This window comes from Epinephelus lanceolatus, chromosome 19, assembly GCF_041903045.1.
Source record: "Epinephelus lanceolatus isolate andai-2023 chromosome 19, ASM4190304v1, whole genome shotgun sequence".
NCBI lineage: Eukaryota > Metazoa > Chordata > Actinopteri > Perciformes > Serranidae > Epinephelus > Epinephelus lanceolatus.
This window is the reverse complement of record NC_135752.1, coordinates 12443575-12587753: the sequence shown is the minus strand read 5'-3', so window position 1 is coordinate 12587753 and position 144179 is coordinate 12443575. Positions and strand designations below refer to the sequence as shown.

The 144179-nt window shown below is 40.1% G+C and overlaps 5 protein-coding genes across 5 annotated transcripts in view; 1 reads left to right on the top strand and 4 right to left on the bottom strand.

Annotated features, from left to right (window-relative positions):
• Nucleotides 1–9059, bottom strand: part of map1b (microtubule-associated protein 1B) — a 20847-nt gene extending 11788 nt beyond the window's left edge. Inside the window, exons 1-2 of the mRNA XM_033646819.2 lie at nt 8635–9059; nt 6469–6570 (exon numbers count right to left, since the gene is read on the bottom strand). Of these exons, the coding sequence (XP_033502710.2) occupies nt 6469–6570; nt 8635–8818 (286 nt within the window). The 5' untranslated portion in view covers nt 8819–9059. The remainder of the gene's footprint in view (nt 1–6468; nt 6571–8634) is intronic.
• Nucleotides 9060–70688: 61629 nt separating this feature from the next.
• On the top strand, nt 70689–76425 carry ptger4b (prostaglandin E receptor 4 (subtype EP4) b). The gene is made up of 2 exons (XM_033646132.2): nt 70689–71824; nt 74807–76425. The coding sequence occupies exons 1-2, from the start codon at nt 71045–71047 to the stop codon at nt 75377–75379; spliced, it is 1353 nt and encodes a 450-aa protein (XP_033502023.1). The 5' UTR covers nt 70689–71044; the 3' UTR covers nt 75380–76425.
• A 6069-nt stretch (nt 76426–82494) lies between these two features.
• ttc33 (tetratricopeptide repeat domain 33) lies at nt 82495–102654 on the bottom strand. Its single transcript, XM_033646056.2, has 5 exons — nt 102531–102654; nt 101823–102053; nt 93985–94066; nt 87415–87546; nt 82495–83831 (listed from the first exon to the last, which is right to left on the bottom strand). The coding sequence occupies exons 2-5, from the start codon at nt 102050–102052 to the stop codon at nt 83457–83459; spliced, it is 819 nt and encodes a 272-aa protein (XP_033501947.1). The 5' UTR covers nt 102053; nt 102531–102654; the 3' UTR covers nt 82495–83456.
• Nucleotides 102655–103912: 1258 nt separating this feature from the next.
• prkaa1 (protein kinase, AMP-activated, alpha 1 catalytic subunit) lies at nt 103913–116730 on the bottom strand. The gene is made up of 9 exons (XM_033647071.2): nt 116524–116730; nt 112551–112692; nt 110321–110414; nt 109851–109995; nt 109504–109591; nt 108908–109132; nt 108224–108743; nt 107945–108071; nt 103913–106025 (listed from the first exon to the last, which is right to left on the bottom strand). The coding sequence occupies exons 1-9, from the start codon at nt 116618–116620 to the stop codon at nt 105742–105744; spliced, it is 1722 nt and encodes a 573-aa protein (XP_033502962.1). The 5' UTR covers nt 116621–116730; the 3' UTR covers nt 103913–105741.
• A 6823-nt stretch (nt 116731–123553) lies between these two features.
• Nucleotides 123554–143479, bottom strand: aif1l (allograft inflammatory factor 1-like). Its single transcript, XM_033647193.2, has 6 exons — nt 143323–143479; nt 143080–143141; nt 139226–139292; nt 132808–132849; nt 129282–129447; nt 123554–126553 (listed from the first exon to the last, which is right to left on the bottom strand). Exons 1-6 carry the CDS (start codon nt 143339–143341, stop codon nt 126466–126468), a joined length of 444 nt encoding a protein of 147 aa, XP_033503084.1. The 5' UTR covers nt 143342–143479; the 3' UTR covers nt 123554–126465.
• Between the last annotated feature and the right edge of the window lie 700 nt (nt 143480–144179).

The window sequence follows — 144179 nt, the reverse complement described above, 5'->3', positions numbered from 1 at the left end:
TGCTAGCAAGCACCTGAGGGGAATCAGGTGGCGGCTGATTTTTTGCTACTTTACTGGAAAGCCAAATAATTGCTTCCAGGATAAGACAGCATAAGACTGAAATATCTATGTTTGAAGCATCTTAGCATGTGAGTCTGTCTACATGTTTTCAATTTCATTTTCCTTTAAAACTATATAGTTAAGTCGAATTACCGTAATGACAGTATACTTTCACCATTGGCAACTGTAGGTCTGTTGAATGGATTGCTATGAAATTTGACATTTGTTCTTTTGAGTGAAATGGCTAGAGAACTTCTAGATGAATTACTGTGAAATTTGGCATGGACATTTTTTGATCCCCAGACATACCACAGGCACCATTAGCAGGTCCACGTCTGTGCTAAACTGGTCTAATTAGTAAGTGTTTGTCATGCTAACATGCTAAACCATGCCTATAAATACAGCCTCAGAGAGCAGCTAGCATGGCTGTAGACTCCCTTGTTGTTCTAGGTTGAAGTGACGTGTAATTCTATTTGAGCATTTTACTTAGCTTTACATAGCTCACTTATGCTCAATGTTAGGCATAGATGGAGCCTTCTGTCAGTATTTTGTGTTCATTTCATCCATATTTGCGCATGTTTTCTGAAAGCTTACCAACAAAATGGAGCAGTACCACCAAACACTGTGGCGGCAGTGTAGTTCAAGCAAGATACCAACATTTTAAGGTGAACAGGTCTTTGCAGTGATGAGCCTGTGACTGTAATGATTTAATATCTGATATTTGCCGATTTAATTTTTGCACATTTGTCCAAAACATGTGAAGATGTTTGTGATTGACTTCAAGATTCAGCTTAACCGACATACAATATGAGACCACAAAATAAAAGTCAGTGTTTAACCTAATGATATCCATGAGACCAAAATGTCATGTCTTGATTTTTGATCCTTTGCATGTGCATTACATTAGCAGGTTGAAGCAGAGATTTGTGTCAGTCTAATACCACCATCATCAAAATCCCAGTTGACTGTGGGAGAAACCAGCTTCACTCAGCTTTGTTCTGAAGAGGCAGCAGTCTTAAACTGATGACCGAAGCGCCTCCATAAGAACAAGAGACTGAGGAAACAGTTTCCAGTGGTGTGTGAAATGAGAGAACAATCAATCATGGAAGTCTATCGTTCATCCTGTCATGCTATTGTACACAAGCCATTGTTAATGTAAAGTGGAGCATTTTTCTTTGTCTCTCTGTGGGTTACGCCCTGCTCACTGGCATTTTATGTGATGAGGCAGAAATTACAGTAGCCCGTACATGTTAAGGACTAGTGAAGCACAAGGCAGCCACCATCACCACCACCATCACACTGGCAAATTGCTGTGTGTCTAAGCCAGCTCATCAAAAAATGACAGATTGTGCACTGGGGCTTGCTTGACCCTGACAATTACCTTGATCGATATAAAAATCCTCGATGCCCAGTGCGTCTCTGTCTCAGCGGGAGGCGAGGTAATGTGACATGCACCACTGAGCATTCTCCTTCTGGCTTAATAGAAAGTGCAAGACTGGTATAGCCTGGCTGCCACAGATTGAACCAGACGGGGGAACATCAATGTGGATGGCACCGTACCAGAAATAGATCAGTGGAACAACTAAATTCAGCACCTCCTTCCATTTAGCATCAGAAAAAGACCTCACACGAAAGAATTATAAATGTATGTCCTCAGGTGGATGCCCTGTCTGTGTCGCACCTTTTCCCCTCCTGTTGTTTCGTTTTTCACCGCAACACAATAATTGACCATGATGACTTTGAGCTGCAAAGATGGGGGCACACCCCTGGGCGCAGTTTTCAATGTCACTTGTCCCCGTGTCCCCACACAACAGGATTAAAAAGGGAACTGGTGTACGTAATATGTCTGGGCATGGAGCTAATGACACTGCCACTGCTGTTAAGCAGGCTGACTCACAGAAGAGTCAATCACCTGTGTCGTAGTATTGATGCCTCCAAATAACATTCAGTTTCAGCTTCTCTACAGCTTTTATCTTAAGAAATAAGCTTGTCAAATTACACGACAACCTGGTAGGAGAAGGACAATAATTATGTCTGCCCACCACCTGTTTCTTTCTCAATTCCTCCAGCTATGAATGTAAAGGGTAATGCAGCTTAGTAGATGCATGACTGATCAATCAGTCTGTTGATTTACAGCTATTGAATCGACCACCCGGGATCATCGGTTTAACAGATGTCGAGAGAACCCAGGATCGTATTCACCAAAAACGTCAAGAGGATCTTTATCTCAGACAAATTCATTTGGGAAAGTCAACACAATTCTTAATTACTATTGATCGTGAGCTGCAATGTTGTCTTCAACAATCTCACAAGGAGGGTTTTGAGTGGATTTGTGGTTTAGAGAGAGCCTTTTTAGACTTCAGCGCTGTCTGCAGTGAAGGCAGAGTGCTGGGAAATCTATATGTAACCAGGAGTATTATATATCCATCAGGGAGACACCAGGGGGTCTCCTGTCTTGCCCTTGTTTTCCTCTTTTCCCTTCCTCCTTCCTGTTGGGTCCAGGCTTCCTATGTATGAACACGGTGTGATGGATGATGTATCATCTGTCAGGCAGACAGATAATCACATTCATCTTCCTCTGCCTGATACCATCTGCTGGTTTGTGTTTTCCTGTAAGCACTGCGCACTAAACAATAAATGCACCACAAGCTAAAGGGTAAACATTAAAAATGTATTCACAACGATTATAAAGTTATATCTAAATTATAGATATGGTCAGCAGATCAGCATCCTCATCAACCTTTATCCTGAAACATGCACTTATTGTTTGATTGATGTTTTGCACAAGTTCACAGAGTTAAAGCAGGGGTAGGCAGTTTTATTTTGGCGTCATTGGGCAGAAATCCAATAAAAACCTTTGAGCATATTGAAATTCAAGTGATCTGAGAGAGATGTAGGGTTCTGCACCTCCTCTTGGCTCTGTTGTCAGGCTTTAGATAATCTAGCCCATGACAGGAGACTTTGGTCAATCAAAGTCCATTGCAGAGAGAGGGCGTTCCTATTGGCTGCTCAATAAATGCAGACGCGTGAGCACATCCCTTCAGATGGTGAAAGCCTGATTCAATGTTGGATAATCCTGCAGAGAAAGTTGCTTTTTCAGCATTGGCAACAACTGCCACCACTGCAAAGCGACCCCAAAAAAGGAAGACAGAAGAAAAAAAATACAGTCTAACAATAAACATTATAAAACATGTCAGTAGCAGCAAGGCATTTTATAGATGGAGGGAAAATGTTTCCAATAGTTTAGCCTTCTGCTAACCACAGCCAAAGTCTAACGTCTACAGCTAATTCTAGCTCATGTTTATGTACCTAGCTAGAGCCTCAAATCACAGTTTGTCCTCCGACTCACTCCCTACCGCTGCAGTCCACCTTACTGGGAGGAGAGTGGGCAGCAGCCGCAGAGACTGACCCTTAACCAGTGGGTGCAGCAACTCAAATTCAGCCAGCACCGGGGGACTGGATAGTCCTGAATCTGTTGCTGCCGTCACACAGTTTAGACCTGGCGCTGGCGCTGGCCACCAACCAACTGCAACCACTGAATTTGAGCCGCTACAGCTGCTGACTGAAGGTCTGTCCTCAGCAGAGCAGTCCACACATCGATGTATGGGAAACACTGTGTGCATACGCCCATGCTTGTCTGGTGGGAGGGGCTTAGGACAGAGAGGGGGGAACTGCAAGAGGAGGGCGTAGTATCAAATTCTGACGTTTCTTTGCTCTCTGCACATACCAGCTTTAAAGAAATAGCTCTATGTTTTGAGAACTATGCTTATTTGCTTTCTTGGTAAGAGTTAGATAATAAGGTTGATACTATACTCTTATCTTTCCATTAAATATAAAGCTACAGCCAGCAGCCAGTTAGCTTAGCTTAGCATAAACATTCGGACCACGAGGAAACAGCAGGTCTGACCCTGTCCAAAGGTAACAAAATCTATTCACTCAGAGTGGTAACTTCTTCTTTAAAACTTTGGGAAGTTACTGCTCCTGGCCAAGAAATACTGTGGCACATAACCCTCATAAAACCCCAGAACTATTTTTATACTTCACTGTTTTGTGTTGTTGTTCTTGTATAGATTAATAAAACGAGATTTAACATGTTGATTAGTGAGCTTCGGAGACGCTGGCAGGCGGATTTTGTTACCTTCGGACAAAGCCAGGCCAGATGTTTTATCTTTTCGCTAAGCTAAGCTAAGCTAAGCAGCGGCTGGCTGCAGATTTATATTAGCAAATTTATATTAGAGTACAATATTAAGCTTCTCATCTAACTCTCAGAGAAAAAAGTATATATGTCTTAGTATAATGAATTGTCAAAGTATTGATTTAAAGCTGTTTTTGTGTGTCACACAGTGATGCAAGGGTAATACCCAAGTTAAGAATTTAACTACACTTCTATGAATGAAAAAAAGAGAATTAATGCCGGGAAACTGCCCTTAACAAACAATAAAGCTCTGTAAACATTTCTAGGAAGCCTTTCATAATGCAGTACGTGTATTAAAAGTTCAAAAGACAATGAAAATCCTTCCCTTGAGAAATAACACCAGGCAAATAGCCTGAGGCCCAGAATATAAGAGAAAAATAGTATTCCAGTTTTACTACTTATGCAGCATTATCTCTCATAGTCTTGGCCTCATTAATTCACTGATCAGAACTGCATTTCTGTTTCTGTGTCGCATCCATCTTCACCTCATTCTTTCCTCCTAACCTATTCCCTTTTTTGTCTTTTTTCCTCACCCCACCTCCCCTCCCTCCCTTACTCCCTTGTTTACTCTTCTCTCATCCTCTTTCTCTTCACAGCCATTCCCCTCACCCTCTCTGTTCCCCTCCCTGCTTTATTTTCATGGACAGACACTTGCCACTGGGGATTCTACACTGCTAATTACTCCCAAATCAACTGCGCATCTCGTACTGGGTTGCAAGGCAACAGCACACATGGAGGAAGAAGGGGAGAAGAAAGGAGGATGGTAAAATGGTAAAAACAAGGTTGGATGAAAGGGAGTGGGGGGGTTTGGAGTCTGTTTGAATGCTATCATAGATAAATCTCCATGTTTTACCTCCCTCTCAACCTATTGTGTTTCACCTCTGTAAGCCTAATTCTGAGATTTGATATCACTGCATCAAAATAAATCACCTGATTTAGTCTGCAGCAGCAGTTGTTGGCTGGATCAATCTATGATGAGGTATGAAGCCCTGCTGGTCATATCCAATATGGAGCGGTGCCAAGCAGAGGCTTTAACTGCTGCTGCCTGTCAAGGCCATACTGCCCACTGACAGACCACATGTCCTGCCTCACTGGATCTCTTCCATCTTTACAGCCTCCACCTCACCTTGCAAATAATATAGCTATAAAAGCACCATGCAACAAAATGCTGAGAGGGTGTATCCAGGGAAAGGCAATAAAACCCCTCTGCTTAGTGTACTGCAAGGAAGTTATAGCTGACAGTGTACGCTGCTGAAAAGTGCAGCGTTGGAATGTCAGGTATAGTTTACAATACACAAGTATTTTCATTTGCTTAATATTGTTTTCTATTTTTTGACAACTGTACATATTTTGTAGGTTATTTTTCATACAAAACAAATGTAGCTTTTAAAATGACATCCATTTTTGGAGAAAAAAAACATCTTTCTCTTATTAAGGACTTTAAGTTTAATATTCTTGTAAAAAGTGGAAAAAATTTAGTGGGATTTTTTTTAACTAATTTCAACATTTTCTAACATCATTTTTTTTTTCTAAATTCTAGTGCTGCAACTATTTTGTCTCATTTCAAGAAACAGACATACATTTCTAGAATATTTTAAAACTAAACATTTAAATTAAAAAAAAAAGAATCACCTAAACCAACTACAACAATGCTGCTCATGTATCATACATCAGTGATAATAATCTTGCAATATATTAGCGTTGTCATGATACTAGAGTCTCTAATTTTCATACAGTACCTCGAAAAATATCAATATCTAATGCTATTTTTGATACCATGTGGAAAAAATGAGGTCATAAAATGTAAAATTTCAAAGCTATAACATGAAAACACTGACTTCAATTTCCTTAGCTAGTATCCGAGAACAGCAGAACGACTTTAGTAAACATGCAAGAAAACACAGCTGGTGCTGGAGTAGTGCATCAGTACTGCGGAAAATAACTTTTGGAAGCATTTCAAATGTTCAGGATTGATATGTATTGACAAATAAACATTTTTACCAACAATACAGTATATACAAAACATATTCTACATAAGTTTACTTTGAATTCTTTTAAGTTTACTTGGAGTATTTTTACATCATTGTAGTATTACTTTACTAAAGAAAATGATCTGCATAGGAAAAGAGTGTGTCTCAGATGTGTTAAGGATGCAACTGAATTTGTTAGAAACATATTAAAGCATAATTAGACTGTGAAATGATCAGTGAATATGTCTTTTAATCCAAGTTTACCTCTGACATCTGCAGAGAAACGAGCCGAGTGCCTGGAGACAAACAGCTTGAGTTCCTGATCCAGATTGCAGTCAGTGAGGTTGGTGTCCCATGAGCGGATGCCTGCAAGATAAACACACACAAAAGAAATCAACAAGGAAATAAAAAAAGGAGGAAGAAAGAAAGAGGCCAATGAAGAAAACCATATGTTAACGGTGCTGTCTGAAAATGAATCAATGCGCACGGCAGACAACACACAGGGAACTTGGCAACAGGTCTATAACAAATGTGCAAAGTCTCACCCTCACCCACACACGAATCTCACTGATCCTTTGCGTCCAGTTGACTGGAAAATCTCACAGGGAATATGTATAGACTTGTTACTGGTTTGGCGTGGGAAAAGAAATCTATAATAGGAAATATCTATAGCCCTGTTTCTATTTTGCCATGGGCCTCAACAGCCTCATCTGAGCTGAGTCATGATGGTATCATCCTCTCTCCATGATCATGCAGAGTAAAGGCCTAACATAGGCCTCCGTGAAGTTACAGATGACATGAAGTGGGAATGGAGATAAAAGGGGTTTAAAGTGGTTTTATGTGGGGTAAAGTGCACACAAAAGGTGGACATGAAAGTTTATTTTACTCACAATAATATTATGTTCATAGGATATTACAACAGAGGGCTTAAACTGAAAGCAAAGGGTGTGGCTTTATTATGAAAGCATTAAAGACTGACATGCGCAACAGCGGTGAAGATGACAATTACATGTCACAATTTATTACAAAGTACATTTTAAGAATGTATGAATAAAATAGATAGTCACAAATAAAAGAAAAGTCAACCACAAGAAGTTGTGATGCAATCAAAACCTCCTGAACTGCTAGAAATGTCCACTTGTATTGATTTTTTCCAAGGTCAGTCGTAAACTTTTGGTCTCAAGATGTGACACAGCAAGGGCCAACATAATACTCTATCAAATTAACATAATAATTAAAAAATAAACTGTGACTCTGACAGGTTAAACTCCCAGGTGATGCTAAAATCAGGTGATCTCCAGAGGTAAACACTTCTGATCTGCTTCCTTCCTCCTGCCTCACTTGGTTTCACACCCACATAGTAACTGCGCCATATTCTCCTCTTCCTCCTCCCCCTCCTCCTCCTCCTCCTCCTCCTCTCACACAAACAGTGCACTCAGGCCAGAGAGCCAAACCACTACAGCAGCTGTGGCATTTCTGAAACGCCCTGCATGCTCAGTCTGAAGAGCGTTCCTTGTGGCTTTCCGTAGGGACCGCAGTGCGGACCGAGCCACGCCCACCAGCCGGTGAGAGATGAGAGAGCTGGATGCGGGATGATGATGATGGTGACTGATGATGATGGAGAAATGTTCCCACAACATTAAAGGGGGATTTAATCTATTACTATTCCGTTATTGTTACCCAGCAGCCATTTCAGCCTTAACGCAGCGTCTTTATTCAGCTCTGTCAGAGACGCTTTCTAACATCGCAGCACAAGCTGAGGGAAAAGCTGCTGCTATAAACCCCCGTTGTCTCTTCCTGACTGCAAACTGATGCGTGGGACCCTCCGCTCTCATGAAACAAAAGCCTGACGCACCTGAATAAAAAAGCCCTGGCAAGATGCTGCGGGAGAGATAAATGCAGCGGCACCGGAGCCAAAGAAATGTGATACGCTGCATTATTGACGCATAGTCCAGATTTAATGCTGAATCATTGCTGGCAGCTTTATTAGAGGACCTGGCCCACGTGTGTGGATGACAACAATTGGGCCTAGTGACATTAATATGATAATTATACTGAACTAAACTGCCCCTAAATACAGTGGGTGGGCGGTAAGGGTGCGGGTTATCAAAGGATGTGAGGAGACTGGATTTGGCCTCATGTTATGAGGATGTTAAAGGGAGGGGCTGTTCAGTATCCCCAATTATAAACTGCATCACCTCTAGTTCAAATATTTACCCAATAACTAAGGGTCAAATATTGTTAATAAACCATTAGTATGCGTAATTTGCTCAAGCGTAATACCGTGCGTAAATTCCTGGTACAAATAGGTGCATCAGCAGCTTACATGACTTTTACAGCGATAAGAATTAACTTATTTACAAAACATCTCTGGTGAAGTTAAGTTCAGCTCTGGGTGGCCTACACCCACCTCACAAAGCTCCATCTTACCTTTCTCTATGTCCGCAATGGCACACTTGAGGTGATCCTCCGTTACGATCTCCCCGATAACCACCAACAAGTAAAATTTGCTGTCGTTGAAGTGCTGCGAGGGGCTTGAGGATGTCGGAGACGCCCCGGTGTTGCTTTGGCCGCCTAAAGTCTCCATTTCTGCAGATTCTACCAGGGTGGCCATCCTCTCTCCTCTGTCTCTCTTTCTCTCTCTCTCTATCTCCCGTATAGGCGCGCAGGATCCCAATAGCAGCCTCCTCCCTTTATTCGCTGCAGAGCACCGGAGTGGTCTCCAGACATGCAAGTGGAGCCTTGATAGGAGTGGCCCTAGCTTTTTATACCAGCAGACATTGTGTCATATTCGGTAACCGGGGAGAGAAGAGGGCGCCGGGGTTTTTTCGCACACTCACTCCACATCTGATGTCATCCGCAACGAATCAAACGCCTCCGGAAGTCACTGAGATTCGATGCTTTGTATTGTACATAATCATCAGTGCTGGACATCTCAGTACTACTTGTTACTCCATACAAATACAAGTTTGATGTGGTGTGGAGCACTTAAACCACTGTAACCAAGAGCTCTCTTTAAATAAACACTTGATTTAAAGATTCATTCTCTGGTTTAAAGAGGTCTGCAGAGTGTACTTTAGCATGCTCTGCTTGGGAAAAGCTTCATAGATGATTCTTGTGCTACTCTTCATATTCTCTTTTTTTATTTCAAAGACTGAATCAAAAACTACAACTGGGAGGCCCTGAAAATAGGCACTATACCCTACATAAAGAGGAGCAGGAGGATTGTGAGACTGCTGACACCTGAAACAAGACTTGTCTGCAGTGATTCTGCAAAAACTGCAAATGTTGACTCATTATTTTTGTATAGATATTATCTCCTGGATAAAGTAGTAGGTAACATATCATCTGTCTTCTACAAGTCGACTGACTAAATTGCTACTGTACTCCCATTAAGTGCTCATGGATGAATAACTGAAAGGGCCTACCCCCCTGACATCACCTGCAAAATGTCACTCATATTATCACATACCAACCAGAAAAAGATTCAAAAAGACCACAAAGGGATGTAAATGAACTGCAAAGAGACTAAAAATAACCACAGAAGGAGGCAAAACAACCATAAGAAACACAAAATGACAGCAAAGACACACAAAACAATAAAACAGACACACAATTACTTCAAAGAGACACAAAACAACTACAAAGAAGCACAGCAAGACCACGAAATGACCATAGAGAAATGCCAAACAACCACAGAGAGCTTCAAAATGACAAAAATATGCACAGTGACTACAAAGAGATGCAATAAACAACAACAACAACAACAACAACAACAACAACAACAACAAAGAAATCAGACTATAGGACTAGACCAGGGGTTGGCAACCTGCAGCTCCAGAGCCGCGTGCCAATCTTTAGCCGCTCTCCAGTGGGTCCCTGTGGCTCGGACAGAAAATTATATGGAAATGAAAAATCTTTTCTTTTTTTTACATTTTAATTTTCATTTATTGTTGTAAGCCTAAAGTGATTCTTACATTCTTCAACTGTAAAAATGCGTAGCCTATACACAGATTTAAAAAATGTTTTAACATTTTGTCGACTAAAATATGCATCATACATCTGGCCTAAAGCCTTTTTCCTCTAAAAACATCACTAGTGATGGCTACAGTAGTCTTGAGTGTCCCTAGCTAGGCTAACTGTGGATTCCAAATCCAAAAAGGGAAAAATCTCAAGGGAAAATAGAGAATTTAATAGTGCATGGACAAATTTGTTTGTTTTGATCGGCAACACTGCAAAGTTAAAGTACCAAATAATTATCAATTAACTCAGTGGTCCAGGTGTGATAATGAGTGTCTTCAGAGAGAGTGAGGGGGAACTGCGCTAGCGAGAGACCTGGGGACAGCACCTGGGTTTTCGCTCTGTGAACCTGACCGCCGACTACCTCCAGTTTTGTGTTTTGTTATTTGTTTTGACCAACACTTTTATAAAAATTTGAACAATATCTGTCTGCCACGACATCGCCTGGGCTGGCCGCTCGTGGGGAGCCTTGTCCGAGCTCGCCTCTGTTGCTGTTTAGAGGTAAGCCCCGCGCACAACCCCACCGCCAGCCGGCCATGTGTCTTCTCTGCACACTCTATGTTAGAGAATGAAGTTGCCTAGACACGACCTGAATCAAACTATCAGTCATTCTCGTAACACTATGCAATACTTTTATTGAATACTGCCCAGCACACAGCAACAACATCAGTCCTCAACATGTGCCTATGGCTAACCCCGCTGCTCCAGCACATGTCTCCCAGTCAGTCCAGTTTTAAACCAAAAACTCAGGCAGTGTCCATCTCCTTGCTCTAAGCCACAGTCCTTTGAGGGCCAGCACACTACTGCATGAAAAAGGGAGCGATATAATCAGAACAAACCAGCAGCAGCTGTGTCAATCAACTCACCTGGTGCTACTCTCATGAGCCATCCCTTCACACCTCTCCCCTGCAGCTGACTACTAACCACACCCACATTCACATGCTGATAGGCTGAATTTGACTTAAAAGGCTGTGTTACCTTTATTATGAGGCTCAAATTGTGACTCCAGACAGATTTTTTTCTTTTTTTCATTTTTGGCCAAAAATGGCTCTTTTGATAGTAAAGGTTTCCAACCCCTGGGCTAGGTGATGAAACAATAATAATAATCATCCATACAGTTAATGCTGATAAACCTCATCATAATTAAAACACTCGTATGCCTGTAGATGGTGGAGGTAATGCAGCTTTAACGCTAGTCGCCACCCCCAATTAACCAGAAGAAGAAGAGTAGTGGAAGTAGATGCAGTAGTTAGGAAGAAGAAGACAGATCAGCCACCAAGCTAATACTCATGGTAACACTTTAACGTTTCAACATTCAACCTGCTCAGGAAGTTATTTTTAGTATGATTATTTTTAACACAGATAACACACAGCACTAACCAACAATTAAATTCACCACATAATGTTAGCTACAGTGGCTGAATGGATAGCCGACTTATCTAATGCTAATGGTAAGTTAGCAAATGATGTGACTAACTTCTAACAGCATCTATTTCATTAAAATGATACAATATTACGTTACTAAATGTAACTAAACTTTAAGAAATAAACTCCTCCGTGATCATGATTTCAATCTGAATCAGCAGTGAGTGACTCCATGCTACTTCACAAGGTATTCCAAGTCTGGCTTTTATTGTTTTGATTGAGAAATGGCAGTATGGATTACATACTGGGCGGCAGTAGCTCAGTACATAGGGACTTGGGTTGGGAACCGGAGGGTTGCCTGTTCAAGTCCCCGTCCGGACGCCCCTGAGCAAGGCACCGAACCCCCCAACCGCTCGGAGCGCCTGTCATGGGCAGCCCACTCTGACATCTCTCCACTTAGTGCATGTATAGGTCCAGTTTGCGCATGTGTGTGTTCGGACCTGTGTGTAATTGACAACAGAGTGAAAAAAAAATTGAATTTCCCCTCGGGGATTAATAAAGTATATAAAGTATATAAAAAATACTGTGTGTTTTTAAAACTCGTACAGAGAATACAGAGCGCAGTTGAGATTTTTTTTTGTCTATTTATTCTGTTTATATTGCCAGCTAAACTATCCATGCATTTTGATTATAATGGCTCTGAATCTTTCTCAGATTTGTGGTTTGTACTGCTGTTTGGCAAATGTTGTTATATTGTTATTATGAATAATACTTTAAACCACAATTAGCCATCTGTTTTATTCAACTTTTGCATCAGGAGCAAAAAATCAGCCTTAAAAGAAATTATGATTCAACATTAATCATTATAATTACTGATATTGGCTGATATGACAATTTTAACTGTGATAACATAAGTCATATTGCCCAGTCCTATATGGCACCACCACAAAGTCCGTGTGTCTTGCTCCTTTATAGTAGAGGTGGTGGAGCCTTCTTCATGTGTGCCCAGGGGCCCATTGTCTCATAATCCACCCATGTAAGTGCTCTATTTACTCCACTGGTGTTTGTTGTTGAAATGATTTAAGCTTAGATTTCTGAGGACATATTTTACAAAGGTGATGCTCCTGTAAATATGATGGAGGAGCTCTAGTTTCTGCGTGCAACTGAATGCTCTGGAGTGATGATTGCTTTGTTTCAATGAGGTAGACACAAAGGTTCTTAGGAGTTGTTTTAGTCTTATTCTGGGTGATACTGTACTGGTTTCTTTTTTTAGCCACTTAAATGCCACAGCTTGCTATGTAGAGTGCCATTGTGCAATTAAAATAATCAATGCATTCAAAAGTTGCTGTGGTCGCATTTTAAAAAACAGGAAATAAATTAAAGTTTAATGTCTTTATTAGAGAGTTCACAGTGGAGATGACAGGAAATGAACTCAATGGCATATAAAATAACTTCATCTAATGTAATTTTAGTAATGCAGACCAACATCACCACTATTACCCATCTATTTATTCACTTAACCCCCTTATGTATAAGGTGCTTGGCTTCTAACCCTACCAGTACCCCTCATATGTAGAGATAATGGACACAAATGTCTGATCACAATATCCAGCTTTGATCTCACTCAGGTTGGTCCCTCACAGTCTAAAAGGGAGTTTCAATACATAGATAGATACATTTTTAAACGAAGCCTCTTTGATCTTGGAAAACTTCCATCTGACAAAAAAAAAGTTTTTGCATGAAAGAAATATCAAATCAAAAGGGGGGTTAAAGAGAAACAACTACAAATGAACAGCAACTGAAAAGAAAGGAGATCACAGGATTCCAGTCCATCATATCTTATCAGAGAGAGGAAACGGTGTGCATATCTACACATACCATACTTACACATGCACACCGTTTCTTATCAGAGAGAGGAAACGGTGTGCATGTGTAAGTATGGTATGTGTAGATGTTAAATACAGTTGGCAGTGAATAATAAAGCCATTTTGTCTATGATGTCAACATAAAAGATGCTTCCCAAGAGGATAATCTAAAGCAAAAGCTGAAATTTTGCCCTCCGTGAAAGCAGACTTCAGAACTGCAGCCGACTGCTGCAACAACAAACGGCACAAATTTGATGGCACAGGATGCTTAGACACAAAAGGATGCACAGATACAAAAGGATGCATAGACAGGACACACACACACACACACACACACACACATTCAGACCCTGACTTTCATCGTGGATTTCCCTCTGGCAAGCCTCATTGATGTGATTCGGTCTCCTGGACGGGGTCACTGCAGGTGCGTTATTGACTTTAACAAGGCTATCAGGAACAGGAGTCCACTCTGCAGCTCCTGGATGTGAATATTTCAGGGCCTTTGTGGCCTGGTGGGCTGGGCTTGGTCATATTCTCCTAAGGCCATGGGAGGGCAAATCAAACATTCATCATACACAGCTGGGAAAGAAGGAAAGCATTAAAAATACAACAGGCTGCCACCAAAAGTCTCCCAGACAGGCTGGAGGATGGTGTGGATGTGCGAAGGAGGATGATGATAAGATTACTATAGGATAGCGCTGGCGCACATGCATTTGTGCCTGTGTTCATGTCCAAAAAATGAAAATGGAAGGATTTTAATAATTTAAAAACCTTAAACCCCTGTGGGTCTTACAAAACATCATATTCGCAATGCCCCAGGTCACTTGTAAAAACAACAAAGAAGTGAGATACACTGTATAATGCACTGGGTGTGTCTAGAAACCAGAGATTTTATTCAGTAAAGACACAAAAAAGAAAGAAATGTAAATACACACATACTGACAACAGTATTTGTCAGGACATAATGATGTAACACATAATGAAATTATTTTATCAGTATCAAAATAGGTTGAATCAAAATCAACAACCATTTCCAACCACCTGTACACTGTATATGCCTTCCACATTGTTGATTATTTCAGTTTGGATGCGTCATTATTTTCAATACTATTGTCCTTTTTATATGATATATAATAGTGCACCTGCTCTGTCTGAGCTCTCTTAGCTCTCTCAAGTTGCTTTGAAAATTTGCGTGCCCCCACACCTCTTTGTGCTGGAAATGCTGCTAAATTTAACCTAATGTGACAATCCTTGGTAGCAGTGTTTTTAAGTTACTTAAGTGTTTCAAAAGTAGAAGTGTAACATGGTGACTACTTCAGAGCTAGTCTTTTTTTTTCCTTTGTCCACTGCTCAGTGCGGCTTTCATTCCTTTCCTAGCACTGAAACCCCTAAGTGACTGCTTTCTGTCAACTCTGGTTAGATTTAATACTGTCGCCTACTCCATTTTGATGACAGGACCTTTTCCACACCAGTCTCCCTAACCTGTGGTGTGCCCCAAGGATCAGTTCAAGTTCCTCCTTTATTTTCAACAAGTCCACAGAATTAGCCAGGCTGTTCTCACAAATATTTCATACGTTTTCCTACAAAAAGCAATGCACCCAAAATTCGTACATATCCCACATATTTTGAAAGGCTGCGATCACGTGACCAACTGCAGTGACTGACGGTAGTAAACAAGAAAGAAGACTCCAGCGCTTGTAAGGTGGCAGGTTGGGGTGGTGGATGGGTCACAAACAAAACCAGACTTTCGCCAGGTCACGTTTGGATCTGTGTGAACTTTGAGTCCCTACCATGCTTCTTTTCCTAAACCTAACCTCAGTGACTTTACTTTCCTAAACCTAACCTCAGTAACTTTATATTAATTACGTACGTTAAGGACGTAACGCTATTTTTGGGGAGCAAATTCCTAGGATATCATATGACCTGTTTTACATGCATGTTTTATAGGATATCTTACAAACCGTTTTATGAAAATATGTTTAATTAGCAGTGTTTCGTATATTTACTAACAAATCTTAATCAGTAGAGTCTGCTCAGGGGGTTATAATTGACTCCAACCTCAAGTTTGCTGACCAAGTATTATGGGTATGAAGCAGCGGTGTGGACTCAAGTCACAGGACTTTGACTCAAGTCAGACTCAAGTCACAAATTTTAGGACTTTATATTTAACTTAGTAAAATTCACCAATGACTTGTGACATCACATTGACTTGAGCCGTTTGACCTGAAAATACTTGAAACCTTCCCCCAAGCCAAAAGATGTAAAAGTATGTTGTTAAAAAAGTAATTTCCCTTCATACTAAAATAAAGTAATTTCCCTTCATTTCTTGAATCAACTATTAATTAACGCTATTCATTCCCAACAAGTTGGCTCTTAATTCCTTAATTTGACCAGTTTGAACCAATCCGACAGCATCCAGTTAAGCTGCAGGAGAGAACCACAAAGAACTAACATTAAGTTACTGAGCGCCAGTTGGAAAAAATGATTACAAAGATAATTTTGTTCACCTACAAAAACAGCATGGTGGTCAACAAAAAAAGAACTGCAATATGCAAAGCGTGTAGGTTGAATAGTAGACGAACTGTGACTGTGTTTAGAATTTAAAGTTGCACAAATAAAAGAACAGGACGTCGAGGCAAATAATAACAAAATTAGCAAGATAAAGCCAAGATAAAATTATCTTAACAGCTAAGTAACTTTTTATTTTTTTTTATAAAAAAAAGTCCAGATTTTAAAAAGCATTTATAAATCTAACATTGGCATTACATTTGTTGAAGAGCACATTATGACTTGTTTAGGATTCAAAACTCAAAGTTTAGGACTTGGGACTTGCCTGTCTTGACTGAGGACTTGAGTGCAAAGATTTAAGACTTGCGATTTGCACTCAACCCTGGTATTATGTTAGGCTAGCCATTTCTTAAATGTACTATTTTTAACTTTTCTGGATTTAATATTTTGCATGGTTTTCATTGTTTAACTGTCATACTTTTTTTATATTGTAACAACGCCCACATTTCCAAGCATGCTCAACTAGTAGTTTGTAGTTGCTGTTAAGTCTTCTGTTTTCTGTTCCATAATGCAAATGTCATCTTTTGTTATTGTCTGTGGTTTGCCTGTTCAGAGCATGATTGTTTATGCTAGTTATTGTCACTTGTGTGTTAATTTGTAGTTGCACCATTATTGAGTTTGCTGTCCCTTTTCATGAACCCAGCTATTTTCCCCACTGTGTTTTGCGTCTGTTGTTCATCAACTGATGTCAATAAGGTACGACAGTGATTGGAGCTACACTGTGTTTGCAATGAAGTGAAAATTGAAACAAACATGTTTACCTTTAAAATACACGGATTACTTAAGCATATTTTCTTGCTGACTTTTTGCTTTACTAGTGAGGCACAAAATATTCCTTAAATTATATGCATTAATGACAATCATCCACTATGACAGAGGTTATATTCATGATTTGTTGGCATGGAGACAGCCATCTGCCCTGACTTGGCATGAGGCCACAATTAAGACCTTATTGCCACGATGAGAGAATGGGTTAGTGGGTAAAACATCTTTTCACTGGCTGCATCTGAATGGCTCCTCCTGTGCAGAACTGGCACATAATGTTCATAATGGCACATGCGTGCATAACAGTTATCACAATCTACATTAATTACAACATTAAATACATTTATTTCAGCTATGCACTGTAATTGCTATAAATCACTACAGACCTTTACCATAACAACAGGCATGCAACTAAAAACGTGTCATTTAGGTGTCCTTTTAAGTCATATGAATGCCAAGATCCAGGATATGGAGGCCAAGCAATGACACAGCCAACAAGCACCATGTGTTTGAGAAGTAAACTGCTCACCTTGAGCAAGGTTGAGTGTTGGAATTATGCTGGTTAAACCTCATAAACATTAATTATTTGTCATTCAGTGAAGGAAATTAAGCTAGTACCTCAATCAGCTGACCTTTGGTGGAGAGTAGCTAAGAACTTGAGTACAATTTTGTATTATTTTGTAATTATATTCCCCTGCACTGCAGAGAGAGGTATTAATTCAGAATCCACTAATCTAACAGCAATAGTTGTTACATTGCAGATTAAAAACTATAAATATTAATCATATGATAATCTTTAATTAAATACAGAACATGATACATTGATATAGATTCAACTACCTAAAGCTCCACCTCGATCAGCTACATGTTAATGCATCAATAATAATGATGATAATAATAATAATGATAATAGGCCATTCTGTTGCACAGTGAGTACTTTTATCTTTGATACTTGAAGTACATTTTGCTGAAAATACTTCTGTACTTAAGTAAGTAAGTACATAAGTAAGGAGGACCCTTGCTTGTAATGGAGTATGTCTACAGTATGGTATTGCCTTAACTAAAGGATCTTATACCACTTAATACCGACACTGATTCCTTCATTACATCCATGTTTCTCTGTTTATCAGTTATATCATTTGTTTAAATTTTTAACTACTTACAAAACAAAACAGAGCAGTGAATTAGTATGTGTTTGTGCAAGAAAGAGTAAAAAAGGATAGTGCATCTTGAGAGATAACAAGAGGTCTTAGGTGATGTGGAGGATTGCAATTTATAGTTAGAAAACACACTGGTGTGAAAAACCAAGTAACTGAAAGAAACACTGTTTCTCTAAAAGAGCATTTATTAAATGAATAAGTATAGGTCTTGAAGCAAACACAAGGACTAATAAATATTATCCTGGAGAGGAAAGCACAGATGCACAGACTGCACTCCATCACTGAGCAGTCCCTCTCTCTGGCCTGCCTGGTATCTCTGTGGTATTTCTCTGGGCCAGCCTACACCCTGCTGAGCTGACAACACCAATGTGTCACCCCTTTATGTGTGTGTGTGAGTGTGTCTGTGTGCAAGTGCGTGGGTGTCTGAACATACAGTTGACTGAGAGAGACAGAAACGGAGAGGCAGGGAGTTCAATCAATCAGTTTACATGAGCACACTGAACATTTAACACGCTCAGCCGTGACACTCTGTACAGCATACATACAGCACTCAGTATAGCAGAACTGGGATTTACCTTTCTATTGTTGTCAGACCCTTATCCTGTCCTGGCTTCAAATTTGTTAAAAACGCCAGGCAAAATATACAACGGTTTGACCTTTTTAAGGACATGGCTCACAAAGACAAGCTAACTCTGTGCACAGCAGTGGTGTGAGTGTCTGTGCGTGTGTATGTCTGTCTGAACCAGCTGAACCCTGTTGTGTCTGTTTGGGGCAACTGCTGTGCAAGGAACATCAACTCACTCGCTAGAATAAATGTTGGCATTGTTCATTTCTGCAAACCACGGTACGTTACATTTGTATGTTATGTAGCAGATACGTTGAAATTTTATATTTCAACCACACTGTGGTTAACGTGTGGTTATGTTTAGGAATAACAACCAATTGGTTATGGTTAGGTTAATAAGATTATTATTAGATGTGTTGCTAAAAAACACCTAGGTTTGGTGGGACCATTGCCACTATGGACACCGTGATGTGTTGCTGAAAAACACCCAGATTCAGTGGCACAAACGCCACTCAAGACACCACTGGAGACGCCACCAAAGATGCTGCTGAAAATGCAGCAGTGACGCTAAAAAACACCCAGGTTCAATGGCACAAATGCTGCTGGAAACACTGTGCTGCATCGCTAAAAAACACCCAGGTTCAATGGCACAAATGCCACTGGAAACGTGGCTCTGCACTGCTAAAAAAAACACCCAGGTTTAGTAGGACAAATGCTGCTGGAAACACTGTGCTGCATCGCTAAAAAACACCCAGGTTTGGTGGCAAAAATGCTGCTGGAAACATGGCTCTGCGTTGCTAAAAAACCACCCAGGTTTGGTGGCACAAATGCCACTGGAAACACGGCTCTGTGTTGCTAAAAAACACCCAGGTTCAGTGGCACAAATGCTGCTGGAAACACTGTGCTGCATCGCTAAAAAACACCCATGTTCAATGGCACAAATGCCGCTGGAAACGTGGCTCTGCATTGCTAAAAAAAACACACCCAGGTTTAGTAGCACAAATGCTGCTGGAAACACTGTGCTGCATCGCTAAAAAAACACCCAGGTTTGGTGGCACAAATGTTGCTGGAAATGTGGCTCTGCATTGCTAAAAAACACCCAGGTTTGGTGGCACAAATGCCACTGGAAACACTGCGCTGCATTGCTAAAAAAATACCCAGGTTCAGTGGCACAAATGCTGCTGGAAACACTGTGCTGCATCGCTAAAAAACCACCCAGGTTTGGTGGCACAAATGCCGCTGGAAACACTGCGCTGCATTGCTAAAAAACCACCCAGGTTTAGTAGCACAAATGCTGCTGGAAACGTGGCTCTGCGTTGCTAAAAAACACCCAGGTTTGGTGGCACAAATGCCACTGGAAACACGGCTCTGTGTTGCTAAAAAGCACCCAGGTTCAGTGGCACAAATGCCGCTGGAAACACTGTGCTGCATCGCTAAAAAACACCCAGGTTCAAAGGCACAAATGCTGCTGGAAACACTGTGCTGCATCGCTAAAAAACACCCAGGTTCAATGGCACAAATGCCGCTGGAAACGTGGCTCTGCACTGCTAAAAAAAACACCCAGGTTTAGTAGGACAAATGCTGCTGGAAACACTGTGCTGCATCGCTAAAAAACACCCAGGTTTGGTGGCAAAAATGCTGCTGGAAACGTGGCTCTGCGTTGCTAAAAACACCCAGGTTTGGTGGCAAAAATGCCACTGGAAACACGGCTCTGTGTTGCTAAAAAACACCCAGGTTTGGTGGCACAAATGCTGCTGGAAACGTGGCTCTGCGTTGCTAAAAAACACCCAGGTTTGGTGGCACAAATGCTGCTGGAAACACTGCGCTGCATTGCTAAAAAACACCCAGGTTCAGTGGCACAAATGCTGCTGGAAACACTGTGCTGCCTCACTAAAAAACACCCAGGTTTGGTGGCACAAATGCCGCTGGAAACACTGCGCTGCATTGCTAAAAAACCACCCAGGTTTAGTAGCACAAATGCTGCTGGAAACGTGGCTCTGCGTTGCTAAAAACCACCCAGGTTTGGTGGCACAAATGCCACTGGAAACATGGCTCTGTGTTGCTAAAAAACACCCAGGTTCAGTGGCACAAATGCCGCTGGAAACACTGTGCTGCATCGCTAAAAAACACCCAGGTTCAATGGCACAAATGCTGCTGGAAACACTGTGCTGCATCGCTAAAAAACACCCAGGTTTGGTGGCAAAAATGCTGCTGGAAACGTGGCTCTGCGTTGCTAAAAAACCACCCAGGTTTAGTAGCACAAATGCCACTGGAAACATGGCTCTGTGTTGCTAAAAAACACCCAGGTTCAGTGGCACAAATGCTGCTGGAAACACTGTGCTGCATCGCTAAAAAACACCCAGGTTCAATGGCACAAATGCTGCTGGAAACACTGTGCTGCATCGCTAAAAAACACCCAGGTTTGGTGGCAAAAATGCTGCTGGAAACGTGGCTCTGCGTTGCTAAAAAAACACCCAGGTTTAGTAGCACAAATGCTGCTGGAAACACTGTGCTGCATCGCTAAAAAAACACCCAGGTTTGGTGGCACAAATGTTGCTGGAAATGTGGCTCTGCGTTGCTAAAAAACACCCAGGTTCAGTGGCACAAATGCTGCTGGAAACACTGTGCTGCATCGCTAAAAAACACCCAGGTTTGGTGGCACAAATGCTGCTGGAAACGTGGCTCTGCATTGCTAAAAAACCACCCAGGCTTAGTAGCACAAATGCTGCTGGAAACGTGGCTCTGCGTTGCTAAAAAACACCCAGGTTTAGTAGCACAAATGCTGCTGGAAACACGGCTCTGTGTTGCTAAAAAACACCCAGGTTCAGTGGCACAAATGCTGCTGGAAACACTGTGCTGCATCGCTAAAAAACACCCATGTTCAATGGCACAAATGCCGCTGGAAACGTGGCTCTGCATTGCTAAAAAAACACACCCAGGTTTAGTAGCACAAATGCTGCTGGAAACACTGTGCTGCATCGCTAAAAAAACACCCAGGTTTGGTGGCACAAATGTTGCTGGAAATGTGGCTCTGCGTTGCTAAAAAACACCCAGGTTTGGTGGCACAAATGCCACTGGAAACGCAGCTCTGTGTTGCTAAAAAACCACCCAGGTTCAGTGGCACAAATGCTGCTGGAAACGTGGCTCTGCGTTGCTAAAAAACACCCAGGTTTGGTGGCACAAATGCCACTGGAAACACTGCGCTGCATTGCTAAAAAAAACACCCAGGTTCAGTGGCACAAATGCTGCTGGAAACACTGTGCTGCATCGCTAAAAAACACCCAGGTTTGGTGGCACAAATGCTGCTGGAAACGTGGCTCTGCATTGCTAAAAAACCACCCAGGTTTAGTAGCACAAATGCTGCTGGAAACGTGGCTCTGCGTTGCTAAAAAACACCCAGGTTTGGTGGCACAAATGCCACTGGAAACACTGTGCTGCATTGCTAAAAAAAACACCCAGGTTCAGTGGCACAAATGCTGCTGGAAACACTGTGCTGCATCGCTAAAAAACACCCAGGTTTGGTGGCACAAATGCTGCTGGAAACATGGCTCTGCATTGCTAAAAAACCACCCAGGTTTAGTAGCACAAATGCTGCTGGAAACGTGACTCTGCGTTGCTAAAAAACACCCAGGTTTGGTGGCACAAATGCCGCTGGAAACACGGCTCTGTGTTGCTAAAAAAATACCCAGGTTGGTGGCACAAATGCTGCTGGAAACGCTGTGCTGTGTCTGCAAAATACACCAAGGTTTAGTGGTAATGCTGGAAATGCTGCAATGTCTCACTAATAATCAACCAATGTTGTTGTGTGTTGATTTCAAACCATGGTCTGCAGCTTGGCACCTGTCACCCCTTGGAAACATGCCATCCACCATCCCCTCCACCTCCTGATGACAGTGTTAGCCATGAACTATCAGATGGAGTGCCATTAAGTTTTGTACAGACATTCATTTTTCCCAGAGGATGTATCCTAATTACTTTTTCTTGGATTGATTGCTATGAAGTTTGATACAGACATTCATGCCCCCCTCAGGATGCAATGACATTGGTGATTCCTTAACTTTTCATCATAGTGCCATCATTTAGCCAGAATCTTAATTTACCAAACACTTGCAAAACCAACGACATTCCCATCAGCCTCAGTTGTACTTCATGTTTAGAGTTAAATAGCAAATAAGAGCATGCTGCACACTAAACTAAAATGGTAAACATGGTAAATGTTATACCTGCTAAACATCAGCACTGTCACTGTGAGCATGCTGATGTTAGCATCTAGCCTAATGGACTGCTGAGCCTAAATACAGCCACACAGAGCAGCCAGCGTGGCTGTAGTCTTGTATTAATTATATCACTCGCACAAAATGTACAGATTAGGGCAGCTGACTTGAAGCTTTTAAATCAATACATACAGTATGAAAAGAACAGATTGTTCTCACCATTCAGACACGTCTTTGTTAACCCTGCTAACCCTATTTTGATCCTAGAAGCTTTTCTGTTTTCTTTGTTAGTTTGAGGGAAGGTTTGTCATATATTTAGGCTGGCATTCACAAGGGAGGAGAGACAGGGTCACCGCAAAGTCAATAGCCTCCCTCCATGACCCTCTAATCTGCACTTCACTAAGTGATCTCCTGTCGAGACTGAGAAAGGAAAGGTATTATTGGCTGGAACGAGGTGAAAAGGCTTTTTGGTACCCATCCCAGGAGGCATTAGCACTGATTTAAGGAGCAGAGCAATATCCAGATGCCACAAGGCTTTTACAGCTTCACAGAAAACATGCATCGCAGTGATGAAAAGTGGTATAAAATTACTGTGAAATGCAAAGATGACACAGCAGAGAAACAGGAATTACAGTTTATAATGTCATCTTCCAACATATAGGAGGTTGTTTTTATTTGAAAGCATATAGGCAGTTTAGTATCTTGCAGATGAGGGTGCAGGCGAGGCTTTGCCATAATTAGACAGACAGCTCCCTCTTGTGGTTATACAGTGACATGGATTAAAGAAAATGACATTCTGTCCTGTCATCCAAAGCCCCCTTTCATCACATATGTGAATATAGATTTTAAATACTGTTACTGTTACGGCTTTGAAAATATTATCATTGCGTTTTTATATACAGTATTATATTGCTGGTGCTTTGATCCCTGAGTAAATAACATTTCTCTTCAAAAGAAAGAGAGTAAACAATCTTATATCTTGAATTTTTGATATTTTCACTCCCACTTTTGTAGATTTAAAACTGTGGATGCTTATTGCAAGTAGTAGAGTAAGTATTCAGATCCTTTAGTTAAGTAAAAGAAGCAATACCACAAAATTCCAGTAGGATGTTCTTCATTGAAAATATTCTAAAACTATGTCAAATTTTGGCATCAAAAGTACTCTTTATGCACTCCCCCGAGTGTTAAAATATTTCATAATACTATTTCTGATGAACTGATGTGTAAGTTGCGCTTGCACTTGCAACTTACAACTTACTTGTGCAACAAGGTGGAGCCAATTTTAACTACTTTTTGTACTGTTCATCTATAACAATGTTCAAGATTCAAGATTCAAGAGGTTTATTGTCATATGCACAGTAGAAAACTCTGTGGTTTGCACCGTCTCTCGTCACAAAAGACAATAGTAAAAAAAAATAGAATTAAAGTTAGATTTAAGAAATATAAGAATAGCAAAAACAAAGAAATATGTTTAAAAACTTGAATAAAGATTTAAAGCTTCATGCAAATGTTGCAAAAAGTCATTTCAAGTTAAATGTGTCATATGTATAATTATTAATCTATAAAGTAACTTTAAAATACAGGAAGCTGTATTAAATGTACAGCATTTTGCTCTGAACTGTAGTGGAGTTGAAGTATAAAGTTGTATTAAATTGAATACTCAAGTCAATCACAAGTACCTCAAATTTGTACTTAGAACGTGTACTTGAGTGAATGTACTTGGTTGCATTTCACCACTGGGGGGTATTTTTCATGATATACTACAGTGTATATGCATCATTTATTCCACAGTGTTTCTATTCAGTGGTTTCTGGCTACTGAAATGTCAAACTAAACTCTTGAAACATGATCCCAATATAAACTACTTGAATTACACCCTGGAGATGCTATTACCACTACAACCTCTCCCAAACTGGCAGTTGGTCTTGATCTTTCGTAAGCACAGATTCTGATGACTGAACTTCAAATTTAGCGTTGTTAAATAAACATTCACCGCCCAGTGTCCTCTCCTACTCAGGTAAGGAAATTTCTGCCTGGCACAGAGGAGAATATTTCATTGCCACCCACGAGAGCTCAGCTCGCTACCTCTAGGCTTGGTATTTGTGAATCAACGTTACTCCCTGATAAAAAAAAAAAACTTGATCATTACAACATGCACTTCATCCATGATTCTCACTTAAACTGCTCAAACTTGTCATTACCTGAAATTCACTCACACTCACACTTACACACAGAAACACACACAGTACAGGTTTTGGCAATGACCTCTACATAAATTACAGAAAGCACAGAGGAGAAGCCTGCTATCTGTGAGGTCTTGTTTTTGCACCACGCTGGGCTTTTATTACCAGCCAAGTGTATCGCAACTCTTTCTACACAGAAGCAATTTCATGGAGGGTAAGTGCAACGTCAGCTTGCCTATTATCTGAATTTCTGTAGTGGGCAATTATTTGTAATTAAAATACAACCAGTGAGTGGAGCTGTGGTGCCGTAACATGAAGAAATAGCACCTGCTGAAGGAAAGGAAACTCCTATAGTCTGTCCTGTAAGGGTGAGTGTGTCTCTGTACACCCATCTTTGTAAGAGCACAGTTTAGGAAAGTTTTGGATTTGATTTTAGTGTTAAGAGGATGAGAGTTAAAAGAATAATTTGGGCACATTTTGGGAAAGGCACTTGTTCACTAGTCAGGCTGTTTCCCCCAGTTTCCAGCCTAAATGCTAAGATAAGCAAACTGTCTGCTGGCTGTAGCTTCTTATTTGGTCTACAGACAAAAGAGGTATCCATTCCCTCATCTAAGCAATTAAGCATATTTTCTAAAAGCCTTATTTTCTAAAAGGTCCAGTAAGTAAGATTTAGGATGATTTAGTGGCATCGAGCAGAAAGGATTGCAGATTGCAACCAGCTGAAACTTCTCATGATTAGAATTCTTTAAGTGTTCATTGTTCAGGAGGTTTTTAGTGGGAGCCGAATTAACGACAGAAGTGCAGTTCCATGTTACAAATCAGTGTTTCTCTGACACTGTTTGGCATGTCTGAGAGGGGCCGCAAACCTAGCACCTCACCTCTTATCAGTGATAACTTAAGATCCAGACATTCAAGGGTTTTTACCAAAAGCCGAATTAAAGCCATTTTTATACCTCTCCAAAACAAATAAACCTGGTGATTTCAACCAGTAAAAACACTTAATAAAGCAGTTTCACATTAAAATATCTGTTTTGCCGATGCTCTTGTCACAGAGGGGCTGCTAAGTAAAGTGGCTGATGGGAAAATGCGTTTGTTTAGTTTGTCATTTCTGGGCTACCGTAGAAACATTAGGGTATCAGTATCAGTAGGACATGGCGGTGCAACATGGTGGTCTCCATAGATGAAAACCTGCTACCTATGTAGATATTAACAGCTTATTCTAAAGTAACACAGTCACAATTACTCCTATTTTCAGGTGACTATACACTAAAGAAAAAACATACCTATTACATAATATTCCATCTCTGCCAATAACCCCTCCTAAATCTTACAACTGATCCTTTAATTAATTAAAATTGAGATTAGGATACATCAGTCATGTCAGATCATGTCATGCACTAGTGCTGCTGATAATGAGGTAGAGGATTAATATACTTATGAGCGTCAACATACACACATGCACTTAGTGTGCCAACTGTTTCCATTTCAACAAGGGCATTACAACAACGGTGGGTTACATTAAATCCACTGACACTATGTCAGTGGAAATGCTTGGCACCTGCAGCACAATATCAAACATGGCAGCGCCCTTCCCGACATCTTAGTGTGCTGGAGCAGTTACAGAGCCAAGTCTGCTTAGCGCTAAGTAAACTGTGGGCAGTGGTGGAAACTGTGCAAGTACATCTGCTGATGTTAATCGGGACACGTCTTCAGTGATGTTCCCAGAACTGGCAGGTCTTTGGGGTCATTCAGCATCATACACCGTCCTCCAGGCAATCCAGCTGCGACTGATCAGACCGCATGTGGAAATTAACATTTACTTAAGAACCATGTTTAAGTACAGTTTTCAGGTACTTGTACCTTATTTGATTATTTATTAAAGGGCCAGTGTGTAATATTTGGCATGGTTTATTGTCAATCTGAATCTGAATATTCTACCCATTAATATGTTTATACAAGTGTATGATCGCTATAAAATAAAATTTGTTTGGTTTTCGTAGCCTTATAATTATGCTTATATATATATATATATATATATATATATATATATATATATATATATATATATATATATATATATATATATATATATATAGCTAGGGCCTTGCTTTAGAGAGATCGCCATCTTGCGCCACCATGTATGTACGGCAGACCGAGCGGACAATCCAGCCAGCCAGAGAACGCGTTTCGCGTGTATAAATGAACCAACGAAGACAGCGGAAGGAAGGAAGAAGGAGGAGGAAACAGCAGAGTGTTAGTAGTTTGTCGATGGAGAGTAGTGAAAAGTTTTTTTAGTTATAAAGTTTGCGAATGGACCACACTTACCATGCAACAGGAGAGAATGAACCCGAACCATCATCTGCGAGGAAAAGAAGACGTAACTTCACTCCTTGTGATGCACTCTCTGCGGCGCTTTTCCTCCTGGTGATATATCTCCCAACGATGGTAGCAGTAGCACCGAATCCCATTCTGTGCATTCAGCCTCTCTTCTCACCCGCTCAGCATCAAACACATGGAGTTCCTCATCTGTATGCTCCGGCTCAAACAGGTATGGCTCTGGGTCTGTGTCCCCTACAAGAAACTCTTCAAAATCGCGTTCAAAGTCGTCCATTGCAGCTACTATAGTCCGGAGATATCGCTAGGCTAAATAAACAGCTGAGCACTGTTTACCGGCTACGCTGTCAGTCAGTGTGTGGGCTGGAGATTGGCGGAGGAGAAAGGGGAGGGGGGGTCCCCACTCAGTATGGTAAACAAGTATGTGTGTAAAGTTATGAAGTGTGTCTGTTACGCTAGAAGAGTCAGAGTTTGGGATGGAGTGGAGTGTTACCGGAGTTTCTGGAGTGCTCAAATAAATGGGCCTTTTTCCCGAACGCTCCTCTGGTCTCCTGCTCGTGAGGGATTCATTACAATATCGTAACATGGCTTAGATTTCTAAATAAACATTCACCTTGTGGCTAGATAGACCTACTCCTGAAAAACTCGTGTGCAAGGCTTTTTGTCCCTACGAGGCCACCGTCATTTACCCAACGGGAGGGGTGAGCGAGTGAGCCCTGCAATCTAGAATTTGACCACTGATGTCACTGTTTTCAACCCATTTTACACACTGGCCCTTTAATATTACCTCTACTTTATACTTTTACTCAGCTACATCTCAGAGGGAAATATTGTACCTTTACTCTGCTGCGTTTATCTGATTGTTCAAGTTACTTTACAGATTCCAATATTACAAAATACTATCACAAAATACATTATGATGATGCAATAGGACTTCATTGATGAATTCACAAGATACCCAACACTACAGAGTATTTAAAATGAGCTACACCTTTAACAGCTGCAGTTTTAGTGATTAAGACTTTTTTTTCAGCTTGTCAGCCCCAGGAAATGCTACACTTTTTTTCATAAATCACCATACATGGCAGCTTGTGATGGAATAACTGACAGTGTCCTACAAGATGCCTTACTTTTAATTGGTTCTGGTACAATCTCGGGGGCCATCCCATGTGTGATGTGACTGTAGAGAAGACCACTAAATTCTTGTGTGAAAATCAGGACTTCACCTCTGGACATATTCTTGAACTCTACACAAGCCTCTTTTCCATCCTGTGGTTTTATCACCATCCTCTGACAGAAGCAAACTTCACGACATGTATGAGTGACTGCGTTGTCTCCTTGAATCTGCTTTCAATTTAAGAGTATTTAGAGAATTTTGTCTTTAGTTGTGCCATTATGGGATGTATCAGGGCTTTGGCAAAGTGCTTTGCAAAAAAGGTGTTGATCTTGGTCCCTCTTCCTTTCATAAACAGTTTGTACTTTTGTTCAGATATTGGACTTGGGCCCTCAGCAGCTGTCTCCTCCAAACGCTTCACTTCTTAAGCAAATTACTGAGCAGCGTCTTGTGCAACAATTTCAGTTGCTGGAGAGCTTTCAGATTTCAGCAGCTTAAGGCCCTGATACACCAAGCTGATGTCAGCCATTGATCAAAGTTGGGCCCTCTGACAACATTTCTGTCAACAGAATGCCTTCATTTTTTAAATGCAAGGCTTTTTATTATGAAATATTTGTAGGACTGTGTTGTTGACAATGCAGTGGCTTGAATGGCTCCATAAATGAGCTTTTAGTTGTGGAAATAAAGTACTTACAGCAGTGGATAGCAGAGCTGCAGCAGCAACACTGTCTGCGTAAACACTGCACGCATGTGAGCCTTTGGAGTAGTTTTTGCATTGCATTGTATGTACAGAAATATTTTGTAAAACGAAGATGTGTCAACAGAATTATTTTTTGATACAAAGGGGGAAAATATCAGATTTTAAACATATGTCTATACATGTGTATAAGGCTGAAATAAACAAAATCTGCAAGTCTACAATACCAGGAAGGCAAACGCTGTACTTGTGGTATGGCGCCGCGTGAATTGAACAAAATGGGTCGAAGCCAGAACATGACACAGCTGCACTTTATGGAACTGTCCCTCCCAGCTCCCTTACAGTCAAAATGGAGGCCAAGATAACAAAAATGGAGAATAATTTATCTCATATAGTGCCTTTTATTTAAATTTTAGTGGATCATAACATATCGGGTATGGAAATGATCTGCAGGAGCTTCTGCATGGGAACAAGAGCCACAGGAAGATTTTCAGAGTGCTTCAGGAAGTCCTAAAAGCCAGAAATGAGTTAGCATTTTTGCACTTCCAGTTCGAAGTCATTGGGGTTGTTTTTTTTTAACAAGTTTTTGGTTAGATGACTGACATAAGGTCTCCGGTTAAGTCAGTAAATACCCCACTTTTGTATTTTAAAACATTTGTGATTTTTTTTTTTAAAAAGGCGCAATTGCTAACAAGTGGCTAAATGAGACTACAGAGGTTGTCAGGGACATTAAACGTGCTAATCCGCCTTTACAGCCTCATTGCGTCTGTACTCTGGCTCTTGCAAACTATTCTAACTCAAAATTTCCAACATGTAGATTTATAAATCTATAGTCTTTTCCAGTCTAAGTCAAGTCACAAACTTATTGATGGTGACACTGACATCATGGACCTGTGGTGTGGTTTGTTTATAGCCTGACCTTAGCTTTTTACTTCTGGCAGTTGCATTCATGCATCAAAAATTATAAAAGTGGTGTTCATTTGTGAGGATAATCTTGCTGAACAAAACGTGTATAGTTACATTTGTTTGCCACAGAGCTCCCACACTATAGTATTGCTACTTTTACTTAAGTAAAATATCTGAATACTTCTTCCACCACTGACTGTGAGAAACACAAGGACTATATGTCACACTGTTTTCTCAACCAGCAGTGGACAAAAGACCAGAGACAGAAAATATGCTGACAAGTGCTTTTAGCTGGGAACAACTATTAAACCTATTAAGGCAGTAAGACATGTTGTTTGGCATTACTCAGTGTAAATGGTAGAATTTATCATGAAAATATTCTAAAGTCATGAAAAAATAGAATCTAATGTAAATATTTTCTTATGGGCTAAATGATAGTAGCTATAAAAGGTAGTCATATATCAACTATGTATTTATTTTACATTGAGGGACAACGTGGGAATTCAGACTTCCCATTACTAGTGAAAAACCAAGGCTTCCCGTTTTATCAGACCAGTCCTTCCTGTGGTTAGCTCTGTAAATTCTCAGCCTCAGTATTATATGTTAAGACATGTTGTTCTGTGCTGATCAGCTCAGAGGAAACTGACATGTCCATACTGTACTGTTCTCTGTTCTGGTTCCTGTCAGTTTAAAAGGGCCTCTTCACCTCTTATTGCACTCCTCCAACTGTATGCCATCCACTGAAGGGTTGATTGATGTTTATCCAAAGCTCTGCACACACACACACACACACACACACACACACACACACACACACACACACCAGTGAACAGTTTAGATAGGTATCAATGCGACTAGTGCGTCATTTCATTTATGCAGCACTGCTGTCACAATGGTAACAGCTTCAGGTCAACAAATTAAGATAAACATTCTCTTGGGAGCTGGTGGAAAAGGTTCTTTTAATGACCTTTTTTTCTGTTGTCCAGAATATGTAACACAGCTGACAAGTGCTTAAGCTTTGCACTTGCATTTGACAGAGAAATACTGATGGATATCGATGAGATTTCATCGATACTACTGCTTCTGTTGATACTCGTTATTTGTTTGGTTCTTTATAAGTACTCTTACCCATTCTTTTTCAATACGAAATAATTGTTTTTTATTTTAAAAAAAATATTATTTAAAATGAAAATAATTTCAGAACAGGGTTAGAATTGAATATTTTAAATATAACTAAATGTTGTTTCTAGAACGGCATTTATTCCAGACACCTCGATACTGAGTGAAGTTGAAAAAGAACGAAGAACACAGACAGCAGTCATTCTTCCTGTCCTCTGTCTTCCTTTCGTTGCTGCTGAGGTGATTCACTTCCTGCAGGTGTTGCTGCTAAATTTTAAGATACGCAAACTAAACCACACACTTAGTCTACATACAGACAGCTGTTGTTTTAGCATCATATGTAACAAATTGCTATTAGCCAGGCTAGCGCACTGTGCTTGTGTAAAACATGGCGGCTGTGGATGAGAGACTGCAGAGAGACCAGAATATCACTTTTGCACATTTCCATGTTAATGCTTGTTGAACAGGTGTATCGTTAAAGTATTGGCCTTTTATTCATGAAGGTTTAATTGTACTTACAGTAATGATTGTAATATTGGTTGGAGGCGGAGCAGCCCTGACACAGAGAGCACAGATAGAGGCTGCAGCGTGATAATAAATTACACACAAAAGAAATGGTAATGTCAAAGATCAGTACTATGGTCTTCAATAATGCAGCCAAGGGTTATGAGATGTGTCTATACATATGAAGGTAACAAAATAACACAGAGGCTCTGTAGAAATATTCTTTAAATGTCCTTTACATCATCAGTAAAGCTTTGACAAAAGCTTATTTAGAGGAAAGACATTGAAATATTAATGAGGTTTCTCACTGTTCTGAATGTTTGTGAAGGAATTCAAGAGCCTTGAGTAAGTTTTAAAAACATCTGTGAGTGTACCTTTATGCAAAGAAAAAATGCTCATTTAATTAGATTACATCAGTTATTTTATATAGAGATCTAAAAAATTTAACACACATTCATTACCTCATCAAACTTCCCATGGGGTTTTCCTGATAGGTCAGGGTTACAGAAGCATAATATTTATGGAAAGTTGTATGCCAGCCTGGAAACGAGGAAGGACGTACAGTATTTACAAAAGCTTGTGACTGTAATTTGCATTTCACATGTACACATTAGCAAAAAACTATGTAGCTTATTTGCAGTGAAACTACATAAATTAGTCTTTTCCCAGGTATTTAAGCCACAGATTTACACTTTTCACAAAACCTACATTTTCAAATACAATCCAAATCTGTAACAGACTGAAGATACAGATTCATGAGTCTCTGTGGAATTGCTGATTTTCATGCTACGATAAAGATGCCATATTCTAATATTAATTGATGAATGTATACATTAGCAGTGCAGTGATGCAAGTAATGCAGTGATCTCACAGAGGCTCAGGTCTAACTTCTGGTCAGACACGCTCACATCGCAGCAATGACGAGATGCTTATAATGATGCTGTGGAGTTTCTGCGGAAATGGCCTTTACTGGAAATTTTGTCCTTGAAAGGTTCAACGAGAGATCTGGACAAACACATGACGGCACACCCACACATAAATCACAGAAACAGGACAGACAGACAAGTACTTACAGTTACACAATCATGGTTAAATGCACCATTTATACGTAGTCATGAATGAGTAATAAAACAGACCAAAACAATAACAACAAAAAAAGAAAAGCAAGACATTCGTTTCATGTATTCTCAGGAAAATAAATACTGAAATATAGTCTTGCCATGAAGACAAAGGACTTGGAAAATGGCTTGGCAAACTTCTGACATGTGCAGAATATTTACTGTATTGTAAGTATTGTATTTGGGGATGATAGTATAGTGCAGTTGCTCCCCAAGTCCAGTGACAAGCGAAACCTTTTACATTTACACACAGCCAGTTGCTCCATTGATTATAAAAGAAATTTGATTAGAGCAGTTTTAAGTTATAATGCTATATCTCAGGTCCCAATAAAATAGAGAGGGCATGACCTCTGTGTACTTACTTGTAGCTACTGTCCTCAAAAACCGTTTTCTCACATGAACTCAGGACATTGCTCAGAGAATCAGGTCCAGACATTGTTCAGAGTTCTAGAGTTCACACATTTAGTACACAGCAGGAGACTGTCTGTGTTCGGAGCAATCTCACCTACTGGAAACACTCCATTTGGTTTTGGCAGGGGGTAGTGGCATGAGGTAGTTATGATGGGCCCTAGTGCATGTTAGCTGTACATATCATCTCGTTACATGATCCAAGACCTGACATTGGATATCATCAGCATACATGCTACCCAGCAATCATCATTGCCTATCTGTATATAACAAAATACCAAAGAAAATAAGAATTTATTATTTTAATTTAACAGTTTTAATAGTTGATTTTCATTAATAGAATAATCATATAATTTGTTATAGATGCTAGTGACTATTTCCCAAAAAAGAAAAAATGAACGTGAAAGATGGATTTGTGTTTTTCAGTCTCCATGGGCTCCCCACCTTACGGGTACCAGTGCAACCGCACTGCCTGAACTGTCTGTATTTACGCCTTTACAGAGGGTTAGTGCCTGGGTCGAGCATGCAGGAGGCAGGACATGACGCAGATTACACCGCTGTTATGTAGCTGGTTCGTAATTTGGTTGTAAGTCACAGTCTCTTGCCTTTCTTTTAATTTATCTGGTGATTTTGGCTTTGGCCCTCACTGACAGAATTTCCTAAAGCTTGTTATCTGTCCACTTGGACACTTTCATTGCGGTGTTCGTGTAAATGACTGTTCTTCTTCATCTTCGGATGTTTGTTTTCTTATGGTTTCGAGGAAGCCTCGTGATGGAAACGTCATTAGCACGCCCACTTGCTGAGAATTCTCGGACAATTATCTGTTCCATTCACACATGGGCTAAATCGGACAGAACACAGACTTTGTACTAGGGAGCTGGTAAGATAAAATCCGTTTAATATCCAATCCTACTGATTTGCACATTTACGTTCTCACAGACAGCTCCTCTGGGTAATATCTAGGTCATTTCAGTTTTTCAGTGTCTATGTGAAAGCAGCTACGTGTACGATGCGTGTATAAATTTATTTGATATCATAGGTTGGTGCTGTGGGTGTTGTTAATAATACTTTAATGTTTTATCTAAATGTTTTAAATGTCAAAGGTCAATATCTGTATGTCTGTCTGTGTTCTCTCTAATCTTTGCTTTGGACTTTTAAAAACCTGAACCAGACCTCATGTGTCTGTTAAGTGTAATCTGCTGTGTGTGGCAGCAGTGGTCAGGTCTGGCCAGTGTTATTGTCTTCTGCCAACAGCAGTGCCAGCTTGTCACTGCACTGATCTCCTATCCAAGCCAACAGCGTTTTTTTTGGGCAGAGTGTTTACAAAACCATGTAAAGCCAGCTTTTAAAAAGGCCAAGGGAGAAGCATCCTTGGGAATGTTTTTGAAATGTTTTTGGAAATTGTCTGGGCAAATCAAACATGCGCATTACGTCATATGAGTGAGTGGCTGCTGTGCACATGTTTGGCAAATTGACCCCCATGAAAGAGCCAGGGAACTGCCTAATCTCACTTCTCATCTAGTCTCCCTGTGTCCCTGAGAGGATCCACAAAGAGAATTACTAGTAATTTCGAAGGTTATTAAAAAAAACAACACTTAATTCATTAGTAACTTGATGAAAATGTTGGCTATAGCCATTATTCCTTTGGTGAGAAATGACTTTTCAGAAACCAAAATGTCTTAGCTGTGGCATTTTTTATGTAAACAAAGGAACCAAAAGAGTCCCCATTTGTATTGTATTACATAAAAATTTTTTCAATTCATCCTGGTGCTCTTCACTATTTAAAGATCTACACACTGATGATGGTACATTAATGCCTTGCAGTTCTCTTCTTCACAAGAAGTTTTGAAACACCACAGCCTGAAATAAATCGCATGTGTTTGTGCGCTCACCAAAATAGTTTGCGGCTTAAAGAAAATAAACACTCACATGTGATATAATCAAGATAAACATAGGGAAAATACTCTTGGCCTTGGTTTAGTGTTTTTAACATACAGAGATAGCATGTGGACTGTGCACTGTATTAATGAGATGCTTTTTAAAAAGGTGCCGATGCGACAATCCAGCTGTCTCCTGATCCGTCATTCCAGGGGCATTACACACAGCCAAGAGCCTTTTAAGGCTCTTGACAACTGTAGAAATGGAACGAAATGATCACTCAACAGTCCTGAGAAGCAATACCACACAGATTCTCTCTCCTCAGAGATGAAGTAGGGCAGTGGTGCAAATGAAGCAGTGAAAATTTGGATACCGAGAAGTCACACATCACCACAAACATGCTCACCCCAGTGGAATTAGAGAAGCATTAAATGTCTCCACTTTCTCTGGGAAAGCATTTATCTTCAACAGATCACACACTAATTATTTGGCCCGGAGTCCTCGGTCAGGATGGGATACAGGATCATAGACGTAGTCCTGCCAGGGTCATTCAAAGTGCTGCGTAGCTCTGACTCCATTCCCACGGAAACAAGAAACAGTGGCTCAGGAGATTGCAGACACAATCTGCTGAGAGGTTTTGCAGTGCTGACCCTTTTTATTTGATGATTTCGGGGTCATGCTTATTTGCTGTCTTGCTGAGAGTTAGCCAGTTAGCTTAGCTTGGCATAAAGAGCAGAAACAGGGGAAAACAGCTAGCCTGGCTCTGTCCAGAAATAACAGTATCAGCTTGACAGCATCTCTTGAGCTTACTTTTTAACATGTTAAATGTAGTTTCTTTTATCCGCACAAAAACTTAAGTGTAAAAACAACAGTTTCTACAGGAAGTTATGTGCAAGGAGAACGTATTAAGCTCCTGCTTCCAGCCAAAAATACTGTCACACACAACCCCGACCCCCCATATGTGTTTGTATGTTTTCTGGCAAGAGTTAAATGAGAAGATTGACACCACTCTCGGACGGTAAATGAATTCATAAGACTGAGTGATAAAAATATGGTTAGCTTAGTTTAATGTATAGATTGGAAACACAGGAAAACAGCTAGCTGGCTCTTTTTTTAAACATCTAAGGCTCACTTATGAATTGACTCACCCATTCCCACACTGGTGACTGAGGCTGTTGAACAAGATGACACCTGCTAGCCATTTTTTAGCCTTCCACACAGCACAATTTAGGGTTCATTATCTTGCCCAAGCATATTTTGATATGCAGACTGGAAGAGCCAGGGATTAAACCATCAATCTTCCAATTTTTGGACAACTGGCTCTACTTCCTGAGCCACAGCTGCCCTTATTAACATGTTTCTTGTTTTTTTAATCTGTGCAAAAAACAAAACAAAATGTAGAATGGACAAGTTTTCATTTTACAGGAGTTATGTGCCGAACATTTTCTAAATTGATCGGCTGCTAGCTATAGCTTCCTTCCATGGCAACACACAATGAAAATAGCTTTTGAGGTACCTCACCACTCTCTTACATCCAACAGTTATGTGTATATGTATTCGCGTCTTTTTTGTGTCTGTACAGAAATAGCATCATTCTATTCTCCAAAAGTAAAAGATCCCACAACAAATACAAAAAAAAATACACACATGGAAGTGCTGCAACAAGCAGCTTTAAATTGCATGCTTCTTCTACCTTTGTATTTTTACACTGCTTCCACTACTTGCAGAGTTTGCATACTAACTACTTTGTATTAAAGCTTTAACAAACTAAGTCTGTGTTTTTTGTCTGAAATGGTTTATTTAAAAAGGGACCTCAGATTGTGTCAATGGTGTTTGATTTTTTTGCATTTACATCTATCAAAAGCCTACAGAGTCATTTCACCAAGAAGCAGTGAAGAAAATGTGGCATAACTAGCGGGATAAATAACATCCATAACAAGAGAGAGGAACAGGGCAGAAGTGGACAGCCGACCAGCAGGAAAAAGAAAAAATATATGAAAACAATTACCTTCTTAAAATCTACCATGACAAGAGAGTGTAACCAGAAATTATTAATTAATTAATTATAGAAATTATGATGAATACAGCAGAGTGAAATTTAACAGCCAAACAGTATCTTTTCATAATTCAGGTATCTGCGATGCCAATGCAAGAGGCTGGCAGAGAGAGAAGCATGGGAGCAAATGTGTCTTTACATTTTGCCTCATAGTGCAATTTTTTTTTAATGAATAGAGCAATAAAACAGATCAGACTTAGTGTGCATAGTTTCTGTGCATAACGATTTTTATCCCATGATGGATTAAAGACAAAAAAAAGTATACAAAAGAAACAGACTGCAAAGGCCTTTAGTCTGACAAAGGCAATTCATTTTCACTTACATTTTAAGCACAACAACCAAAAGTTCAGCTATAATGCAAACTTTCAAAATCATAATCCCAAAATGTGAAAAAAAAAAAAAAAAAAATTATGAACACACTTCAAACAACTCATGTGTCTCCCTCCACAAGGGGTCAAAGGTCACAGTCAGAGTACACAGGCCTGTTTGTGGATATTTGGTTTCAGCTCTACTGATGCATGCTGTCAAAGCACTTTCAAACTGGGTCTTTGTACTTTTTAAAGACACTATTCTTCCGAAAGAATAGGACATAGAGAGCTGAATAATTTGATTGTGTCTGATTTAAAGCACGAAAATATCCCCCTGAATATTTCCGTGAGAATATAATCGTGATTAAACGGCTTGATTTTCTGCATACATCTTGTAGCTTGGCAACTTCCTGTTTCCCCCACATTAGTGCAAATGGAATTTAGTGCAGTATGAACCAATGTGTCTTATCACTCTCAATCTCTATCTTAAATCAGCAGACACCTGATGAGCATGCAGTGACAGATGATATCGCTCAACGTCACACGGATGTGGTTCACATTAACATAAACTGCAGTCACAAGGAAAGAAGTGTGAGAGTAGTTTGAATGTTTACCTTTTTTAATGAGAGGTTGTTTTAGCTTATATCGCTGCAGTACATTTCATAACATACCTTTCTACATACACATCATTACCATGTCACATAAATCTAGGGCATACATTCCCTTTCATGTCTTGACTGGTTATCATGGCAAATAGCATTCAAGGAACTGTGGCAGGCCTTATTCTGTGAAGAGTAACCAGGACTGAACATAAAAGATACAACACTGACTTGTCGCCCCACTGAGAAACTGGCAGACATTCAAACAACTTGATCATCTCTCCACCAATCAGCAAACTTGCTTTAAGGTATAATGCCGACCACTTTTATGTGACTCAGGAAAGAAAATGAGAATGCTTCCAGATGAAGCTGATTGCTAATAGTCTGGGAATATGGGTGCTTTTCAATTAAAAGTGCTATTTCCTGTGAAATAGACTGGCTCAGACTGTCCAGTATGGTATCAATTTACCCCAAGCTAATGATCCTTGCATTTATTCCTTCTCTAGTGCTTGAACTCATCACGATATTATCTTAATCGCTCTACCTCTTCCCAAACTCAGACACTTTCTCCTTCCATGTAGTTTCATACTTGTTAATACAAGTTGCAGCTGTTGAAATGTTCTTTTTTTCTGTCAAATCATCACTCTGAGACATTTCAACACATAGCAATTCCAAGTAACTTCACTGAAGTATGAGAAGGCTCTTCGCGATAAGATCAATTCTCGTAATTCCTACTTGTGGTGGAGTGTATCTTAACTAATATTCAGCACATGTGTCCACCAATATATCAGGTTTGTGATCTACAGAATAACAAGATACTGTTGTTGTTGTTTTTTTTTTTACTGCATATCTCAAATAAAAAAATAATTTTCACAAATATTACATAGTTAGAAATGTTATACTTGACTTTCTCTCTTTTATTGCCATGATGCTGCGCTCACATGGAACCAGGCAGACAGCAGAAAGAAAACAGCTTCTAGACGGCACTGGAAAAATAAACAGTCTGATGGAATGACAGGCTGGTAAAACAAAACATGCATGATGATATTTTGCAATGGTGATGTCCTTTTATTTATTTTTATTTATCCAGAGTGCTTAGGTTTTCTTCTTATGTGAGGGAGCTACGTAGCATCTGGTTGTAAATTCTGTCATTTAGGACAGCAAAAAGTTTTTTAAAAACTTCGTTAACCTCTTTTTTTTTTGAGTTAAATTTAAGTTTGGACAGCAAGGTCTGTCTACCGTTTCCATTGCTGGTATCCTCTACTGGCCTCAAATAGTTTTACCATCTGATCTGGTTTGCCAGACACCTAAAATGTTAAGGCCTGCGTCTGTCACTGCCCGAGGCATAAATCTCACAGTCATTTGTAGACAAATAAAATGCAAATAAACTATCATCATTTAATGTTTGTAGCATTTATAACATCAGGCTTATCAATTAATCTGTTTAAAGCCCTGTTAGGGAGCAGTTCTTTCCATTGCACTCTTGCTAATAAACATGCACATTCCTTGAAATGATTTACTCTAAGGGACAGTAGTGGGTGGTCGTAAGCCTGCATGTGTATTAAGAGCATAGTTAACTATCAGCATCTCCAAATTTAACAAATAAACACATTATATCTTGTACTTTCATCCACACAACAAACATATGTAAAATCAAAAGTTTTTTTTTTTTTTGTTTTTTTTTAAATTTACATGGTGTTACGTGCTGGAACTATTTCTATGTTGGACACAGTGACTTCCTACAGTCTTTTTGTTGCACGTTTAAAAATAAATATGACCTCACATTGTGTCAACCATGTTTACACATGGCCTCCGAAACCTTTCTTTGTCATTAAAGTTTTCAGAACAGGTTTGATTTTCTGCATTTTTCGCATCCGTCGGAGCCTAGAGAGAGTTTTTAGAGCGAGAAGGAAGGTGGCACATCAAGTCTGTATTTCCTGTATTTCACGTATACTTTTTTTTAAAAAACGTAATCCGATAAAAATCTTTAGCACTGCAACCTTGCACACTGAGCCTGATGTGTTTCATTGTTCTATTTGCTGCAAAAGTTTGTAATCCAAGACATATTGCAAGGACACATTTGCTTGCTTCTCTGCACTTAGAGGTACCTCCCTGGCTGTCGCCACTCCCTGCACGCCTCTGGCATTCGGTGCCGTGGCTACCTGAAGGGGAGGAACTGCCGTCTGCCTGTCTCCACGCTATTGCTCTCTTTCTTTCTCTGTCTGTGTGCAGTCTTCATTCTCAATTTCACGTCATCATCCATCTGAATATTACTGTTCTATCTGGCCTGTTGATACTGTACGCTCCTTTCCTCTCTCTTGTTGTGGATGTGTCCCGCAGGTTATGCCAGGTTTTATTTACTGTGTCTTTGTCAAACATTTCCCTATGTTTCTGACAGACGCAAACCTGTTCAGAAAACTTTAATGACAGACAAAACCTTTGGAGAAAACATAAGGTCTCATGGGCTTATGGGTTGATGTTTCTGGGATTTAAAAAAAAAAAGTAGGGGGATAAAGGAGGTCAACAATCCCAAGTATTTGGGAAGGAATTTATGGTCACATATTGGCAAAAAGTAGAGATATCAGCTTTGCACAAACTTAGTGACGTGCATGAATTTTTGGATGGGGACCAATGGCATAGTTGCCTTTTATCCTGTGTATAAATAATGTCTTTAGAATGGACTATTAATCATTAAAGGAAATCTGGTTAAGAACTGTTTCCCAGGCCACACAAATATGCCTCAGTGCCCTGGAATGTGGCTCATCTCCAAACTGCTAGGAATTGAAAATTGTGGCAACGTTGATGTTTCTCTTGTAGGACTTTGGACATGGAAAAAAAGTTTGCAAGGTGGCAAAAATTGAGAAAAAAAAGAGTTGCAAATAATACAGTCAAGAGCGTCTTTGTCAGTAAGAGGAGCCTTTTACCTGACACTTAATGACTTGACATAGCTTTCCTGACCAGCTGCTTTATGATCATTCATAAGTTCAGGACTGTGACATATTTGTGACACAGGAAAAAAGCTGGAACCGTGGATTTCACCCAGTTAGTCATCAAATCCTATCCTTGCCATCTATGTTCAGTTTGGAGTCACAACAGTAAAGACGTTGAAGATAACTGACAGGCAAAACTAACAGGAGCAGAAACAGGGGTGAACAAAGAACAGGTTTTTCAGGCTTGTTGTCAGTGTCTCCAATCAACCGGATGATTAGATTCACCTATGCTGATTAAGAAGCCGTGGGCAGTGAAGCGACAAGATGTCAATAGGATTTTAAAAAGTAGGCTATACAACAAAAACAATGATGAACTAATGGACTAACAGGTTTTTCTACACTTAATATTCCCAATTCCTAATCAAATTAAACACATAGTCCTTATGCTGGTTATGCTATCATGCTTAGATCTCACTTCTGAATTCCACCCAAATAGGACCTTTTAATCATAAAAGTACAAAGTGCTTGTTGCCCTTATATTCACAGCATTTTGGTATCTGCTCAATCCATATAAGTGAAGGTGACACAGGTCTAAAGATTTTTGAACTTGGGTTGTTCCAGTTTTTGAGCAACAGGAGTGAACAAAGGACGGGCTTTAAAGGCTGCCTCTCATCAGCCGGCTGACTGGATTCACCTGTGCTAATTAAGGAGTTGTAGAAGGTGGAGTGGAGACATGAAGTGATTTCTAAAAAAGCAAAGATGTTTTTAGTGCTTCTGTATTGTGAAAGGAATGAGTCATTTGGCTTTCAGTGTTAAAAAAAAGGTCAAAAGCTCATGATCACACTGCAAACTGGGATATGAAGTCTTTGCTAAACATCTCACAACCGAATTGATAGAGATTTTTTAGATCTTTCCCATATCTGCCTGCTGCCTTGTGTGAACATGACAGACACTTAATTAGTTTTGACCTTTTCTTGACATTGTTATTTTCCAACTGACAGACCTTTCTCACGGTGAACATTGTGACTTGTTATAGCATGAGTAGCACAGGTGAAACCAATAATATTAACCAGGACCTATTAACCTCATTCTCAGGTTCATACTTGTATTTTGGGTTACCACTGGAACATGTTTACATGCTTTAAAGAGGACCTTTTATGCCTTTGGGGGGTTTCCCTTTTCTTTAGTGTTTGATATAGCATTTTTACACATCCATAAGCTCTGCAGAGTAAAAAGCCAAGGCTAAAGGGAGCTCTCTCCCTCCCCCCACAAACACAGAAGCTCCTCAGCTGCCTGAAACACCTCGTTTGAATTCCTGCCTTTACTTCGGTAACTTGGTTACATCACTATGTAACACATTATCTATGCACACAATGCCTGCCTGCGGGCTCCTAAGCCATGCTCCCAAACAAACCCAGTTAGAGCGGAGCTGGAGCAGAAGCTGTGGAGAGTTTGAGCTGTTATCGCCATGTCATGGAGACACTGCTATTTTCACTACGACTGCAAATTACCCTTGTTTGAACTGCCAAAGAAAGAAGAGATGAAGAATAAGTGGTTGGGATTTATTTTTACCACTTTTCCTCTATAATATAACCCCAACATTTCATTGTGTTCCCTTAATTTTCGTGAGGACTGCTTCACAAACTGACAACAGTTTACAGCTGGATTTTTACAGCAGTTACTCCTGAAAGATGGGGCAGTTCCCTTTGTTGGACAAATCTAGAGATTTGGGATCACAACTTGTATACTTTATGAGTTGTGAAGTTATTATGCAAGAACAAACAAGGATGATACTACTGAGTGTTGAAGTGTGGAGTAGATGGCTGTAGGAGCTAACGTAACTAACGTTAGACTGTACACCCAATGCTAAGCTGTAGGCCTCGGCTAACTGGCTAACCAAAGTCATTGTTTTGAAATGCTTTTGCTGCTCAGCTTATGGTAAGTTACATTGCCAGCTGGATCATCTCAGTAAACTGAACTGAATGATACATACATATTTATATGCAAATACACACCTACACACACACACTGTAGCCTATAGTTAAGCTACAGGTAGCTTCCCATGTAAGGCTTTAATGGACAAGGGAACAGAAGAGTTTTTTAAGTGATTAAGCCTACACTGGGGGACTCTAAAGCGTCACCCTGACCTACTGGGTTTGGCCTTGTTGACATTAGCCATGTTTCCATCAGCCTGTTTCGATGCGCATCTAGAAGTATCGCATGGGAAAATTATGATGGAAACGCCAAAATTCGAATTAAAATTTCCTGATTCACACAAACTAAAATACGCTCGCTTTAGCCGGGTTTTGCTTGATTTGAAAAAATGTTGATTCGCAAAACGGGGGATGGAAACAGTTATGTTCAAATTAAGTCTGACGTAGTGCACCTCTCTCCATGGTGATATCCACACTCCGGGTCGGGAAGGCGGTAATGCATTTACAAGCTGGTTGCCAACTGCGAGACTTGTTTTGTTCCCGGTTCTGCGGAAAACTCGCGCAAGTTCGTAGTTTTCACCAAAGTCCGTACATTTAATGGAAACACACAGGATCTGTATTTCTTTTAATACACATTTCCCAATGATTCGAATCACTTTTGAATGGAAACATAGCTATTGACTTGTTCAAAGACCTTATTGACACATTTAGGGTCAATGTGTAGCCTCTCATCATCACCAGTAGTAATACCATCAAGCACCATGCCATGTTCAGCAGAGAAATCACAATTGTCAAACCCCTTATGAAAAGCATTCAGTTCATTAGCTTTTGCCAGGTCATTTACCACATGCAGAGATGTCTTTGTGGGTTCATATTGGTGGCTGTTTTTAAGGAGTCCCATAATTTTTTAGAGTTCATAGCCTGAGAGTTTTCCTTTATTGTTTCCCTATAATGTTCCCTAGCTTCTTTACCAATTTAAATCACCTGGTCCATTTGTTTTGGAGAGGAAGAGACTTCTGCAGATTATTTGGCTCCTGGTACAAACCACAATGAATACGAAAGGAATTCTAGCCAGGAGAAGTTTTAGCTGGTTGCAATCTAAAATCCTCACTGCCAAATCCTCCTAAATCTTAAACACTGTTCCTTTAATGGACAGAATAGAAGGTAGCATATGCAATAACTCCTTCAGCCATCTCACTGCAGCTTATACTTTATGCATAAAAACAATCTATCAGGGTTTTTCAAAACCCTGCAGCATAATATTTTCATGATCTGGTCTTCATGATATGATTATTAACAATAAATGAATACTGTGTGTGCAACACACAAACCATCATAGCCTACACATCAAATATGAAAAGAACAGTTCATTTCCTAGCTAATTTCTGGCGCAGTAAATCGTTTCATTTTACATATCACAGCTCTGCCTGGTGGATAGATAGAGCATTGCAACTGGTTTCCACACATGGCACTGAGGGGCATTATCAAAAAGCAGAAAAGGACTCGCACACAGAAAACAAATGTAGACTGAGAGTCTTAATGAAAGATCATTTTACTGGGGATCTTTACAGTCAAACAAGCAGCAAACATTTCAGTCCTCAAGGGACTATCGTCAGTGCATATAATGAGAGGTCCTAGTGGCATGACAGTCACAAAGTCAGCTTTTTGGATACATGGGTAATCTTTAATGATAACAACAGTAAACCTACTGACAGAAATAGTTTGTTACACTACTCCAGCTATCACCCTTCTCCCCTCAAAAAAGGCCTACCCTACAGCCAGTTCCTAAAGGCGAGACGCATCTGTACCAGAGATGATGATTTTCAGGTAGAAGCTCACAAACTCTTTGATCAGTTCTTAAAAAGAGGATACCCACAAAATATCTTGGAGCAAGCACTGTGTAGAGCCTCTGAGAAAAGCAGAAATGAGTTAACAAATGATAAAGCTAAAAAACAAAAAACATTTCCTTGTGTATTCAATACCACCTGTTCACCACTTGGGCATGACATTTGTACCGTAGTGAAAAAACACTGGAATGTTCTGTCTGTTGATGATGTTGGAAAACAGATATTTAACTTTCTTCCCCTTTTCTCCTTTTCCAGAGCCAAGAACATCCGGGACACACTAGTGCATGCAGACACACATAGAAAATCCCCCCACCAGAGACATCTGGACAATGCCACAGGCTTTTTCCCATGCCGCAACTGTGCTGCTTGTTCTAATGTCAAAAAGGTTAACACATTTACCAGTTTTATTACCAAAAAGGAATACAAAATAAACAAATTGATAACTTGCAACTCTACAAATGTTGTCTACCTTCTTGTATGCACCAAATGTGGCATCCAATATATTGGTAAAACTAGGAGACAACTGAGACTAAGAATCACTGAGCCCAAAAGCTCCATTCGCCGCTCTGATCCTAAATCAGCTGTGGCCAGGCATTTTGCTGATGGAAATCATTCTCTCTCTGATCTTATATTCTGTGGCATTGACATGATAATTCCCAAACGTCGTGGTGGCAATGTGGACCAAACGCTTCTACAATGTGAATGCAAATACATTTACTATTTAAAAACCCTACAAGCCAATGGGCTAAATGAAGAATTAGAAATGTCTTGCTTTTTGTAGGTTTGTCTGTGTGCACTAGTCTGACCCTAATAGTTCCCAAGCTAGAGTACAGATGTATATCTGTTGATGTACTTACTTACCTTTGAGCTCCTTGTCCAAGGCTGTTTGTATATATGTATATTGTAATGGTGTGATGTGTGACACAGTGCTGATACCTCTAATTGATTACCTGCCCTCTGTGAGAGGCTCCAGGTGTGCCCAATCAAGTTTGATTGAGAAGACTACACTATAAGAATGCCACTAGGACCTCTCATTATATGCACTGACGATAGTCCCTTGAGGACTGAAACGTTTGCTGCTTGTTTGTCTGTGAAGATCCCCAGTAAAATGATCTTTCATTAAGACTCTCAGTCTACAATTGTTTTCTGTGTGCGAGTCCTTTTCTGCTTTTTGACTTTCATCTCTGACTACCGCACCAGAATTAAGAAGATTTTGGACTGATGTTAAGTGCGCAGCTCTTTTTGCTCATTACTACTGAGGAGCATTATGACATGACCCCAGCTATAACTACACCACTGTTGGGGTTCTTATTCCAGCCAGGGACTGGCCAAGGACCTGGCAAGGTCCCAGCGCGGATCTGCATATACGTTATGTGGTAATGTATATGCTGCAAAGTTGCACAAGAGAAAAGGATAGTATGATAGGTAAGTTAAGATTTGATAATTTTACAAAGGCCTGATATTGCTTTATTTCATACTGTATTGTACCCTCCCTTATGGGCAGTTGAGTAAAGATTAGAATGTGGCAGGTGTGGTAACTTTAAACAAACTTATCTAACAGTCTCAGTCTGTTAACTCCAACGGACTGTGAGAACAAGCAGGTGGGTTCTGTAGATGTTTATTCCAGGACAAGACGACTGGAGGTCGGCCAGGTGTCCAAGACATCAGGCGTTATGTTGCAATCACAACCAAGAAAGGGACAGACATGTTTTGAAAGTGCATCAGTGCTTCTTGATGGACCACGAAGGCGCGCCGCTCAGCTGCCAGCTCCCAGCTCCCAGACACACAAGGATGCCAGCTACACAGTGCACCTTCACTGATGCAAAACCAGGCTCTCCTTTTGTTTTTTCATGAACTCAGTGCTTGTTTTTGTTTCAACGGCCTCGCAGCTCCGTGATGAAGATGGATGGCGTTCTGCTCGGCCTTTCCCTCCGTCTTGTGTTCCTGTCAGTTTGCGAGCTTAACCTGACCGAGTTGGTCTGACATTCAGGAACCCGCTTGTGCGAGGCGCCCGCCTTGAACAGGAAGTACTTTGTTTTTTCTCTGCAAATATTTCATCATTCTGCCTGCAGGCCCCAACAACCGTCCTGACATTCTGAAAAGGACACGTGAAAATAAACACACATCTGACTTATATGATGTAGCAGTATATCTTTTGACTGTGAGTTTTCTGTAACCACTCCTTTTTATTCACCTTATTTTGCCTCACCAGTTTTGCTCTGAGACCATCATGTTGCTTTTATACAAAACTGCTTGTACTCTTACTCTACTTTTATGTATAAAGGTATGTTGTTAGGCACTGCAGTCTTACAGATTCAAATCCAGGTCAGCCAGTCATAGCTAAATGCGGTTAAACTCTTAAATACCGTGGGAAATAAATTTGCATTTCAACATGACTGCCCTGTATTGAGCAACAGCCTATCTACATTGCTGATATAAGGAAGTAAAAGATGTAATCATGACAAAATTTTTGTCATGATTGGAACCAGATTCCATTTTACATTAAGTCTCTCATACAATTACATATTAAGCCGTGAGCAATAAAAGATAGTAATCAGTGGTACAACCGCAGCTGAATTGTGGGTGGAGATGTCAGAGATAAATAGGAAGATGACAGCTGACACTTGAAGCAGCCAACATGATTGGTCATTCTTTGAATTAGCTGAAGATCAGCAGATGTGGTACTCATGGCCTCTCCATACCTTATTTGTGACTTGCAACTTTCCCTTCACTCCCCTTTTAAAATACAAATAGATACATTTTAAAATTAGTTACAGCTCAGGAAGTAAGAGCTGATTATATCAAGCATGTAAATCCCCCTTTAAGCATATCAGCAATGTCCTAATTTAAATTTAATTTAATTGGTTAATAGATATCATTTTAAAGTGTGAAAAGTTGTTCACGGCTAAGTTGCTGAGTATTGTGGCTTGACGTGTGGCATGGGCTTTTTGTTTTATTCATAAAATTAAAACTGGCTCAACTCAAAAAGGCGTTACACCTCAAATACTTTACCTCTCTTTAAAGCTGCAACAAACAATATTATTATATTAACAACTGGTCAAATTACAACTTGCGATATGAAAGGTGCCACTTATAGTGAGGAAATACACAGTGTCCCCTCCGAGCTAACACTGAGATGTTGAATGACTGACCGAATGTCAATTTAAGACGTCCTGTTTTGACAGAAAAATAGTCCCAAAGTGAAAGTTGTGCCAACTTAAACAAGTTTACCTGGCAGTCAGGTGGCTTTCCTTCCTATGTGTCCTATAGACGGTGAAATTCAACCAATTATCGGACATGGATAAGAACATCACTTTCTGGCCTCATAACCACGTTGAAGGTTGTGGTATCCGAATTAGACAATTTTAGCCAGGGACATGACGTCACTGTCTGACTAGTGTTTGCTGGGCTCTATTAGGTGAATGTTTGGTTTTACAGCCTGCAGCTGTTGTTTTGGTTCATTCTCATGGCTCTCATGATCCTTCTTTTCAGGCGTGGCTGTTGTCAGCAAAAAAACAAACAAAAAAAAATCTAAACCCACTGTATGCTACCTGCTCCACATCAAATAACAAACAGACAAAGTTAGCGATAGCAGGTAAACATACTGTACAGTAGCATTTAGCAGGTAAAGAGACAGATTGTCCTCTCTGGGGATGGAGCTAATGAAATGAGTGCTAACGTTGTGTCTGCTGGACATCTAATTTAGACTCACAAGTCAGTCTTTAGACGCTTTGCTTAACTAAAGACTGATGACTTTCTCCCTGATTTTGTGTTTAGATGGGCGGATACAATTTCAGAGTTTAAAAAAACTCCCTACATTGCAGAACCAATAGTAAATCTGCAGGGCGGTCCTTCGGTGGCTCGCTGAACTCTTGTGCTTGTAAACATAGTCCGACTAGAAACACGTGTAGCGGTACAAAATGGCTCAAGTCGCTGTAAGTCCTTCATTTCCACAATCTTGTGGACTGAGCACACGTTTGATAAAAAGGAGTTAAATCTCTCGGCATCCATTTTCAAGCTCTCTGTGTGTTTGCGCGCATTTCCGGGAGGGCATGTCCTTTTCAAAAATGCAAGAGGCGTTGCTTTGTTGCCGGCAGTTTTCTCCGGTGTGTTAAACACACTTTAGAAAGGAGTGTCCCCAGACTATCAGAAGGCGGAGGTCTCTGATTGTCTGGTGGTGAGACTACATCTAAATAGGTAATACAATCAACAAATCAACTTAAAGGAGCTATATGTAAGAAATCTAAAGCAAATAGTCATAAAATCATTCTAATATGTCACAGAGACTAAGGAATAATGTTCATATAACATAATGATCTCACCGACAACAATAGTACAGCCAGAATATTCGCATTTAAAAAAACATTTTATGGTCCGCAAATCATGTTTGTTTTGAAATTGTGTTTTGGCCTGTTGCGCCACCCACCGCCGTCTACCAGTCACGCAGTCAGTAGAGTCTCAGCATCAGTTACAGTCACGACTGAGCTACAATGGCTGACGGTGTGACTAAACCCAAAAGACCTCGTTATGATTCCCAAAAACACCAAGACAAAACTCGAGGCAAAGCGAGGGTCTATATAGGAGATGCTTTTGAGTGGTGGAGACGGTTGAAAGCGGAGAAGAATTTGAAATTGGATGTCGATGTGGCTACTCTTCTCCTCGACAGGTAAGCTTTAGCCAAAGTTGGCTAACTAGCATCATAGCTAGACGGGGATGGACATTTTGAATACTTTCAACTGTTATTCATTTTCAATCATACATTTTAGCCCATGTGCACGTGGGTCATCGACCCAACTGATTTTTTTGAGAAACAAACGTTAGCAGCATGGCAAGCAGCATTAGCAGTGTCCCGGTACATAGCATTAGCAGCCAGCTCCTCCTTAGCTGTATCCCAGCAGCAGCGTTAGCAGCAGAGAAGCCAGACTTGCTCAAACGGGGGGAGGACATGACTCGCGGCAGTATTTTGAATTTGAGTGCAGTAACTGTTTTGACCACATTCTTACATACGGCGCCTTTAACAAAAAATCCATTTTAGTCCAGGCCACTTTAATCAAACTAATTGCCATTTGCAGTATTATATTTGGCAGTATGGCTCTGTTCTGGGGCCTCTTTGCCTTTCCTAGGCCTACACAGAAAGCCTAGGGTTGGTGAGAGCACACCTCTCCACCCTTCCACACGCCTTTATGGAAAGCCTAAGGCAGAGAAAGCAAACCTCCCTGCCCTTCCATGCACCTACATGGAAAGCCTAAGGCAGGGAGAGCAGCAGCAAAGACTCTGTGAGGACAGAACAGAGCAGCGTCAGTGACAAACAGAAATGACATTAATAAGTCAGACACAACATGAGAAGGAGAAGCTGGGATGGAGGCAAGTTGCAAAGTGGCTTTCAGAGGAAGCAGCAACAGTAGGCAGGCCAGAGCAGTTTAAATAGGGCGCCCTGAATGAGATTCACCAATTGGTTGCATAGAAAGGGATCATGTGATCTATCAGCTGACTCCCTTCCATTAATCAGCTGCTCCATGAGTTTATTGGGCTGTTAGAGATCAGCTGATGTAGCTGGGATGTGAGCTGAGCTTGACGTCGTGTCCTGCCTGAACTAACGCTATGCTCAATTAATACAGCATTAAATTATACATTCATTTTTGTGTCTTCCAAATATGTGACAGATGGTTAATTGGTACAGTAGTAATCATGCAGCTTTAGCCATCATGACTGAGCAGTCAAAAGCAGATTAATACAGATGTTCAAACTTTTATTGAGGAATGGTGCTCTGTTGTCTCGTTTTATCTTTCAGTCCTTTAAAATACTGTGTTAGGCGAGTGCTTTTCTTGAGCACAAAAGTTCAAATAATGACCATGTAACCCTAAGAAAATCAAAAACCTAAAAAAAACAAGATTTTTTCACAGGTATCTTAAGATCAAACTGTGTGCATTCTCTCTACCAGTATGAAGCACCATAGCAGGAACAAGTACACTGGCCTTTTAAGGATAGGCTACTGGCTTCAGTTCATTGAGTGTGTGGAACATCAAAACACAGCGCTGCCTGAGTAATGTTTCTCTTTGCCACAAAATAAATTCTTTTTGCTGTCTTTTTTCCTGCAAAGCTCAGTTAAATTCAGACAAATGTAAGCAGAGAGCCATTTGTCTTTTGCCTTCCCGCATTTTCACTCCCAACTTCTCGATCCATCTCCTCCTCCCTGGCTCTTTTCCCTCTCTGCTTTCCACTCATAATGGAACACAGATTTGACGGACTGTGCAATAACGAAACATGGATCATTCCTCTTTAGCTGCATGAGCTTATCATATTTCATTTGTAAAAGGACCGCTAAAGCTGCAATATTTAAAGCAATATTTTCATGTGATGAACTTTTAAACAAGCAAATCAATGAATTAGTTAGTCAAAGGTTTAAAACAGGGTTTGTGGTGCTTGTTTTATTTCTATTTCACTCAATTGGTTCCTCTGGGATCTGCTGTAAGTGACGTTCAAGCTGGAATACAATACAGCTGAAAAATACTGTATTGAGCGATTGATAGGTTAGGTTCCTCACACAGCCCACATCACGTACCGATCTTACGTTTTACCTATATCCTTTTCCTTTAGTTTTATGAGGTGTGAAAGATGAATGTCTGCCCAGAGGACTATAGTTTTGTCCAGATGGACAGGAATCATACCTGTATGTCAGGATGTGAGGTCAGAGAGTCGTAGAAAGGGGCAGAACTTTCCTCCTTGTTCAGATAAACACAATGTTCTATGAGCAGGCAGGGCAAAACTCACTATACAGACACATCCTGTCCTTAAAACACATACACCAAATATTGGCATTAAATAGTAAAGTTTTGTCAAGGAAGACAAAACATGATGATGATGATGATTTATGATCAGAATCCATATTTTTTCTTGTTTTCATATCATTGTGATGTTAATGTCATATAATATATATTTAACATATGCAGATATCACAACTGAAATCAATGTTTAACTGTCTGAACAAAAAGAATTTATGTGCCAACCACAAGCCAAGCTCTGTCTTTGACTTTGGCTCCAGTTTTATTTTCAAGTGCCAATATTCTGATAATGATAACAAATAATTCTTTGCTTTGTTAAGATAATACTTTAACAGAAAATTGCTGATCAAAAGGTATAAACAGGAGTTTAAACATGTGTACATCTTGTGGTTTTGGACTCTTTTTAAGTAGAAATGGCTCATTATTCCTCCTTTGATTTGCCTCAGTACATCTACTTACTAGAGATGGTAACCACAGTCCACACTCATGTCACGGAAACCACAAAAATCTCTGAAACAAAACAGAGAGGAGCAGCTGGATAAAGTGGCCTAGATTGATGTTCTCGCTTTTATGCAGCTTGTTAGTCAATAAAAAAGACTCTTATGTTTTTTTCTAGCTGATGAATGTGTGAAAAGATGGATGTGTGCCTGAGGAAACCCACGAGAAGAATCTGAAATTAAAGTGATTATGTTATAGCTGAGAGCCAGTTTATTTAGACAAAGGTCCCTTTGTGCCCTTGTAGGTAAAAGTAGCTATTATAGTTTGTTTTGAAACCTGTAGGATGCCTGAGGGACAAGTGGTGGAAAGCACCAATAGGAAAACATTTCCACAGTAGTCAGTGAGTGCTTGACTGACTGAGTGAGAGAGAGAAATTGCCGGAGAATATGAAACAAACAAAAGTGTGCCGACATGCACACACTTACCCACATGCATGCACATTTCTAAACAGTCTGACTGGCATGTGGAGCAGAGATTTGTAGTTAAACCATCATCATCAGAGCCCATTTATTGTCAAGGAATGCAGAAGAGGACAGGTGTGGCACTGCAGTATCATAACAGATGCCAGCACCCACTACTGAAGACTAATGATTGTCTCATTAAAATCTGATATGAAACAAGTAAGTAAATCTTTCACTCTCTCTCAGAAGTAACATCTGTTGCTCAGGTTAGAGGGAGAATACACCCCAAAATATAATTGACGGTCTGCTCGTCTAATGATTTAATTTTTAATAAAGCCAATATCTGGTAACAAATATACGGTACGTAGATGAGGGGGTGAGAGAAAACTTTTTGAGATACTCCAGATTTTTTATTTGAATGTAGGACGTCCAGAATTGTCTTAATACTATAATAAAACCAAGTTATTGTCGTCATGGTGTGCTGCACAGCTCCGGGATGGTACAGGACGCTCCAGTTCTTTGGTATGGGTGGGGAACAAGCATAATCGAATGTGGCAATGACGTTATCCACACAATGACAGTGTGTATTCCATGGAAACAAGTGCAACCAGTGGCAATGTTGGGCAGTAATGCATCACAGTAATGTGATTACTTTGATACAAGTAGTGTAAGGGTTACAGTTTCAGTTATTATGGTGGAATTGTTGCACCTGGAGGATGCGTTAGGTTGGTGCAGAGGCTAAAGTGGTGGTTAGCTTTAACCAAAAATAAGATGCGTCCCAGTAAATCAAAAGTTATTTTAGTTATGTGTTGTGTGGGTGCAACCTGCTTCTGGTAGCTTTGTTTGGTTTTTCAGTTTAGGAGGGGACATCTCTGGAGAGCTTTAGGGAGAGGGCAAAGCTAACAAAGCTAGCTGTTGATTGTCAGTAAACACTTTCTAACTGTCGACCGGCTGCTTGTTACATCACAATATCTTATTTTCTATTTAAATACAGACGGGCACAAGAAAAACAAGTAATACAAGTAACCATAGGAGGAAATTACAAAGGGTATAAGGGGGTCCTAACCCCCCTATTACGGTAAAAAACCTGAGTTGTCCCACCAATATATCATTCTAAACATAATCTTATCATTTTAAGTAATATAACAATAAGCAGTCTGAGCACTTATCACAATTATAGATGCAAAGCAATACCTTTCGAAAGATTGACCCCGACATGCCTCATGCTGAAAACACAATGAAATGCATCACACACACACACACACACACACACACACGTCTTCCCCCCAGCCACAAAGAGGATCTATACAATTAGCACAGTTTGTAGGTGGGCACCCAAGATTGGCTTCACCAATTTAGCATCTGACCAAATGTCTCCCTTTCTGTTCCTGAGTTATGACACCGAGTAATGGTCAGCAAAGTGTCTTATGCAGAATATTATGATGTCACTGTGAAGCTGACCTCTGACCCTCTGGAAATAATATCATTTTATCATTTTATTCTATTCAACTTTTTTGTCATAATCAGCGTATGAGTTCTTGGAGTTATGGCCAAAAACGTTTTGTGAGGTCAAACTATCCTTGACCTTTGACCTTCAACCACTAAATTCTAATCATTTTATTCTTCAGTCCAAGTGGACGTCTGTGTCAAACAAGAAATCCCCTAAAGGTGTTCTTTAGATATCGCGTTCACAAGAATGAGATGGATGCAAGGTCACATTGACCTTGACCTTTGACCAATGACCATTAACATGTATTTAGTTCATTGTTGATTCCAAGAGGACATTTGTGCCAAATTTGAATAAATCCCCTCAAGGTGTTCTTGAGCTATTGTGTTCATGAGAATGGAACTGACGAACAACCTGAGAACATAATGCCTCTGGCTACGGCTGTCACCGGCGCAAAGGCATAGAAACAGAAAACCACTGTACAATAGACAACTCACCCATGGCATTTTGTCATCTTTTGATTGTTACCAATAAAACTGAGGAGCAAAAACATGGCATCCTACCCTGTGTGTGGTCCTCTGTTGTAGTTTTACTGAAGTTGAGCTGCCACAGGAGCAGGAGCAGAGAAGAAGAGATGCTATAAAGGAGATGGGATTTAAGTTTAGGATGTAAGTGACCTGTGACTAGATTACTTATATAATAATGACTGTAAAAATGCACTGCAGTGATGATACAGACATTTCTTACACAAGACGTATACAACACGGACCAGCTGATGAGCATTTAATATACACTTGACTCTGTTAGGCTCTATGATTCAGCCATTACTGTGTTTGTTACATTATTAATGCCAAAACATTCACATTTTAAGCTCGGTATACTCTATGCGATTTTGGGCTGTCCCAGGCCAAGGAGATGACCACCGTGAAAGAACAGTGGTGGTATCTTTGGTCATGGCTCTAAAAGGGTAGTCCTACGTTGCACAGTGAGAGAGGTTCAAGGATGGCTGTTGTGCTGGTCTTGATCGAAGACAGCCTGGGATAACATTCTAACGGTGTCAGAAATTTGGGATGACCATCTCACTGTGTGACTGCTGCTACCACCTACGTCTACTAACCAACCAATAGAAATGCAACATGAAATGAGGCACTGGCCCTAAACCCAAACAAACAGACAGTTGGCAGCTTGCCATGGAGGCAAAATGCATTAAAAGAAATGTGTAAGATGCCAGGTGAGCAACCTAGCAGATAGCAAACACACACACACACACACACACACACACACACACACCACGGTGTATAGTGCCCACAAAACTTCAGCTTACCCTCTATGTTGTGCTTCACATCCTTATGCAGCATCTTCGCACACTCAGTATGGGAAGCTATAGTACGTTGTAGCGTGCAATTCAGTAGGTGCTGTCATTGTACGGCCTGCATACATCAAACCTGATGTCCTACCCAAATTTATTGTATCCATGTCGCTTGCACTAAATTAATAAGATTGCTAAAATTGCACAGTCTGTAGGAGGCTTTAGAGCAATCACTGGTCTCTATTTTATAATGAAGAGCTTTAACCAAATTACACATCCTATTGTACACATTGCCGAAAAGTGCACCTGGCAGCACTAGTACCTAAATGTTTTTCTGTGTGATAGAACCTGCATCAGAAGAAATCCAATAACAGTACAGTAATGATGACAGTATATTTGGTGCCACCTTTGGTGTCCCCTTTAAGAACTGCTCTGAAGAGATTTTTAGGTTTATTACGGCCCCCTCCTCCCATAAAGCAGGATGAAGTAGCTGCCCTTGCAAGCAACAAGTGATGTTGGTAAGTACTTCTGCTGTTGAGTTATTAGTAAAGTAATTTACTTACTAATTACTTTCTCACTGTCACGTCATCCTCCATCAAAAATAAAGTTTAAAAATGGTCACATTTAACATCACTTTTAATATCACCTCCAAAATTTAGTTGCACCAGTGGATCCTCAGTTTGGCGCATTTGGGGAAAACATCCTTCCCACTCCGAAGACATCTGGCATGCCATGCAAAAATGATACCCATGCTTCAGCAGTGTAAACAGCCAGGTCAGACAAGGTCAACTGTTCACATAGTTGGTGTCTGCTGAGGCGTGTTTAATTCTAGGTCAATCAAGGTGAAGCCCAGGCGTATAACTCATGCGCATAGGATGAAAGGTGTATGAAAGGTTTTGGCATGCATTTTAAATTGTTAATTATACAATGCATCTCCCTGTCTCTGTCTCTCACTCACTCTCACACAGACGCAAGTACTGTGAAAGCTGTGGGACATGAAGTACTTGATGTTTGCTCTCCAAGCCACCGGAGGGAAATAGTTTGTAACTGTTGAGACTTGTTCCTCTAAAGCTTATGTTAAAACCGCACCTGAGTGTCGAGCTGATGAGCATAATTATAGCCATAAGTGTCTGAGGTTCTTTATGAATGTACTGATTGAGAGGAAAAAACTCTGGGGCAGATAAAAAAAAAGGTCTAACAGCAAGCAGAAGTTGAAGAGTACATACACCGAAAAAGATGCTAGCTTGTCACATATTTCTCTTCCCTCCAGGAAGTCAGGAAGTCCCTCACTGCTGAAAAACGGGTCAGATGTGTGACAGTTTGGCTTGCTTCCTGCAGGACTGCTGGGCCTTATCTGTTAACACACACACACACACACCACTTGTCCATACTGCAGCAGGCAAAGATAAAACCACCGTTTGATGCATGTGTTGCCAAGACAGATAGCACAGAACAGGCTGTATGTTCCATCAACAGAGTCAGTGCTGTCAGGCGATGACTCATGACTCAGAAACGTTACATCTGTTCACGGGGGGAGTAACTAATTACATTTATTCCTGTTTCTGTAATTCAGTCGCTTTATAGTGTTGAGAAAATGATGTTACTTTGTTTTTTAACATAAACTACAGATTTTGTCAGCTGCCTGTAAGAATTTTCACACCGTTCACACTTGATTTAAAATGTGTCTCAGTGTTCTAAAGACCAGTGGACAGCCGAGACACATTGCTGTTTACACCTGTCTCTCATGCATCTCCAGGGTGTGGTTTGTCTTGAAGCTTTTTCCATTTAGCATGACTGTCAAGAGCTGCTTTCCCCATGGTGCCAACATCAAATGTTTTGTTAGAGAGCGGCTATGGTCTGCCTCTCTCGAGCCATGTAGCCTTTTATATTTGTCGTTTGAAAGACATATGTTATTAAGCAAGCACTTCCCAGGCATCTGAAGATATGCAAACTGCTAGCAATTGCTAATTTCACTTGCAGACAGCAATTTGTATCAGGTGATACTGGTAACGTTTATTTTTCAACAGCAGCACAGTGTAGCACTAGATTTTAAATTAGTAATACAAGGAATGTATTTTGTGTGACATGAGACATGTTTTGGGAATTTAATGAACATATTTTAAACAATAGCCAAACAATGTATATTCAAAACGTTTCAAAAACATCCTGTTAATTCCAAACCATTTACAGGCCTGGAAAACAGTTTTTCTAATTTCTGGCTTTTCCAAGAATTACATGACTGTGGGAGCCCTGCATATAGGCTGAGTCCTTTGTAGCAGCCTGGGTGCAATTCCAACCCATTGCCTTTGTTGCATGTCATCCCCACTCTCTCCTCCACCTTTCCTGTCCATCTCCAGCTGTGAATAAAAATAAATAAATAAAAGGTGAGGCTAGCGAAGAATACTAGCAACCTTTGCACAGTGAGCCTGATTATTTCGTATGTTTTTAAAATCCGTTATCCAAAAACAAAAAGAAAAAAAGTAACACAGAGAAACCTTACACACTAAGTTTGATGTGTTTTATTGCTCTCTATATTGCAAAAATTCCCATTCTCTCCAGATAAGACTTGCAAGGTACCCTGGGTGCTTTGGTTGTTGATGTTCTGGAACGCCTTGTCAAATTCTGTCTTACATGCAAAATACACTTCTGTTTTCACAGAAAATGTACCGTTTATATACCGTCTCTTTCAAAATAAACGTATTACATCAGTACAGCACCGTGATTTGAAGCTTTTTTTCCTCCAACAACAAATGCACGTGGTCACGTTTTGCCAACACACACATGGTTAGGTTTAGGAAATAAAGAACAGGGTTTGGGTTTACAATCTGAGAGGAAGTGAACACCGCCCTCCTGGGTGAAAGTCGGTGGTTGTTGGACCCATCCACCACCCCTCTCACCTGCTGTTAATCTTTAACAGCTACTAGCTGCATATCATTCTCATGGGAAAGGACAGCTTTTTTTTTTTGTCTGCGACTGACACAGGAAGTCAGTACCCAAACGTCAGCTTTTCATGACTTCAGAGTGAAACTGGGTTGTGGCTGAGCTGTCCTGTCTCCACCCTGTCACCTTCTGTCTGTTTGCAGTCCACATCCTTCTCCTCCTCCTCCTCCTCCTCGTCAGCATCATCCGCCTGAATATTACTATCTGACCTGCTGAAAGTCGGCTATCTGAGTTATGAAATGATACTGTGTGACCCCTTCCTCTGTCTCGTAGCAGATATATGTGCTTTGCTGCCATCATTTCTTTGCTGCTTCTTGGTCAAAAAAACTCTCGAAAGTCTTTTGATGGCTGCAAAAAAAGCTGAATATCAAACCTGTTACAACTGCTTTCATGACGGAGTCAGTGTGCAAATGTCAGTGACACAATGTGAAGTTGTATCTATTTCTAGACACAATTATGGACAAAAAAATGCACTCATTGGGCAAAAGTCTTAATAGTAGATGGTATTGCTGTTCAGAGTTAAAATATTTTTACTTTTTGCTGTCCATTGCAACACAATATACAACTGGATGTTACATAGCTTCCTCACACAGTCCAAAATCACTGGCGTCACCGATAACTAATGCTAGAAAAAATACATACAGTAATGAACACAAAATTATTTTATTTGAAAACTTTTGATCCATTCTCTGTAAACAATATGTCATCACCATTGCAACATATGGTCATGTATGTTTAATTCTACCATCCTGCCATTCTGTGTATTGTGTTTTTACTGTACCATCCAGTATTGTCCATCTGCTGTCTACCGTCTGCCTGATTCCATATGAACGCAACACAAACATCTACAGAGAACACATGTGAACTCAAGTAAGTAAAGCCAAGTCATCTGGCTCTGCTTTGTGCTCGTTATTTTGCTGTTTTTCATTCTTGCCAATTCATAAGAAAAAGACAGTTCTCAAAAAGCAGCTGGTAACCTTTCTATAGAACATTTGCAATCACTGTTTTGTTTTTTTTTTAAATCAAGGTTGTTTTTCACACAAGTACAACTCCTTGGGTAAATTATTAGCAAAATAACAAGCTTTGCAGGGACATTCTTCTGTTTCAAAAAAGTTAAACATTAATATCAGTTTTTTCAGGTGTTTCTTGTAGGTAGACACATAATCAGTATTAGTTGCATCATGAAACCCTGGCTGTGGATTTTGATGTGTTATCAGACTGCTGTGTGTTAATCATTTACCCTGAACTGTAAAAAACCAATATTTGCTTGTGTAAAGGAAGGTCAGCAAATATGGGAAGCTGACATTATCTCACAACATCTCTGACCCTGTCAAAAAATACGCCTATGTCAGGTCTAAAAAGAAGTAAGCATGTCATCCACAGGCACAGAGTTTATGTTTTTCTGGATGGTGACCAAGACATATGAATCTATGAACAAAGCCTATATGCTATGCAAAGACTATCACATCAGCACAGAATATTGGGTAAATTTGTTTATTGCTCAAAACAATGAATAACCAAACTACTAATAATCAAGAAAGTTAAATATAAGGATGGATGAACTCACAGTTTAATTGTGTCCATATCCTTTAAATAACTTTACTGTACAACATTCACCCCACTGTAAGATTTCCTTGTGGGTGCTCAAAATTGGCAAATCCATAATGCTCTGTCATTGTTTCCCACTTTGATGTAGCTGAAGCCCGTAAATTAGTGTATGCAGATGACACAGTTGTCTATGTAGTTACTTGATGTATCAGGGAAACATTTGTGTTTACTCTAACTATGTGGTCACGTGTTCCTCTGACCACATCCGAATGTCACTGGAGCAATCTGTTCTTACTATGGTTGCATGCAGCCACATCTGCATGTTGACGTGTTGTGATCAGATTCAGTTCAGACACGTTTTAGTGCTGCACGTGAACAGGATGTGAAGAAATGTCTGTGGTTTGTAAACATTTTTTGTTGTATGAAATGGGGAGAACTGGATCCAAAAGTGAGACCCAGACAGCTGTTCAGTTTTAAGTGGCTTTATTTAAAAAAAACAAAAACAAGAATGTATGTCTCAAGAGGGGCTCTCAAGAGAAACAGGGCAGGCGAATGGGTGCCCAGTGAATGTGCATCTGAGGCAGGCAGAGCAAGGCTGGAAGCAGGTGGCCGCTGAAGTGGCAGGCACACGGGTAACTAGTGAGTGAAAAAAAAAATCCACAAGAGAAAGAAAAGCAATCAGCAACAAGTAGGCCGTGGTTAGTACTACAAGGCAGCCTGAATGATCTGGCGGAGACTGGACTGCAGAGCCGGGGTATTTGTACTGCTGGAGTTAATTGGCGGATGGTTTTCAGGTGAGCAGGCAGATTGGCAGTAGGACTGATGAGCCAGACACAGAGAGACGAACAAGGAACCGCAAGAAACAAACTGGAGGGGGAAAACAGCTGACACATGAGGAATGAAGGAAAGGCACAGACTATGACATTTTTAAAGGTTGATAAGATGACCTACAATAAAGGCTGTTGCCTTGTTTTAGAGACTAGCTGCATAATGAATCAAACATACTGAAACGTGTCTCAAAAATCAAAATCCTATATTCATTTGCTATGAATGTGAATTACTTGACTTAAGTGTCTCTGACCGAATTACTGTCCATGTACTAGTTATTTCTGTGATCAGGCAGCTCAGGCGCTTCTTCCAAGGAATTAAAATAATATTAGGTGACTGGCTAGTGCACAAAATTACATGTTAAAGTACTATAAATAATACAGACAACACTTTGTTTTAAAAAAACACAGGCAGGAATGAATTAGTATAAAAATAAGGGTGTTTAATGCTAACAAAGAGTGATAGTTAAGGAAGCAAATAAGAGACTTAAGTGTACTTAATAATGAAATTTAAACACTGCTGAATTGATAGCATTGAAATTTTTTACTTTGAACAACATGTATCTGAATTTATTTGTTCTAAATTCACCATTTTCAAATAAAATGATCCGCATTTAAAAATGCTCATTTCAGTGTTCACAAATTCAGATCCAAAAATTTAAGTTTAACATTTCCAAACAGACATCACATATAATCAGCTATACACAAACAACAAAAACAGTATCTTTGGGTTTCAGTTTTCAAGCTGCTTTCTTGGATCATATGACTGACGTATCACGCTCTGACAGGTCAGAACTCCAATGGATTGCTCTCAGGCCTGATTGCCCATCCTGTCCTTGGTAGCTTGGATGTTACTATTTAAATTTTTACAACTTAATTTTTTAGATCTAAATTTCACCAATTGAATTTGAGCAGCTTGAATAAGTTTTTTTTGAAATTCTAAAACTTAAATCTTTGGATCTGAATTTGCGAAAATTGAAGTATAAACTGATTCAGATTTTGAAAATTGCAAATCAAGAAAATTCATAGTTTTGAAAAGGTGATTGTAGAACAAATAAATGCCGATACATGTTTTTGAAGGTAAAATATTTCAATGCTATGAATTCAGTGGTGTATAAATTCCAATATTAGGTATTCAATGGCTGGTGAATTTCAAATGTTTATGTCTCTTATTTGCTCCCATAGATAGTTACCATGTGTACAGCCTAGAATTAATCTTTAAAAAAAGGATTTAGGCCCGTTATCAGCGCTCTCTTAGGCGAGCAGGCTGCAGCAGCAGGCCATCAGTTGTCTCTCAGTGTTTATAGATTTGCTTTTAATCTCTTTAACAGCCACTGATCCCACTGCTGATATAATTCCTGGAATGTTTATTGGGGTTCAATCCAGAGTGCATCCTCGTCCCATAAGTTCCACCTTTGATCGAAGCAGTTTTACAAAACTGGGGGGAGTAACCTGACTCCCCGGGGGGTTTGCTCCTTACTAACGACATGGGAAGTTTGTGTGGGATGTTTGAGACACTGGACGTTCTCTGGAGCAAACACACAAACATAGACACAACCATTTATGGCCTTCTCTGTCTGTATTGGCAGACTCAGATTTGTGCTGTCTATTTTTTTAGAATCATTAATATCACTGAATTTGATTGAAGGAATGCAAAAAATGACAGAAGAGTACAGACAAATCAAGACTTGCCGTTCAGTGATCTGTTCCCTTATTTAGAACAAAGAGGATCTTTAAGCTTTAATAAGGCTCTCAAACTGTTGGCACTCAACACCATGAGAGAGCAAAACATGCATAGTCATAAACCGCAACAGTAAAATAAACAACAAAATACAGATCTGCACTTGTAGGAGAGAAAATAAGAACGTGATACTCGCTGGCACATTCGCATTGTTATTAAATGTCAATAAATGTTACTCAGGAAGCGTGCTCTCACAGGGCTGAGGTGTATGAGCACATCAGGAGCCAATAGATTTCTTTATGGTGTTTTTATTGGCTCCCCGGGGAAAGACCGAACTACCAAACAAATCTGAGGTTTTGTCACATGACCTGACTCACACATGACCCTACTCCACAAAGTGGACCTGAGTTGAGATGGGGAGGGGGGGTCGAGGTGGGAGGGGGGTGGTGAGGAGTGGTAGGCTTGGTGCTAATACCTCTCTGGGGAACTCAAAAATGTCTCTGGTTTTCCCAGGCCGAGACAGTTTTCAGAGTTCCTCTTGTAGAGTCAACATTTCTCCTCTATGTATTCAAAGAAGTATAAGTTCTGCAATTAGAGCATGTGGGCTTCAAGTGTAAGATATAAGAATATAAAATAACGTTCTTCAGATCTCCATATTTATTTATAAACAGGTGTAAGTCTTACAAATTTGATGTTGCTCCAGCTAACACAGGTGAGTGTTAGGAGTCTTTTTTTTCCATTCTGGTGTGGATAGAGATATTTTGTAAAACCAAGGCTGAGTGGACAGGATTATAAAAAATATTTATTTTCAAAAATATCTGTGTATGTGTAGACAGGGCTTTAGAAAGAATAGTTGTTGTCCCAACAGATGGAGAGCTTTCAGTCTTTTTCTCACTTCTGGGAGCAGGGAAAAGCATATCATGAACTAGGAATGCATCAGCAGTGCATCACATACTGGGAATCACTCTACTTCATTGGGATGCCCATTTACTGGAAATGGATCAGAAAGATGAGTCATGTGGCCTTGACCTTCTTCCTTCCTGTTTTATGAGGCAATTTTGTTTGCAAAAGGTGGGAAAGGTAAACAGATTTTCACATGGTGACATACTATATGCACGTAGTAAACAATAAATAACATAGAACATGTTCTCCATGGAATATTTGTCCATCATTCAGACGTTATTGGCTCAATTAAACCTGCTGTCTGCATTCTGAATCTGCGTTCTGTAAACACATCTGCATTGTTTTGTGTTGTGTGAACCAGCGTGACGCATCAGAGCAAACTTCCTCCCTCGCAGGTTGTGTTACCTGATGACCTTAGTTGTCCCTGATCTTTACTTTTGTTTTGTGCCATCTCCATAGAGAGCTTATTGAATTGAATACTCACAAAACAGGTCGAGCCCAAGCCTCCTATGCAACTCTGAACTCTCTACGTCTGCGGCATTCAAAGATTTTAACCCACCTAAACTATGTGACTCATTTGTAAAAGAGCCACAGCAGACATGTCCCTGAGGTGACATCATTGTTCTTGTTTTGCATACAGTAAATGTTTTGCACCCTTGGGTGTTTATGAAATGTTCTCTGTGGTGCCAGCCATCGTGTCTCAACAGTTAAATGTTGTGTTAAGCCACATGATGTGTAAGACAGGCTGCACTACCTGGTTGGACATTTTGTTTGGGGAATAGGGTAGCTGCTGCACTGCAGGGAAATACAATTACAAACTCAGAAAATGCCATTATCAAGCAGAGGTAAAACTATTTTAAAAATAGTTCAATGCAAAGTGAAAAACAGTGAAAAAAACAACATTGTGTAAATAGTTGTAACTGTTTATAGGCATAATTCCAAGTAAGTCTTCCATGGGAACCTTATTTTGCACACAATTTAAAAGATACTTTCCTAACCCAGATCTAACTTTGGCATTTGCAGGGGTTCCTGTCAGGCAATTTAAAGTGTGATAAATGTACGATAAAAAAGTGACTTCAAGGGTAGATTCACATGTTTCCAATTCATTTGTCCCTTTCTAGCGTGATTCAAGTAAAATCTGCGTTTGATGTAAAAAATATGTTCTAAGGTTCAGCTGAAGTTAATATTAGGCTTTAACAGTCTGAAGCTATCACAAAAGTCTTTTTTCCTAACGTTCCCCCCACTGCAGCTCTACAAGCAAACATACGAGGAAACATGAAGAGGCAATTTGGTACTAAAACCAGTGTAACTTTGGAAGAATTCCAACTGTTATCAGAGTTAATCGACTCAATTAGCTAAGACCACAAATTAGCTTCAGTGGAACTTTAAAATCTATTCTTCTCAAACAAAGCGTGTGAGACCTTGTCCCCCATCACTGGAAACACGATAAGAAGGGTTTGCTTCCAGTATGGACAGCCCACAGTTCGTCATGACGTTCAGTCATAACAGAGTAAAGCATGGGTCTCAAGAGTATGTATGTATACTGTACACATCAACAGGTGTTAAAGACAGTTGCATGAAAATCTAAAATATTCATATAGTGAGAAGTTGACTAGGCAGATTTTAATTCATGTATTCTTATTTTGTGCTTCTGTGTTAGTGTTTGAACAGAACTTAATGGTTCAGCATTGTCTTTCTATATGCACAGTGATAAACTTGATAAAATCTAGATGCAAATCAACCTATATTTTTGCTTGAAAGAAGTAGCAAGGTTTGGTGGGAACATATAAGACTTCACTGATCCCAGACTGGGGAAATTCACATCACAGCAGCTCAAGAATTAGAAGCAAAAGCAAAATGCTTGGACTTAAAAAACCTGGTTTTGGTGGCACAATCATGGCCGGAGAAGCCGCCATTGTCCCAGTAAAAAACAACTGCTTTCCATGGAACAATCCCAGCTGGAAATGCAGCAATGTCTTAGTAAAAAACAACCGCTTCTCATGACATTATGCCCAATGGAAAAATACTGACGGGTTGCTAAAAACACTCATTTTTGGTGGCTAAAACAGTGCTGGAAAAAGCAGGAAAACACTGAAAACTGGCTCTGTTTGTTGGTCTGGAACAATGGTCTGCAGCTTGGCAGGCTTCCTGCCTACTGTAGGTATCATGCCATCCACTATCCCCTCCACCTTCCGATGACAAAGTCAACTCATAAACTACGGCACATAAGTAACGTTATGATACGTATGAACTGTACAAATGTAGCATATTTGGTGTTTGCAGAAATACTGCCAATATGTGCTTCTACATCTCTGACATTGTGTAATTTGAAAGCAGTACAAAGAAACTGCTGTTTACATCCACAAATGCATTTTTGTGTTCGTACTTGTTGAAGGATTTATATCAAAGTCAAGTATGAGGCAAAACACACAAAGTAGGGGTTTGTATAACTTTAAAGAGATCTATAAAAACCATCAATGAAATGGAAAATAGCACAAAAATACACAACTATAATTTAACTCAGAAATTGCTCAGTGCCACCTGATTTGAACCCAATTTGTTTCTGCACACACATTCAGTATCACGGTAAACTGATAAGAATCTGATCTTGTCTACATTGGACGAAAAAAAAGGGAAGAGAAAAATGTTAATGTTTCCGCATGGTGTACAAAACACTGTCGTTAAAGTCATCACATCTGCCTCATACTACAACATTCCAAAGGATACTATAGAATTTGATTTTGAAGCAATATGCTAAAATATATATATTAATGAGGGGAATATGAAAGTCACTGGTTCCTTCCACTTTGTTAGAGAGGAAACTTCACCCTGAGGTCAGAGGAAGTGGCGTCCTGGTGAAGGTTTCAGTTAGTGTTTGGTGGAGTACATGACACATTTTTAGTATGCACCACAGATCACGCCACCACTGTGTAATAGTGTACCAACGCTAACATCCTGCACTTGTTTACAGAGTACAAATAACAGAATTGGATTTGTTAGTTTCGTCTTGTTTGATTTAGTGAGCACACGGTCAACTTCCTGATTAGTGTCCTCGCAAACATTTAGATATTTATCTGATGCAGCTGTATTTGTTGCCTCCAAATAAAACAGAATGAAATAAAAGAATAAAATGCCTCTAAAAGTTGTTGTGATAGCAAATGGATCGTAAACTGAACTCACAATGGATAGGATGTTATCTCTGGTGATAGCTTTGTCTGGTATGATGATCTTGAACCTGAAGCTGTCAGACTGGATATGCCAGTGAACTCCCAAAGCCATTTTTATGGGAAGCACATCCAGATCCAGGGTGAGATTGTTAACCTCTGTTGCCCTTTCCTCTTCAAGGATAGCAGACAGCACAACCCTTGTGTTGCTTACCCACTCGGTGAGTCTGAGTCCATCCATTTCACATACAGCTCACAAGGTGTGGTACTACCATTCTGAATGGACTTATTTAAGGCAGTCGTCCACATACAAGTTGTGCAGCACTGTGTCTATTGCCTGGACATTGGATTGATCTTTGCTGTCTTCTGCACATTTACGCAGGGCAGCTTGGAGATTAGGCTCAACCTGCGTTGGCGTATCTCATGTACATAGCTTGAAAAGGAAAAACTTCCACAAGTATTTTTATTCCACAGTTATCCTCTTAGGGGAGTATTCAAAGTTCTTCTAATCAGTAAACTGTACTGCAGTAGGAAAACAGTGAAGCTTCGTAGTTACTTGAACTTCAACTGAACAAAAAAAACACATTTTTCATGAATTCACCCCAATGAGCACAAGACCCCTATTTCTCACACACCTCTCCCACACAGATATTTTTGAAAACAGATAAAAAATAATTCTGTCCACACGACCTTCGATTTACAAAATATCTCCATCCACAAAAGAACGCTGAAATGCTCTCCGGCATTACCTCTCTTCTCGTTGCAAAGGTCAACACATTCTCACTCTGACCTCGTCACATATTGACGTTTGGTCATGAACTTTCCACGACCACATTCGACATGCAAGGTACCCTGGGTGCGTTGCATGTTGACATTCTGGGACACCGTGTCAAGTTCTCTTCTTTTAAGATACACTTTCGTTTTCACAGGAAATTCAGTGGGAGTAAAGATGATGAACAAACACACGTGGTTGGGTTTAGGAAAAAGGAACAGGATTTGGCTTTAGAATCTTACGGGATGCGAACACCACTTTGTCAGGTGAAAGTCGGTGTTTGTTGGACCCATCCAACACCCCTCCCACTCACCCACTTTTGCTGCCTAACTTTCGTCCTTGTCCCCCCGCGTTTCCCCCTGACGCTGCTGGGCGCCGTTAAACTATAACGGCAACTACCCGCATAGCATGCTGACATTAAAGCAGCTGTGCGGAACTTTTCGTTTTCATTGATTATAGCGCCCCTTTGGTCGGAGCGGTATGACACCCAAAGCCTGGTGTCGTAAAATTCTGACTGCAGCCGGCAATTACAGCATGCATTTGTTTTGGAGAGCGAGAGGATTAACTAACGTCAGGTCAGTCCAAGTAATTAGTGGAAACAGCAAAATTACTCAGTAAATTCTCCTGTCGTGTTTCTGTTCTGATCTAATGTAATCTGTTGTGTGTTTTGAGCTACTAAAGCTACCGTAGTAGTGTGAGCCTCAATTTATTCTGGGTAATGTAGTAACCGTTGTTGTGCTACTGGAAACAATGAGAAGCAGCCGTGTACGTTCGGTGTAAGGAGGAATAAACAGTTAACAAGTCATCTGCTGAGTCCGCATTATTATGTGAAAAGAATACTCCGACGATTTGGGAGTTATGCCCTTTCTCTATCATTTTCATATTGAGACAGCGGTTAGCATGGCACTTGTAGGGGGTCAGTACATCTTGCGCGGAGGGATACACCGGTGAGCAACAGCTGCTCTGGGACAGGTACGCTAGGTCACTCGGTAAAAGCAAACAAAGAGACGACACGGACGATATTACTCACCCGACTGAAAGCTGTCCATCAGCTCCTGCAGGCCTGGGGCGTTTTTTCCAGTTCATCTTAGGAACATGAAAAAAAGTTTCAATCATGCCAGGATTAGTGATTGCTGCAAAGTTTTCATTCCTTGTGATGCACTCTCTGTGGCGCTTTTCCTCCTGATGATATATCTCCCCAATGATGGTAGCACTGAGGGAGCGGAGGATTCAGCCTCTCTTCTCACCTGCTCAGCATCCAACACATGGAGTTCCTCATCTGTGTACTCCGGCTCAAACAGGTATGGCTCTGGATCTGTGTCCACTACAAGAAACTCTTCAAAATCGCGTTCAAAGTCGTCCATTGCAGCTACTAAAATCCGGAGATATTGCTAGGCTAAATAAACAGCTGACTTTTGTTTACAAGCTACGTCTGTGCCTGCTCGCCGGTGTATCCCTCCGCGGGTCATAGCGCAGGACGTACTGACCCCCTATAAGCGCAATGCTAACCGCTGAGACCCAGCCACTGGATGTACGACACAAAAAAGATATCGATCATGTTGTCTCAGTATGAAAATGATAGAGAAAGGGCATAACTCCCAAATGGTCGGAGTATTCTTTTATGTGAAGATACACAGTGAAGACATAACATAATCCTTACACAGCAAAGCTGTTACCTGCAGCCTTCGCTTGCAAAGCTAACGCTACTAACGTTAGGTCAGTCCAAGTAATTAGTGGAAACATGCTAACATGCTAACGTTACACACAAATTAGTAATAAAGTAAGGCCTGATCATAAATGTTCTGGTGTAGCTCTGAATTTCTTATAAACTGAGGACAACTGCCTGCTGTATATTTGTGTTCATGGTCACAGTCACAGATAATTTTAGATGGTGCTCCTTTGTTATCCGCCATGACATCAAAAGTACAACCAAGTCCTCATAGATACATCTCTGGTAAAACTGTTAGGTGTTATGTGTTCAGCAATGCCCGTTGCGTACTGCTTACTCGAAGAACACTGTAAACACGGCTCCTTCTTCTGTGGTTTAATCGCTGCGGCTGCTGTGGGCGAGCAGAATCACTTCCGCCTCAGGTGCCGTATTCTGGTTTGCTGACTTCCGCTGTGTGTCCGACCCGAGTGAGGCTACGCTAAATAGCCATATAGAGAAAGGCTTTTTTGTCGCTGTTGGGTTCAAATAAATATGCGGATCTTCAAGGGGGGGTGATACGAACTAGGGGCAGTTTTATTAATGGTAAAAAGTTCCACACAGCTGCTTTAAAGGACTGCTTTTTATGTTGGTTTCTGACGTCGCAAGTCACTGCCCAAGTGCTGGATTTTGACGACCTTGGAGTGAGACCGGGCTCCAAAGGTAACAGAGAAACACCTATTGGAGATCTCATCATTGTTTATCCTTGTTCGATAGAAGGTTGAAGGAGCACACTCAAACATATGAGTGATGCTCTGGACATGCTAAAGTTTTAAAAGTTCTGTGCTGAAAATTCGCTGTACTTAAAAAATAAAGTGTGATTTTGACAAACTTGACACATTTGCGAGTCACTTGTGGTCCATTCAGAATGGACTTGCAACCCACTTTTGGACCGCGATCCACCAGTTGGAAACCACTGCCTTAGAAGGCGTTAAAAAAACATCAGTTTTGATGACTTAAAGCTCTATTTGTGTGTGGACAAGAGGCCATAACATAGAGGAAAATATCTGTTAACAAATATATCTGTACAGGTATAGACACTGACAGAGCCTTAAAGCAGTATCATACTAATGGAAAGCTCACATTGTATTGCCTCCTACAAAATATGCTTACATGACTTAAATAAAATTATTATGAGCAGACTTTTAACAACTTACTATTTTTCAACTTATTTCATTAATTCACTTATTTACTTCAATTTATATAAACTATAACAAAACACAGACTGCGCTCATTTACTGAACCACACATAAAGCCTAGAAATGTAACTTGGCTCCCACAGTTGTGTTTTTCGTTTCTTAAAAAGAAACACTCAACCTTCCTTTAGATACATTTTAAAAACTACCTAGAAGTCGTTGAGGCTATACGCTTGGGAAACTTTGCACTTTGAGTCTAGAGCTGACACTTGTGGGTGTTTACAAGATGCGAACGCGTGGTTGAAAGGTGCAGTTACCACAAGGTAAAAAGTACATTCAGATGACGCATTGTGTTCCAGTGTTGATGAACTTTGTGAAACCAAGCGTGAGAAACAAAATTAATTCATAGGCGTTTACATGCAGTGGGACTCTAAGTTCTGCAAAAGCATTTCTGTACAAGTGAGTTTTTCTACACAATAGTGTCAACCTAATTTTGATAACATAACACTTGACATAATCGAGAAAACAGGCTGGAATATTAGAGAAAATATGGGGCTAGTTGTGGGAAATATCTTAATCTGTAAAGTAACTATTGTTGTAAATAAATGTAGTGGATTAAAAAGTAGGAGTAGAAGTATCAGATGGAAATGCTCAAAAGTAGAAATACCTATGGTGTGTGATCATAATTAATCTCATACATCTCACATGCATGTTTATTCCTACGTGTCTCCACACGCAGACTTCTTAATAACTGCAATGTTTTAACTAACCGACAGTGTTGACTTTGCTGATGTTTACTGGCGGATGACGAGGGTAGCGGTAAAGTAATAAAGAAGAAGTGATACTTGAACCTTGACCTCGGTCACAAATGTCCTCCCGCTGCACGCGCTGCTTGGCTGCACTATTTCTCAAAGAGCTCACTGGTTAAATGAAACGCAGAGGAGGAGCTGCCTTCAGTGGCCCAAGAGGAAACTTCCCTGTCAGTCTGAGTGTGACAACAACGTGAAGCGCACCTCACAGTGTCGGAGCATCGCTTGCAAACCAAAACCACAGGCGTAAACATCTGTGTCCTGTGGAGTCCTCGTGTTTTCACCAAGAACTTTGCTGGAATATGGGGTAAAATTCTGTGCGTAAAGGGGACATTTGGACATGATGGGTTTGTTTCTTGTTGGAGAAACTGGAGAACGTGCATTACTGGAAAGTGTCACCTTCCGGACGTGAGAGGGGAACCTTGACTTAGTGCGAAACAGTTAAAGAAGTCCCAGCAGGTATGAATTCCACGGAGGAAGCAGGGAGATTTAAACCGCCCACCATCCCGGCGATTATGTTCATTTTCGGGGTGGTAGGGAATGTCATCGCGATCGTGGTTCTGCGGATATCACGAAAGGAACAAAAGGAGACCACTTTTTACACCCTTGTGTGTGGCCTGGCGGTGACAGACCTCCTTGGCACCCTGCTAGCCAGTCCCGTCACCATCGCCACCTACATTAAGGGCGCCTGGCCGGGAGGTGAGGCGCTGTGCCAGTACTCCGGCTTCATCCTCCTCTTCTTCTTCTTGGTCCAGCTCAGCATTGTGTTTGCAATGTCAGTGGAGAGATATTTGGCAATAAACCATGCGTATTTCTACAACGAGTACGTCAACCAAAAACTCGCTGCTCTGACTCTTTTGGCCACTTACATTTCAAACATCGTGTTTTGCGCGCTGCCCAGCTTGGGGCTCGGGCAGGTGAAGCTCCAGAAACCAGGGACCTGGTGTTTCATCGACTGGCAGAACAACAAGACAACAGTCGCGGCTTTTAACTTGATGTACGCGGGTGTGAATTCAGTCATCGTGCTGGCCACTGTCATATGCAACGTGATGGTGTGCGGGGCTCTGATCCTGATGCACAAGCGCTTCATCCGACGCACGTCTTTGGGCACGGACCAGCGGCGCATCGCGGAGCTCAGGCGCAGACGGAGTTTCGGACGATTAGCTGGAGCAGAGATCCAGATGGTGATCCTGCTAATAGCTACCTCCGCTGTTGTCCTCATCTGCTCCATACCTTTAGTGGTGAGTATTGAAACAGGCACATTTTGCACCGGTCAGGTGCGTAATAGAGTTTTACGCGTAAGAATGTCACAAAGTTTGAACAAATAAAGAAAACGCAATAGGATGCAACATCAGAAAGCAGGGAAACGAAATGGAAAAAAGATTGTGCGCCTTTACAACAGAGCTGACCCGTATTAAATGATAAAAACAAAGGAAATGGTTAATAATAATAAGCTACCTGAACTTTGCGTTCCCACTTTAGATCTTTGTGGTTAGATGACGCATTTCTCTGAGTCGCAATGGAGAACGTTCACACTCCCTCCGTCTGTTTTTTTTTTTTTTTTTTTTAAATTTACACAGTTTCAGTATTAACATAGGGAGGAAATATGTGTTGTAGAAATCATACGTGTCAGCTCACATGCTCTATTTCCAAACAGCCCCCGAGAGTTTACTCATTTTAGTCCTTATCAAATCAGAGGATTAGTGTGGACTGTGTGATTTCCGCAGGTGTTTGCTCGTGCAGAATGACATGTCGACATTCCTGCATCTGTGGGGCCAAAGTCAGTTATCGAATTGAAGGATGGGTTCACAGTTTTAAATTAATTTGTCTTATTAAAAAAGGCAGGGGCCCAAATATAAACTGTTTTTGCACGCTGTACTCATTCCTGATGGGGCAAATCCACAGTCCTCATTCTGTGTGAAAATCTAAAATTCTGAAGATAATACGAAGCTTAGGCAGATTTTTGCACAGAACAAAGATCCTGTTCCATTGGAAGTGATATTTTAAAGCAACATTATGCAACTTTTTTTTTACTTTAATACTTCAACATAATTTAGATGGCACACTGACTTGTAATAGGGAAAATCACACCTCTGTCGTATTACCAAAGTGTAAAGCTTTATAGCACACAATACCACCTTGCTATTAGATGCTAGCTCAGTTTTATTTCTTTTTTATTACAACCTTTAGTTCCCCTAGAATATCTGTAATTGTAGACTCGAGTGCTGCAGGAATGAGTCCTAAAACCTGGAAACGCATTTTAGCACCGGCCCCCTCGTCTTGAAGTCAATGGGTTTTTTGAATGGATTTTTGGTTAGATGCCTGGTCTGTGCTGCACACAAGGTTAAGAGACTTTCACGTTTAGTTCTACGACATATAGTAATACGTCAGTAAATACCCCACTCACACAATTTTGAGGCTTTTATGTGTCTTCCAAAAGGCAATCACTAAAAAATGGTAAATGGATCTGTACCTTTCTAGTCTTCCAACCACTCAAAGCGCTTTTTACACCATGAGTCATATTTATCCATTCACACACACACATTGATACACCTGTGGCCGAGGCTACCATACAAGGTGCCACCTGCTACTCAGTGTTAAAGACACACGCACATCGATGGAACAGCCATCAGGAGCAATTTGGGTTTCAGTATCTTGCTCAAGAGTGCTTTGACATGCAGTCAAGAAGAGCCGGGGATTGAGCTACTGATCCTCCAAGTAGTGGACTAAGATGTTGCTAAATGAGACTACAGAATGTTATCAGACCAAACATGGCTTTACAGCCGTGCTGTTTGGGTGACGTTGAAGTTATGCTACCATAGTGTAGCTCGTCTATAGCCTAACGTTAGCTTTTTTACTTCTGGCGATTGCATTTACACTTCAAAAATCCTAAAAGTGGTATCCATTTGTGGAGATTATCTGCTGAACAAACATGTAAATGTCTAACCTTTTGTTTGTCACAGAGCGTCTTTTCTACAATAACCCAAAATCCAATGGAAAAATCCTGTAGGCTTTTAGACGATGGAACCAGGGTGATGCTAACTTACACATCGGCCTCCAAAAAAAAAAAAATTTCTGCAGCACTCTAAAACTGTTGTAGAAGTCCAAAACTTATACATCATTAGCAATGCATTAATAACATAGCCTATACCTTGTAACTGAGGAAACTAATGCAAATGAAAAAATAATGACAATCAGACAGCAGAGTGTACATCCCTACCAATGTTACTTATGACAGTTAGCAATGTAGGCTGTGACCTTATCTGGTTCATCACTGTCTCTCAGAGTTTTGTAGTTTTTCGGGATGCCAAAAGTCACATTCAAACTCCTAGCAAACCATGTATAGGGGTGAAAATGCTAGCAGTATTCAGCAAAACTAAACATTTCTATCACGTTTTATTCTATTTGTTATTTATCCTATTTATTAAGTGTTCACCTCCGATGTCTTCTGATGTTATATTCATTAGTTCCAAATCCTTCAGCCTGTCAAAAAATGCACGTGTACGGCTCTTTGTGAGACTCCAGACAGTGATGACACTGATAAGGCCTATGTCACAATCTTTCATCAACAACATTAGCAGGCATGTGCACTCCGTTTTCGGATTGTTGTTTTTTTTCCACCGTTAGCCTAGAGACAGATTACTATAGTTTCAGGTGCGATTTGTATTTACGACAGTGATGTACCATTCGGCAACTATAGGGGCGCCAAATCACAATAAATACCAATTCTGGCATAATGTTGCTTTAAAGGCCCAGTATGGATAAGAGAAATGACTTCAGAGAGCAAGTCTGCCTTCATATAGGTATTGTTTTAGACTTGGAAAAAATGTGAACCTGTCCATAAGGATGAAATGTTGAACATTGAGGCTTTGGTGACTCTAGCTGTGTGATGACTATTGATGAGACCCTGGGGAAACCCAAAGGCCAAAGGCTGTCTCATAATGAATGATGATGAGAACTCTGTGTGTATTGGCCTCTCGCCATCCCCACACTGCTGTGGTTGCACAGAAGTTACAGTCAGCCAAGTGTCTATTTAGATTTGACCGTTCCATGGCAACCATGTAGGAATATGTAAAATAAACAATTACTTTACCCTTATAAACAAAGTGTAGACAAGTTGGGGCTTGTAAAAACACTTGCTAAAATTGATTCTGTGCTTGTTTTCCATGTTCTGCCATGTCAGTTCCTTAATTTGTCCTATGTCTTCTCTCCTGTGCCACCAGTGGAGGATCTTTGTGAATCAGCTGTACAGAAACCAGACAGAAAAGTCTTCTGGTCTGAATAAAGACCTGCTGGCCATCCGCATGGCTTCAGTCAACCCCATTTTGGACCCTTGGATCTACATCCTGCTCAGAAAGACAGTGGTTCTTAAGCTAATGGAGAAAATCAAGTGTCTGTTCTGCAAAATGGGCGGGCGGGGACGAAGGAACGGCGGGCAGTTCCGCTGTGCCGACGGCCACCTTTCCTCCTCCATTGTCTCACGAGACTCTCCCTCACTGGTGTCACGTGAGTTGCGGACAATGGTGTGCACCTCACAGACTTTTCTGTACCCGTCTGAGGAAAACACCAGGAGGTCATTTGAAGCGGGGGAGCAGGGTGGCTCCTTTCCACCAGCTGCACAGACGTTACAGGGCCCCCAGGAGCTGGAGGGGACTCAGAGGGGGTTTCTACAGAGTGATTTAGAGGAGAGAGCACCAGGCAGGTCACTGAAAGAGCTTCCAATGTGCCCTAAGGACCCAGCTCTACATGTGACCTTCACAGCTGTGACTGCAAACATACAGGAGAAATGCATATAGCATGATCTCCAAATCACTGTGATAGACATGTCATGGGAGAGGCGATAGGGACTAATAAGAGCACTGCAGAGACATGATGGTAATGTAAAAGCATGGAAAGACTGAATAGCTATCAATATCTGTAGATATCTTGCTGTTTGACAGATGTATTACTGAACTAAATACCCACTGTCAGTGTATTACTCCTCAGTCATAACTCACCACAAACACCATATCTGCAAATAAACTTAAGTAAATCACAAGTTATATCAGTTATAAACAATACAGAACAACATGGTGTTGTAGAGGAGATCTTTTGTTGCACTTTCTGAATCTGAAAACCACTGCTCGGCTGTTTTGAACAACCTGCACAATGACTGTAAAGAATCAATGTAAAATGTGAAAAGTGTTCCATGATGTTAATTTATTTTAAGTATGAAATTGTACGTTATTGTCTTCTCTGTGAGAAGGACCAGATAGTTTGGAGCCATTTTAAATCGGTACAAGATGAATGTGACGAGTTTTTTTGGTACGTAGGAACATTTGCAAATGATTTGGTCCGAACTGGTTGGCAGAGCAGCGCTGACTTCAAAGCTAGAATCATACCATCCCCTGCATTTCATAACAAAAGGCAGCTATACTGTGGCTTTCCCACAATACAGACACTGGAGGATGTTAGGAGGCCTTCTCAAGAAATGTGTTAATAACAAATAGTTAATTTACTCATTCCAGCCCATTACTTTGCAAGGATTCATCTTATTTTACCTTAATGTAATGTGCAATTCCTCTCATCTAATCAGACTTTAGGGGTCAATTGAGAAGGGGAATGAAAACTGAAGACTTTCTGTTCAATGATTTTAAAGGTTTTGCCTTTTCTTACAATGGATTTCCAGGTGGCATTAATGCTATTGTTGCTATAAAGATTGACAAATGCATATTTCATTATTACAATTTTTTTTTGAAGCAACAGCCAGTGTCAAATTTACCATAAAATGACTCTCTTGTGAAAAGACTAATGTTGTACCAAGCTCATGAATAAACTGAAAATAAAAGTTGGTTAACGTCCACATACAGTTGTGTCTGTTTTGATTTGGTATGACAGTGAAGTATGTTTGCAAAATCAGTGTTAATATATGATATTTAGCTAAATATGCTTGGTAAATATGTTTAGTGTGCTGTAAAGACGGGAATCAAAAGGTGTACATTTAGAGCTGAAACGATCAGTTGTTGAAAGCTTATGGTCAGAAATCTGAAAAGGGCAGAATTTGAAAAGTGCTGTCAGGTTCTCTGGAGCTGGGATTTATGCTGGCTAGGTTTGGGTTACTGCAGCAGCTGACTGGGGGTCAGTCTCCAGAGCTGGTGCCTGCCCTCATCCTGGCAAGATGGTCTGTAATGGTGGGGAGTGAAGCGGAGGACACAGTATGATTCGAGGCTCTCGCTAACGTTAGCTTCATAAACATGAATACAAAGCCACAGCTGTAATCATTTAGCACGAGTTAGCAGAAGGCTAAACTATTAACATTTTCTCTCCATCTCTGAAACACTTAAAGGTATTGAAAGCTGTTTTGTGTCATTAATCATTTATTTTTTTGAAAAGTCTGTCTTCCTTTTCTTGGGTTGTCTTTGCAGTGTCGGCAGTTGTTGCCAATGCTGGAACCACAAGTTCCTCTGCATGATTCTTTAATACTGAATCAGGCTTTCGCTGAAGAGGAAGTGCAGGCACATCTGCATTTGTAGAACAGCCATCAGGAACACCCTCTCTCTGAACTGACCTGTGATGGTCAAAGTCTCCAGTCAGGGACTGAATTTCCTAAAGCCTGAAAACAGAGCCAAGAGGAGGTGCAGGAGTCGAGTGTTCTCTCAGTCCATTTGACTAACAAAATGCTCAAAGGGTATTATTGGATTTTTGCCCAGTGATGTTAAAATTAAATTTGTCCACCTCAGCTTTAAGGGAAGTTAATGGATGGAAAACTAATCGTAAACTATTATAAATGATTAATAATTTATGTTGTTTTGGAAGCAGATATGCCCCCAACATCTCCGGTTTCAGCCTCTTAAATGTGAATGTTCACTACTTTTTATTATTGTAAATGGACTTTTTTTGGCAGGTTTAGATTGATCTTTTGATCTCTTGGAAATGGTGCTTGACATATTTCACTAAGACATTTAATAAACCATAGAATTATTTAATTCATCAAGAATATAATCTGCGTCTTAATCAAAGATGTAAATAAACATGAGTTGTAGCTCTATCCGTACTTTGGAAGTGGCGACCTCTCTGCATCTTTGCTGAAAATCAAATATTGATCAGCCCGTGACAGAAGGACTGATGATGGAAATAAAAGTCAATGCTGATCACTTGAGGTCAATGGATGGCAGGTCACATCTTTAACATGAACCTGCTGCAGAGCAATGTGTAAAGAATGCTGTGGAGCATTTCATGAAAACCGTAATTGATAATATTTTTTGAATTTAATGCCTATAAATGTTCTACAATAACATTTTCTTTTGCCAGCATGTCACTGTCAGTGACACTGAGCAGCTGAGAAAGTACAGGTCAGTTTTCATCTCATTCATTTACAACAGCGCTGATGTCTAAAACACATTTCTAACCGGTGGCCAGGTCTGATGGCATGACACCGCTCACCTGCTGACAGATGGTTTCCTCACTCCCAAAAGATTTCCAGGTCCGAATGTGGCCAGTGTCCACAGCCTTCCCAGAGCAGTTAAACACCCCTCTGGGAACAATATCCCGTTAAAGAGAGCTGTGACCTCAAGACTGAGAAATCTGTTAAAGCTGTAGAGTCTCTCGGGAGGCAGGATACAGTGATTGACGAAACAGTTATGACGGGATTTTAACAGAGGGCGAAATGAGGAAAAATGATTCTTCTTGGAAAGCTCATTCCCCACCTCATCAGCTAACAGCGGGAATACACTACAGTATATGTGACAGGCTGTTTTTGACATATAAAGCCCGGCCACAAGGAGTCTGTGAAAACAATTGGCTATTAGAGGATGGCACTTAAAAAGCAATGTGCTCATGATGTGGCCTTTTAGCACTGGGGATAGAGTTAGGAGCAAAAAGGGAATTCCAGGAAATGATAGATGTAGAAATGCTAGCAGTATTTGTACTATTATATCTGGACCAATGTCAATGTTAAGGTTAAGTGCATGAAGGGAAAAGGGCATATCTAGAATTACCGGAGACCAGGGAATGGAGCACTAGTCCAGATAATAGATATCATTTTAAATCTTCACATTATTACAAAAACTTAACATATAAGATGTATTTGCTGTAACATCATCTGGCTCACTAAACTTCATCTGTGTGTTTCTTTATCTCTCATACCTTCAACACATACCACCACAGTGTCCCTGCCTACCACTGGATGCTAGTGCAGTGCAACAACACTAAGTGCTCTATTTCATCAATGTATAGCGCATGGTCTAAAGTACAGTCAGGGCGTGTCCAACTCCACTTGGCCGATCCAGCAAATTGGAGAAGTGAGTGGTTTTCTGCCTCTGCTGTCTCCCAATCTTCTGTCCCATCAACAGGTCGAAAGATCAGAGGAAATGCACAGATGATCTGCTTAACTGTGGAGGGGGGAGTGCTGCTGCGTGTCCCTGTGTGCGTGACAAGCAGATGTATGCGTGTTGTGAACCCGCGTATGTGGGTGCATCTTACTTTCTGAATAATAAATATAAAAAACTACATGTCAACCTTATAGTGCAGCTACAGGAGTGAAGGAACCACCAGAGTCAGTAGCATTTAAATTTTGTGCCAATCCATCTAGTAGATGTTGACATATTCACAGGATACATGAAAACTTTGACTTGCTAGTGACGCTAGAGGAATAGTCTGGGTATTCCCCTTTCGTGCCAATCCATCCAATACTTGTCAAGATCTTTATCTAAAAGCTAAACAAAGGAAAAGTCAAAGGATCATCAAAATCTGTGGAATTCATCCTCTGGGGACCATGAATGTCTGTACCAAATTCCACAACAAAACATCCAGTACTTGACTGAAATATTTCAGTCTGGGCCAAAGTTGTGGAGCGGCTGACTGACAGACCATCATCCCAAGAGTCACTCTGCTGGCTTAGATTAAGACATGGAGTCAGATTTGAATACTTCACTCAGTGTAAACATGAAATAACTCCCACGAAGAGCTGAAACTAGCCAATACAGAATGCATAACTGATACTGCCAAACAGTGTAGAATAAGATGATTTAACAACTTTAAATCTTAAGGGGAAACAAAAGCATTAACTTGTGTGTTAAGGGCTAACACTGGGTAGGTAGGAGTAGGTTTGGGTGACCAAAAACATATAAACCATTAACAGCAATCAGCTGGGTCAATGGGTTTTCCTTTCCAATTTTTAATAAACTTATCATAGATTTCGTCATAATGTTTGTTTTCATAAGACTGTATTACCAAAGAAACTGACACACCGTCCACATACATGTGTATTCAAGCTAATATCACTCGGCACACCCTGATCAAACACAGGTGACCTCCGTTTAGCTTATTATGTAACTTCCAAAAACAACAGCTGCACCTGCGATGATTTGGGTGCGTCCCAGGTATGGGTGTAGCTACTTGAGCAATTATTCCTCTTTGTTTTGTATTTGTATTTAATTAAGATCAATTTGTAGACATGTGTTTTCTTTTTCTCTGCCTGAGAGACCGTTTTTCAAAACTAATGCTGGCACTTTGTTTTGTAATGTGTGCAGCAGCCCTGTCAGTTACTCTGAGAAAATTACGAGTTCACTTTGCACAGGACTTTTTGCAGTCATCTGCCACTCTGAGAAAAAGACTGTCATGACTATTACATTTAAATAAGGATGTGGTCTTTACCATCAGTTCAGAATCATGACTTAGCAGAAACCCTAAGCATTTTTATATGTTTACACGACCTGCCCATGGTGCTGACTAACCATAGAAATATATAAAGTGTACATTTAGATCCATTTCTTTTTCCTTGGACCATCTTGAGACTTCCACTCAATTAGGTCTATATTTACGCTGCCCTACAAACCTGAGGAGGACCTCAATTGCCTGAGAAGTGAGACTGAAAATGACTCAACATTTCTTTTGATCTTTAGTTTACCCTCATGTCAGTGACTTGGGATTCTGCATAGTGATACAGTGATGAAATAAATGCACTTAATGTATTTTTTCCCCACTAGCAATTTTAGTCACATTTATTTCCAAGAACAAAATCTCAATCTTTAACACTTACTTTTAAGGGCAGTAAGTTCAGTTTCATATTCAATCATAACTAACTTCTAATTGTGTGAATGTAAAAGGGGTTGTTTTTCCAGGTGTAGCCTACAACAGAACCACAGATGTGACTGATCTGAATTATACATTTTTAAAAGTTACTCGACTTACATTTTCTGGTAAGAGCGTTGCCTAATATACGCCAAAAAGCCTTATCAAGCTCTTACAGTAATGTTTTCACTTTCACTGTTGTGGCTTTTCTGCAGTATTACTGGAGAAATTCAGCGGAAACAATGACTTTCTGTAATTAAAGCTGAAACAGCACTCTGCAGCTTGTGGTTTACTTTATTTTATCTTTTGTGTACTTTGCCAATGCATTCTGATTCTTGTGGTTCAGCACTGTAGCATATTGTACAGAAGTGTGATTGTAAGTGTGAGTGAGTAAGTGTGAAGCTGATTATTTCCCCCTGAACTTACAGAGAATGGGCTACATGTCTCTCTAAAGGGTGGTGTGTAGTAGTTCCTGCTAAATGCAGAATGTTGTAAGTATAAGATTTTTCTATTTGTCCTCCCACGATGTTTTGCATTGTAAGGTTAATTCAATTAATAGTTTTAAAAAAGCCTCATAATGTATGTATGCATTTCATTTGTTTTGGCTTTTAACATTATATTTGATATTTGGATTTCATCTTATGCTCGCACTGGTGGGCAACAATGTCGCTCAGTCCGCCACTTTGGTCCAGACTATATATCTCAACAACTATTGGATGGACTGCCATGAAATTTTATACATATTTAAATTCATGGTTCCCTGAAGATGCACTCTAATGACGGTGGTGACTTTTTGTCTTCTGCCACCATGAGGTTAACATTTTTGATTTTAACTGCAATACCTTGATAACTATTAGATGGATTGTTGTAAAATCTGGTCAAGATATGCATGGTCCCCAGAGGATGAACTGTGACAACTCTGATTCCCTGACTTTCCATCTAGCACCATCATCAGGTCAAAATTTGAGTTGTGCAATACTTTGGTTTACAACCAAATACCTGCAGAATGAATGACATTCCTATCAGCCTCAGCTGTTCTTTGTGTTTCCGGCTAATGTTAGCATGTTAAACATGCAAAACTTAAATAGTGAACACTGAACCTGATAAACATTAACATGTTAGCATTGTCATTGTTAGCATATTAGCATGCTAAGATTTGTCTCTTAGGGGCTTTTAACATCAGGGAACAAGGCCCGCATCTGAGTACACTAGAGCCCAACGTCCAGTTCGTTTGAGTAGTGTGAACACTGTGCATCATACCCGGGCATGGTGCCCCCATCTGTGCTTTTTGAAAGGGTGGTTTTGATTACTGTTCATGGGTACTTCAGTACGGTATGCATCAGGTGTGAGCACCAAGTGTTCCAAAACTCGGAAGTGAACTGCTATTTAAGGCAACTACAAGGAGTTTTTAATTGGGTTATGAAAGTCTCAATTTAATGCAAATGCCTATACATCAGATGGACCCAGACCCAGATACGGCTATGCTGCTGCCTTCGTCCTGCAGTCTGAGTTCCAGCGGGAGGCAGATAGCTCTGTGCCCTTTCAGCAATGGCTCCATTTCCAACCAGGAGCAGAGCTTGGCCCTGCTGCACCACTCGTCTCCCAGGCAAAGGTCCCACGTGCAGCAGTGTCCTTCTGCAGCACCCTATGCTACACTGTAGCACATGTAGATAATGACATAAGTGTACAAAGATAGGAACCAACATCACGAATGTGAGAGCTGAGGAGGGGCGTACTCAGGCACAGTACGAATCATTTGAATATGAATACGCTTCGTCTTCTTACCTTCTCACTTCCTAATATAACTACTAGACTCAAACATTTGTCCCCAAGACAAGAAAGCTGCAGGAAACACATAATGTTTACCTATGATTCATGTTTATTCACTCATTGACAACAAACAGACACATTAAATCCTCACAGGTCAGTAATATTTACCTATCAGCGTTCATGTGCCTTACAGAAAATGATTCTGGATTTCCTAATCAAGACAGGAAACCATTTCATTGTGTTTAATCTCTACCACCTCTCTTTCTTGACTTTGATTTGTCTTTATATGCCTTTATCCTGGAGGATACTCAGTTCAACAATAAATCAATTTAATGTACTATAAAAGCTCTAACACAAATGTTTAATTTTGTTTTTTCATTAACGTGTTAGCAGCTTTTAACTGCTTCAGCTACAGGTTAATCAGTGTAACTAGAGCTTTTGTTATACTTCTTCTGTCAACATTATTTTTGGAAAATGCATCTTACTTTTATAAATAATCACAAATGAAAAGTCAGTGTTTTTGTGCTATCCAGAAGAAAGAGACAGTTAAGTTAAAGCTTCAAAACATATTAACACTCTACATGCACATTTAACACAATTAACATTTAAGGGATGGAAAACAACAAAACTTAAATGCCTTATATTCTGTTGCTTCTGAACAGGGTTGCAACGGTATGAGATTTTCATGATATTATAACAGTCTCAGAAAACATTAGTTTCACAGTATTACGGCATACGGTATTAAACAATTATTATTATTCTTATAAATAACAATTACCCTTAAAGGAATAAATACATAAGTTTATTTTGTTGTTGTTATAATTGAAACATGAAACTTTTTTTTTTTCAATACCGTATATAAGCAAATGTCACGTTATGATAACTGTCAATTTTCATACCACGATATGTGGTTTCACAGTATACCGCTACAACCCTGCTTCTGAATAGCTTTTTATGCTATAGCTTCACACACACACTCACTGTGGCGGCAGAAATAATACCACTCAGTCCTAAAACATGTAACCAGTACAATCAATTCATGCTGAAACCAATTCAAAGTCCTCTTGCTTTGACAAACTGTTCTTCTGATGGTATCCCTGCGTCCTCTGACCCTCCCTCCCCAATGAGTACATTTTTCACATTCCCGTCAGCGTCCATGACCACAGCAGTTCTCTTCAGCTCCTCATAGCGCGTCTGTCGATCAGCAACAGCCACGCAGGCGGCCAGCACCTCATCAGACTCAAAGTCATACTCCTGCTCGAGCTCGGGGGCATTTAGGATCTGTTTTTTGGCCTCCTCCTCTTGCCGAGCCTTCTCCTTGGTTGCTAAATGCTGCTTCTGTAGCCTGGATGCCCACTCCAGGTCTTCCTCCCACAGTGTGCGCTCTGATGGACACAGGTGGATTGCAACCTGGAAGGACCTCACAGCCTACAGGGACAGGTACAGCGTGAGCTTAGGATTCAACACAAGCTTTTAGGGCTGGTCATGAAAATGGGTAAAAGCGAGTTTGTGGTCTTCAACAAATCAAATGTTTAGCCGGAATTCTTTCAGGCGTTTTTTGCAGGTTGGCTGTAATTCTCACAGATGAATGGTATGACATTGGCATCTGTGCAGCTGGATGAGCAGAAGGGTGCATCATCAGCATGTCTACAAGCAAGACCCTGACATTCTTTGTGTTGTGTTGTGTTGCAGACAGATTTATAGTTTCATTAAGAAGACATCAATATCTCTCAGCTGACTGTGCAGTTGTAGATCGATGTTAAAATTATAGTCTCATTGAACAGACATACAGATGGCCTCCAAACATTTACGGGACCTGATGTCAAGCTTTAGTTGTGAGGATTTGTCTGGGAATCGGAGAAATAAATCCATCCCTACATTCTATCCCGATGAGCTCATAAATGGGATGTCTGCAATCTATCAGGCACATGCTATGGAAAAAATGCTATGTAATGGGAGGTCTGTGTTAATATGGTAATAAATCCAATCAGGTAAGTTAGATAAGATACCTTAAAAAGTTCTCAGCTGTTCAAATAACACTTGCTGGACACTGAACACAAATCTTGATTGTAATCAACTAAATCCTATGATTTTACTTTTACCTGTAGTGTTATTTTATAAATCTAGATTGTTTTGGTGTGTGTTGCTGAGTGTTGGAGATATCGGCCGTAGAGATGTCTGCCTTCTCTCCAATATAATGTAACTAGATGGCACTCAGCTTGTGGTGCTCAAAGCACCAAAAAAAATATTTGACAAACTAAACAGTCAAATGTCTCTTTCCAGAAATCATGACCCGGTTACTCAAGAAATCCACAGACCTTGTTGTGAGCAGTTTAATGTAGGAACTATTTTTTTTCTACCAAACTACACCAGCTAACCGTAACACCACACAGGCCGAAGCATATGTGCTCTTGACAGCACAAGTTGTAAGCTAAAGTTATTATTGTTTTGTATTTTTTATTAGTTTTTATTTTTAGATCCTTTTTAATTTTTGTTTTATTGGTTCAGCTAGGTTTCAGTTAGTTTCCAGAGTGGGCTGAGCTGTAACGTTAGCCAGCTCAATGGAGCTAGGTGAGTTAGCAGTAGATGCACACTTCCTTCTGAGCAGTAATATGGTTGTTGGGCGTACTTTGGCCGAGTGCCATCTGGTTCCATTCTACTTGAGAGAAACTCTACGGCTGATATCCCCAATACACCAACTGACATGGTCAAAACAATCTGGACTGATAAATAGCACTACAGGTACAAGGAAAAACATGTATTTCAGATTTTGGGGTGAACTGTTAATTTTGGCCTGCCATCAAGTTACACACGGAATTAATATTAATTACGGACAGCTCACATGACTTGCTGCAGTGATGTTTGTCATTTGTTTTGTGACTGTTCACTGCCTTTAGGTGATGAGAAAGAGAGGAGAGATAAAAAAAACCCATAATACATTTGTGTCGGAGCTTAGAGAATCACATACTGCTGGCACTGTAAAGCCAGACTGTAGTAAAAGGAAAGCAATGCTGCAACATTAGCAGACAGTTGACTACGGTAAAGAAAGGATCTGGATTTCATCAGGTCTATTCAAGTCAGTACCGATCCATTAAAATATCCCTGGATCTGCCCCAAAAGCTCAGGATCTGTCTTATGGAAGTGTAATACTAAACTGTTGGAGTCCCCTATCGGTTGCTATGTACAGGTGAGAGGACACCATCTCTGACGTGTTCTTGTCCTCATGTGGACTGCTCAGCTATTGAGTTGCACCTGTTCCCAGTGATACAGTGAGCCACACCTCTTACGAAAATACAATCAATCAGTCATCCAAGTCACCCCAATAAAACAAAAGCCTCGTGGCCAACCTGTGGAACAAGTCAGGCTGAGGAAGTGTCACTGATGCATCACACATTAAGCATTTAATGATCAAAACAAAAAGGAACTCTGTTTTTACTCACCAGCCTTTCCTGGCCTGAAACAACAGCTTTCGTAAAATGGGGATTTGTTGGAAGATGATTATCTTTGATAAGTAATTTAATCTATTTTCTGTTGCAAGGAATTTCTTAAACGTAAAAATAAATTGACATGAGCCTAGTACTTGATTGGTTTCTTAACAGGAGTCTTATATCAAGCCAACATGGCTTGCAGCTCGATGCTGAGCGTTGTCCACCTGTAACATAAATAACCTGCAGCGTCAACTTCAACTGAAAAAGTCTCTGACAGCTTAACTGTTAGCATTTTCTGATTAATGAAACTGTCTGTGCCTAAAACAACATATCAAGTTTAATCTTGAACAGACTAGACTCTCAATGAGTCTTTATTTCAAAAGTAATTCTTCATCAGACAAAATGCCACAGACGGAAGATTAACTGGCTCCTTACTGAAAATACCAAGAAGATAAATGGCGACGGAGCTGTTATGCTGCAATGTCCAGTGTTTTTAAAACATTCAGAGAAAAAACAAAATCAGAAGCTATTTGTTTGTTTTATTTGAGTATTTTCCAGTAGTGGAAATTAGAGAAGGGCAGGAAAATAATGGACTCATGAAAGAGAAAATGGGTAATCACTGCACTCACATTTGCACAAACAGGCACTACTCAAACATGTTGATGCACACGAAGCTCTAAAACTCGACTGAACAAGCCTTGCTAAAAATAGACGTGCCTTTTTTTCCCTTCCTTCCCAATAGCTCCATTATACAGGGAGGTGTGTCTATATTTGGTTTAGTTTGAGCTCAGTTAACTTTCAACACTTCCCATTGTTGTTTTTGGTGCCGTAGGACAGGTCTCTCGCTCTTTGAGTGACATGCAGTGCCATTAGCTGAAGGGTTTTGGAGTTCAGTCCTGTCTCCTTGGCTCCAAAATGGACGAACGGTGTAACTGAGAACAGCGGGTTTCATACACCCACAGGTCCCGGCGTGTTCTGGGGCAATTTCAGCAATCGTCCATGCCCCAGGTGACAGTGGGAGTGCTTTGAAAGGGGAACATCTCAAGCGAAAGTTTGCAGAAAGTAGTAAACAGAAATAACTGACGTATCTTAACAGACCTTCAAAAGCGAAGACAGATCTGATTAATAGCTGGCTGCAATAACAGGTGTAGTTCATTGCAAAAACAAACATCCCAAAATGAGATGGGGCCGTTCCAATGAAGATCATTAGTGTCTGACTGAGCAAGAGGCCATCAATTTTATGAAACCCTACTGAGTGAATGTTGGTATAGTCTATATATGCCGGCTTGATTTTTGGTGTGTTTGCACAAAACACAAAATGCAAAATGGTGCCTATTTGACCACAACCAAACAATGCATTTGTTTTTAATCACTGCAGTCTCTGCCACCCCTACTATAGCGTCATCTGCAATTAGTGAACAATGTTCTGTGACTTTTGTTTCCTCCCGCTATGACTCACAAATTCCTCCATCTGGTACTCTCATTTGTTTACAGCCCTGAATTTGATTGCAGTTTGACAGCTTTTGTGAACACGTTGTTCCCTAATGTGTTTTCATTTGGAGTGTATTGCCAGCCATACTCACCAGGTCCACCTCTCCAAGGTTGAGCTGGGCGCGGCCCAGAGTCTGCCAGCCCTCCCACCAAAGGGGGCTTAATTTCACTGCCATCTCTCCAGCCTTCACAGCAGGGAACACTTCCTGCAAAATGGTCAGTGCCTGTGGAGACATCAGACATGATTAAAGACTCTTTATTACCATATTCCCACCAAAATTAGCATGTATGCAGGTTTTTTAAACATGGGAAAACCCATTGACAACAGGTGACAGACTGCCTTCCCATTGCCAGTAGCCTTTTTTTCCCCTATTGTGTCACATTTGATGTCACAGGTAGGCCGCAGAACAGGTTCATTAACAGTGAAAAGCGGGTTGGAGGCCAGTGAAAACAGTGGTCACTTCTTTTTAAATCTCTTACTTATTCAGTTTCTCTCTCAAACTTTGTACCGACTAAATTTTGAATTTTGTTTAAATGCTGCTTGGACAGAAACAGATGGTATTTTGTGGCACACTGTGCAATGATGCACCTGAAAAGGAGCTAAAATTAGCACCTCCACCCAGGTGTTGCATTTTCATCACTGCTAACCAAAGCAGATTGGAGCTAATAAATACCCTAGACTACCACAGTGTCAATTGTCCTGGGAATAATTGCTGAATAACCTTTCCATTAAACACAAGAGCCAAATGTTAGCAGGTTTTTTTGTCCAGTAGGAAAGGCACTTAAGAGTTACCTTTACAAAGGACAACAAAAGCGTGATTCTTGACATTACCACAGTATGGGCAAAATAAAAAAATAATGGTTTAACTAATTTTTAAACTAAAAAAATGGCAATTATTGTCTGCTTCTATTTTTCAAATGTGAATATTTACTGTTCTTATTTGTCTTATATGATGCAACTTAGATATCTTATCTGATTTTAGACTGTTGGTCAGACAAAACAGGACATTTGACAATGTCACCGAGGAACGTGTGATGCGACTCATTCACTATTAGAACAAACTGTACAGCAAACAACAAAAGCACAGTCACGATCATGAAATGACTTTCTGTAATTCACTTATCAATGCTCACATTTAACAGTGCTGCAGCGAACTCATTAACCTCTTCAACCTTGCCACGCCGAGCAGAGTCTTACAGTATGAATCATATTCAGACACTATGCAGATGAATACATTTTTTAATTTTGCTTTGCTGTCATGTAGGAGACAAGCTGTCAAGGAGCTTAAACCACCGTGCAACCATTTGCATAACTATCTGTAAGAAAACTAATTTGAGAAAAAAAGTTACTCATAAGGGTTCACTAATCATTGGCTGTTGTAGAGTGCAGTTTTTGCCTGGGGCTGCAACTGTACCACAAGTGCCTTGTATTGTTGCTATGTCCATCAGGAGATACATATAGGTTTATATCTGAGCAGCTCTCTACTGGAATTAAAGTGTGTTAGTACACTGTTGTTAGTGTCAGTACATCTTCTCACTATGATACACATTATGTTATTCGAAATCTGTTTACTCACACATCCTTGACAAGGTTGCCCTTGTGACCAAAAAAACAACAAGCCCAGAATTAAAAAGTTGCTGTCACAATCCCTGTGCTGAAGGAATCCATGATAAGTTGCCTGAATAATTATAGACCTGTCACATTTACATCTACGTTAATGAAAAAATCTTGGAGCACCTAGTATGTAAACACCTATCCAACGCAGTCAGCTAAGAACCCTACCAGTTTGCATGCAGGGCATAAAGATCTGTAGTGGACGCTTCCGTCTCCATTTCATCCTGCAGCACTTAGAATCTCTGCTTTTAATACTATCTGACCTGCAAAACTTGTTTCATAAGTTGTGGCAAATAGGAGACGATCACTCTTACTGGGTTGGATTCCTGACTTTCAACAGCATAGAACATAGGTGGACAAATTAACAACAGGCTCTCTGAAACCTGATACATAAACACTACTGCACCTCAGGGTTGCAGACTATCACATCTCCTGTATTCATTGTTCGCACTGCTGCTACAACATGGAACTGAATATTTCCAAAATTTAAATGGTAAATGGACCTGCACTTGTATAGCGACTTTCTGGTCTTCCAACCACTCACAGCGCTTTTTACACTATAGCCAGATAGATAGGAATTGTGCAAATTTACAGGAAAGCCCAATCAGTCTTTTTTTAGCACTGGCAGTATAAAAACAAAATTGGGGAGTGCAGCAAAATGCTGCCTACCTACTTTTGTTTATACAGAATGTGCCTTTTTTTGGGACAATGGGGAGTGTGAGCAAGTAACAAAACCTTTAGCTCAGCGTTTGACGTAAACAATGACGTACTCCGAGGGAAGCCACGGCTGGTCAGTCCTCCGGCGATTCTCTCGTAAGTCGGCCCGTCCTTCACCGTCCCCGTCATTTGACAGTTAATGGCCTCTTCATTTGCGAGGACAAGGAGGGTGCGCAATTCCTTGTCTCCCCAGGTGCTCATCTTTACAGTGTCTGTCAGGTTTGTGTTTCCCTCTTGCTACTAGCTGCTCATTCCTGCTATCAGCTCTTTCCTGTTTATCCACCGCCAGTGGGTCGCACGTGTGGCGTCATCAACAGCTCCTCCCACAAGTCATCAACAGCCCCTCCCATGGCAGAAGGGCGCCTCGTTCTTTTTAAACCAAAAAGGTTCCGCCAATATGTCTACCCTACAAGACGGAAAATTGGGCACCTCGGATCAACTTGCCAATCCGGCTCTGTGTGTCTAAACGCTCGCAACTTGCCGGCAAAACAGCCCAACATTCGCCGAAAATCTGGCAGTGTAAAAGGGGATTATGAGTCACATTCACCCATTCATACACTGGTGAGGCTACCATACCATACAAGGTGCCACCTGCTCCTCAGTTTTCACACACTGATGGAACGGCCATCGGAAGAACTTAAGGCTGTCCACTCTTTCCACCTCCACCGGGAGCAATTTGGGGTTCAGTATCTTGCTCAAGGATGCTTTGACATGCGGAATGTCACAAGCACAAGCCTCTCGTCCATGAGTAGATGCATGTTTCCTTCTGTGCAGTGATAGGGCTGGCGGGTGTAGATTATGTATCAGAGAGGGCAGACATCTCAAAGGCTGATATCTCAAACACTTGGCATCTCACACCAAAACAGTCTGGATTTATAAATAGCCCTGCAGGTAAGAGGAAAAATATGTCTTTCTGATTGTGGAGTGAACTGCCCCTGTAATGACCTTGAGGTGGAAAGAGTGAACAGCCTTAAATTCTTCAGAACAACAATCTTATAATCTGTGAAATGGGATGACAACCCAATCTGCATCACTAAAAAATGCCTATCAAAGACTCTGTCCTACACCAGATCAAAAGTTTGGGGTGTCTAGTAGGGCTGCCCCCTGAAAGTCAGAGATTCGAATCACCTGTTGAAGAACCCTCAGTCAACTGAGACTCCTCAAGTCCAGCAGTCATTTTTTTTCTTTTTGCTCTTGTCGGTCCGTGTACTTCTGGGATGCTCTGTGGTAAGCCTAGTTAGCATGCATTAGCTCAGAGGGCTGATATGACTTGTTTACTATATTACATGAACATTACTTCCACCCTGAACATTCTGTCAAACCCTATGTGGAAACAAAGGAATGAGCCAACAAGTCAATATTTGTATTGAACAGTCAGATCTGATTCAACTGACATAAGTCTGAGCTGGGTACAGTTCTCGTGTCTGAAGAGGGAACGCTGCAGTTCTAAAGCACCTCACAGTTTATTCTTACTTTGCACTAGACCTTCCTCTTGTTAATATCTTAAATCCATGGATGTATGTAGCGTTTTATGGGCTGGAAGTTATGTATTATATTCTTTTTAAAGTGTGTGCTGACTGTCATGCTGTTATTGTTTGATTTGTCGTGAGCACACTGTGGCAAATTCCTAACAACTTAGTTGTATCACGATGACATACTGAATCGCAACTCTTGAGTGAGCCTCTACAAGAAATTAAGATGCAAGAATAGCAGCGATTTATGATGAAATAAAATACACAGTGGTATACTGAACCCAAACCACATCCAGCATCTTGGTATAAGTTTTATCATCCCCCTACTTCCTGTGCTTGATACATCTGCACACCCAGTGATAGGCTAATAATACTCAAATGTCTCTATATGAATACTGAAAACCAAAAGAGCATGAGAGCTGTAAAACTATTAAAATGCATGGAGCAGAGTGTCTTTCAATTCAATTAATTAATCAATTAATCTCACTACAACACTGTTTCTATGAATTCACTGATCACTAACACAAACCCTTCATATCTCCAGGACAATGTGGTGACAGTTTCATAAATGAAGTCACTTTCCTCCAGAGCGCATGACGGTCTGCTGTAACAGTCACACAGACTGACAGGAGGACATATAAGGCCCAATACTGATTGAGTTAAATCGGAAGAAAGTGATGAGGGGAAGTAGATGACCAGCATCAGTGTAAGCACCCTCGTCATCTGGGCCAGTAATGAGAATATGATGAGATCCAGCCTATTTTCAGCCTGATAATGGACACTAATAGGTTTGATGTGCTATACATGTGTAGTCAAACACACTGGAGCTGAATCTAAGCAGAAACATCTGTGCTTATGTCATGCCTCAAGTTAGTCATAGCATGCAGGGGAGGGAAAAATCCTCTTTGTGGTGGTTTTCCAGGCCTGGTCCTCTAATGATTTCCTTCTCAAATATCCTACAATGGATAATATTATATTAGGCATACAGTGGCTATGGCTATAAGGAGAGATTTTATTGTGTTAGTAGTAGTAAATGAATAAGAAATAATGGAGTCGGTCTGTCTACCTCCTGTGGCTTCCTCACTTTTTCCTAAATATATATGGTAACCATTTGCTCGAAGATGCCTACGTTAGAACAAAAGGGAAAAAAGCTGAGGAATGATGACAGAACTCTAGACAAAAGAAGGACACAAATCTATCAACCTAGGAGGAGGAAGTGAAAGAAACAACATTAAGGAACACGGAAATTGAACTGAAAAAGCTAAAACATGGAAGCAGTTGGAAACATGCCACAGCTCTGTCATCACTGTGCTGATATCACTTATGCTTAAAAGCATGCCAAAGTGGCAGCTGAAAGAGGGTCTATGTGGCCATGATGGCTTTGAAATAATCACACATACACAGCACGCAAGCGAGGATATGAGGAAGTGTGTAAACAGCGTGCTGGTGGTCAGTAGAGCTCCCAAACCAAAGGACGTGAACCAAATATGTGTTCAGTTATCTTGAAAGTTGCTGCAAGTGACTGATTTACTGTTTATTGGCTATGATTTCCTTGGCGTATCCTGCACACAAAAACCCTGTCAGATTTATATATTGTCCTGCCCAGATGTAAAACTCTACAGGCAGCTGTGAGACTGCATCACATTTCAGATATGGTTATGCTATGCCAGGAAACAGCAGGAACATATTTACGTTTATCAGTCACGTGGCTCTATTATTTTGTTTTTTTGAGGTTTTTAATATCATTCTATAACTACACAGTAGTGTTCCTTAAATATTAAAATCCAAAGTTACAAATTTTGGTCAAAGTATGTATGTTTTAGCGTCAAAATGCTTATTTCCCAAGCCCTTCTAAAAACTTTTCCCTGACCTGATGTAGGTTTCTGCTTTATGAGATGATAACATATAAACCCAGGTACTACTGTGGGTAACACGTTAGTCTGGTTCCAAAAGTCACACAATAACACAAACAAACTGTTATGTACAATGAGGTTAAATGACTGTTTCTGGCGATAGAGTCTGGTGGCTTTGAAGATGACGATATAACGGCTTCAGTTCCCTGTCAGAAAGGGCTGTCCAACGGGGAAGTAAACTAGTGAAAATAGTCTAAATATTTATTCATTCATTTTCCATAACTGCTTATCCTGTTGGGGTAAACCCTTGACAGGTCGCCAAAATATCCCTGGCCTAACACTTATAGACAACCATTCACACCTACGGGCAATTTAGTCACCAGTTAGCCTAAATTGCACGTCTTTGGACTGTGGGGGAAGCCGGAGTACCCAGAGAAGGCCACCGGGTCTGAACCAGGAAGCCTCTTGCTGTGAGGCGATAATGCTAACCACTACACCACTGTGCCGCCCATCACAGTTTCTGTCAATAGAGTCTGGGTGGCTTTGAAGATGACGATATAACAGCTACAGTTCCCCGTTGGAAAGGGCTGTCTGATAGAGACGTAAACCAGTGAAAAAAATCAAAATATTGCACACACTTAAACTGATATTGATTTTCTAGGTGGTCTTTTTTTAAGGAGGCTAAAATGTGTTTTGCCCCCATCCAAAGCCACCAGACTCCTTTGACAGAAGCTGTATTTATAGCATGGAACATGAGCCGCCGGGTTTTGATAAGGAGAAGGATTGTGTGGAATAAAATAGACCATATCTCTGGTTTGGCTGCATCTTGTTTTTTTTCTTTACCGTTCAACGTTACTGTTATGGGAGTGCAATGCTAAATCAGTGTAGTACTCTTTTAAGATATAATTGGGGAAAATGTGAACCTATCTTTAAAAAAACAGCAGGAGAAATGATTAACACAGAGACAAAATGAGTAAACAATAAAAATATATATTTATAATTTACCTGAGACTTCATTTCATACAATAGTGGATTGTCTGGAGTCAGCTGAATGGCCTCATCCAACTTCTTAATGGCCTCCCAGTGCCTAAAGAAAACACACACATCGTTTAACCAGACATTATAGAGCTGGGGGATTAATCACATAGGTGACTGTTTATGGCATCATAAACTGCAGAAGCTTTGCAGCATGATATACTACTCCATAGACACGCATCTAAATTATTTACAGTGCATAAATGTTTATTGACTATGATCTAAAGTTACCCAAAGCTATCAACGCCCTACACGGACATCTTGGACTACATGGAGATAATATGACTTTGTATCAGCTTTGGTTCATGTTCAATTCTTTGGTATAACATGGCGCTGAAGCATGACAGACTCAAATAGACAACCATATAAAGCGGTGAAATTAGACACAGTTTGGTTATCCCCGCCCTGACACTTGATATACGTTATGTAACCTAACATAAGGCCGCTGACATGTTTGCTCAGTAGATAACATGAAGACCTTTTCCCTGGAAATTTGTGTTGGTGCTTGTTATAGAGAAGTCAGAGCCCCTATCATGTCTTTCCGTTCTTATATAAGGCTTCTTACAAGCTGATATAAATAGACTTTTAAGGAACATTGCTAAGTCGTGTAGTGTAGCAGCCAATAATGTAACAACTTCCTGAAAATGTCCTAAAATTTGCAAATGACCTGTTTGAAAATGTAATAAACCACAATAATGTAATAACTTGACTGATAATGTTACAATGTAAAAAGTATACTTTTTTTCTCTGTGAAATGTAAAGTCAGCAAGTATACAGAATCTTGTATTTCCATGTTTTCCTACTGTAAACACTAACATTTGATGCTAATTTCATGTTTTGGAAACTCTAGGCTTTCTATAGAATTTGAAATTTACAACAGATAGCAAGTTATCAGGCAAAGATGCATTAAACTAAAATCCCTACCAAAAGGAAATGAACCCGCTCATATCCATGATGATTGATTGTTGTCCAAGATTGTCCATTAGACCAGAGTAGATACGAGATTAGACACTATCAGAAGATGACAAAAGCTGCAGAAAATGTTCCACAAATGAGCAGTAAAAGCGAAGTCAATTCAATCTCCATGAAATTTTACTTTTTCATCTGAGTCAACAGTGATTCCTATTGAATAAAGTTTTTCTTTTGCATCACCTGATCTTGCAAAATTTCTGCATGGGTAGAGGGAAGTGTACACACCCAAATACAAACCTAAATACCAGTGAATATGTTAAATAAATACATTTGAACAGTACAAGCAAACTCTCTTAGTAACTCAGAAACGGTAACCACAAATGGGAAGTGGAAAGACGGAAGTTGTACTGCTAAAATGTATTAATTCACTGCTGACTAGAGATCTAGTCATGGCTACCCAGCATTACACTAATACAGCTTAAATATGTATTTTGGCTTAGGGTAGGATGTGATTTCACTTTAGTTTACAGTACAGTTCTTTTGAAATGTTATAATAATATAAATCAGGATATTTCATTACATTATTGGTCACATTATTTTATTTTTGGGTTTTATTAACTTAAGTGCAAATTTTATAAATTTTTCAGGAAACTATTGGATTATTGAAAGCTACAAGTCACCCCTCCCATTCGTTTTATGTATTTGAGTTATTCTGTATTTTTCTCAAATAAAAAGTTCTAATGGGGTGTGTGTAAAGGCATCAGGCACTACAATTTAATACTTTTTAAGACCTTTTCAGGATCATTTTAACCAAATTTAAGAATGATTTAGGACAAATCATCTTTCTTTTTCAAGTATTGCGAGTAAGAATAAAGATACTTATATGTTGTCTTGTGCAGAGGTAGGTTTTATGTAGGAAAACAGTTATTAGAGTGAGTTAAGTTAATCTACATTTTGCCAACAGGTAAGTACAAGTATAAAGTCAAAGACAGTATTAGGTTCAGTGTACTTTTATGCAGATGAGCGTGGCTTATTTTGACAAAAAGAAATGAAAAGATGGATAAAATAATATAAAATGTTCGTGTCACTTAAGCCCTCACAAACTCAAATTTAAGACTACTGAATGACTTTTAAGCTAATATGTCAAGACTGCTGACACCCTATCTAACTAGAACTTATTGACCTTTGTCCTATAAATAGAGTGAAAAAGGAGAAATGGCTCCCAGTCCCAGTATGATATGCTGCACTGGCTTCTTAATGCTGTAAAGCTGCAAGCATACCCCACAACAGCTGTCCACCTGTCTACCTGTGTGACAGAATGGCAGCACAGAGTATAAAAGGGCTGCAGCAGGCTAAACAAACACACTCAGATCCACCGAGGTAAAATGATAGGTTGCAAATCAATCTCCTGAGCTAGGGAGAGACTGAGATTGGCTACTAGCTTCTTTCCAGACATATGAGAAGAACAATAAACAGGATTTGCATACATTTGGGCAGAAGTCACGCTGCAGCTGTCACCACTGTAGCCTACTCATCTGTTGTACACAGACAATTCTTTGGGCTTCTGACAAGCAGATATTTGCTTGTTTAACATGCTGAAAGGGCACACATATATATGTTCATGTTCACTCGAACAATGCTCTCCTCTTCCTCAAGTCAATATTGACTCAAGAATCATTGCAATAGCCTGATCAAGACAAAGGCTTAGAAAGATTATGCAGTGAAAACCTTGGTTTGACGATACGTGTCTGTCGTGTCCATAACTTTTATAGCTTAATGGAGAAGGATATCCTGAAAACTTAAAAGCAACTAAAACCACACAGTGAGACCATTAACACTGATCACTTATAAAACTCATACTACAGCCAGAACCAGGATCAAGCCTGAGACAACATATACCACTGTTATCTAACAGAGACATGAGTGAGGAAATGGAACTAGAGCGATGTGGAAATCGCACCAACAAATGAGGCAAAAGACACTGCAAAATCATGTGAGGAAATTAAGCAATAGGTAATACACCCCTTGAAGCCCGAGCGCTAAAAACAACTCCTCTACTGTTATCACATCTCTGTACATCAGTCAAAGTAACAACAATAAGAGAAGTGAGATAAACAGAAGCCTGCAATCATTGGAAAGATCTAAGTGCACTCACATATGTAGTTTCAAGAAAAAGTCAACAAACATGAAACAAAACAGGACATTGGCATCTTGTTATTGTGCTGAAAAGAATAGGAGGCTGGGACATTACGATCACATTACACACTGCTGTCTCAAAGAGGGAAACATCCCTAACACATGGTTATGATGACAACACTTAACTACTAAACTAATCTAAACCACACACAAACACACAAAACAGACCCCCAGAAGTTACTGAACATTTCAAATAGCTCCTCAGAGCCAAATCACAACTTGCAATCTCAGTTTTCACCTGAAAAACTGACTCAGCACGGCAGCTGGAAGCCAGACAAATCAGAAAACTATGAGAAGTATTTGGATGATTAGGTGACCTGCTGCCTGGCAACACTCCCACACCTCCCAAGCTACTGTTTTAACTAGATATTAAAGACATAAAGTGAGCCATAACTCCCAACTGCATGGCCTTCTTTTTTCACCTCTGTGTTTTTATTAAATTATTTGATGTTTCTGAAACAATTGGCATGTTTCTTTTAGTCTAAGTGAAGGAGGGAGCTGTAAGTCATCTTTTGTACGACATATCTGAAAGGCCTGAGCCTAAATCTTTCGGCAGCTGTTGCATATGTTTAGAAGACTCCCAGAATAAATCAATATTTACAAATGAATGCACAATCTGTTTTGCATAACAATCTTTTGGAGTGTTTGTTTGTTTAACCATTCACTAATCAGTCAGTCAGACAATGGGCATTCTTTATTTTCCTTTCATGTGTGCAGTTCATGAATAAAAGTGTCACACAGCGGATTCATGCATACACAACAATGACAGGGCAGTCTGTCATCCTTTTTAAGATTCTACTCTGCATGACAGTATTACCCAATGTTACAGAAAATGTGTGCTACTGTATGAAGACTACTGTGTGAAAATCTCACATATGGTAAAATTGCCAAATCTGTTAATATTGACTGTGGTTGGTTAAACCCTGGTAACTGCTGGACTGCGGGAAACTTAGCCCTGCTGTGGCTGGTTATTCTAGTTAATTTACATAAAGCAATAACCGTTGACCTTAAAATCTTTGAAAAAAGTTGCACTAAAACTTCTACCTCATTCACGAATATGTGCGTTCTTACCAATGTGCGTATGTTAGTGACTCTGAATATTTTTAACTGACAGGCGCATGCCCACTAGTTGCAGTCAGCCTACAATTTCTCTGCACTAGAAATAATTTTGCTGAGAGGTGGATCATGAAAAAAGCGATGAAGTTGTTTCTACATATTAGTGAATGTCTTGGCAGTCGTTAACAGCTTTGAAAACATTCGGCACCCTCTTTAAACACATTATGTCGGTCTCTGAAGATGCTCTCTCTCGTGAAGGCATGGGCTGCAATATCTTCTGGCAACACTAGATATCTTAAAAGGTACAGTGAGTAGGATTTAGGGGGATATATTGGCAGAAATGAAATATAATAAGGATGTTTTCTTTAGTGTATAATCACCTGAAAACAAGAATTGTCCTCATTTATGGAGATTACCATGTTGCACCACCATGTTTCTACAGTCGTCCAGAACAGACAAAGCAAACACTGGCTCTAGATAGGGCCATTTGCATTTTTGTGTCGGCCACCATAGTTAGTCACCCCTTTGTGAAGAACAGTGTCAGAAAAGCAGATTTTGATTTTTATTTTTTATTTTTTTTACATGAAACTGCTTTATTCGTGATGAAACTGAAACTGCTTGTTTCAGAGAGGAAGAGACTTCTGCGGGTAATTCAGCTTCCAGTAAAAACCTCCTGAACGTCTAGATCTTAAGTTATGTGAGAAAAAAGGTGTGCACACATTAGCAAGGGCTGGGCTAGCGGCCTGTCTCTGACAAGCATTGAAGAAACACTGATTTGTAATGTGAAACTGCTTTCTTCAATGTTTTAACCAGTTTAAATCATTTGGTCTGTCTGTCTGAGACCTCTGTGGATAATTCAGCTCCTGGTAAAAACTTCCTTAACAATGAACACTACATGAAATCCAACCAGGAGAAGTTTCAGCTGGTTGTAACCACAGACTGTACAAAAAAAGATGGAAAAAGTCAAAGTACACATCCAATTAATCTATCTCAAAGTTGGTTTCTGTCATTTTAGGTAGTTCTTATCATGCTGATATATGTTCAAGTGTTTGTTTTTCTGATAAGTTTGGTTTTAATGAGTTATCTGACACTATAAAAATGAGATCTGACGTTATGATTGCTAGCTGTGTCTACCAATTGTTGTGCTGTGCAATAAATAGCATTGCTCACAATTGCTTGGATGGTTGTTTGGGCGGGAACTCAACACCACGGAAATCTCTACTGTGCAGACTCTGGCTCCAAATGATGTCACCAGTGCAAGTCAGCAGCGGCCTATCTGGGATATTTTGGCTTTATTTTTGTACAATGGGGGTAAGTGGAGACGCGTTGTCCATCGTTATACAGTCTGTAGTTGCAATCTACAATCCTCACTGCTAAATCCCCCTAAATCTTACACACTGTTCCTTTAACACCTGCTTGGAGGTAAATCAGGATCTTTTATATACCCTTTTATACACATGATTTCATGGCACTGGAGATCAGTGGGAGTAGGCGAACATTATAAATCAAATAAATTAAAACAATATAAATCAAAATTGTTTCATTTCAAAATGAGTATTCTTATATTCTCCATTGTGAGCCAGAACTGTGACACTCAGATTTTACAATTGAATATTTAAATTATGATAATAATTGATGAGGATGAAAAGGCATCAGTTTCATTGTTATTTAATGCATTGGTCAATGAACAGTTTTAAATATTGTTGTCTACTGAAGCCTTTTTTTTATTAATTCGGTTTTAATGTGCTATGCGTTTAATTAAAAGCTATGCGTTTACATTATTTAAGACAGCCAGGTCTTCATCATCTGTGTGTCTGCGTGGTATGAGGCAATTCTAGTACAAACAAATTCAGGTAAGAAAATATTGATGAATCCCAGATGGGTGCGTAAAATGTTCGTACCCACGGTTCAAGCACAGATGTATGTGTACGCATTGTTTGTGAATGACGCCCAATGTGACTCAAAGAGGCTTATCAGAACACACACAGGTACTTGACCAGCTCTTCAATTACATCAGAAGCATCTTAACTTTGGTAATGACGGACTGACATCAGAGGTCAGTGTTGTTAGAGGAGATAAAAAAAAAATCCTGGCTGACATCGCAGACCAGACACCATCTCCAACTACAGAACAGCCATTATGGAGCAGCAGGACATCATTTCCCCCTGCAAAATCCACTTTCTCCTCGCAAATACAATTACAGGAAGTCACTAAGGGCAACAACATTACATCTCTTGGAGTGAGGGGGGTTGCACAAAGTGATTATTATTTGGCTAAAAAGGTCAATTATCATAGAAGAAATATCAGATAACAGTTTCTGAAAATGGCCTATTTTGTTTTCGAACATCTGTGTCTATCAAAACAAGCCAGCTTCATATAAAGGCAATGCAGTGATCACACAATATGATACTAAATACAGTGCTGGAAGCATTTTTAAAACCAACAAGCAGAGAATTATCACCTAAAATAATGTTTGTTACAACTCTTTGTAAGAGTGTACATCAAATGCTGCTACAATATATTGTATGAGCAGTTTAACCACATCTTTCTTTTAAACAGCACTTTCTGTCTTAAACGCATCCCTTAAATTGCTCCATTTTGTTTGTCTTTTTCACTTCTAATACTATTAAAATGGGTTGATAGGCCTGAAGACATGGTCAAAATAATAAACTGTAGTTATATCCCTTTACTGAATTAATCCTGAGAGCAATACATCTCCTTAGCTTTTGAAATCCAAATCTATACAAGTGATTGCAGACGCCAAAACACATCATGCTCTTTCATAAAAATACCATTCAACAAAATACAGGGAACATTTAGATGGCTTAACTGTGCCTTTGAAATGAAATATTTATTATATGTTTGACCTTAGTAGTAAGTCAGTGGGGAGCTGTTATAGTTGGGTCTGTGTGCTCTGTACAATGGTGCCCTCCCTTGGAGGATTTATAATATCACATGTCCCTTTTTATTGGCAACGTTGAGCCTCTTTAGACTACTCTGAAGATAAAGCAAGTCTGTCTGATGATCAACTGAGACACATAGTGAAGGACGGAAGTGTTGCTATCCTCATCGCAATCTCCTCTTCCTCCTCCCTCACAGTGAATTTCCTAATTGGTTGTCATTAGCAGATCCTGCTTTAGTTCAGAAGATGATGAACTTGTGGTTCACTGGCTGTAGTAATAACTTTCTTTGGACAGTGTGATTAAGTCCCTGCTATAAAACCCAGTTGTCAACGACAAAATGAATCCAGCAGCACACAGACAGGAAGCCCTCAGTATCATACAATAAGATATGATTTATAATCCTGCTTGCTGTACAGAACTGTATTTCAAAGGAAATAATAGCTCATTTGTTCAGCAATAATTGTTCTTAAAGCAACAGGTGAGCAAACATTAAGTGCCTAGATTTTACAGTCCACTTCATTTCTCTGAAAACTCTAACTAATCCCGCCACCCACAGAACAACCAGTAGTTTTATGTAGACTTGATATTTGCCTCTGTATACAGGCAATTTAACAAAGGGTTTACAAATTGTCCAGATAATTGATGTTTGCTTGTCTCCGTGTGCTATTCTTCAAGCTGTCACTGACATAATATGCACACGGAAAGCACAGAAACCTCCCGGCTTTTAATAGCACCCCTCACCTGCCATGTTCAGCCAGCATTGCACCTTCATCCTTCAGCCTCTTGCTCTTGGTTTCACAGTCCTCCAGCAGGATCTCCCGCCGTCGTTTGATCGCGTGCAGCCAGTCCACGTCCTCATCCTTACTCCGTCCAGCACCTTCAGCCTTCCCCTCTGCCTCAGCCTCAAACTGCTGCACCACCGACTTTGAAACCTTCTCACCAACTTTCCTCTTCCAGCCAAATGAAGCCATCCTGTAGGGAAAATGAAGTGGGGTAGGTGGTGGAGGCGTTTACTGACTATACGCCCAGATATCCTATCTCACCTGAAATCAGTATGTTATCAGTGCTGGAAAATCCACGAAGACTTTTATTTTGAAGTATCAGAAAACAGGCTAACGTTATATTTTAGCATAATGTTACTATCAGATACTAATGAAGCTTAACGTTACCTGCTACAATAAACCGTATATTCTATTTAAGACAATGCGAATAGCTAGTTGTCCAGTAACTAGTTACAAAAGTAAGACGAGGTAGTAAACAAAATCAACCCTGTCAAAACAACGCTAGCTATCGTTAGCTACAACAACATAGCTAACAGTTGTCCAAACTCTTGACACCTCAGTACGTTTGCTCACACCAGTTGCACTTCAAGTATTACTTCTTACATAACATATTACATTTGTATATGGTAATTTAAGACAGAACAATGTGCTCAGGAGGTATACGCACAGACTTCTACAGCTTTCCGTGGTTTAAACTCGACAAGCTAAAAGAAGCTAACGGCTAGCCATGGTGACCCGGAAGTTGTGTGAATGTTTACATCGTCTCTTAAAGAAACACGACCCGTTTTCTCGAAGTTGAGACGCTAACTAGCATGTTAACGGCCATATCTTTCCCTTGGTATTTACCAGGAAATGTCGTTGCTGAAATGCAATTTTGCCCACTGGATGGCACCACATAAATCTTTACATGGCACAGATTTAATCCAAAATGATCATTGCTTTCCCCTCACACTAATGCACAGACTGTTCTGAAATGACCCAAATAGCTAAATAAGTTAGTGTGATTTCAGAAAAATAATCATCAGGACTTAAACTTCCTTTTGGGTGCAAAAACCTTTCTCCTTTAAATTGGACATTCCTTGTTTTCAGTTTCCTTAGCTGCCTTTACTGCATGACTGTGGTCTTAAATTACTATAAAGTCAATGTGATGTGATTTTTCCATGACGCTGTCAAAAGACTAGAAACATGCAGAGAAACTGGAGCAGAATTGTGTGCAATTTAGCAGTTTATTAGGCAGTTGTGTATACAAATGATTTCAACACTGTCCATTCAGATTTACACTGGTCAATCTGGTAGGGTCCCTTTACACACCAAACAAAAATAGAACAATATTTCTTTGAAGCAGTCCAAACAGATAGACTGACAGCATTAATCTGCTAACAGTCCACTGGGATGCTACTCCATAAACTGTCAAAAAGGTCACGGTTTCACACATTCATCTTTCCTACAAAACCCATGAAAAGTTTTGTAATCAAAACTTGCAACTGCCCTATAAAACTAAAAATGTTTAGTTCCACAATATCATTCCAAGACCATGGTGTGTTTCATTACCATGATCACTATATTTCATAAACTCTAGTTTAAAACTGAGACATAAAAGGTCAAATATCAACTAAATATTTCAGTCCAAACCTGTCCCGCAGGACAGCAAGAGAAACAAAATAATCACAATTATTGTCACTCTTGGCAATTTTTTTGTGTGTTATATCTCTGAAATGTAAAATTGTTTATACAAATGAGATATTTCAGATTTTTAAAGCTGTGAAGAGCGAAACACTGGAAACAGAGACTTGAGCAATTGCTAACACCTCTTAACACAAATGAAACTTTTTTTTTTTTTTGTCGGACATTACAATGAGAACATGCAAAGTTCTTGAAAACCTGGATTAACTGACATAAGACAGAAATGACAATGATGAATAAGAAACCAGTTTACCATTCAAGTTTGCTTTTTTCCCTACTGACATAATTAAAAGGTGGTAGCAGTTACCGAGGTCCACAGTAGTTTGGCAACAGTCAGACATTTATTTTATGTTTTGTAGTTAAGAGTTTTCTTTTTTTTTTGGAATGCAAACACCTAAAATAATGTCTATCATTTTTTAACTAACAGTAATTGTGAATCAACAGCACTGGCAAAATAATTTGAGGACTTTAACTCCTAAAATTGCAAAAAGGTACCAATAATTCTGACCAGCGCCGAATTCCAATGTTTACTGACATAAAACCAATAAACTGTACTGATAATGATAAGGCAGCCAAACAACAGACACCACTTAAAATTTTAAGACTGTGGAGAGGAAATGGAGGGAGACGCATCATACTTGTGGTTAAAGACATATCTAAGACTTTGTGAGCTTGCAAGTATACAATATAGTCTGACTTTTTAAAAAAAAATCAAATACATCACCCACACATTTATGATCTTAATGCTTGTGCGATGTCTCTTCTACAGAATTGTGATCTACCCAGCAGGACATAACAATTCCATTCTCATAAGTTTGTTTCAGGTTTAAACTTTTTTCTAAGTCAACCTTAAAGGGAATGTCTGGGCAATAAAAACAAAGAAAATCTAAAAATGACAATATTCTGGATGTATTCACCTGCCAATAGTCATTGTCCATGCACTGCATGTAATTGCTACCACTATTCATTTTCAAATTTGGCCCTGAGGCCTATACACTTGTGATGGATTGGCATTTATAAATTGGATGTAGGCAAAGGCATTTCACTCAGTAATCATAATCAAATCCTAATCATTAGTCTAAATAAAAACAAATAGAGAAAAGTACAACAAAAACGTCAAAATCAACTTGTCATTTTAATATGTGACACTGAAAATGATATATTTCTAGATTTTGACCGTCATGGCAAAATACCTCTTAAATGGTAAAAGCAGGCTATATTTATCTGGAAAGACAATCAAGTATCAGAATAAGTGATTGAAGGAAACAAAGCTGTGATATTGATTTAAAAACCAGAAAGTAAAAAAAGAAAAATACATACCATCCAGCACTAGATCTTGATGCAATAAAGAAAAAACAATTTCCATTTCCAATAGAACCAACACTCCGTCCACTGATAAATATATTCACGTCTTTATATATAAAAATGTAGGGGACAGACAAAGTCAAACAAATTTTTACAACAAGGACAAAACCATGAAAATTTAGTCTCTGACAACTCAGATTCACAAAAAAAAAAAAAAAAAAAAGGAAACCAAACATAAATCTGATGAAGCATTTGTTTGTCCCTGACACAAGACAGAAATACAGGGGTCATTGCACTTCTTCAGAGTCCAATGAATGTGACGGGTATGACAACCCTTGTTATAGCCAGTGCAGTGCCCCGACACATCTGCACCACTTCTCTAATCCCCACGTAGAGAACAAGAGCAGCAGGAAATAAAAGAAACTTGTGCAAAAGTGCTTCCTGCATCCTTTATGACTGCCACCCAAACACCCAACCCTCAACATGTGGCGTCCTTCTCTGCAGGCAAAAACTTGATCTTGGTCTCTGTACTGGAAAGCAGTGCTCACTGGCTACAGTACAGAATATTCAGTGTAATCACTTGCGCATATATGTATCGGTGGGATGTGGACATTTGCTATTAAATTGATCGGGAAATAGTAAAACCCCCTCCTAAATGTTGTTCTGTCATAGCCATTAAGTAGCTCGTCTTTCATCTTTCCATATAACCTCTTACATTCCCTGCCAGCTCAGTATACATCCCTTCTGCTTTGGGAACACTAACCTGCATCAGTGCCATGGAACAATCACTTCATCCTCAGCCGGGATGAACTGAGCCATGAATCGGTTGCATGCTTATTGCTATAAAGACACTCGGAGAGGAAAAAAAAGGCTAGCGATTGTTTTGCAAGCTATCGTGCAAGTAGTTTAATAAGATTTGCGCACATCTCAAAGAACTCGATGGTGTGGCTTCCTGGTCGAGGGACAGTCATCGAATCCCCCCCTCCGGTGGAGTCGATGGATGAGGTCAACGATGAAGCTAAGGAGCCTTCTGCGGTCTTTGTGGGCTGCACAGTGCTAGATGAAGCCGCGGCATCTGCCCCATCCACATCGTTCTTAATAGTGGTGCGGTAGTTGCCCACAGACCCAGATCGGAGAGGTGTAGCAGTTCCAGATTTTGTCTCCACCATATCATCTGAAGAACAAAAGACACAAAATGTTTTCCACAAAATACACATACAAATATGTTATTTCTTTTCTTTTTCTTCTTTCGTTTATACATCTAAAAGCTTGGGCATTCAGCTTTTAATTTCTATATCAGATCCAATCAGAATTCCATTCCTTAAAGCCATCGGTTACACTGCAGCTAAATTTGGGATGTCAACAGTTAACTGTTAATAGGATAACCGCAGAGAATAGTTTTGACTTGTTACACGTAGGTCCAAAGGTTAATTTGGCTACTCCTCAGTTTACTGTGTAGTGCACCACCTTGGTTGGGCGGGAGCAAGCTAACAACACAGCTCATTTGGCAATTACTGCTGGTAACACCATCCTGACTCATGGTAGTGGTACAGTGTTGTGGCGGGAACACTGACATTGTGCCCACCCTCCGGGCAAGGTTATACAGTGCATGAAGGCTGGGACAAGGTCTTTGTATGACGTGCAATTTAACTGGAGCTGTAATGTTAGAGGGTTACAGCAGAGAGTGCTGGAAATAAAGAGATGGTGTCTGCTCAGGTGCTTTTTGGTTCTGCTCTTTTTAGCCTCCTTGAGTGCGCGCATCCTGACAGAACTTTTATGTACGCTTAAGTGGATGGGGGCCAATATGCAACATAATGTTTGCATATAGAAAGCATTTGTTTGTGGTATTTTATAACAGACTTTTTCAATAATGTCAGAATTCTCACCTATATCTTTATTTTTTGTCCAGAAATATTCTGACCCAAGGCTGACTGAAACTAATCAATCATGTTGTATGATAGAGCGCCAGCTATTGAGCCTTACAGCAACTGCAGACCAGATTTTACTGCACAAGTGTTGTACCCCATTGATATGACATGACATGAGGCCATGACTTCTCTTTTTAACTTTGTTGTGCTAAAGGGGTTTTGTGGCTCATAATGAAGCCGCCTACCACAGCTAAAACAAAAAAATTTCACTAGCAACGCCACCCTGTAACTACTTGTCAGGACAGTGTTACCAGTGGTAATCGCTGAATGACCCGTGCCGCTAGCTAGCTCCCATCCAACCTGAGTGATGTGCAGTGCAGAGTGGCTAAGGCTAGCTAAACAGTGGAGACCAGAGGTTGGGCAGTGGGCACCACATTTCTGCATGTTAACACAGCTGGCCGCCTGTCTGTCAGCAAGCCAATAGAATTTAGAGAATTAAAATTTTAAAGCCCTGAGTAGATAGTTCTTTGAAATGCAGCGCTAAAGCTCACAGAGCCAATGGAACGACAGACTGACGAGTAAGGCCTCTTAAATTTCATGTCATTTTGCCTAAAAATGAACCTGTAAGTTATCAGTATCAAAAACAAAATGAAACAAACTGACATCCCTGAGCTACACATAAACACAGTGGCTGACTTTGCTGTAGCACACAGCCAAACTGTAGTCTCGTGCCCTTTACACAGCATGCCTGTGCTACGTTAATTCAGCTCATAATAACACTTATCTCATATTTGTCTTTGAGGTACCGCTGCCTGTGGACACACAAAAAAGAGCCCAAGCCCTTAACCCTGAGTCAATCATTTATGAAGTCTGCACTGACAGAGCACACTACGGGACAGAAGCCAGGAAAACACCATGAGGATAGAGGGAGCTGAATTCAGGGCTCAGCAGAATATCTTGTCATTGTTCACAGGTTATAAACTCTACAAAACTGTAAATGGTATGAGACTAGTTTAAATGGCACAACTTATATTAGAGAACAACACAAATATAGTTTTTTAACTGTCTTTTAAATGTTTGGTTTATTAAACAGTTTAACCAATGACCAACTTTTTCACAGTAAAGCTTTGATTATTTTTGGAAATATGCAACATAATAATAACCATTTTTCTATTTTTCACTCACATCTTAGTAAAGATGTGAGAACAGTGTGGTTCAAACTTACCGTCTATGCTACGGAAGTCGAGGAGGTAGGTTCTACTGTCCACTTGGTAAAGTTGAAGGCTCATCTTGGTTTGCATCCCAGTTATCGGATTCTTCCTTCTCACACGTAGATAATATGGATTCACAACCTGGAAGAGTTATGAAACAATGACAATATGAAGCTACCTCTTTAAAGGAACTCCAATATCACAAGTTGTTATTTAGTTAAATAACATAATCTCAACTTTAGTTACTGTTTTAATATGTGGCCCCATTTTGTTTCACTGCTTTTCTTCCTTACCTTCCACTCATAATCCAGCTGTTTCATGGCACGGCACACTTCTGACATGATATCATTGGGTCTACTCTGACTTCGGATACCCAGGTGCCACTTGGCCCTTCTAACACCCTGGTGTTTGGACTTCTGGGGGTTCAATTCATCCAGTGTGTGGCGAGGCCTGGGAGGAGTCTCCGCCAACAGGAATGGTACGCGCTCGGGGTGAGGCTTGATAATGCCGGCCACAGCTGCACCGGATGAGGTCAAGTGCTGGTCATCTAGAAAAGAGTCGGGAGGGCTGGACGCCAGGTAGAAATCCTTTGCTTCGCTCATGATGCGACGATTGTCAATGATGAGATGGTAGGCGACGGCCAATGGGTCCTGATGGTTACGACTGTATATGCAGGCCAGGACTTCCTCCTCTGTGCACTCAAACTTGTCACATACCTCCTTCAGGGCCTCATCGTCAATCATGTTGTTGCTGTAGGAGGGGTCCTCGGGGAACAAATATTTGGGTAGGCCCTGTTTGAACCACTCATCCTCTCTGTGGAAGGAGAAATTATTTTTGTTGTATAACAAACCACTCACATTGTCCGTAAGACTAGTTTTACATTTTTCTGTTTCTTCAATCTGCTCTGTAATCTACACAAAAAAGGCGAGATGGTTCTAATATTAGTCTGACTTTGTAATTAATTCCATCAGGCTTACCGGATCTCTTTGATGGTGGCTCTTTTCATGGGGTCCACCTGCAGCATGTGTTTAAGGAGGCTTATTACTGATGGGTTCAGATACTGCGGGGTGAAAAAGATCCCGTCGCAGATCTTCTTAAACAGCGTTGGCACGTGGTCGTCATCAAAAGGAAGTGTTCCGCATAACAAGGCATAGAGAATGACCCCGCTGCTCCAGATATCTACCTCTGGACCAGCATATAACCTGAGGACAGGTAAAAATAAACACTTCTGTAATCATGACAGCAACATTTTACTAGGTTATGTTTATTCAGCAACATCTTGTAGCAACATAATGGGAGTATGCTAGGTACAGTTCACACCCAAATCGGTAGTTCTATCTATCTATCGATCTATCGATCTATCGATCTATCGATCTATGTTTTTTTGCCCTTTCACGAGAACGAAGCTCTTGACCACATACAAGTTTCCTTCTGGGGGTGTAATTCAGTAGAAAGAAAATGGCACACCAAAACAATCTAGACTGATAAATAACACAACAGGTAAGAGGAAAAACATGTATTTTTGATTTGGGAGCGAACTGTCACTCTAAGTTCTGTGTCATTGTCAGCTTACCTTCCTGAGATGACCTCAGGAGCAGCATAGTTTGGAGAACCACAGCTTGTTCGCAGGAACTCTCCATCTGACATCATGTTTGATAAACCTGCACAGAAATTAACACCATTATAATAAGATCAGCCCCAATAACGATCTGGCATATTTGATTGGTGCATCTCTACATATAATACAAAAAAGTAGGGAGTGCCCACTCATAAGAAAAAAAATTGCTTCATAGCCCTGTTAGTAGTCACAAAACTCCACATGGTTACCTAGCAAAGTCCTGCACTACTGGGTCCATAATTTTAAGGTTAAAATAATGTCACTTGTAAACACTCCTGAGTTAAGGTCAGAGACGCTCTTACCGAAGTCTGCAATCTTGGCATTCATGTGTGCATCAAGCAGCACATTTTCAGGCTTGAGGTCTCGGTGCACCACCATGTGTCTGTGGCAGTAGTCGACTGCAGAAATAATCTGCTGGAACAGCCGACGACTCTCCTTTTCTTCCAACTGTCAAAGCAGAAATTATCCATTAGGTGTCATCTTTTCTGTGACTCAGTTAGCACATCACAGCTGACTAAGCAGCACTTCATGGTGTGTTTTGATATCTTTTCCAGCCGCTGTCACTTTTTGGTTCACAGGTTGCTGCGCTGTATCTGCACCAAAGGCTGGCAGTAACACTGAGAAGTACATAATGCACTTCTGTGTTCTGTCCACTCACTGATAATAAAATATACAACATCTGCTCCATATGGTGAGATGGAAAGAGTGGAGGAAAATGTGAGACATAATTATAACAGGTTAGAAGTCATTTTCCAGTATCACGGTGTATTACCTTTCCATTTTTGCAGATGTAGTCAAATAGCTCGCCTCCTGAGACATACTCCATCACCATGAAGATATCTGTAGGGGTGCTAATAACCTGATACCTGCAGACAACACAAAGTTAAAATCACGAGCGTCAGATATAACACCACTCAAATGGAGACACTTCTGGGTTATTATCTCATCATTTTCACAAATAAAAAACAGGATGCATGCTATTAAATCTCTATGATTTGCTATCCCACTGTGGAATATCATAGAAACACCAAAAGTGGCCAGAGGAAATGGCTCTGTGTTCTTCATGTCTTACAAAAACAAGCACAAAACCTATCTTGGCCTGTTGATGTGGGTGTGGCTCCTTTTTCAGTCAAATGACAGAGCAACAATGTGACTAAAACATTACATCTTGATATTTTATGCCTTAATGTTAAAGGTGCCACGTGACATTCTTCACAAACCTTTGTTTCAACACCATTATGCTTAGTTTGTGAGACTAGTTTTCAAACAATAAAGACTTAATGCTTCCAAGCATCAAAAGCATATTGTTAACTACAAATACCACAGTGAAATACCTTTATCTATGCTACGGCACATATGTAGTTTGATCTATGTTGTGTGCAGACACAGTATGAAGTGCAGCATCAATACTTAGAAGTACTGTAGATAGCTAATATTGCAACAGCGTTGGTGTAAACTTCATTGAGCAACTTAAGAATGTGTTATTGGTTACCGCCTGTCCTTTCAGTCCAAGGATTAGTGAGAAATTCTTGTGCCTCAGAATCCACACTGACACCCATCATACCTACCTCTATTTACACTATACTGGCTGTGTGGTTACACTTGAGCATGAGCCAGATTTTTCCCTGTGATAATCATATTCAATATCAAGCAGCAGAATCAGCTAACAGCACAACTGAAATTTCTTACAACGGCACAGAAACCACAATGTAACCCCTGCAGTTCTGAATCCGTGCGTGCAGCGTACTAATGACAATGTGACAGTGTTCAGATATGACTGTAAAACACTGTCTCGTCATTAATCCACTATCACAAAATTGCCATGTCTGTCCAAATGTAAATGCAGTACTAACTGTGTTACAGTCTACAGAAACAAATGAGTCTAAATTTAAAATGAGCAGAGTTTCAACAGACGAGACGGATGTTGACTAACTTCTCGTCTCATTGTCACAATTAACATCCTGTTTACCAAATAGAGCTGTTCTGTGTTTTATTGCTCCACTGTCCTCACTCGACACTATTCAGACTAGACAGGCAAAACTGTGCACTTTGCCCCAGTGTTTGTGTGCCCTGTCAAAGATGGGATCTCTCGCTCACAAACACACACACACACACACACATAAAGACAAAGACTCACACTGAGTTTACATTCTTGTGCATGCATGACATGGAGCTGGTATTCAGGAAATTAGCCACACCTCATGGTCACTTTAATGACCCAGTAACTCTGGCCTTGGGCTCAAGCTGCTTGCTGTGGACATTCACATACCAGGTAGGAAGGAACCACAGCAATTTTCTAAATATATTTTTAGATCAGTGACTCTTGTAGCAACAGTGTGCCCCAAATGCATTTTTCTGTTGCCAATGGACTGTTTACATCAGGCTTGCAGTGGTTATCATCACTGCTTGACGTACATGTGCATTAGAGCACAAACAGTGTACTGAGCTGGTCTCTGATTAGCATCACAGTAAGTTAAGACATGTGAACTTAAACAATGACCCACTCAAAATCGCATGTATCCATCTGCACCAACACATGCAGATATTACCAGCAGTCAGTGCCATAAACTCAAGCAGGACAGATAGTATGTTTGCTTTGGCACATGCACAAATTTGGATTTGGAGTGACAGCTCTTTCCTGCTGTATAACAACTGCACAACACAGACCCGTGGGCTCTGTGAAGACACAGTGAATACACTTTTAGTGAACGCTAAACTGAAAGACAGGAGATCACACAGCGCGGCACGATGAAAGGCGGTGATAAAGCACTTTTTCATATTAAAATGAAAGGTCAATGGAGCGGATAACCAAAACAGGCAATAAAGCAGACTGAGACTGAGCCGAGGACTGCGGGGAGAGGGAGACTAGGTCAGACAGATATCGTCCCACATGGATGTATTCTAAAACACACCATTAAAGCCTGGAAATAGCTCAGTGGGTGGCATTAATGTGGCGGCAGGGGGATTACCGAGCAGTGAGCAGGGTGTAATCTAGGACTTACAGTTTAATTATGTGAGGATGCCTAAAAAGCTTGAGGTTCTGGATCTCCCTTCGGATCTTTCCCACCACGTCCAAACTGCGGATCTTCTGCCTGTTCAAGATTTTCACCGCCACTTGGTGCTTGGTCAGCTCATGTTGGCCCACTGCAAGTCAAAAACAAAATGAGCTACCTAAGTTGTACTAAGGACATATAAAAGATGAAAGACATCACAATTACTAGAGAACATATAGAATAATGCAAAATTACTGTATCTTTAAAATGTTTACTTTTCAAGAACGAAGAAAATCACTCATAATGTAACTGATTTTTTGCCCACTTGGGGGCAGCTGACCTAAGCTGTAAACAAACACTGACATTACCACCTATTAAAGCTAATATGGCAAACATGTTAGCAAACAGTTGCGTAGTTACACATCCAGTAGACACAGAGCAACATGAGCATTTCTTTAAAATCGCGTGTCTGTCCACCTAATGAATGTACAGTACAGGCCAAAAGTTTGGACACACCTTCTCATTCAATGCGTTTTCTTTATTTTCATGACTATTTACATTGTAGATTCTCACTGAAGGCATCAAAACTATGAATGAACACATGTGGAGTTATGTACTTAACAAAAAAAGGTGAAATAACTGAAAACATGTTTTATATTCTAGTTTCTTCAAAATAGCCACCCTTTGCTCTGATTACTGCTTTGCACACTCTTGGCATTCTCTCCATGAGCTTCAAGAGGTAGTCACCTGAAATGGTTTTCCAACAGTCTTGAAGGAGTTCCCAGAGGTGTTTAGCACTTGTTGGCCCCTTTGCCTTCACTCTGCGGTCCAGCTCACCCCAAACCATCTCGATTGGGTTCAGGTCCGGTGACTGTGGAGGCCAGGTCATCTGCTGCAGCACTCCATCACTCTCCTTCTTGGTCAAATAGCCCTTACACAGCCTGGAGGTGTGTTTGGGGTCATTGTCCTGTTGAAAAATAAATGATCGTCCAACTAAACGCAAACCGGATGGGATGGCATGTCGCTGCAGGATGCTGTGGTAGCCATGCTGGTTCAGTGTGCCTTCAATTTTGAATAAATCCCCAACAGTGTCACCAGCAAAACACCCCCACACCATCACACCTCCTCCTCCATGCTTCACAGTGGGAACCAGGCATGTGGAATCCATCCGTTCACCTTTTCTGCGTCTCACAAAGACACGGCGGTTGGAACCAAAGATCTCAAATTTGGACTCATCAGACCAAAGCACAGATTTCCACTGGTCTAATGTCCATTCCTTGTGTTTCTTGGCCCAAACAAATCTCTTCTGCTTGTTGCCTCTCCTTAGCAGTGGTTTCCTAGCAGCTATTTGACCATGAAGGCCTGATTGGCGCAGTCTCCTCTTAACAGTTGTTCTAGAGATGGGTCTGCTGCTAGAACTCTGTGTGGCATTCATCTGGTCTCTGATCTGAGCTGCTGTTAACTTGCGATTTCTGAGGCTGGTGACTTGGATGAACTTATCCTCAGAAGCAGAGGTGACTCTTGGTCTTCCTTTCCTGGGCCGGTCCTCATGTGTGCCAGTTTCGTTGTAGCGCTTGATGGTTTTTGCGACTCCACTTGGGGACACATTTAAAGTTTTTGCAATTTTCCGGACTGACTGACCTTCATTTCTTAAAGTAATGATGGCCACTCGTTTTTCTTTAGTTAGCTGATTGGTTCTTGCCATAATATGAATTTTAACAGTTGTCCAATAGGGCTGTTGGCTGTGTATTAACCTGACTTCTGCACAACACAACTGATGGTCCCAACCCCATTGATAAATAAAGAAATTCCACTAATTAACCCTGATAAGGCACACCTGTGAGGTGGAAACCATTTCAGGTGACTACCTCTTGAAGCTCATCGAGAGAATGCCAAGAGTGTGCAAAGCAGTAATGAGAGCAAAGGGTGGCTATTTTGAAGAAACTAGAATATAAAACATGTTTTCAGTTATTTCACCTTTTTTTGTTAAGTACATAACTCCACATGTGTTCATTCATAGTTTTGATGCCTTCAGTGAGAATCTACAATGTAAATAGTCATGAAAATAAAGAAAACGCATTGAATGAGAAGGCGTGTCCAAACTTTTGGCCTGTACTGTACATCTTTCATTCACCTTTCCTTTAACTCCAGTCTGGTCCCACCTAACTCCTGGGAACTCCTGTTAAGCTACTAAAAGCTCCGCTTTGTTCACCAGCTGGTCACTAACTTTGTCCATTTGCCTTTTAGTGCTGGGCAGGTAGTGTACAGTGGGTTTATTAAAGCATTTTGCTGGAAACAGCTACTTGTCGCATCTGGAAATGATGCTAAGAGAACCAGACAGTGAACCAAAACAGTAAAGTTGCGGGCCAAAAAAACAAAACACTGAGCTAAAAGAAATTAAAATGCTCTGCAGAAATGAGGGAAACTGCAGAGTAAAGTGATGTTTCTCGGTGGGTTAATTACAACAAGCAGCCCCATTCACATAAAAGTAGTCATTTGATCTGTTGTTAATATATTAATATTCATTACAGTAGCTTTAAGTGTATCAAATGCCATTAAGTGTTGTTAAAAGTTAAAAGCTAAAAGCACATCTATAAACACCACAATGTTTCTACTTCTGTAACCACGACACTCAAAACTTCAAGCCGAGAACATTCCAAGCAACTAGCTCTTATCTAGAAGACGGGTTTAGTCAGTGGCTTTTGAAGGGTGCTCCCACCCAAATGGAGAGATTTATCAAAACCCAAATGTGTAATCCTTTATTTTAACTGAAAATAACTGATGCTGCAAAGATTTCACATTTCAGCAGGGATATGCCACAGCAGCAGGCAGGAGAAACATACCAAACACGAATATGAAACATACCAGAACAGATTACCATACAGAGAAAAATAACTACAACATCTGAATGGATGGTGGGAATGCAGCATACTTACACTAGTGAATTAGTAAACAGCTGCTGTTGATTTACCAGTTATGCTGGCGGTGAACTATTAACCAAGTCTCCAGTAATCAAGACCATAATCACAGAGCAAAAACCCTGGTGACCTGTGGTCTTTTTTTCTGGCAAGGACAACAAAGAACTGAGTGCAAAGAGATGACTCACTGGGAATTAACTGACTGTAAACAGAGCTTGTGGTTCTTCTGACTGTTTTTCTTACAGAGAGCCTGGTTGGTTCACTTCATTTGGGTACATTAGAGCTTAATCATGTGTTCATGAGACACAATGCACTACATGATCAAACAGAGAGCAGCCTGTAGTAGAGATTTCAGCCGTCTAACTATCACATCAGTCGATTATAGGGGCTAATCAGAAAATAAAGTGTGGCTAAATACATACAGACATTTTAGGTGTTGATACAAGCCGAGTTGTGTATTGACATAATAATCGTACCACCTTCTAGGCTGACAACACTGGGCGTAGATTTGGCCGGGTTTGCATCTAAAAAGCATTACTGTCTCTTCAACAGGACGGCAAATCCAAGTCATATGGAGGGCAGAGTTGAGACCAAATGTAGTATGGAGCTGCAGAACTTTCTTGTGCCATGTTTTAAAAACCACGAAGCGGAAACGACAGGAATCACGTTAACAAAATGCTTTCCATGAATATGCATCCAGCTAGCGCTAACACCAATCCACAGGGTTTACTTCCCGGTGTGTGTCTTGACAAGCGACTTGTGGCTCTCCGGCTAGCTCACAACGCTACCGCTGCTAACTAAGTGACTTATGTGTGGCTATGTGCTAATACCATAAAACTTGCATTGTGTGACTGTCGCTGGCAGCCACAGCTACGTCCCACTAAAACGTCATGTTTGTCACAAACAAGTTGAGCTAACTAGCAGGACAACAAGCGTGCTACATCGCTCGCGTTGCGACAAGTTAGCTTTCATAGCATGCTAAAGCTAGCAGCTAAGCTAAAAGCGCCCGTAGCCACCATCTTTCAGTTGGCAGGATGCACAAACGTCAAGACAGTCACACGTACCTTTAACCTTTCCAAACGTCCCCACTCCGAGTGTGTCTCCGAGAATGTAATGTCCAATTTTAACTCTTCCTTCATGTTTCTGTTTTTCCGTCGCCATCTTCCCGCAGTGGCCTTGCTGCGGGGTGGTTAGCTGCAAGCAGAGATGGACCGAACTCCGCTGTGTGCGTCTCTACTCAAGCGGCTGTGCTCAGCACGGAGGGTGTGGAGGCGCCCCGGCTCCGGCGCGATTCGTCGGAAGCGTAGGCGACGTAATATGTTGCCTTCAAATGCTCCCAGTAAATTCCTAAATCGCAGTGTGGATATCAATTTTACGTAGATTGAACTTGTCTGTGTCCAAATATGTATAGTAGCTTATATGGTCATTTTAAAATCGAGGTCAAAGTGAATAGAGAGGAAATATGAATTATACATACACGGGATGATTAACGGGAAACAAAGGTTAGCCAAAACTGTAGCAAAGTGACAAAAATCAGAAGAGAATCTCAGTACCAAACATGAACAAATGTAACAAAATGTAACATTAATTATTTACAGAGAAAGCTTTTAAGTGATCCAAGCTTTATGGGAACTGTGGATCTACTCAGCACTGTACAGCCATATATGGTCCTTTGTCTCTCCCTCTGTCTCCAAGACCTCTAATGACCTCTGTCTAAGACATGGCATACAAAATTAGATTATAGCTGGTGGTTATTGACAGAAAGTTCCTCACCTCACCCAGCATTTAATGCATTTATATTTTTACAGAGAGTTTAATGTGAGTCTGTGGTCACATACTGAGGCTTAATTTTACATATGTGCCATGTCTTAATGGAAAAATGAGTGCCAAAAGTCTTAAATGCAAAGCTTTCTGAAATAAATCCATAGGTTGGTTGTTCCCTGGATGTACACCCTAAGGGACTGTTCTTTACTTATCAGAAGAGGGGGGTTGCTGGGATGTTACTTCAGGTTTTTCTTCAAAGCTACAAATATAAGTCATTGAGACTCCCAGAGAGACTGGGGGAAAATGCATGGCCCTCCCTCCACCATAAATTAGTTGTTAGATTTTAAAACTTTGATTTTTGAAAGGTAAGAATTGAAGACGAAATCCTGGAGTTGAAAACATCCCAGGTTTTTCACCCCTGTCATGCACGCTGGGAAGTTAGGGCAAACAGTTTATTGTTTGGCAAAACTTTAAATGAGACACATAGATTAATGTGATTTTGATGAAATATCACATTTACAGCTTAGATTTATTTTTTATTTTTTTCCTGACGTAGCCGATGTCCCACATAATGTATTCAAGCAAGGACCGTCATAAATTTAAAAATACAAAAACTGTGTTTCAACAGTTTCTGGCTATAATAAGTGGTGTAATTTTGGTGGGTCTAGATATTATCTTTAAAATAAGTGGTAAAATTAATACAAATACAGCCATTTAAAGTTGTAAGCCCCTCCTCTAAGTCAAAATAAAAAAAACACAAGTCCCTTACCGGTGCTTAATAAAATTACTCGACACACGCCCCTGTTTTTGCACCATCCCGTCTCCTCTCATAAATAACGAACAGTCTCTAAGCAGTTGCAAAAATATGACAGGTGCCATGTTGATCACGAAGATGTTCTTGTCCAACCCATTTTGCCACTGAAACGCTAAATCACCTATTTGCTGTCACTAATCAAATTTTATTGTCTTCAACTTAATTGTATCAGTTCTTAGATTTGTGAAAAGTTTTGGTCACAAAACTGTAAATGTCTTAGGCCCCCTTTTCATTGTGTTATTGTGTTATAGTCATTGTGCAATTCTTTCCCCCAATACTATTAGATTCTGTAACCTGATGGGTACGAAATGCAGTTTTGGGCTCCTATTCATAACTTGGGGATACATTTTGTTATACTATTCTGTGCTATTTCAGGAATCTGCTCATGGTTTGGGAATACAAATGAGAGCGAACATTTGGTAGGATTATTAGGAGAGGACATTCACTCTCATCTGCCTCTAGAGACTGAGATTTGCACCACTTTAGTATTCATGGGAACGTCATTTTAAGGCAATTCTGGATATTAAAGTTATTAAATGGAAATATAGAACTAAAATCAAGAAACTATTCATGATAGAATATGAAACTGATGGCATGGATTCCCATGATGTCATTTCATATGTGATCCACACACCTGAAAACTTCTATACATTTGACAGGAAATAGTAAAAGTCAAAGGCAGCTGAAAGTTGTCTAGTCTGAATGATGGTTCTTGAGTTTGACCGGAGCCACTAGTACTGTATCTCATGACTTGGGAGACTGAGAATGGAACAGGTTGTGAATAACAATGAGCTCGTCAGGATGTGAAGAGCTGCTCAGTGACAGTGATGGATGACCAAAGCATCCCAAATCATACCCCAATGCACAACGAAGCACAAGCATCATGTACTTTAAAATATATCCTGAAAAACTGCAAAAATCTTTATTTAATTCTAACCTTAAGTATAACCTTAAATACAAGCTGAACAAATACAGGTTTCACGCTGTCAGTGAGCGATTATTAAAGAAAGAAAGGCCTGGTGAACAGTTACCATGACTCCCCAGAGAGGTCTGGTAGGAATTAACAGTTAGTACCAAAAGTCCTTGTCAGTGACGCTTGGTGTAGGTTTTGTGTCTCTGTGCTTGCTTCATTAAAGAATACTGATCAGACTGAACTTTCTATGCATAGTTTTACCATTTTAGGGCACAAGAAGTCATTTAATGCACATACAGCACAGTGGATATAGTCAAGCATGTTTAGCTCTATTTCTTATTGAGTGGGAATATTAGAAATGATGGTCAGGAAATGTTTGTCCATGAGTGTGTTTCTATCTCCTCAGCTCTAACCAGAAACCTGCAGATGGTTGCACCTAAAGTCCTCTCAGTGGTGACCTCTTGTGTTTTTTGTCAATCTTGTCAGCTCTTCTTAGCTGTGAAATAATAAAATGAGTTGACCAAGATAAGAAAAGCTGCTAACTGACAGTGAATCTGAGGTTTGTGTATTTAAAGTGACCGCATATGTTCTGCTACATTTGCTTGTGCAGTTTGTTTTCAGCATTTACTTTAGGAAGTAGGTAAAGGGTTAAATGACCATTGACGCTTATCCAAAAGAGGACACCTTTATCTTAACAACTGTTCATAACAAACAAAATTTGTTTGTTAACCAATGGAATGTATTGTCAGAAATTGAATATAATTTGTATATTTTCTATCACAACCTGAAATTAGAATCGTGTTTCATCACCTCAGAATGAGCCATTTATATCTACACAGGTAGCGGGTCCTTGTCAGTGGAGATTGCCATGTTGTACAGCCATGTTTCTACAGTATCTCAGAACAGACAAACCAAATGCTAAGCACTTTCAGCTCCTGGCAATCTGCAGTCCTCATTTTTAGATGCCACTAAATCTCCTCAAATCGTACACACTTTTTTCTGTATTCTGATGAATTTGTGTGCCCTAATTTGTGCCTTTCCTGCATCAAATTATGATGGACAAATGCACATGTTCTAAATGTTGAGGGGGATGTGTCCTGTGTCTCCCCATGATCTATGCCTATGCTGAGGTGATATGCAACAATCATACAGGAGGTATGTGAGGAGTAATTTGCGCTAAAGAATAGAAATTATTTGTTCAAATCTCAGACAGTGAGGGTACATAAACCATCATATACACTAAAATACACTTGCTTTAGATGATATAAATACATATGTGATCTTGAAGAAGCACCTTTTGAATATCTACTCAAAACTTGTAAAAGTGTGACTGTGTTAATAATGTATGAACAAAAGTTTTAGGGTGTGCCTCAAGGTGCAGTATATAATAGTCTTAGCTACAAGGCAACACTGTTTTTAAATGTCCAACACTGTGCTTGGGTGATGCATGTTACACTTGTCACTGTCTGCTGCTTTAGTACATTAACAGCTCAGTAATCGAGACTTTGTTTTAATAACCCTATATTCAACTCAATAGTGTTTTTCATTATATCATCACTGCCTCCTTTATATACACATCTTTCAGACTCCACATCTTTAGTTTGTATTATAAGCTTTCTGTTTAAAAAAAAAACTAGGTCTTGGCCAGAGCCGAGATAATAATGACAAATTCTGGGATGTTTATTCAAGATTACACGTTAATCAATGGAGTGACCCCTTAAATATATGACGCTACACTGGGCTGTGGTGTGCTTTTATATTTTTTATGGCACATACTACTTGAGCAATAGCTTGTGCAATATATCTGGGATTTGTAATCAACCTCAATTTAAACTGACATTTGCTTGTGCTTTTATATTATATATTAATATTATAATTGTATCATAGTTGTCTGGTGATGATGATCTTAATGATCTATTTTGAATCGCTCCCAGTCCACTACCAGTTTTATGATTCTTGTAACTGATCCTTTGAGTTCCTTATTCACTGTGTAGTTGTGTTGTTTTTGTCTTGCTGTGTTCTTGCAAATGTTTCCCGTTCTCAGGCCTCTCTTGAAAAAGAGATCTTAATCTTAATGAGACTGCCAGATTAAATAAAGATTAAATAAATAAAAATGGAAAAAATGAAAGATGTAATCTTTATTATTGAATTTGGGCTGTTTATATCCAGATATCAATCAGGTCTAATGGCATTCTCAACATTACCAGCCCGCCGGCTTATTGTTCCTAGCTGGAAATCCCCCTGCCCTCCATCTCATTCAAGCTGGATTCATGAAATAATAATGTCAAATGTCAAACTACAGAGAGTCAAATGCACAGTCAAGGACCCCTTAACAATGTTTGTGTAACAAATGTTGAAAATACGGTTTCTCGTTTGTCATGAATCCATTTAAGGCAGTGCTTTCCCTCCAGTTTTATCTTTTTTTTTTACCACTTCAACAGCTCACTCATGTCCTGCCTTTGAGCTCCCAGTAGATGGCAGCCTCTATGTAAGAGAGCAGATACTAAGGAGGAGGCTGTCCTGTCCTCAAATGCACTGTAGTGATGCATTCACAGTATCCATGTCAGCCAATGAACATTGACGTTCAATTTCTGAATACTGGTCTTGATTCAGCCATAGTCATAATCAAGATAAATCAAAACAACTCAGTCAATGACATAAAAAGCACACTGACTGATAATGTACAGAGAAATAAAAAAAGCATTTGAGTGAGAGTGACGAGAGTGAAATGGTCTCAATGTGGCAACACTGCAGCAGAAATTAATGAGGTTTTCTTTTAGCCTGACACACAACTTACATTTTAGATCTGAAAAACTGGATGAAATACAACAAATGTTGCAAAAGAAATCTGATGCTGCTTAACTGTAGAAAACACAGGGCAAGCAGCAATTCAGGGTTCAGGCCCTCTCTCGGCCAGCAGATGGAAGCAGCTCAATTGCCAAAAATCGAAGCCACAAGCAGCAGCAAACAGGGTTTCAGCTTCACTTGGCTGAGCAAAGTCACTTCAGTTTAGTTCTGTCTAACGACAACCACACACTTGTCTCGCTATTACAGTGTATGCAGCATTTCAGGAACAGCATACTCCAAATCCTGCCATTTGCACCATCTCTAATTGGAACTGGATGAAACTTGGTCTGTTCGTTCAGAGGTTAATTCCAGTTGTGTTCACTGAGTTTAATCAGGATCTCTCATAGAAACTTGAGTTATGACCTTTTTCCCACCCAGCCCTGCCCTTGACAAGTTTTTTTCAATAATGGCGGCCATGTTTTTTGACCAGTGTTGCACATTTATAAGAGAAATGTGTATTTCTGTCTCACAAGGCTGTAAACCTATTTTGGTTTTGATTGAGTCAAAATTAAGAAAATCTATTCATATTACTATTTTACATGCTATGCAAATTAGCAAATTAGTTGTCCAAGAGCCTTCTTTGCAGACCACATTGAGATGTAGATATGTTTCAAATTTTAAGTCAATCAGACTCACATAGGCTCAAAGCTTTAACTTTTTCGACTCTCAATTATGGCGCCACCATCTGGTCTATTCCCTTCACATTTGATGTGAAGCATTAGGACATCATTTTCAGTTACGGTGCCAAGTTTCATGTCTCTAGCTTATTCGAGGTCTCAGTAATTTGAGCAAAGACATTGTATAGCATATAATGGTAACTAGGCCACGCCCACATACACCAGTCATTATCACACTCAAAATGGTTTGGTACACCAAACCAAAACACGTACTGAAGCTATCTACCAAGATTTATGATGACTGGAGAAATATATAATGAGTTACGGCCAATTTACTCCTAAGTCCCGCCTTTTGCGAAGACTTCCTCATTGACACCAGTTTTGCTCAGTTATGATAGAAATATGTCTCTCAGTCCCATAAGCCAGGAAATTTAATGACTGAGTCAAAGTTAAGAAGTGTTTTTACTGTTTTTTACATTAAGCAAATTTGCAAAACATCCATCATGGTGGACTTATATGGTCCAAGAGGCTTTTTTGTAGACCACATTGAGCTGTCTATATGTGCCAAGAGGTGCTGCCTTTTTAAAATAGCATTTCTGGGCATTAATTATAGTGCCACCATGTTTTGTCTAATATCTCTTGGGGAGCACTTGCACATCATTTCCAGTTATTGGGCCAAGTTCCATAATTCTAGCTCGTTCCAGCTCATGGCAGCTTCAGCTGCAGCATAAGACAACAATAAATAAATAAATAAATAAACTAGTACTAAAAGAATAAGGTTTTGCTCTTCAGGCCTTTACTGTAATAAGACCTTACATGTACCCTGGGGTCAGTATCATAATCACTGGCTGGATGCATAATTTTTTCTTACATGAGCATCCCAGCAGTCCAACTCTATTATTTCTTCCACTATGCCCACATAAGCTCCTGGCAGTTTACTACATGCAACGGTGATTATCATTTTAATTACAGAGGTGCTTATTATAATCCTACTGGATCTGCCTGTTAGCATGCTTGTTAAGGTATTGCTTACACTATTCCACACCTGAGCACCTGCTCTCCCACTGACATGTTATCTAGAATGACCTTTAAAGCCAATGAAACAACACCAAACAACAAACTGTTTGCACTGGCAGCTATTGACTTTTTTCATGAAAACATTTTATTGCTCAAGAGTATGTATGCATACAACTGTGTGTACATTAAGAGACATGAAGAGTTAATGAGAAAATATAGAACGAAAGCATTATTACAACATCCAACATGTTGTCACAGCCAAGGATTCACACACTATTTATCTCTGCCTGTGAGTGAACTGGGAGATGATCATGCAAAACTGAGACTGAGATTTTCTCATTTGCTAAACTGATAATTCATAGGTTTTACCTTTGCATTTATCAGCGCTAATAGCTAAGGATGTGTTGGAATGTTATCTCTTATAACAAATGGATTTTTGTATGATGAAAAACTCCCCCTCTCTTGATAGACTGCCAATCTTTCTAACTATGGTGTTCTGTGTAAGCCAAGGCCACTGACTTAACGTTACAGGGTAACTTTGGTATTTTTCAACCTGGACCCAATTTTCCAGTGTTTTTGTGTCTAAATGAATAATGGAGACAAGAATTTTTGAGATTGGTCCAGTCATGAGCAATACTGCAGCAGCCTGCAGTAAAATCCTTTTTGCTTCACCAGAAATAGCTCAGAAATTGCTATTGACAACCCTACCAGACTCCATTTAAATAAACTGCGATTCTATTGTTGCAAAACACACTTCATTCAAAGTCAACATGAAAAGAATTAAACTCACAAAAACCTTCTTGGTTCATCTTTCCACTGTTCCAAGAATCATCAACTCAGGTTTAGCTGAAATAAACCCTTAATTCACCCGTTAGATGTGAAAATATGCTGGCTCTATACACGCTAAAATCACTGTTTATTTAAATAGAGTCTGGTGTGTTCGGCGATCTGGATTTCAGGGCCGTTTCTGGTTAAACAAAAGGAGTTTACTCTCTGACAAAAGGGTCTGTCTCTGTAGGTATCCTTTCCATAATGTTGTCAGACATGTAGAATAATAATCTGATCCTGTCAGTGGCAAAAATAACCACTTTTTATGAGCGTAAATTGACAGTGCCCAATTGCCCCAAGTGATGGCATTGCAGCCAGTTTTGCTGCAGTCAGGGTCTTGCTCATACTGAATCAATTTTATAAACCGTTCCTCTCATTAGTCATTTAAACACAAAAACATGGGAAAACAGGGTCCAGGTTGAAAAAAAAACAAAACACAGTTACTCTTTAAATAGCATTACTGCATCTATGACTTAATCTCCCTCTCAATGTAGTATGTCATCTCCTGCTATTAACATAATAGTGTAATGTGTTCTGAACAAACACTGGCATTTACTAGTGAAATAAAAAAATATTCAACCACAATTTAACACTACTCTATACCTATTAAACGTGTCATTTTTTCACCCAAACTCAAAATTAGTCAAGAGTTTAATGGAGATCTCAATGACAGCAATAAACATTAAAAACTTAACAGGCCAGTGTAAGAAGAATTTTAATTCCTTTGGTGTCTGCAAACAATGTGCATCTTAACAACATTAAAAGATGTAGTACACCTATGAGACTGAAAACAAAATAACATTATAGTTTCAAACATGTTAAGTGGGTTAAAAATACTACAAGTACCAAATTCACAGTAAGTAGCGTGAGTTATGGGAACACTGAGGCACAAATTACAGAATTCACAGGACAATGAACCCAGTTCAACAGAGAGGGATGATTAGCTGATGAAAAAAGATTGAGAATCAAAGACAAACTGGTAACACATGTATGCATTGCAAGACAAGTACAGGGTAACCTAATCAGTCAAATCATCCCACAAGCAGGTTGCTGGGACATCGACAAATAATAGTAAGAAAAGGGAAACAACTACATTTTAAAAAATCCACCTTGTGAACATCACTCACTCAGAATGTTGTGGAAACACCATATCAATACAATTCAACAAACATCATCAAAACTATCTCACCAAATAAATTTATTTCACGGTTTGTGGAATTAGTAAGCTAAGCGGACTGCTCGAACTGAACACCTGTGTGCACTCCCTCCTTTTTCAATCTGTGTGTTTAAGCTCTACAGTATCTGCATGTTAAGGCACTTGGAAAGAATATGATTGTACTGTGTGTGAGTATATTATGTACATCTGTTACGCTTGTGTGCCTGTAAATCACACTCCTTCCAAAATTAACATGTGCTTAACCTTACAGATCTAAAAATGGAGTCAGATTTGCTGTTCTTCAAGCCTGTCTTCAAGCCTGTCGTCAACATATTCTCTTATTCACTCGCACTAGCTGAGAGAGGAATATTAAAACGCATAGCAGTACAGTCATCTACAAAAAAAAATGCTTTTCCGATTATGAGGTGGCCATGATAACCTAGTTACTGATTCCAGATCAGTATTTTGGCTTTGAGGGCTGATGACTTTGACCCAGAGGAAATGGGCCGGGCCTCTAATCTCTGGCACCTGATCTAAAGTGAGACGTGGACCAAGATTAGCCTGGCAGGAATCCATCCAAGACCACTGAGGACAGTGCAAAAATGTGTTGGAAAAAAATGCTTCTTTTCCTTGTGCTTCTCCAAAAGCATCCTACTCTTAGAATGATAAAAATGAACGCGTCCCAAAAATTAAACAAGGAAAAACAACCTCTGGAGAATTTGGAGTTTTCCCTTAAAATATAACCATGAAACACTTACTACAAAATTGAATTTATCAAGGAGGTTACGTGTACAACTACCAATGCTACATTTCAATTAAAAGGATAAAAGATGAATAAGAATATTCACAGTCAAACATCATTTAGTGAGTTGTGGGGTTCAGTCTTCCAAATGACAAACACCTTGCATACACCGTATATCACAAAATCACATCCTCGATCACTGGTCCCACACTAATACAACACTCCACATGTTAAGAGAACGACTCGATTTCACGCAACCGCCGATGGTCCCTCTGCTTCACAAGCAGTCTGGAGGCTGACACCTAGAGTTAAGGCAGGCTTGCAATGTCCCGCTTTGGAGGGGGTCCTTCTGGCTTGCAGGGAGAGCCATTGGCTTTGTCCTCAAAGATCAAGACTCTGTGGAGAGAGCATTAAATAGCAGTGTGTTAAAATGTAAATTAGGAAGACAGGCGGCAGTAAAAGATAGTAAACAAGAAAAGTATAAACACCACAAGCAGGATGTGTAAGTGAGAAGGGATAATCGGATCCCGCGGGATACAGAGAGCAACACTTAAAGTCAGGGTATGAGCTACAGTTGAGCGGTAAGTGAAAGGAAAGGAATGAAGGGAGACCACAAAGGGGAGTTAGGGGAATAGTGGTTTAGACTGTAAACAGTAGAGTGAACGATCTGACAGGAGCTATTCAGAGCGAATGCCTGTCTTTAATTTCCTTTTTTGGAAAACTCTGCAAAGCTCCGCTAAGCTCATAAGGAGCAATGATCCTGGCGATGAAACCGGCACTCGGCAACTCAAACTGTGGCACATCTCTCTGGCAACCGCTCACATTCCCCTGTTTCTTAACACTTCTGATATCTGCTGCTCACAGCTGCAGGAATTAGGCATTTTCACGAAAATGACGTTATCCACTTATGTAGGTCAGCAAAAATGATTGAGCTCACGTCCATATATTGTATGAAAGGGTTCCTTCAACTCAAAGCAAGTTAGAATTAAGACTTTTTATGACTTTTGGAATAAAACTGAAGACCAGTATCAAATAAAACAAATAAAACAGACTTGTTATATTAGGTAGGACCATTTTTTAACCATTGAACTCTTTAGCAGAAATGGTGTTGACTTGTTACTGTTCACTAGCACTCGGTAAATACAATAAAACATTGTGGTGGTTGTGTTGTTAATGTGCTAACTGGCTAACTAATGTCTAAAACCTGTCCTGTTGGTCCTCTGGTTTCCGTTGTTTAATGACGAATACAGATTAGTTATTTCCTCTCACGCGGGTGCAGAATGTAAATGCTGGTTGGCTGAGACACAGGCAATGTGAGATGTAGCAACAGCCTTTGTCGCCACTAGTTGTCTGATGTTGGTTTGTGTGGTGTGTGGGGGCCTTTACAGTCATCAGTCATCTACTACTGATTAAATGAAATATCCAATAACAAGTCAAATGGCCTGTTTTGTAAATAAATTTTTCACTGCACAGTCAGGACTAACTTGTTGTGACTGCCTCCATTAAAATGAATAATATTTAAGGATGATTTCAGCATATTGCCATGTTAGGCTAATCTGCTCTATATTGACAGAAGAGCTTAATAGATAAAGTGACTAGCGGACTTAATCTTGTTAATGTGTACAAACCATAGACTGTACAGTGCAACACACAATATATACCCATTTAATCTGTACAAAGATGGAAACATACACGTTTGCACAGTGATATTAAGTGAGTAGGTAGGACTCCTGTGATTATCTTAATTTCATGTAAAAAGTGGAATTTAGTTCTGTGTAAACTGTAAAAACAACAGCTTTGCAGTCAAGATCCCTCATAGCTGTTGCTACTTGTTAACCAATCACTAGTATAAAATCTGTATGAAATCTGTTCGGCCCATCTGCCATTCAAAATCTTGTTTAAACAAATGAGACTGACTGTGCATCCTTGCGCACTTGTGTACTGCACAAACTGGGCCCGATGCGTGGAGCCTGACCTCAATCATTTTCCTCTAATTGTAACTACATCAATTGTTGTCATGCCAAATGCTTTGAATAACACTATTCTGGAGCTCATTGTACCCCCAACCTCTCCCTCCCCTCTCCTCTCTCGAGAGACAAAAACAGTGGCACATAAGAGAGGCGTTGTAGACCTTTGGAGTTATCAGAGAGTGGGGAGCTGCAGTTGGAAAGGGCACGATTCTCTGTGTAGGTAGATAAACCTCCATCCTGTGACCAGTGTTTCCTTCTATAATCATAACAAGAAATATGTACATACATATTACATGTGCTACAAAATGTTAGTGGCCAGCAAAAGCTAATGATCTTTTCAAACATACCATTCTCCTGGTGAATTTAATTACTAATGTCAGATTTTTCTGGAGTATTAAGAATATCTTACTAGAATGCCACCGTGAGGACAAGTGAGGTCGGGTTGAATGAGGTATTTATAAACAGCGGCTGGGGGATTATGGGATACACTTTTGAAAAATGGTTGAGGGCAAAGGAGGAAAAGTTATGCGTTTTCTCTGCTTGGTGTTTTTGGGATTATGAGGATTTGTCTACTGAAGGGTCCAGCCAGCTTAGTCCAGCAGAGCTGACATGCAGCAGCCAATACACTCTTTCTCCTGCAGTCTGACCCACTGCAAGGCTGCTTTAAGGGGCTTACACTGCCGACACTAACCCCTTTCAAAACAGCAGGAAATATGCCACCTTATCCAAAAATTGCCCATTTAAGGGGAAATAATTTCTATTGAAAAAAGATGAATTTTGTTGACAGAAACAGTTTCTGTGTTTAAGTCGGTCCCACGTGACTGTCCGTGGTTAATCAGCCTATAATCAGTTACCTAAGCACATGATCCCAGCTCAGGATAAGGATGGGTTGCCTATGGATAGGCTTCATAGATAGGTTTTGGTGCCATGGAGATTAACGACTAATGCAGCATGTGGGTAATGACATCATTGCTAGTCATCCCAGAACCTGATGGATGAAACAATTGGCTGACACAGCATACGATTCATATCCTCCCTCTCAGACATGGGAGCACACACGCCATGAGCCAGCAGGTGATTCATAGACACAGCTAACTGTAAAAACAGGTGAAGGGTCTTGTCACACACACACACACGCACAGAGGTTTACTTACAGTTTGAGCACAGCTGAACGCTTGCCCAGCATCATCTTGACAAAGTCCCTGTAGTTGATAGTGTTGCTGCTGCTGCCGCCCGTCACCTCGACAATCATCTTTTTCAACTCCAAATGGGTCTTGGGCACCCCAAGCTTCTCCATCATCCGCTTCAGACCCATCAAATCTGAGAGAAAGTACATTTGACAATTAGATTCATGCTTAAGAGAGAGAATATGGATTATTTTTATGCATTTGTCAGAGTGTATTTGTGAGTATTTCTCACAAAAATAAGTATTTAAGCAACTGGAAGAAGCAAGTTAAGGGTCACTCCAACAGTTAAACACATATTCAGGTTACTCATGACAAGCACCACTACTGAGCCTGTTAAAACAGCTGTATAATGTCTTATGTTGCACTGGAGGGAGTTTTACAAAGTCTGAAAAGACAACCCTGATGAGTTATGTCAGTTTGGGACCTATACGTTTTAACAGAAAGCCTTTGTTACATATGGTGTGGGGTTTGCAAGATTGGAGCATTTTAGAGGCAAATAGATACTTATGTAAGATGATCTGAGTTACATTATGAGAAAGCCAGGATCTGGTTTGTTCGGAGCTTCACCCATACTAGGGACTGAAAGTCACAGTATCTCAGGTGCTTTTGCTTCATCACAACTAAATTGCTAGAAAATATTCAGGGTTTAACAATAAGAATTTCCAGATTGCCTGGGGCAAGTAAAATATTTGCCATGTTGGGCTAGTAAATCTAGCAACTCACTTGCCTGATCAGGCAAGTGGTAAAAAAGATTCAAACACAATTGTCCTCATTTATCAAGATAGCGCAGATCCTTGTGCAGAAATCATCTTATGATAGGGTTTGTGTGTGATTCATAAAATCACCACTGATGTCCAGCCTTCAGTCAGAGTGGAGCCAGGCAGATTCTAGCTGTGATATAGAGCACTTGTCCACGTGGCAGCTATACATTTTAAGTGATTAATATGTGGCTGCAAATAAATAGATGCCAGTCAGAATATGGTCTAATCCAAATTCTCCAACTCAGCCAGATTTATAATGCATGCTGACTCAAACTTGTATACATGAGTTGAGACCTGACATGAGAGTTGATTGTGGCCTCTGCTTACATCCACACTGATAAATGCTGAGCTTTGCATTAAACTGACTGTGTGCCCAGTTTTCTGTCATAGGTGTGTTTCATAAATGAGGGCCATTGTTTATATTTGGAGATCATGATGGAGATAGCTAAAGAGTGAGACATCTTGCTTCCTTCTCATCTCTTTGACAGTTGCACATGTGCAGTACCAATTTGTATTTGTTATTTGATAACTGCTAATAAAAAAAAAAAAAAAAAAAAGAATATTGTCCACCTTGCTTCTATTCTCCTATCCTATCCTAATTAACTTAATTTCAAATGATGGAGTTTCCAACATCCTTCAATGTAGACCTTTGTATAATTAGGAAATATAGCTAGCAAAATAGGACTCTACAGTTACACTAGCAGATCTGTGAGGCTATACTTAGGCATAGTGTTGCTTTAAGCTAAATACTAATGACATGATGCTAACATGCTCGCAATGACAATACCAGCATGCTGATCTTTGGCAAGTATAGTGTCTTTATTGCTGTCTCTCTAACTGATACTTCTGTACTGATACTGGCTATTTTGATTGCTTAAGTGTGTTCACACTGAGAAGTTTGGCAAAATGCAGCACACTATGAGTACCCAGATGGGGCACTGGTAAAAAACACAAAGTTGAGCGTAGAACGTTGGACACTTCTCACCCTCAATGGCTGCCATGTTACCTACGTAGCAGAAGGGGCGCGACCAAAAACATGGAGCATTGTATAAATGTAAGTTGAGTTAAACATGTATGGGGTGTCGGTAGCTTAGTGGTAGAGCAGGCGCCCCATGTACAAGGCTGTTGCCGCGGCGGCCCGGGTTCGAGTCCAGCCTGTGGCCCTTTGCTGCATGTATCTCCCTCTCTCTCTCCCCCCTTCATGCTTCACTGTCATGTCAATTAAAGGCAAAAAATGCCCTAAAAAAATATCTTAGAGTTAAACATGTATTTTTAACTACCACTGTACTGTTGTCTCATAGAAGCCATCAGTTTGCTTATTGGGTTGATTCTGCAATAATTTGGTACCACGATCGGTAATGCAAATGCTAACGTTAGCTTCTTAGCTAGCTAACAACGACACATTTTATCATCAGGCATTGATGTTACATGTGTTGTGATGTAAGCAGGGCGTAAAATTAACACCCGCCAAGCGCCAGTGGCGGGTAAAAAATGAGTTTGGCGTGTAAAACAAAGACACACACCCAATGGAAAATTTTGAATTGCATGTGGGATTTTTATGTGCTTCGACCATTTCTGCCAGCTGTGTCAGACTATTTTGACCCTTGCAGCTTATTGTACGTGTGCCGGGAATGCATGACGTCAGCAACTGGAGCAAGATGTGGCGACACATTCCTGCCGTGAAGCCTCCGCCAGAAAAGAGGAAAAACGAAGATGAACATGTTGGACTTGGACAAGAAGAACAGACAGTTAAACGGAGTACAAATGTCGCATGGCATTTTATTGAAAAATGGAAACTAGACGAGGCTGGCCAGCCGCGGTCATGGCTGACCTACAACCCCCACACCAACATGATGAGCTGCAGCCTTTGCCACAAGCACGCCAAAGAAACACAGAGGACAGGGTTGGATTTTCCTAAAGTTGGATTTTCATACTAAAACCGTAAGGTAATTATTTTTAGTCAAACAAGGCACGATTTTTTTATTTGGCTGGTGAAAAATATGTTTGGCTGGTAAATTTTTGGAGGTCACTAGCCAATGGCAGATGAGGTAAAAAGTTAATTTTACACCCTGGATGTAAGTTATATTTGGTGTTTTTGCATGTTTGGTTGCAATTTACCGAGCAGACGAAGAAAAGGTGTCAAATCTTGTGACTGTCATTTCCAGTAAGTGCACAACAGCCATCTTTGATTTAGGACAACACTGCCCTGTCAAAATTTGCGCACTACACAAGTAATTGCATAATGTACGCAGTGTACTATATCTAAGTGTAGTAATGGAAGTATTTGATTTAAAACACAGCACATGTTCACATATTAGCATGTGTGTTTATGGCATGCCAAGACCATAGTGGTGGAACAAGCAACTGACATTGCCATCTGTTTTTTAAATCTACTGACGTGGACAAAAAAACAAACAAGCTGACATAAAGGACAATTAGCAGCTTCTTTCAGGACCTGCAGACAGACACCAGATCTGCTGTCTGACTCTCACACCACAGTTCGCCTCACATCTGCTCAAGAACTAAAGACCTTCCACACTGGTGTACAGTATGGTCTCACTTTACATACAGGACACAAACATGACACATGAGCCCGTTCGAGCCCTGCGCTCACACTGGTCAGACAATACACGCAGTATTAATTACTGCTCCCTCATGTCGACACTGTACATGGGTCAGCTCACAGTTGTTATCCGGGGTGCAGTTGGTGTGTTAGTGCGACTATTACTCACCAATCTCTCCTTGGTCATTCAGGTCAAACTCTGCGTACTTATCTGCAAAACAAACACACATGAGAGATCATTAATAACAGCTCACACTAGGGTTACACACAATAGTTGACTATCAAAACCATGAGTCAACACTGTGCATCGTTGTAGACAAATTGTTCATCTGTGGTTTTAGCATGGTGCATTAATAAAGCAGGTGCAATGCATCTACAGCAGATACGCAGCTGGGGGCGCTGTGGGGAAAAATATGATACATCTCCTGTGATTTATCAACTAGTTGACTTCTTTTTGGGAGTGGTCGATGACCACTAAAATGCAGCAGTCATGAATGTCCTAGCTCACACACCACATCACGTAAATATTTTAACAAACTCCCATCCCCAGCTGGCATCTTACATGTCAGCAAAACTGTTAACACACGTCTGGTGAGCTCACCGTCTTACACTCTGCTGACAGCTGACCTGGCAGAAGCACAGACAAAAACAGCTGATAATGACAGGTGTGCTTTTGTGTGTGTGTTAAACGTGTCTGTCAGTGGAAAGCAGGCGAGGAAAGGGCAGCTGAGTGGGCTTGACGTGCAAGACGGATTAGAGCGAGGGGGTCAGGAAGTTAAAAGAGAACTTAAAGTTCAAACTCAGCAATCAGGAAAGAAAACAAAGAGGACTGGGCTGAACGCTGTGAGGCTCAGATAGAGTTTTTCCTCACAGTCACTCACTAAAATAAATCTGGTCCTTCTAGCCTCAAAACATGCAGACAAACCACTGATACTGGCTGAACATATAACGTCTACTATCTATTTAGCTACATAGTTATTGAAGCTGTATCATACCTTTTGCATACCAAACTCAAGACATTTTCACAAACACTGGACTTCCCAAAACAGAGTCCCTTTTTATTAACAAAGAGCAATGTACATGCAGTCATTCAAGTTAAAGGAATAGTTTGACAATTTGGAAAAATATGCTTATTCTCTTTCTTACTGAGAATTAGATGAGAGGATCAATACCACTCTGATATCTGCTTGTTAAGTATTAGGCTGGAGCCAGGAGACAGTTAGCTTAGCTTGACATAAAGACTAGAAGCAGGGGGCAACCATGGATGTATTAAGACACCTGGATACAGCAATGGCGACGGGGCTCCATTCAGTTCTATGAAAGATGCTTAGTGGCGCATGAAGCCAAAATCGCTCTGTGACCGCAGTATGAAATTACCCGGACGATCAGCGCTGCTTCCGCATCATTGGGCCTGTAGAGCAGGTACACTAGAGACTTATGGCTGCTGAGCACGGCTGAGTGCGGCCAAGTGGCTGACTTCTGGTTTGGTGCTCCGCTAACTTGAATGCGGATTAAATTATTTAATCTTGCGGCTCTTTTAGACTTTCTAAATGTTATTGAATCAAATGGATTAAATAATGATAGTGGAAGGAGTTGTTTCGTAGGGGTTGTGACGCTCACAAAAATGTATCCACTGATTTATAGACGTTTCTTTCCCAATGTAAGGCCATAGGAAAAAGTCTTTTTGGGCCAAATGGTACGATATGACGGACCCCTGAAATTGCAAAACCACTGTTGGGCCACTATGAAAATTGGCCTCAAAGCCAGGAACACTTCCTGGGGGCAACAGCAAGACTGGTTGTGTCTGATGGTTAAAAAAATAACCCACAGATACAATAGTGTATGAGATCTTCTCATCTAACTCTTTGAAAGAAACTGAATGGGTGTATTTCCTGAATATCAAACCATTCCTTTAACCACAAATGTTATTTATCACAGAAGACTTGAGTTATTCTATAACCGTACTTTAAATTTTTGAAGGCTAAACCTAAAAAGCTTCAACAAGAGCATTATGAAAAGCTTTTGACTCCGTAAGTGGATTTGATATAATGTTCAACTATTAAACTCCAACCCAATTAAAAATCCTATTTTCCTTTTAGAGGACGACTCTGGTGTATTACTTTGTCATGTGTTTGTGGTCCATTCATATTCTTATCCATAGATACTATTTGACAAATAGTTTGACTGCAGTTATCAGACCCTTAAATTTAATGCTTTGTAAGACCTCTTTAAAATTATTTTAAACCAAATTTAACACTGTTTTTTGGACAAATCATCTTTTTCCTCTTCAAGAATCGCGGGTAATTATTAGGGCTGTCCCGAATACCATTTTTTAACATTTGGACCTTCGGCAGAATTTATAACAACTATTCGAATATTCGTTCCCGGGGGATTAGGGGGGGTGGCGGCGGCGGACTCCGGGGTTTTTTCGGACCTAATTGTATTGCGGAGTTTTGCACAGCAGTGACCGGATCTTTGCATTCAAACCACAAAAAAATGTGATGGCACAACAGTCTCCTTCAGTACATTATTCTATGCTTTCTTTTGATTTTCACATTGGCTAGTCATCCTGTTTAATTTGTCTTCTGATTAAATCGGAACCGTTGAAACAAGTTGTAGGAAGCCTCTGCAAGTAATTAGTTGCTGGCAGACACTCTGTGCTGCAATAAAATGGTTAATCAGCAGTGCCGTGCACTGTAGAGCCGATGCGCTGCTGGTTCTGCCAGCCTGAATAGAATATAATGTCTATAGCCTTGTGTACAGCCTTTATAGACTGAGCTGAGTAGTGATGCGCGGGTTGACCCGTAACCCACGGGACCCGCAAATGGACCTGCTGCGGGTCGGGCAGCAGTGATCGTCTGTTAAATCGGTCTGTAAATGATATTTTGACATTATTAGCTATTATGGCATCCAAAGGTACTGATGTGTTGAGCAGGTGACAGTCCGCGGCTGTTTTCAAAACACACTTGTGTCACGCACTCCAAATGAAACTTGCTGAAACTTTAAACAATAATTTATTGTACTAAATGGGGGAAACAAACGTTGACAAAAACGGTTCCATAATTCATATTAAATTCAAAAGATCACGAAAAAACAGCTACAAGTTAGAGGGAATAGTGATAAAGTGGTAAAACTTGGCATTGATCCACAGCCTCAGACGGATGCGCTCAAGCGTGCCTTGCGCACAAGCTCCGTTGGTAGGCTATACTATATTTTCACATTTTTAATAATGCAATTTAAAAGTTTTGATTTTTATTGATAACCTACATTTACCAACAACAAAAAGACTACATTTAGCACCAAAAAATATGTAAAAATAAAAAAAAATAAAAAAGAAGTAAATAAAAAACCCAATATCGAATACCAAATTTTCATAACGAATACCTACCCATAGAAACGAATATTCGAATATCCGAATATTTGGGTACAGCCCTAGTAATTATAAAGGTATGAATAAGGTTCCATTCAGAGGTAAGTATTATGTAGGAATATGGTAATCAGATTGAGCTAGGTTAATCTACATTTTGCCAAAAGGTAAGTGCAAGTATAAAGTAAAAAGACAGAATTAGGTTCAGTGGTTTCAAGGTTTGTAACATCAGAAATGTGAACTATCACGCAGAAGAGCTTGATTCATTTTGACAAAAAAACATGGATAATGGACATTAGATAAAAATGTTTTTTGGCAATTAAGACCTCACAAATTCAAATGTAAGAATATTCAATGACTTTTAGGGTCTAAACTGATGATTCAAATTCTGATTCAACCTTTGGGCAGTCCTGGTAAATATTAACGCCTGCATTGTCGTTCACATATAAAAGCTCATTATGAACATCCTACTGAAGAGGCTGCTGCTATGAAAAAAAAGCAGACTTTTCCCGCTTCTTTCTAAATTTCACCATTCTCTTTTGTTCTGAAGACCCCTTTAGTCAGATTACACTCTGCTATTTCTGTCTCACACTGGAAGCTCTGTGTGGGAGTGTGCTGGGGGGGTTGAGAGAGAGGACTGTGTTAACTGTGTGAACCCGGGGGAAAAGGAAGGGGACAATGCTAACCCTGTTCATAAACTCTGAGGAGGGGGCCTCCACACACACACACACACACACACACACATACACACACACAGAGCAGTTCTTGAGTGGGACACTTGTCGTAGAGCAGCCTGTTGATCATCTGCAGCCACAAAAAATGGCTCTACTGAACAAAACTCGTCTTCAGTGTATCCTCCTGACCTACATTCCTTTAGTAACGGATGTGACACAGTAACAGTGCCATCAAATAACCAGCCATTTTCTTCCTTAACTTAACTGTTTTTTTGGTCACTCACAGAGAGGTTTGTGATTTAAGCTCAGTTTAATTTGAATTGTTTGGTAGTGACTTTGACTACAAGCTTTTGGCAGCTATCATTTGAAGGAACCTTTCCACTGTGAAAACAAACCTTACTGATAAAACAGTGGAACAGATAATGACTGCCCTTTGGCCAACAGATAAAGAATTTCCTCACCCTTTTAACAGACCCTGACCCTACGGACAGATAAAAGCTTCAGTGCAGACTTGTATTCATCCTAATAACAACTTGATTTCTGTGCCCCAAACCTATTTGAAGCATTTTCTCTTTAAGATGTGGGAATATGCAAACAATGTAAGACTTAGATATGAACAGGTTTTTGGATAAGTGCAAATACTGCAGTGCTGACCTGTTTGAGAAAGTGGCTGAAGGAATGAAAGAGGGAGGCTATGTTTGCAAAGTCCAACAAGTCTGCCACCAGTAGGAAACTTTAAATTAATAACCTGGATATACACAAAGAAGCAAAATGGCACAAGCATCTCCAGCCATATTTTGATGTGATAAACATGTTAGGACAAATTAATGGGAGTATGCATGGTAGGGGTGTAAATCACTACTTTCTTCACAATACAGTATTGTATTGATTCTTTGGACAACTGTACAATATTTACTGATATCAAAAGTCTGCCACGATACAGTTTCAATTAAATTCAATTAAGTGGCCTGAGTATGAGACATTAGACAATATCAGTAAATATCCTCCTGAAGGCAACATGGCTACAAAGCCACCAATCGCCCACAGTTTCAAAATTACATACATCAATTCCAGCAGCGTACTAGGTGAAGAAATAGAACAAAGTAAAGATATCAGATGGTTAAACAACTGGTGCAAAGACAGTATCTTCACAAAGTACGGGAATGATTAGAGGGAATGTAAAGCACACTCAGGGTGAGACGGTTAGTGGTATTCTCATTTTGGTATTTGTTGTATACACAGGGTAATACTGGTTCTCAGGTTTTTCTACAATATATTCAGTTTTATTTTATTATTTTTTTTAAATGTTCAAAATAAATAAATCAAATAAAATCACCCCCCCCCCCCAAAAAAAAATTGAATTTGTCAAGATTAAAGTATACATTTATATTTTTAAATTTTGATTTTGACATGAGATATACTATTTGTTTGCATCTTATTTCACCTGTTAGTAAACCACTACAAATACAAAACTCAAAAAAATAAGAGCTTTTTTAGGATATTTAGTTAGTGTGATTTCCAGTTTGTTGAGTTGTACTAATATTGCCTGAATCCAGCTTCAATGAGCCTAATATTATCTTTCATAAAAATTTAACTGTTCTCCATATTTCAGGTGAGGTGGGGCTCCTCCACGGTAAGAAGCTGCAGGAAACACTTGTCTCAGTAAAATTATTGTATTACTGTGATAGTTTACAAAGTTATATAAAATCAGTCTTTAAATCATTCTTTTTTGATGGTTGATTTTGTGAGAAACACGTTGACAAGAATTGCTCATATAATAGCTAATCAAAATGACTAATTCAAAACAAGCAAGTCATGTTAAAGTAGGGCATGTTTATGACTTTTTTTTTTTGGTCATGATGTGATTTGGTGGGTGGATAAAAGCACCGTGTGTGGATCTCAGCGTCACTGGGACAGTAACAGAAGGGGAACGATGATCCTCTCAGGACCTGGGTGTCAGGTCCCCTTTCTGTTTATATATTACTGCTCCATTTCCTCCAGCGAGCATAGATTGTAACTAGGACACTGGAGCATGTTTCTCATTTCAAGACATATGCCCTCTATTCCCACAATCATCCTTATGTTATTCTGCATGGGAAATCACAGGGAAAAAAAGACTCAAGAGTACACTACATGCACTCTGAACACACGTGATATTTGAGCAATAGGGAGGAGATCTTTGGCAAATCGTGCAATTTTGTTCCCTTGATTTTCTCCCAGTAACAGTGATTTTTTCTATTCTCAGGAGCTATGAGTTTACCCAGCAAAGTTCGGAATATTGTAACAACAAGCAGAGGAACGCCCCAGCACATTCCTCCAAGGCCACTGAGGACTTGGCCTCGCAAACCTCTTAGAAAATATCCGCAGTCTGTCTTTCCCACAGAGAAAAACAAAATGCTAAAGACCCATGTGTGTGTGGAGACTGCCAACAAATAAACAAATACCGAGGCTCAGACAAAAGCCAGGAAAAAAGGAACACACCCTCAGAAAGACAGCTGAATACTTGCAGATACTGAAACTACTGAGGGGAGGACTGGTTTGCTTACTTTTGAGACCCTCCAGTTTCTCAGGCAGGTCCTCTTCATCCCTGTATTTCTGGTCTTCCAGGTATTCCTAAGAAGGAGAGAAAGTGATAAACAAACTGAAGGTGATCAGAGAAAAACTGAAACCAATTACATCAGTTTGGAGCCGATTTTGAAACTTTGCTGAGAAAGTTCCAGCAGCGTTACACAACAGACATCAAAGAGGACAGAAGCCCACGCACAAATTAGAGCATTAACTACACTAATCTGATTGTGTTCTGTCAAAAGCATCAAAAACTTCCAACTTGAGAGTGATGACTCACACTCTTAAGATGTTCCGCCCCTGCATTGTCATTACTTATCACTGTGTTTATTAAGTGGAACACCTCGCAAGGGTGTTAAAGGAAAGAGCCTGAAGGGAGCTGTTCTAATGAAATTATAATGACGCAGTCTGCCATGTGGGAGTCAGCTTCAATCGACACGGAGAGAAGAGAGAAAGAGCAAGAAACAGAGAGTGAGGTTGTTCTCTGCATTGACCTCTATGTGTCTGTCAGGCTTGCAATTAAGGGTGAAGAGGATAAACACCACAACTGGATGTTTATCATTGTGGACGGCTGACTCAGCCGTGCTGAATCACTACTGCAACCCCCACCCACTTAGGAATGTCCTCTCACAGTCACAGCGTATCTTGCAAGTATGCAAGTATAAAAAGCACCAGAAATACGAGTGTTATCACGACAAAGAATGTTTCACAATAAAGAGGTGAGAAACAGAGATAACTGTATCACCTCTTGCAGAAGGTTCAGATTTTCAGAGTATTTTAGGGCTGCAACTAACAAGTATGTTCATTATGACATTATCAGACAATTTCTTATTCATTGTTTAGTCAATAATATGTCACATCATGACAGTTACTCAGAGCCCTGGCTGACATCTTCAGCTTAAAATTCATACATTTTTTCCTATGATCTAAGACATTCCACAAATTTTAGTAAAACATGAGCAACTCTTTCCCAAAAACTAGAGTGCTATAACTCTACTTCATAGACAATGAATTGGGAAAGATGTTAGAATGACACAAGCCCTTTTTACACAGAGATTGTGCTATAGTGCCACTACGAAGTCCCTTATTTATGTCTCCTTTGCACTTTTACACAGAACCAAACAACAGCAGCATCATGCTGCTCCAGTGTGTGATTATAGACTGCATGACAGTATCGCTGAGGCAAAAGATGCATGATGGGCGTGACATGCAACACAACAGCATCAGTCTCTAGTGTGACATACAGTATAACATTGGCAATGGTTTATAAACCATAACCATAACCTCCTGGACCTCATTGTTTTCCCAATTTGCGGACCTTTTCTGTCAATGTTTTTCTTTCTTGAGTTAGCTGCTAACTGCTATCAGCTTTTTTTTTCTGAATTGCCTGCGGTGGGTTGCATGCATAACCTGTTGTTGAAACGTCAAACCCATGCCACCTATGATCCTGTCCTGCCTGCTGTCCCTTTTATACAGGAGTCATTTCATTGCTGTTACTACCTCCGATGCCACCTTAAGGCAAGACAATTCTGTCTCCCATTCTATATTCTATTAAAAAATAGCAAGGCGGCATAACAGTGTGTAATTTCTGCCTTGAAGAGGCAGCGTAAAAGGAGCTACTGAGAGCACCCCTGAGGAAATGTTTTAGCTGTGTGTATGAATGAAATGCTCTTTAGTACACTAAAACTGTATGTGAGATTTTTAAGCATGTCCAAAACTAGGGCTGCAACTAACAATTATTTTCATTGTCGACTAATCTGTCAATTATTTCTTCGATTAGTCGACTAATCATTTTATCGAAAAATGTGTTAAAATGTTGAAAAATGTCAGTCTGTCTCTTCCAAACCCCAAAATGATGTCATCTAATGTCTTGTTTCGTACTCACACCAAAGGGTTTTAGTTCACTGTCATGGGAGAGTGTGTAAAGCTGCCAATATCTGACCGTAAGAAGCTGCAATAAGAGTATTTTGGGGTACTTTTATAGTACTTTTCTGTGAAAAATGACTCAAACCGATTAGTCGACTACTAAAATAGTCACCGCAGCCCTATCCGAAACCTTAGTATGAAACCAATAGTACATGACTGCATACTATTTCTGGTGAAATATTACAGTACGTAAGCACTACCCCAGCATAAATATGCTATAATGCAATGCGGTAGAGGGCAACGTTCACAACGGTCCACATTTTATGCTTGATGATATCACAAGTTTGAGACTTACTTCTGTGGTTTCTGGGTTTGTGTGAGAGAGAGAGAGTATCTCATGTTCACATACTGATTGGACTTTCTTAGGCCATGGAAACATGTTGAAATTCTTAATTTAGATGGTGTTCCCTTTTAAAGGAACAGTGTGTAAGATTTAGGGGAATTTAGCAGTGAGGACTGTAGATTCCAACCAGCTAAAACTTCTCCGCGTTAGGATTCCTTCAGTGTGCATTGACATGGATTTTTTTTTTTTAAACAGAAGCCGAATTACCTGCAGGAGTCTCTTCCTCTCCAAAAGGGACCAAATGATTAAAACACTGAATAAAGCATGTTGGTGAAGATTCTCAGTCATCCAGGTCAGGATAATCTTAAGTGCTCACCTCCCATCCCGTCTTCAGAACTGAAGAAGCTTCTTGGATGGGAGGTGAAATGTCTTAAAGACTTAAGACCATTTAAGCAGTTTCACATTAAAAATTTGGTGTTTTTCTGCCGCTTTCATCTTGTAAGGGGCTCCCATATGGTGGCCGACACAAAAATACGAATGGCCCATCCACAGCCACTGTTTGTTTTTGGCTACTGTAGAAACATGGCAATTTCCGTAGACCAGGACCTCCTCCATGTGTAGAAATAAATGGCTCATTTTAAGGAAACAAAAACACAACAGTTCTTATCATCGGGTAATTGTATTATATTCCTGTTCTAATATATCTCCCTAAATCCTCCATACTGGACCTTTAAAATGTCATGAATTTGGAGCATTTTTACTTAAAAAAACATTGACTAGTACTTTGTTTATAAGATAAGATTTTCATAGATGAATTCCCACCCTAGATAAATAACATTGCTGGGGTTAAAAGTTCATTCCCACAGCATCCACTTGTGCAAATGCACCCAAGTTATTATAATGTAATGGATGTCAGTGTATAAAAATCCAGGATTTAATCACTGTCCAACTGTTATTTCTAGCCGCTTTAGGAATTAAGGGCCATTTCTCTAATGAACAAATGAGGGATATCAAAAACTAGATAAATCTCCATGGAGGAACAGAGTGTTTTCAGCACTGTGCACAGAGATGTGACAGGAGCTCCGGGCTGCCCTCTTGCCGCGACCTGGTTTTCATGTGAGAGCCATGACAAGCCAACGTAAAGGAGGTAAACAGAGATTATACAGACATCTAGTTAATCTGAGGGAACTACTACTGAGTTATCTGCCCAGGCGAGGCCTGATGTGAGACAAAGAGCTCATTCAGGCACCTGTTTTCCCGTCGAAACACCAGGCAGAGGGGCCACAATACACGCTTCAAATGCGTTTTGCCATGGCCAAACAGATCGATGTGACCGGGTCGGGAGGGAAACACTCGTGTTTGACAGCATGCAGCCATTCAACAAGTGCCACGAGACTGCAAGGGGAAATCAATAAAACTCATCAACTGCATCGCTATGGGCAACCCCGATAAATACATGTGTGTGTGGCGTTTGGGCGGGATTCATTATCCACAGAAACGCATCAGTGTGGCCGCACGTTCACAAACAAGGCCAACGCCAAGTCAAGTGTGTGCGTGCTCGTTACATTCACATTCCCCTGGGGTGTCGTTAGTCACGCTGACGGCAAATAAAGCCAACATGCGTACCTTGTTTATTTCGTCCAATTTTGTCTTCTGCTGCTCCTTTAACAGTCCAAAGGCTTTCCCTCCTGAGAAGAGAAAAGCACGTTAATTTAATAGCAAGCAGGTTAATACCGACACGAGCTTATGTTGGACGGTGGCCGGGGTCGGCCTGCTGATGCTCTATTGTAAAGACTCAAAGCTTTAGCTAGCGGCACACATATGACCGAGAAAATAGACAAAGCATTCCTCTGTGATTAAATTTATTACCTTGTACATTTGTAGGCATCCTGGAATTTATCTGTCGGGAATAAATCCACAAAATGACAAATATCCGAGCCGAGAGGCTGCCGCAACCGTCCGCCGGGGCGATACTCCTGTACTCTGTTACAGATTGGGCTCAGTGGGCCACTTGGTACCGGCGTCAAGACTGACGCAGTAAGAGTGGAGACTTCCGGTCAAGCTTTTCAAAATAAACGATTGACCCCTTTTTGCATAACAGCTTTGATGTTGTAGCCTTTCTGTACATATTGAAGGAATGAAGTTGCTGTCGGTGCACTTACACGCAGTTTAAAAAAAACAATCTACAGAAAGACATAAAGAGACACAATAGCTTAAAACAGAGACAACAAATATGAACATATAATAAGGGCCCCAAATGGAGGAGGGCCCCTGAAAAGCATCAAGTGTTTTTTTCCTCTAAATATTCAGTGCCATAACTAAATTAAAATTGTCTGAATAAATTGGTTGACAGACTGAACTTTGTGAAACCATATTCATCTCTAAATGCAGTCAAGTGAGTGCCTCTTAATGTCTTTCCCCCAAATAAGGGAAAAAAGAAAGAAAACAAAAAGAGAAAGAGAAAGAAACTGACTTTGTAAAAAACAAAAATCAAAGCATGCAGGAGAGAGATATTGATTGAGAGAGAAAGGGTGGGAGGCCCACAGGGACAACTACGCATAGCACACAGAAGCTGGTGCTATGCCCCTGTCTGTAGTGTTTCTGTAAATTGTGGGGAAAAGGAAGAAAGGAAGGGATAAATATTAAATGGATTAATATAAAAAAGTGTGAAAAAAGGAAAAAAATGTACTGCACACCAAGTCTCAGCTCCCATTGAAGGCTTTTTT

Bases quoted from the DNA above. Each gene is read 5' to 3' on its own strand.
- ptger4b (XM_033646132.2), top strand. From the start codon at position 71,045: ATGAATTCCACGGAGGAAGCAGGGAGATTTAAACCGCCCACCATCCCG. The intron at 71,825-74,806 runs GTGAGTATTGAA...CTGTGCCACCAG, and splicing joins TCTGCTCCATACCTTTAGTG to TGGAGGATCTTTGTGAATCA.
- aif1l (XM_033647193.2), bottom strand. The intron at 129,448-132,807 runs GTGAGTAATAGT...ACTTTCTCTCAG, and splicing joins GAATGACCAAGGAGAGATTG to ATTTGATGGGTCTGAAGCGG. The intron at 126,554-129,281 runs GTAAGTAAACCT...CTCTCTCCACAG, and splicing joins CGTTCAGCTGTGCTCAAACT to AGTCTTGATCTTTGAGGACA.
- prkaa1 (XM_033647071.2), bottom strand. From the start codon at position 116,620: ATGGCGACGGAAAAACAGAAACATGAAGGAAGAGTTAAAATTGGACAT. The intron at 109,996-110,320 runs GTAATACACCGT...CTGCTTTGACAG, and splicing joins ACATCTGCAAAAATGGAAAG to TTGGAAGAAAAGGAGAGTCG. The intron at 108,744-108,907 runs GTAAGCCTGATG...CTCCTTCCACAG, and splicing joins GCCACCATCAAAGAGATCCG to AGAGGATGAGTGGTTCAAAC.
- ttc33 (XM_033646056.2), bottom strand. From the start codon at position 102,052: ATGGCTTCATTTGGCTGGAAGAGGAAAGTTGGTGAGAAGGTTTCAAAG. The intron at 94,067-101,822 runs GTGAGGGGTGCT...TGTTTTCTTTAG, and splicing joins ATGCTGGCTGAACATGGCAG to GCACTGGGAGGCCATTAAGA. The intron at 87,547-93,984 runs GTAAATTATAAA...ATGTCTCCACAG, and splicing joins TGTATGAAATGAAGTCTCAG to GCACTGACCATTTTGCAGGA.